The sequence below is a fragment of the Canis lupus genome, chromosome 8, assembly GCF_011100685.1.
Source record: "Canis lupus familiaris isolate Mischka breed German Shepherd chromosome 8, alternate assembly UU_Cfam_GSD_1.0, whole genome shotgun sequence".
NCBI classification, from domain to species: domain Eukaryota; kingdom Metazoa; phylum Chordata; class Mammalia; order Carnivora; family Canidae; genus Canis; species Canis lupus.
This window is the reverse complement of record NC_049229.1, coordinates 21,321,270-21,465,448: the sequence shown is the minus strand read 5'-3', so window position 1 is coordinate 21,465,448 and position 144,179 is coordinate 21,321,270.

Sequence of the window (144,179 nt, the reverse complement as noted above, 5' to 3'; positions counted from 1 at the left end):
CTGGTGAACATTGCTAAATGAAATAATTTACACTTAAAGTGAATATGTGACATGGTCTGCCAAGTTTATTTACATACTAAATGTGTGAAGAAACTAACATTTTCATATATATATGCCATAAATACGTTTATTTATTTTAAAGATTTATTTATTTATTTATTTAATGAGAGACACAGACTGAGAGAGAGAGGGGCAGAGACATAGAGGGAGAAGCAGGCTTCTCACTGGGAGCAGAATGTGGGACTCGATCCCCGCTCCTGGGATCACCACCTGAGCCAAAAGCAGGCGCCCAACCCCTGAGCTACCCAGGTATCCCAATACATGCTTTTTAATGTAAAGAGCAATATAAATCTCTGAGACAAATTGTAAACTAAGTTATCCATAGTTATCTACCTATGTACCTATCTAGTTATATAATCTAGTCAGTTTTAACATTCCCTATGAATAATTGACTTATGTCCTCTCTTCCTTTCTCTTTATGTATCATATATATATAATATATATACATATATATATATATCTCACTATATATAAAGAGAAATATGTGTGTACATGTATGTTCATGTGTATGATGAACAATTAAGGTATTAACACACTATATTTACAAATACAGGGAAAGTAATTCAATTGAACACATAGACACAAACAAGAAATTGAAGGACTTTCTCATGTTCTCTTGCTATTTATAAATACAAAATGATGTTAGTACTTTGTACCATAAACAGGGACAATTATTTAACTACATAAACATTAAGTTGTTTCAAATGTTTAATTATGAATAATGCCCTGATGACATACTTGTATAAACAACTTTGAGCACCTCTCTGCTTATTTCATGGCATATAATTATAAATGCATTTGACATTATATAATGTATTTATGATTTTGTGCCAATTTAGAACCAGAGCACTGTAACAAATAATTGTATTTATTTATTATTTATGAAGTACATAAGTATATTCCATGTATTGTTCTAGAAGCAAGCATATAGCAATGAAAAAGGAAAAGAAAAATAAAAAATCTGCTGTCTTTATGGATCCTATATTCCAGAGAAAGGTAAATAAAAAAATAATAAAAGTGTATAGTATATTAGATGTTTAGATTTCTATGAAGAAAAATAAATCAAGAAAAGAAATGGTGGTGTTGGAGGAGGGCAATTTACCACTAAGAAGTTGAAATTTGAATAATGGCATTAGGAGTACAAGAAAATACATCATACAGTTACCTGGATAAAGCTAGTTTGAGCAGCCGTGAGTAAGAACTGCAAAGGCTCTGAAGCAGTAATGAAACCAGTGTGTGGAGAAGGGGAAGTGATGGGAAAGTCTCAAAAGATAACTTCAGTGAGTTAGCAGGTATTACAGATCATGCAAGGCCTTGTAGCTTTTAAAACTTTATATTTTTACTTTGAGTAATTCTAGAGACCTTGGAGGCTTTTGAGCAGAGTGGTAAGATCTGATTTACTTTTTAACAGGATATTGCTAGCAGCTGAGTTGAAAATCAACAGACAAGAACCAAGAGTTGCATCTGGCTCTAAGGCATTTGTGATTTCCCAGGTGAGAGATGATTGTGATTTGAGGTGGTGGAAGTAGAGGCAATAAGAGGAGATAAGATTCTAGTTCTGTTTTGAACGTTGAGTCAGTAAAATATTGTTGAAGGACTGGAGGTCAGGTGGGGAAGAAGGAAAGGGTTCTAGATGTCTCTAAAATTTGGCTTGAGCAATTAGGAAAATGGAACAATTATGAATTAATATAAAGAACTGTTAGAAGATGCAGACATGGGGTTGGAATTAGAACTAATTTTGAAAATGGTGAATAGAGGATGGATAGGAGATTCAGAAGTTGCTCAAACAGGAGTTTAACATTCTTGGACAACATCATCAGAGGTAGTGTGAATTTTTTATTTACAGCAGATAGATGGATTTTAGTGCTGTGAAGCTGGATGAGTTGATCAAGAGATTAAATGACAGAGACTGAAGAGGTTTAAGATTGGAAACTTGAAGACAGCATCAATAAGTCTGGGGAGAGGAGGAGAAATAAATAAAGGTAACTAAACAAAGAAATTCAGTAAAGGCAGAAGAAAACTTGAGAAACTCATAGTATCCTAAAAGCCTCACAAAGTGTCTGGGGGGGGGGGTGTGGTAAAAATGATCAGAGCCTTCAAATCTTACCCAATGCAAATAATTCAACAATCCTTTGACTAAATTTTCATCAAGCATTCATGAAGATAAGCACTGAGTAATATATATGGAAGCGATGAACTATTAAATTCTACTCCTGAAACTATCATTACACTGTAAATTAACTAACTGGAATTTAAAAAAAAACTTGAAACAAACAAACAAACAAACCAACCAACCAACCAACCAAGAAAACAAATGAAGAATACATTTGCCAGTGTAGCATTATTTTAAAGGTGTAAAATTTATAAATAATATTTTAATGTGCAAAAAAGAAAGAAAATGTGTTATTTTTTAAATCGTAGGTTAAAAAATCAGTATTTTTTCTCTTATCAAATAAAATATTAAAGTAAAACAAACATCTGTATGTAATGTAAGGCTCCACCTGGTTCTGTTGGTAGGTCAGTACACCCATACTCCAGTTATTGTGAGTGTGGTTATTCATAGCTAATGGTTGCCCTTCTACTATGATGGATTGCTCATAGAGGACATGGCTGACTATGGTTGCCTCCTCAGGAAGGTTAAGTCCCCACTCCTCTCCAATGATTGATTGGCATTGAGGTACAAAGAGCAAATCTCTTGTTTCCTTGTTTCAATGAATGACAGCTCCCTTGGAGCTCCAGAGCATGCTCCGTCCACTTCTTCCTTTCCAAACTCAATAATGCGTACATATATGGAATAGTAATGCATAATAGTGAAGAAACAAGGCCAAGACAGTATGCATGTTATGGGATCATTTTTGTAAAGTATAAAAAGAATATAAACATTATCTTTCTGTAAACAAAGAAGATCGCTAAAAGTATACACAGGGAGAAAATGTAACCCATCTTATTTGGGGTGTTGAGGGAAAGAAATGTATGGAAGAAAATTTATTTTCTGTTAAATGCTGTACCATGTGCATGCATTACTTATTCAAAAGCTTTCTTATTGTGTTGATTTTTTTAACAACAGGAAGCTGCTTCCATTGTTAAGAGCCTGAAATGGTGTCACAAAAAATTAAATTGTGCTCTCCATTGCTCTGGGACAAATAAGTTGGGAAGGAACAAGTGCTGCAACAAATGGGTCTGCTGATGAGTTGGAAGGCATTGCAAGTTCAGATTAGAGTTTGCAGAGGTCAGGTGTGGGTCCAGCTGTTCATGGCGTACTAGATACACGAACTCTATCTCTTTTATGAATCTGGGACATGGAAGCCTAACTACTTAAAGTAACAGCTTCATAGCTGTATTTGATTTTCTTCACAGTATTCAGACAGGTAATCAGGGAAGAGCTGTGAGTTTAGCAAATAAATGGCTGATTGATGAATTACATCAATATGAATTACATTACAATATGAATTACATATGAAATACATATTTAATGAATTATAGCATTTTTATTGAATAATTCATACTGTGCTTATATATGGTCAAAAACAACTTCAAATAAGTAAAATATATAGAAAAGTTTTTTTGGGGAAAGGGGAAGAATGATACATCAGATGAACAGGAAAATGAAGGTTTTTCTTAAAACATGTGTTGGAATATAAGCAAAATTAGATTTATTTAAACAAACTATATTGAAAATGAAGATTGTATAAGTGACTTAATCAGTATCTGCTAATATTTCCAAGATATGTGACCCCAAATTTAGCTATTTTGGAAAGCCAATAAGCTTTAATCATGAATATATATTTATTAACATAATATATATACACACACATGCACACACACAAATAGTAATACCGTATATATATGGTTTTTCTTTATCTTTTATTTTAAAAGTACTACCCAGGCCCTGATGTCCACTGTGTCACTGAAAACCAAAAGCTGTGATTAATAGATATGAAAAATGTCACCTGGATAGGGATTTGGAAAATAACTTTTAGACATGTGAGATTAAAGACTATAAAAATATAGTGCTTAACCTTAAATATCCCTGAGAATAATGATTAGGTTTAGACACTCTCTGTAATAAATATCATACTATGTATCTATTCCTAATAATTTTATAGAATAGTGACTGAATATATAAATGCCCCCATCTTTAATATTTGGTTAAAATAGTTTTTAGCTTTTACATTCCTCTACATAGCTTTAATATGCAAGTATAGTTTACATGCCAAGTATGTGTCTCTGACTCTCTGCTAAGGCATACAAATGTGTTAGATGTTTTTTACAAAAGAGCTTCATAATCTAGAAAAGGAATGAGATAGACTAGTACAAAAAAACATTATGAAGTCATTATTCTTGACAAAGCACGCCTCATTTTGCATCATGTTACTTAGAGATGTAAAAGGCATAACAGGGAGCCCTGGTTACTGGTATTTATATAGAATGTTAATATTAACATCATTTCAAAGAAGAGTGTTTTAATAAATGGTTTCTTGCCTGGTTAGCTAAAAAATTCACACAATATAAAATGTAAATGTATTTTGAAACCACTGTTTTTGCATCATGATTTGATAGCATTTTTTGTTACATATCCCATGCTATTATAAACAAAGAGAAATGTTATTTCATATATGAGGAGAATAAAAACTGCAAGCACCATCAACAAAAATGAAGGGAACTAAAAGCCACAAAACGCAAATTAGGTGGCAGAGCTGCCAAAACAGAGGAGATAAAACAAGACAAATGGCTGTGGAAGCAGAGAGGAATTTTGGAGTAGGATCTCTAGAAGGGAGGGGCATACCTATGTTTGCAACAAATGTGGGCACTGACTCTAAAAGAGCTTTTTTTTAAAGATTTTATTTGAGAGAGAGAGAGAGACAGACATGCAGGCAAAAGAGCAGAAGGAGAGGCAGAAGCAGACTCCCTGCCAAGCAGGGAGCTCCATCCTAGGACTCTAGGATCATGACCTAAGCCCGAGGCAGACTTTTAACTGACTGAGCCACCCAGCCACCCCTAAAAGATTTTTTAAATGCTATTTTGGCTAAAGACACAGCAGAAGTGGACCTAAATTAAAATACTATAGGCAGACCATATTTATTTATAGGACAAATTTGTTCCTACAGCTGGAAGGGAAAAGACTGAATTTTGGACAGCTCCACAGCTACATAACTCAGGTAACTGGACAGGGATGGAGGAGTGAGGGCTAAATGTATTCAGGAGGCTTACATAAACAGAACTGGATTTAAGAAAAATACTTGTGTTTAAGGCTTGGAAAATAGTCAACTCTCCTCTTCCCATCACACACACACTCTCTCTCACACACACACACACACACACCCACACCCCTTACAAGTATACTTCTCTCTTACCAGCAGTTACTCCTGAAAAATACTCATCTCTTTCAAAGGAGATAAATAATCTAACAAGGAGTCAAAGTAAATACCTTTATACTAGAAAAAGAAAGGAAGAGGGAGGGAAGAAAAGGAAGGGAGAAAGGAAAGCACAGGGAAGGAGAAAAAGGAAGTATTGGATAGGCAGGCAGAGACAAAAAAAGCAAGACAAAACAAAACAAAACAATAAAAAAAAAAAAAACAAAGAAACAAAAAACACTCTCCAGGTGAGAATACTTGGCAGAGAGCCTGATCTAGACATTACTAAAAATTTTAGAGAGCAATAGCACATTACCCTTCACGGGGCTAAAGTACAAAGTAGAAATATGTGGAAAGGAAGAAATATTGAGGTAATAGAAAAAGGTATATAAGCCGACAAGCAGTGGAAAAAATTTAAACACCATACAAAAATTTGGAAAATGCACAAAGCAGTTACGATGCCTCTGCAATCATTGGAAATGAAGTCTATAGAAATGAAAAACAACAACAACAACAACAACAACAACACATAAAATGACATGGGGAAAAGTAAGCATTAAGATAATTAATGAGATAATTATAGAAACAAGAGAAGAGGGCATCCCTGGGTGGCTCAGCGGTTTAGCGCCTGCCTTTGGCCCAGGGCACGGTCCTGGAGTCCTGGGATCGAGTCCCACGTTGGGCTCCTGGCATGGAGCCTGCTTCTCTCTCTGCCTCTCTCTCTCTCTCTCTCTCTCTGTGTCTATCATGAATAAATAAAATCTTAAAAAGAAAATAAAAGAAACAAGAGAATAAGGTTTATGCATTTTGTAAAACTTTCAGATCTGAGATGGCATGTCTTCATATGGAAAAACTAATAAAGTGCATGTAACATCAAAATATATGTTAATAATTTACAGGACTTCAAAAACTGAAAAAATTCAATTAAAACTTTTAGCCGTATTCTAGGATACAGAACTCCAGAGATCTTTTGGACCATTCACTAGGCACTATTAGAGCCTACACTGGCAGATAATCATTAAGAATTAAGCATGAAAGTATCTTGTTTATCATTTTACTCTAACATCAATAGTTTTTGATTGAGCAATCAATATCATTTTCTGAAGTAATAAATCAATAAATAGTTTGGTTAATTAATTTACTTTACAGTGAATGGAGTTATTTTAGTTCTGCTCTTGTCTGGTAATTGTCAAAGTATACGTACTTCCCTTGATCTTAACACAGAATTCTTGTAATTCAATGAATTGTTGGATAATACTACTTGGAACTCTACTGTCCCATTTAATCAAAGTACTATTTTAAATAAATACTATAGATATTTTACTTAAAATATGCATTAAATACTTTTAAATTTATAACCTTACATTTAATTTTTATTCTGATAAAGTTAATTACCTTATATATGCACAGAGTTTGGCCTCTTGTAGTACTCATGGAAGTTTATTTCGATATTGATGCCATCAAGGCTTTAAAGGTATTCTAAGAAAGAGCCCTACATTTCATACTAAAATCATAATGTTCATTGCTTAGGGAATAACAGAGGAAATTTTCTTAGTTCTCATATTTAAGAGCAAAGATTGTTCTTCACTTTTTTGCATTTATGGATGTAAATGCAAAAGAAATAAAAGTTTTAAAGATATTTAGGTACTGACAGTCTTCAAGAGCAAGGTGAATTTAGACTAAGTTATGAGAAAAAAAAATGCATAAATCAACAAATGCACAACCTAATACAAAGTCTTTTTGTGTTTAACATCTATTAATGAGGAGTAGTTTCATCTTGTCGTATAGTAGGTTGTTTGTCTAATTTGAAATATCTGGACATTAATATCTGTTAGACTGAACTCCCATGCTAGGAAGCCTACAAAAATCCAATTAATCATTCAGTTTGTAACACTTCCAATAAAGCAATCTCTGTTTCTGTTATACCAGTGCTATCCTTGTCCAGCCTTCCACTTTCATTGACATGCACAAGAGACAACCCCCAAAATGTATAAATTTGTGAACTCTATATCTAGTTATGCTGAACACAGGTCATAGACTTAATCTATCTTAACTTTTTTACGTTTTTTTTTTCTGTCTCTCATACTCTGTGTATATGTCTGTCTGTCTCATCTTTCTCTCTCTCTTCCTTTCTCCCTTCCTTCCTCTCCCACTGAAGCTAACATTGTCACAAATGTTATTTATCAATTTTATTTGAGTTCTAGTGATTTGAGAATTAACCAACTTTTTGTAGCTAAATGTCCATTACAATAGTTTAATGTTATGTGATTTTGCAGGATGTTGAGATGGCTGCTGAGTAGATAGACCTCTCACCAGGCAAGCACTACAATGTGCTAAGGCTTGCAAATCTTGTAAAATAATGGAGGTTGTTATGGGATAGTGCTCTAAGGGCTAAGAGGGAAGGACACCAACTCACTGAGAAGGCAGTGATCTATAGGTGTATATTAGAACAATATTGCTTGAGCCTTTATAAGCTTCTTAACTATACAGGTATAGTATATCTAGTCCACATCTTTTTAAGTGCTTGATTACATCATTATCCATTAGCCAATTGAACCTAGAATACTTATGTATTAATCTTCACTTACTTTTTTTAATTAAAAAAAAAATTCCCAGGAAATAATGATAAGACTGTAGAAATGCGGAAACACAAACTGAAAAGGTCTTAACAATGCTGACATTGCCTGCATTTTTAATATTTTACAAATAGAAAATAACAAGTTTGAAGATGTAAACTATTTTAATAACTGAATTATAAACTAATACAAGTAAAATTCCTAAACTTGAGACTCTTTTAATATGTTAGACAAACAAGAGTGACAAATGACTGCATGTCACTCTGTGACCAGTACTATATTAAGGGACATGACTTAAAATGGGAAGCATAGTATGAAAACATCAATACAAACATAAAATAAAATTTTAAAAGGAAAGCAAGAAGAAATGGGATAGAGGAAGAAAGAAATAAAAAGAGGGCACTGAAATTGGGATTTAGACTGCAAATGAAAAGGAAAAAAGATTAACTTTAGGCACAGATGATAATGTAAGCAATGGAGGACTAAAAACTTACAGCTTACAGTGATTTAAGGATTGTAAGTAAAGCATGGTAGTTAAGTATAAAGGTTGCAGAAGTACAAGCTAAAGGCAGCCCCAGTGGCGCAGCAGTTTAGCGCTGCCTGCAGCCGGGGCATGATCCTGGAGACCCAGGATCGAGTCCCACCTGAGGCTCCCTGCATGGAGCCTGCTTCTCCCTCTGCCTGTGTCTGCCTCTCTCTCTCTCTGGGTCTCTATGAATAAATAAAATAAAAAAATCTTAAAAAAAAAAGAAGTACAAGCTAAATTAGAGCAGATTATGAAGACTGCCTCAGCTATGCAAAATAATTTATTTTGTATTTGCTACAGAAAATGAGGTAACATTAAGGGCATTAAATAGGCAAAATACTTTTTAAACTATTTTCAAGACTATCAATAGCGTGCTATTTAGTTAATTGAATATTAATGAAATCTTCTATAAAATATTCCATGTTTTTATGAACATTAAATTTTATCAAATATAGTGCTTTTGCTATCTATCAAAAACCTGTCTTCCTTTCCTTACATACCCATTAGTATCTCTATTCTTTTGTTATCTAAGAAATATCTTAAAATATCTTGTTAAATATCTCACATATTTTGTTGTTGTTGTTGAAGTGTAATTAACATACAATTTTATATCAGTTTCAGGTAAACACCATACTGATTCAACAATTCTATACATTACTCAGTGCTCAACATCAAAAGTGTAGTCACCATTTGTCACCATGCAATGTTATTACAATATTATCTATTTTCCCTATGCTGTTTGTAGCTCTTATTCTCCTTTATTTCACCCATCCCCCCACATCTACCTGCCTGCATTCTTGATCCTTTTAAATTTAACAGAATTCAGTTACAAAAACCTTTCTAAACTTAAATATATGATTCAATCTTTCAAAAATAACTTCAGTAACCTTCCTTTACTCCCACAAAAAGAAATACTACTAGTAAAATGTAGTTTACAAAACTCATTATAATCTTAATAATCAGCTCCATCTGCTACTTCATTCCACAGTGCGACCATCAGGGTCTAAGATCCAACTCTACTCATCATTTCTCAGTATTATTAACTGATTCTTCATTTCCTGATTGTTCTTTTTTCCTCCTGGAAGAGATCACACACTCTTTTGCCATATTCAAACAGCATAAAATATTTTTGACTCCCATTATATAAATGAGGAAACGAAGGAAGACAGAATTTAATGAATTACCAAATCAAAAAAATCAAAAAGCAAGTGAGGATCACGACCTGAGCCTGAGGAATTTTGCTCCAGTGCTCATACTAGGGCTCTGAAAGGAGGTTCCCAGGAAATTTTCAAAAGTGGTCTCCCACCTAAGTAAGTGCATTGGAGAATATACCACCTGCAGTGGAAAATCAGAAATATACACATATAAAATTCAACTCTACCCAATGCACCATTCGTTTGTATTTGCCAATTATATATATATATATATATATATATATATATATTTTTTTTTTTTTGTATGTGTGGGGAACTGATTTCAGTGTTCTCCTCTACTAGTTTTATTTCAACGTGTTCTAAAACCTGTGTTCTTTATATCAAGTGTTTCATTCCTTTCACAAATTGTGTCTTTGGGCTAACAATTTCGACCCATAACTCATAAAAGGCTTTCAACGGATAGTGCTAGACTTGTTGCAAAGAGATAAAGGGTGTCATGCTGTGTATTAAAGTGCAAGGTTTTCAGTGGTTTGGAACACCCTCAAGGAACTGCTCAAAGTAACACAGAATAGTTATCAGCTGGTAATATAGGATTGGTGAATGTTCTTTGCTGCTGTGGAGGGGTCATGTAGAGTCATTGCAGTCTGAAGGGATGATCAAAATTTGCATGAATATTTGCATGGCCAAAGACTTGCTTGATTCCAGGAGATATGAAGAGAAATGAAAAGAGATTTTTTACATAAAATGTAGCATTTTGATACTAGAAAATTAGAAAAAGCACTCTTTGAAAGGCTTAGCCTATTATTTGTTTTCAGAGAAAACCCCTTAATTACTTTATTGTATTTATAACAATCAAAAATGAAGTAGTAGATTCTAGAAGCACCTCAAAAACTGAAAGCTGAGACAACTGGTCCAGTCAGGCATGTAAGAAGCTTGAAAACCATCACTCTGTCCTAGCAAGTAAAAAAAGCTAAAAAACACTAAAGAATCAACTCTTAGATCTGTAAGAGAAGTGAGGTGACAGGGCAAAATGCTGCCTCCAAATTGGAAAGACTGCTGAGAGAATGCAGAAAATCACAGCATACCTGAGCAGAAATCCACAAGCTGAAACTTCATGGGAACCAGTGTCAGAATAAAGAAACCTTGAGCTACAATTGATACATTTCTGGAGTATCAGTGTGGACAACTCTGAGAATTAAAAACTCCAGGGTGGCAAGTTTTGGCAAGGTAGGAAGGCACACGTTTGTGAGTTTTACCTTCTGCAGTTTTACTGGGTTCTTATAGTGAATAGTAGAGGGCAATTCTCTCATGCTTCCTGCAGGAAGATGAGAAAAGGAACCATTTTGAAATTCACTAGAGCACTTTGTTCTTAACAAGGCATGCCAATGAGGAGAAAGTATTTAACTAAAGCCTGACCTGCTGGGCTTATATCAAAGCCTAATTAACCAATGAAAAAGAAATAGCCAATTCAGGTGACTCTAGCCTTCCACAAAAAGGAAAGAAAAACCCAAATCCAGCCCACTCTAGCCATCTTATCCCACCTAACGCAGGAGCAGCATTAAAAAGCACTGGGGTAGTTCACAGTCTAGAAAAACACAGGCTCACTAAAAACAGCTAATAAAACAGCTATAGAATGCTTCCTCAACATCCTGCTACCACCTTGCTAAAGGCTTATTTACAGCAGTTCATTTTACTTAATAAAATTAAAAATCATGTTCTGCTATCAAGAAAAAACTAGAAGACCTACTAAAGACAAAAACACATTTGGACATAGCAAATATGTGTATGTGGTGAGAATACGTAATATTTACTTTTAGCAAATGTCAAGTACAACGTCATATTAACTATAGTCACTATGCTGTACATTAGATTTTCAGACTTTCTTTATCTGAAAATTGAAAACTTAGACCTTTTGATCATTTTCGCCCATTCTCCCAGACCCTAGCCCCTGACAATCACCATTTTCGTCTCTGCCTTTCTAATTTTGATATTTTCTTTCTTCCTTCATTCCTTTTTTTTCTTTTTTCTTTTTTTTTTTTTTTTAAGATTTTACTTACTTATTCATGAGAGACACACAGAGAGAAGTAGAAACACAAGCGTGGAGAGAAGCAGGCTCCTCGCAGGGAGTCTGATGCGGGACTCGATCCCCTGACCCTGGAATCATGCCCTGAGCTGAAGGTAGATGCTCAACCACTGAGCCAGCCAGGCATCCCTCTTTCTTTCTAAGACTCCATATATAAATGATACTATAAGTATTTATCTTGTTCTTTATGGCTTATTTCATTTAGCATAATTATCTTCAGTTTCATCTATGTTTCAACAAATGGCAATATTTCTTTCCCTTTTTAATGCTGAATAACATTCCATTGTACATAACATGCCACGTTATCTTTATCCATTAAATTTACATTTCACTAACAGTGTACAAGGGTTCCCTTTTCTCAACACATTTACCAACATTTATTATCCTGTCTTTTTGATGATCACTATTCTAATAGGTTTTAATTTGCATTTCTCTTATAATTAGTGGTGTTGAGCATCTTTTCATGTACTAACTGCTGTCCATCTGTATGTCTTCTTTGGAAAAATGTCTATTAAGGTCCTTTGCCTATGTTTTAATTGAACTTTTTGTTTTTGTTATTGAGTTCATTATATATTTTAAGTATTAGCCTTTTATCAGATATATGGTTTGCAAATATTGTTTCCTAGTCCATGGATTGTCTTTCACTTCATTGGTTTCTTTGCTGTGCAGCAATATTTTTACTTTAATATAGTTCCACTTGTTTACTTTTATTATTGTAATAATAGTAATAACTATTATTATTATTAGAGAAGGGGGAAGGGGCAGAAGGAGAAAGAGACTCTCAACCAGACTCCCTGCTGCGTACACAGGCAGTGGGGCTAAATCCTGGGACCCTGAGATCATGATCTGAGCTAAAACCAAGAGTTGGATGCTTAACTGATTGGGCTACCCAGGCAGCCCTCCACTTGTTTACTTTTGAAGTTTTCAGCTTTGCTCCTATTCCTGGTTTCTAGTTTCATACTGTTGTGATCAGAAAAAGGTATTTGAGATGATTTTAACCTTCTTAAGTTCATTGAGCTGTTATGTGACCTCATATGAATAATGTTACATATGCATTTGAGAAGAATATATATTATGGTGCTATTGAATGAAATATTCTTTATATGTCTCTTAGGTCCACTTGAGCTATAGTATTATTCAGAAACACTATTTCCTTATTAATTTTCTGTCTGGATGATCTATCCAGTATGAAAGTGGGGTAATGAAGTCCCCTACTATATTATATTGCTATCATTTCTTCTTTCAGGTCTGTTAATATTTTCTTGAAATATTTAGGTACTTTGTGTCTCCTGGATGGCTCAGTGGTTGAGCATCTGCCTTTGGCTCAGGGAGTGATCCTGGAGTTCCGGGTTTGAGTCCCATATCAGGCTTCCTGCATAGAGCCTGCTTCCCGCTCTGCCTGTGGCTCTGCCTCTCTGTGTGTGTGTGTGATAAAAAAGTAAATAAAATCTTAAAAAATATTTAGGTACTTCAATGTCATGCATACATATGTGCAGTTGTTACATCCAGTTGATAAACTGACTCCTTTATCACTCTATAGTGACGTTCTTTGTCTACTGTGACTGATTTTTACTCAAAGTGTGTATTATCTAAGTATAGCTACTTCTACTCTCTTTTAGTTACTATTTGTGTTAAATTTCTTCTTCCATACCTTCACTTTCAACCTTTATGTGCTCTTAAACCTAAAGTGATTCTCTTGTAAACAGCATGTTGTTGGATCTTGATTTGTTATTCAGTCAACCTCTTTGTGTCTTTTAATTGGATAACTGGCCCATTTCCAGCTACATCTCAGAAATAGATAAGGCATCACAAAGACCTTTGAGCCACTCTGTCCAGCCATTTTCACTGATTTACTCCTGACTTTTAGTAGAGCTTTCTAGTATAATTTACTTGCTGATGTCTTATCTCATATGTAACTGATTTTCTTAGGAAAAGAGTAGACCCACTCAAAACTTTTTTTTTTAAATAGACAATACCCTCTGTTACATAACACCCCAAAAATAAAGAATATTCAAAGAAGAGATCATAAGTAATACTTATATAGTGCTTAGTATATACTCAGTTACTAATTGTTCCAATCCTCTCTTGTCAGATACTCTACTAAGTACTCTTTTAATTCTCACAGCAATAAATAAATAGCATTATTATTATTCCTATTTTTCATCTAAGAAGACTGAATTAAAGAGAAGGTAAGTAACTTGATCAAAGTTACATAGAAGAGATAAGTTGGATCCCAGAAAGAATGGCTCCAAAGTCCATATTCTTTTTTTTTTTAAGATTTTATTTATTTATTCATGAGAGACACAGAGGAGAGACATAGGCAGAGGAAGAAGCAGGCTTCCTACTGGAAGCCCGATGCAGGACCCAGTCCCAGGACCCTGGGATCACGACCTGAGCCAAAGGCAGATGCTCTACCACTGAGCCACCCATGTATCCCTAAAGTCTGTATTTTTTATACATTTGCCTCTATTGCCTCTAAAACATCAAAAAAAAAAAAAAAAAAAGATGAATGACGAGCAAAGCTAAGAAAACAATTGAACAATTACAAAAATGAGATACATATTAAAAACAGCAAGGGGATCCCTGGGTGGCGCAGCGGGGATCCCTGGGTGGCGCAGCGGTTTGGCGCCTGCCTTTGGCCCAGGGCGCCATCCTGGAGACCCGGGATCGAATCCCACGTCGGGCTCCCGGTGCATGGAGCCTGCTTCTCCCTCTGCCTGTGTCTCTGCCTCTCTCTCTCTCTCTCTCTCTCTCTGTGACTATCATAAATAAATAAAATTAAAAAAAAAAAAAAAAAGAAAAAAAAAACAGCAAGAATTAAAGAATGTCACTGAACATGTGTCTAATACCACAAAGAACAAGATGGTAAAAGTCACCCAATGGAACAAATGTGCTCTACATATGGAAGAGAAACAAAAAAGTTCCAGAATATGTACAGAGGGTTTTTTTTTGAAAAAAAAAAAAAAAAAAAAGGAGATCTGTTTAAAATATAATAAAAGAAAACTTTACCTAAATAAAGACATGAATCTTATAGTGGTAGTAAAGACCGTGTTCCACATTCCAAGAACAATTCACACACAATGGTATACACTGAGATATATCTTGATTGAGCATATGATAAATTTTTTGTTCTTTTTTTCCCATTTAGTAGTTTTTGCTCAGTGCAAATCAATTCCATAACATTAGAAGCTACTAAAAATCAAAGCATAAATATACAAGTATAATCTGAAACAGATGCACAATGTTCAGATATGAAGCAAAAGGGAACATATACTCACACACAGTAGCTTGATATCTTCTGTATCTGATTGTCTTTGGTGAGGTTTCTAAGGTTGGTAAAAATTTGACTTTGCTTATTGATATTACTATAACCATATTAGATAATAGAAAACCTGAGTATCCGCATATGGCCTATTAACCAGAAAAAATCATGGAATGTCTATTTTTAAAACTTTCTGTGCAATCAAGGAAGTTGTAAAAGATTTGCTCTCCATATCAAGCCCACATTGGCCTTAAGACAAAATTCTAACTAAAAATTTTGATTGATACAGAAATTATTTTAAATGAAACTATTTAATTCATGAATAAACAAAGTAATATAAAATGTTTTGTGTATGTATGAATGTAATGTATTTGAACTTCTTGTCTTCAGTTTTGAATACCTAATTTACATTATTTTTGGCTTCCTAAAATGATTGTCTCTTAATTTCAAAACCTGTCAAATATGACTTCAGAACAGACAATTTTTTAAATTGAAAATTATTGAACAGATGTAAAATTTTTAAAAAAGTATTTTAAGATTTAGTTGAGGTTACTGTGTGATGGGAAATGTCTGCTCTTTGACTTTATTCTTGTGCCCAAGATTGCGAATCCAAGAAACCACCAAGGAGCCAACACCGATGCAAGTACATGAGGTTTTATCTACAAGCTCGAGCTTGGGTCCAAGTATACTCCACACAGCAGAACAGGGGCTTGGACCCCGAGACTAAGAAGCATAGTAGTGTTATAGGGGTCCATGGCCAATGAGATGCACAGTCATGTCGGTCCACACGGAGGTGGCCAATTGAATTACGATTCACCTTATAATGACCATTTGAACTAGCCTATTATTCTGGTTAGAATTGGCGCGCAGGTTTGGTGGGCAAAAGAGGGGTTTTCATTCCTTGGCGGTTAAAGGTCAGAGGTCCCACATTCCTATCTGTGCTAGTCTCTGATAAGGGTGTGCTTAATAGCTAAACTAGGGGAGGGAGTGCCTTAAACAATAGGCAGGTCGTGTTGGGGGTTTTACATGAGATGGCAGGTGTAGCACAAAATGGAGTTAGTCCTGCTCTGCTTGTCCAGGGGTAGAGGATTTTTGTTAGATTTCCTGGGTCCTACATTATAAGTCTGCAAGCAAGATTTACTCATTATACTTCTAGATATGTTACATGCAAGGGAAACAAAAGCAAAATTAAACTATTGGAACTACACCAAAATAAAAAGCTTTTGCCCAGTGAAAGAAGTCATCAAAAAACCAAAAGGCAGCATACCAAACAGGAGAAGATATTTACAGATAATATATCCAATAAAGAGTTAATATCCAAACTGTAAAAAGAATTTACACAACTCAAGAAAATAATCTGATTAAAAATGGACAGAAGACCTAGTAGACATTTTTTTTTCTCAAAGAAGACAAGCAGATGACCAACAGACACATGAAAATATGCTCAACATCAATAATCATGAGGGAAATGCAGATCATACCTTATTTTTAAATGTTTCTGTCTCCACTCCTGTGCATGAAATTTCAGAAGATTAAATATCAGTATGAATTATCTATACAAAGCCTTTGTATGCTCCTAATACTAGCCAAATTTGAGGTTTTCAACATGGTCTGTACTTACAAGAAATGAAATTTGTGGGTTCGATAAAGGATTTTTTTTTTTTTTTTTTTTTACCTGTTGCACTGGACTTCTAACTGCCAACTCTCTTGATAGTCTGTGGCTTAGAGGCTGTTTTGGCAACATTTGTTAGAGCTGATGTGCAGATTACTGGATTCTGTGACCCCTGGGTCGGAGCAGTGCCAGAAAAAAACACCCCAAGCAGAAGGCCACAACAGTAGCCACAGTAGTTCTCTCACTGTTTCTTCTGTTCTTTCCTGACCCAATATTTACCCTAGAGGTCCCTTATGCTGCTACTATTGTAAGGGAGAACCCCTCCCATGGAAAGAACCTCGGGCATCCAGGACTTTGGTACTGGTTAGGGGCAAAAGTAATGAATTTTAAACACGAGGAGAGAATCAACCAAGCTTTGAGGCAGAAAAACTTGTAAGTAAACTAATAAACAGAAAAAAACTTGAGTTTGTCTCAGATATCTCAATAGCATCAGTTAATTCCAATTTACAGTAATGTAATGGTATGAAATCTAAGTGATGCAAAAGGTGAGTCAAAAGTTAAATGCAATCAAACTGTCATTTATGCATTGATGCAGAAGAAAGACCTTGATAAACAACACAGGAGCTCCAGGAACATAGGACCCATAGACTCTGGAAAGGTGTGACTTGGAGATGAAATACTGCCCACAAATAAATGTAGTGAAATAAATAATTCAGAAATATGAGGACCTTGTCAAGAAATAGCTGCTGTTCATCAATGAATCCATTTAAATGTATAAAAGTACTGCAACTGCAAGAATTATGGTACACAAGAGAACAAAAATGTTATAAACCATGACAATACAGGATAATGTTAAGTTGTTATATAATAACAAAAACATTGTGATAAAGTGGGAGAGGGAAGGTAGAAGAAGTAGTGTGCAAAGTAATTAAATGATGATTTATGAAAATAACTCTAAAAATAACTAAAAGACATCTATACACTTTATATAAGGTAAAGCACATCCACAGACATACCCCAAAACAAACAAACAAAAAAAAAAAAAAAAGAAAAGAAAAGAAAACACAGATTATGCAGCCAAACAAAGGAAATATAGAAAGAGTTTATAATGGCATTTCCTCTACAGAAAAAAAATGTAAATATATTTTGAGTATAAACATATAGCATAGGCCATGGTTTAAAAAGTGTATTGGTCTAGGCATGGTATTGTTGGAGAACATACCAACCCTTTGTTGTGCCCAAGATCGGGAATCCGAAAAACCACCAAGGAGCCGACACTGATGCAAACACACGAGGGTTTATTTACAAGCTGGAGCTTGGGTCCAAGTATACCCGACACAGCGGAGCAGGGACTTGGACCTTAGTTTCAGCTTAGTTTTAGGGGCTGCTTTAGGGGACCTCCAGAAGGAGTGGAGGAATTTCTCAAGTTCTGTTTACATTTTGATATGGGGCGTTCAAGGGCATTGAGCTCTGTTCTTATTCTAATAGGGGCTTCCTGCCCTTGGCTTGGGCTCTGTTCTTATTCTAATATGGGGCTTTCTAGGAGGTTAAACTGTAAGCTGTTTTCTTCCTGTAACTGAAGTAATGTAAATGTCAGCTCTTGTTCACAGGGGCCTGGGATGGCTGTACTTGTGCTAACGCTCAACTTGAGGTGGAATGGCCTTGATTTTTCTCAGCCTCCACACCTTCATCTCTCCTTAAACATTTTGTTTCATTTCTTTCTCCTTTTCACCCACATCTTGGCAAGACACCATATCTTTCCAGTCACTTTCAGGCATAATAGTATTTCACACACTCTAAATAAGTCTTTAATCTCATACTCAATTCAGCATTCTTTTACTTTCCCTAGTCAGGGGATAGAATAGCAGAGAGATGGAAGGATTGATTATTTTCACTGTTTTTGTTCTACCTCCCCTTTTCCTTGCTTCTGCAACTCAACCCCCAGAATAAAACTGTGAGAAATAAAATTTCCAGAGGGAAAGAGTTTTTATTTAGTCCGTGTTATTAGTAATTTTATCTCACATTTGAATTCTCTCTTTTATGAGAGGCATTTAAATACAAGTATTTCAATGAGGGTACGTTAATAGGTTCCTATGATGAATCCATCAACACATCAGCTCCAAACGACACCATTTTCCTGACTGTTGACCTCTTTAAAAGTCTCTCCTTCTGTTCACCTTAGTTGCTACCTTCCTGATATCTACTTTCCTAGCCTTTAGCATTTCAAGATGCCATCCACATGAAAGCATGCCTTATACCACTATTGCCCTTTATTTTTTTTTCTTTTGCATTGTTATTAAGATTGCTCTCTCCACCCTCCTGCCTCCAGGTGAGAGTTCAATACCTCATTTATCAAGAAATCTCTTGTCTTCTGTTCCTATAGCAGGATGAATCTGGCCTACAAATTTTGAAATCTGGTAAGAATTCAATCTGAGATTCTGGTGTCTATTCTAAGGGCAAATATAATCTAAAATTAAGTGGTCTTTCAACTTACTGAAAATAAGGGAAAGTAAAGAGTGCATTTCCTTCCCATTTTTTTGAGGATTTACTTAAGAAAAAATAATGTAATAGTTATCTTTGAAATGTATGTTAAACTTTAAAAAATGTAAATTAGCCTCTTGCTAGCTTTATGACCTTGGAATTCTTCCTTAAGGACAGGGTCACCATCTCTTTGAAATGTAAACATCAAGGAAAATAGTGCCCTATCTTACAGTTTCTGTGGGAAGGTAAGGACTAATTTCCTCACAGTGCTTAGCTTTAAGGTGCAAAACTACCTCTTATAAAAGGTTGCCTTTGTAATTTCTGAATAGATTTTCTGTGATGCTCATCACATTCTGATTTAATGAATATTCAACATAGAATTGTTTTCTTTCTCTTCTACCTCTCTGGATAGGTTTGCTGGATTTGAAGGAGAGTTTGTTTTTAATTATATTTCTCCAACATTGTCCTACTGCAAGGACCCATTCTTTTATAGCCCACTCCTTGCTGTAGGATGCAAAAGCATCCTTCTTTTCCCTAACAAGGAGACAACACAGTACTTTCCAGTACTTTCCAGAATCATGAGATTTTTCTAAAGGAATTTCTTCTATAGATTGGTGTTGAGTATGGATATCTGAAGGACTGATTTTAGTCTTCGCCGTTAGTGATGTGAGAAGATCACTAATTCTTTGGAATTAGGCAAACTGTCATTCACTGTTTCTCCACAGGTATGCACACACGCAGTTGCATTTTCAGAAAAAGAGGTCTGGAAAATCATCAAAGAACATACTACCTCAAAGCAATGGTTATCTCAAAACAGTGAAGCTGGGTTGTGTTAGAAACAGAGGTATATATAAATATTATGTTTTTCTTTTTAAAATGTCAATTTTATTTTATTTATTTTCATATATTTTTATTTTTATTTATTTACTTATTTTATAGTAAAATATACATAACATAAAATTTAACATTTAACCATCTTTAAATGTACAGCTCAATGGCATTAAGCACATTTACATTGTTGAGCAATCATCATTACTATCTCCAGAACTTTTTTTTTTATTATCCCAAACTTCATCTCTATACCCAGTAAGTAGTCACTACCCATTGTAATCTCCTCCAATCCCCTTGTATACATTATTCCACTTTATCTATGAATCTGACTTTTCTAAGTCCCTTTATAAGTGAAATCATATATTATTTATCTTTTTGTGATTGAACTATTTTGCTTACGATAATGTTTTAAGATTCACTTATTTTGTAGCATGTCAGAATTTCCTTTATTTTAAGGGCTGAATAATATATTATTGTATGCATATACCACATTTTGTTTATCCATTCATCTGACAATGGACTCTGGGGTTGCTTCCATCTTTTATGTACTCAGAAACAGAATGCTGGATCATATGGTAATTCTATCTGTAACTTTTTAAAAGATTTTATTTATTTATTTGACAGAGAGAGAGAGAGCAGAAGCCGGGGGAGCAGTAAGCATGAGAAGAAGAAGCAGACTCCCTGCTGAGCAAGAAGCCCCATGCAGGCTTGATCCTAGGACCCCAGGATCATGACTTGAGCCAAAGGCAGACACTTAACAGACTGAGCCACCCAGGCACCCCTGTGTAATTTTTTGAGGAACCATACTACTTTCCACAGAGACCACACCATTTCACAATCCCACCAGCAACACACAAGAATTCATATTTCTCCATATCCTTTCCAACTTTTGATATTTTCTTTTTTGTTTTTGTTTTTATAATAGCCATTCTAATGGATACAAAGTAGTATTTTCCTGTGGCATTGACTTGTATTTCCCTAATCATTTGGTGATATTAAGCTTCTGTTTATGTGTTTATTGGCCATCCTTTTTGGGCAATATCTATTTAAGTTCTTTGACAACTTATTGAGTTGTTTGTATTTTTGTTGCTCAATTTTAGGAGCTATTTATATATTAATCCTCTTTCAGATGTAGTATTTGCAAATATTTCTCCCATCTCTAGGTTGCCCTTTCAATCTGTTGTTAGTATGCTTTGATGCACAAAAGTTTTTAATTTTAAGTCAACTATTTTTGTCTTTTGTTGGTGGTGTTTTTTTTTTTTTTTTCATAGTGGTGTTTTTAATGTCACATCTACCAGGTGCTGAACTCAGTATCTTGAAGCTTTCCCCTGTTTTTTCTAAGACTTTTATAGTTTTAGCTTTTATGACTAGGTATTTATCCACTCTAAGTTAATTTTCATAAACATTATTAGGTTAAGTGTCTACCTGTATTCTTTTGCATATGGATATTCCATTTCCACAACACCATATTTTGAAAAGACAGTATTTCCACACTAAATGATCTTGACATTTCTGTCAAAAAGCATTTGATAAAAGAAACAAGCTTTTATTTCTGGCAGCCTTATTGTACTTCGCTGGGCTATATGTCTATGCCAGTACCACACTGTTTTGATGAATATCTCTTTGTAGTAAGTTTTGAAATCAGAAAGTCTGAATCCATCCACTTTATTATTCTCTTTCAAGATTATTTTGGCTACTAGGGTTTCTCTTGGATTCCATATGAATTTTAGAATGAATTTTTATATTTCTTTAAAAACACATCATTGGAGGGACGCCTGGGTAGCTCAGTGGTTGAGCATCAGTCTTTGGCTCAGGGTGTGACTCCAGGATCCAGGATAGAGTCCCACATCGGGCTCCTTGCAGGGAGCCTGCTTCTCCCTCTGCCTGTGTTTCTGCCCCTCTCTCTCTCTCTCTGTCTCTCATGAATAAATAAATAAAATCTTTAAAAAAATCATTGAAATTTCTATAGAGATCAAATTAAATTCGTAAGTCACTCTGAGTAGTGTTGACATTGTAACAATATAAATTTTCCAATGCATGAACATGGAATATCTTAATTTATTTGTTGTTCTTTGATTTCTTTCAGCGACATTTTATCGTTTCCAGTCTACACATATTTCACTGCATTGGTTAAGTTTATTCCTAAATATTTTATTATTCTGGATACAATTGAAATCGAATTTTTCTTAATTTCCTTCTGGGATTGTCAGTATAGAAAAATGCAACTAATTTTTGTGTACTGACTTTGGATCTTGCAAATTTGCTGAGTTTATTAATTCTAATAGTTTTTAAAATTTATTTTCAATAAACACTCATGTGCAAATCAAAGGGTATGAATGTATACAGTGAAAGGACTCATTTTCTTCTTTTTATTTCAGGCATTCACTTTTTTTCCCTAGGTTATCAATTTCTTATGCAGTGTCCCAAAGATATTTCTTAGATATATGAGCAATTAATATATCCTGCTATTATTCATATTGCTGTGTACCTTTTGTCTACTTCCATTATTTTATAGTAGTGTATAAAATGCTTCTTCATTTTATGAAATGCAAAAATCTACATTTCTATTAGTTACATATTTTTGGCAGAGTGTAGAACACTTGTCATATTTTATTTCTTTCTGCTATACATTCATGCATTTCACAAAGACTTTTCTGAATAGTGGTTTAATGTTTCGTTATTTTGTCCTTTACCTTACATAATATATACAAGGCAAGTAACATTTGCAAAATCATTCTCTATTTTACTTTCCCTTTTCTTGCTGACCTTGACCTATACTAGCAATGTAACCTTCTAGATTTTGTCTCAAGGGTGCTGCACAAAATATTCACTAATGGCAATGAGCCTTACTAACTTTCAATTTTTTGAGTTGCAAAATCTCAACCAGCATTGAATCCAGAATGAATGAACAATATATATTTCCTGATTATCTTCTGATGTGCTCCCCATTTCCTCTTTTCCGTTAGAGTATTAATTTTTTTTTTTTAATTTTTATTTATTTATGATAGTCACATAGAGAGAGAGAGAGAGAGAGAGAGAGAGAGAGGCAGAGACATAAGCAGGCTCCATGCACCGGGAGCCTGACGTGGGATTCGATCCCGGGTCTCCAGGATCGTGCCCTGGGCCAAAGGCAGGCGCCAAACCGCTGCGCCACCCAGGGATCCCTCCGTTAGAGTATTAATTTTAAGAATTGCTTTGGCCTTTTCTCTTAGGGAACAGACAATTGCTGTATTCATTTAAAATACCTGTGTGGTCTGGGAACTTCCTGTTCAATTCTTTGAGTTGATTTTTTTTTTAAACTTTGAGTATGTGGGTAAACTCTATGCTCAGAAATCCCTCATGGCTTAAATAGGAATGGGTTTTGGGGACAACAAATCTATAAATGCTTAGCAAGGCATGATATTAACCATTTAAAGCTAGGACCTCTTAAGTATGCTATAGTACATCCAGAACTTAGGTGCCTTAAAGTTTTAAAGGGACAAATATTTTTTAGCCTCCAATATATGAAAAGCTTATATTTGGAAGATGCTATCCCCTATAATTGAAACAGGAAAACCTGTAACTGTATAATTAATTCATGGTCAAACACCAGTGGCCGGCATCCTGGAACTAGTTGAGCCTACTAAATCCCACCCCTTACCTGAGGCCTGCCTAGATGGCATTAACTTGCCAAGCCTCTTATGGTTGGCTTTTGTTGAAGTCACACTTGAACTTCAAATTGGATTGAACCAATCCCTAGCTGCAATGAAACATTGCTACAATGTTTTTGCCTCTGCTGAATCCTATAGGTCTCCTGTGATGGCTGAGGCCCATGACCATTTATTTGTGGTCTGGCACATTCAGCACTCATATTAAGAAATTATTCATGATTCATAAAAATAGCCATTTCTTACCTGGGGACAAAGCATCTATAAGCTTTAGATAAAAACATTAAGATAAAACATTAAGAAGCTTAAGGCTTCATACATCCCACCCAGGCCAACACGCAAAAGACAAATTTTAACAACTATACATTTATACAATTGTGGTAAACAGCCTCATGGCTTGAAATAGGCAACTACAAATGCAAATTCAAAAAGCACTGCCCATATTTTAAAAAGCTACTAAATATATACCCTTATTCCAACAATAATATTTCTATAATGTTAATTTGCTCCTCCATATTCTATTCCCTATATATTTCTCAAACTTCATGTTGGGGTATAACGGACCTGAATTAACAGCACTCTCTTCCTCCATCTATATGCTAAACTAGTTGAAAAATAATGACAAAAAATGTATATTGAAAACAAAGCAGATATTGGTGAATGGTTTTCCTACTACAAAGTACTAGGTTTAGGACTTACATTTATTTAAGGATTAGTCAGATACAAGCATATCCTTTGAAGGGCAGAACCTACACTTGGAGAAGAGCAGAATCATGTACATGTGTAACTCACTAATAAGAGTGATAAGAAAATATCTGACCAACCCATACCCTCCCTTTCTTTCTAAACCCACCAATTACATAATCCACTTCATTTTTTTCAGTCATGCAGTAGGTCAATAAATGCACCTAATTCATTATTGTTACTTTAAGGTATCTTCCTCTACTTAAGAAGAATATTGAGTGTGAAGAAGCATTACTCATATCTCCTTCAATCCCTGCACTTCTCTCCCAGACCTACCAACATATGACTTTCTAAAATATATCAGGCTACAGCTGTTACCTGAGTTTAACATTTTTATCTTGATTTATGTCTCCAAAATTTTGATAGAGGCTCATAATCATTTTGAATAAAATATTATTAAAGAGAGAAAAAAGGATGTGTTTTAACTGAGAAGAAGAGATTTTTGGTCCATTCTATGGCTTCAACCCAAGACTAATAAATTTCCTCTTCTAATAAATGCCATCAATGACAAGGAAGATGTAAATTTGCCTGGTTCATTGTTGTGCCATTCTTCTTCAACAAAATAACTTGTAGAAATGGATGTTATTGTTATTACTATCTTTGTCAAAGAGAAATTTGAAGCATTCTGTAGGCTTTCATTTATTAATGTCAATAGATTGTTTAATTCTTTTGTAACTCAGATTATTAAAGAATGAACAGTAGTGGATATTAACCAGAACAAGAAATCTCCATCCATTTAGATTCTGGTTTGATGGAAAAAAGTTCCATTTGGCCTTGGCGAGGAATGTTAAAACATGTTATAAAATTCTACTTTGTCTGCTGGATGAATCAAATATATATCACATTTCAAGCTTGTTTCAAAGAATAAACTTTTATCTCACTTTTTAAAAATGAATGTCCATTATTGGACCATCACCTACTCCTTCTTAATACCTATCTCCAAACAACTTATATTTTTTATGAACAATACAACTGTAATTTTCCAAAATTTTTGTCTTTTTAACTGTCTTATTTTTAATATTCCATTAAGTATAGCATACTCAATAAAGAAATTTGGATGACTACCTACATTTATGGTTTCATCTAGCATTTAACATAATATTTTAAATCCAACATTAGAATTTCAAATTGCCAGGATGCCTGGGTTGCTCAGCTGGTTGAGTGCCTGCCTTCAGCCCAGGTCATGATCCTGGAGTCCCAGGATTGGGGGCAGGGTTCCTGCTTCTCCTTTTCCTGCTCTTCTTGCTTGTGCTCTCTCTCTCTCTCTCTCTCTCTCTCACTGTCTCTCTGAAATAAATAAAATCTTCAAAAAAATCAAACTACCTATTTTTTGTGTTTTTATTCATACATATGACAGGGAAAAAACAACTTCCTGTCAAAAGGTCATACAGCATCATAGATATAAAATAATATATATTTTATCTATTTTTAAAGATTTTATTTATTTATTTATTTGAGGGAGAGAGGAAGAGAGCACAAGCAGAGAGATGGGGAGAGGGAACAGCAGATCCCTGCTGAGGAGGGAGCCTGATGTGGGGCTCCATTCCAGGACCCTGGAGCATGGCCTGAGCTAAAGGCAGATGCTTAACTGACTGAGCCACCCAGGTGCCACTATTTTATCTATTTTAACTGGCAGAATGAATTACTCTACCTTGAATAACATTCCAATTGATTTTAGTACAAATTTATTGTTAGAAATTAAAGGAGGAATAGAGTGGAGTTTTAAAATGCTTTTACTTCTTACTATAGTTTATTCTGATTCTTTTGAATATTAAGTCTTATATGGTTAATATATTAATAGTTAACAATTATTATTATATTATTTCAATAATTTATAGAAAAACTTGAATACTATTTTTAATGACTTAGGCAGGATGGCCTAATAAATGTCTGTATTTAGGCTAGACTTGATTTTCTCATGATAGCTATAAATCACACAGAGCTACTCTCCTTTCATCCCATGATTCAATCTAGTGTTCCTAGGTAGTACCAAATTCCCGTTTCCTAATTAGAGCTTCCTCTTTTTTCTTGTATATACCTGGAGGTGGAGAAGAACAAAATAAAGTCACATTGAGAGCACATTAATCAAGATTCTCCAGAAAGACAGAAATAATAGGATATAGGCTACATACACATATAACCTGAGAAGTCTCCACAGTCTGCTGCCAGAAAGCTAGAAAAACAGGAAAGTAAGTGATATAATTCGGTCTGAGTCCAAAGGCCTAAGAACCAGGGAAGCCAAAGATGTAAATGCAAGTCTAAAGACCCAAGATTGGGGCACCAATGGTGTAAGTTCTGGTCTGAATGGAAGGCTTGAGAACCAGGGGTACTAATGTCCAAAGGCAGGAGAAGACCTATATCTCAGCTCAAGCAGAGAGAGTGAATTCACTGTCCTCCACCTTTTTGTTTTAACCAGGCCCTCTGTGTATTGAACAGTGCTCACTTATAGGTGAAGTCAATCTTTACTCAGTCTACGGACTTAAATGTTAATCTCTTCCAGAGATACTTCTCACAGACAAACCCAGAAATCATGTTTTACCAGCTATCTCAGCATACCTTAGCCTAGTCAAGTTGACACACAAAATTAACCATCACAGAGGGGTGAGACAGATTGTAAGGACATGATGTCTTTTCTATTTCTTCTCAGATCACGTTTTTTCCATATGTCAATTTTCATTTGTCTCCTTGTCAGATAGTCTATCCTACCCTGCAAATCATGCAATCGCTCTTAGATTTCATGAGCTGGGAAAATAGACAGTAGACTCTTTTTATATTTTTTAAACATTCCAAATGTGTCATTCCTACCATAAATACCTTTTCTTTTTATCTCCAAACTGGTAAAATGACCCCAAAAAAGTGTGAATACCTTTTTAGCTGAGTCTTTCATAAAATTCTTCTAAAAGTTCTGTCTGTCATAAAAATGGGAAAGAGGAATATTTTTATAGAGAGGGACAAAGATGGTGAGTGACATGCAGGATAGTCCCCTGGATTCATGCTGGAGCCCTCCAGAAGGGAATTAAGAAGTACAAGTAGCATAAGAGGTAATTTATAAATATAAATATATATATATATATATATATATTCCTTATATTTATATATATATATAAATATTCCTTGAGAATGTATCAACAAATTTTTCATTCTCTAGTCACCTATTTTTTCTTTCAAATAAGAAGAAATTGCCCCTGTTGGTGTAGAGTAATAACTGTTATGTTGATGCAAGCTTTGATATGAAGAGTGCATAGATTGGTGAACCCGTGGGTCCACTTAGAAAGGCTGCTGAGTTAACAGAGACTGAAAAGTTAGACCTTCTTCCTGTGTAATTGGAATTGGCCTTCAAGGCCCCATATGGACTCATAAATGGTATAGAATGAGTACCTAAACTTAAGCCATTTTTAGTATTCTCGTCAAAGAATAAAGTCTGTGTTCTTATGTGAGAGAGATTAATAATATTAGTTTACCCCAGGAGAGGAAAGCTTCTATTTCATCCTTTCAAAGGAAAACATTGTCTATGGCCTTTATCTATTTTTGAAAAAAAAAAATAGTTCAACTGTATTTTGCTGGAGAGGATCAGCAGAGTGAGACCTCTTGACATTGCGAAGCCTTTTGAAGTCTTAAGGATGTGATTCTATCAGCCACTGAGTTTGATTAAAGGGAAGCACAAAATGGATTTGGATGAGGTAAATGTTAATTTTTTTTCATACAAAAATGAAATGAGGAAAACTTTGTGTAGTGTGTGCATTATAAATATTTCACCATGTATGTGATAGAATTATATCATAGCCTCTTTTTCTCTTTTCAGAGAGAGATTATTTTTTCTTCTTAAGCATCAGTTTATGGGCAAAGGCACTCAGATCTGAACAAATATTTCTCACACTTCTGGCTCAGACCTATGAGATGTGCTATGCTGTATATAAAGGAGCATGTGCCAGGAATCACTGCGTGGAGTCACTCTCCATCTGCTGCCCAGCAGCTCTGCTCCAGGTAGAACTTTATTACCTTTAGCCTTCTGCCAGAATTAGCACCTGGATGCAGTTTAACTTAAGTCACTAGATTGTATTTTAGGCAGAAACCTGACAGGAAGGAAAAACAGATTGTGGGGAAGTGCAGAGTATTTTACTTTTATGCTTAGGAGGCTGGTGACTACAAACTTGCTGAGAATTTGACCTACGATATAAACACAGGATTTCTGTAGTTGTTGTCTATGTAATAGCTACACTCTAGAACAAAACCTCCTCATTATAGTGCACTTATAGGATATTGCTCAGCTCTCTGCAGTTGATAGATGAGCAATAAAATGGTTCCCCAAGGATGGTTTGCAGACTTGACCAGGGTCAGTCACGAGCTGACCCCGGTGCGCTAAGTCAGGCTGAGCACTCTCTTGTGCTCCATTATAAACGGCCTCAGCTTCAGGAGTTCAACTTTCCAATGAGACTCTTTCAGGATACATATGTGCAATGTCACTTATTTGCTCTTAGCAGTTTTTCTTAGAAAGGCATGCACACATAGTTTAAACTTCTGAGTTGATGGTCCTGAGAAGGTGATTCAACATTAAGTGAGGCTTTGCATACGGGTGACTCTTTTTGACAAGAATTTATAAAATCGGTGTGAGTTTGCTCCATAATATTTACACACTTGAAAGAAAAGCCTTTTCCATGCCTTTCCAAGATTCTGGAGACTACAGGCATTCTTTGGCCCATAATCCTTCTCTTCCATGTCCAAAACAAGTGGAAGGTTGAGTTCTTTTTCACATACCTTAATTCTGACTTTCTCTGCCTCCCTCTTTGCCTTTTAAGGAGACTGTGATTTCATTGGCCCCAGCTGGATAGTCCATGATAATCTCCTTATTTTAAATTCAATTGTTTAGAAATCTTTAGTTCTGTCTACAACTTAATTCCCCTATGCCATATAAAGCTAAATATTCAAAGTTACTGGAAATTGGACATGGTGATTTTTGGGGATGAAAGCATGTTTCTGACTACAACAAAGCATGTGGACTCTCAGAATCTTACTCAAGCTAGACAGGTCTAGTATTTAGGCTTATGTGGTTGCTGTTACTACCAATATTGCTTCTGCCATTTGAGAATGTTTTCCATCTGTTGGGCACTATGTTCTCCACTTGCTCCTTCACAGATGCACCCCAGGTCTCTAGGCTCTATGACCTGCTTTCATGTGCATGCACACATCCTTTTCCCATGTGAGGGGCCCCACCTTTGGGACACTTTGTGATAGGGTATCAGTTACCGCCAATAAAGAATCATGAGCCGTTTGCCCCAGTCTTGGAGTTGTCTTGTCTTCTAGTGTCTGGTCTAAGGAATCATCTTCTAGGAGCTGATCATTCCTCTTCTTCTACCCAGGTCACCAACCTCTCCTCTCTGTCCTTATCCTGCCACACAAGCTTAATTCTTTAATAGAGTTCATCTTAAAACTCAAAGGCAGGGCACCTGGGTGGCTCAGTCGGTTAAGTGTCTGCCTTGGGCTCAGGTGGTGATCTCAGGGGTCCTAGGATGGAGCCTTGTGATAGAGCCCCGCATCTGACTCCCAGCTCAGTGACGAATCTCCTTCTCTCTCTCCTTCTGCCCTTCCCCCAACTCATTCTCTCATTTTTTCTCTCTCTCTCAAATGAATAAATAAAATCTTAAAAAAATCTCAAAGGCAAAAGGTGATATTAGGAGATGTCCTCCATGGTCCATTAACCTAGAGTGGTCAGAAGACCTTGACTTTAGAATAATAAGGCTTAGTTATTGTTCTAGGAAGAAAAATATGTGAACAGAAAATTTTCAGCATTTCTTTTTTAAAATTTCCTTTCTTTTCCTCCCCTCTCTTCTTATTCTTTTCAGAGATTTTTGTCCTTGACTGGCTTCTGCTATACATAGAGGAGAGGGAAGCTATCCTGGAGTAGATGATTTATTTTTATTGTATTTATTCTTATATCATATAAATGACATACATACTTCCAAAATTATTTCCATCTGCACGTGTTAGTTCTTTTCTCTGGGAGCTAATATTTTATTTATTGCAAAGAATGATGGAGGCATAAGTATGCTTTGTTTCCTGTGGTAGATGGAGCGAAAAAAGATAAAGTGAAAAATTATTAGATACACACATAGAGAGGGAGTATAGTAATATATCAGTGAACAAAATAAGGGCAAGAAGCCTGTTATGATAAACTTACACCACAAGTGAGGTAGGTATTCAATATAGAGTGATACAAAACAAAAACAGAGTGATATCATTAGTGAGAATGATATTGAAAATATTAATTAAAAGAAAGAAAAGGAAAAGAGAGGGAAAAGAGGTAAGAATTCAAGAGGAAAAAGATAAAAAAGAGAGAAAAGAAAGAACAAAGAAAGGAAAGAAAATTAAAAGAAGAAAAAAAATAAGGTGAAAGGAAAATAGGATGTCTAAAATCAAATGAAAAAAATAAAATCAAATGATAGTTTCATAAAAATATGCTTATTGTTGGGGCACCTGGGTGGTTCAGTTGGTTAAGTGTCTGCCTTCAGCTCAGGTCATGTTCCCAGTCCTGGGAATCAAGCCCCATATGGGACTCCCTGCTCAGTGGGGAATCTGCTTCTCCCTCTCCCTCTCCTTGCCACTCCCCCCTGCTTATGCTCTCTCTCACTGTCAAATAAATAAATAAAATCTTAAAGAAAAAAAGAATATGCTTGTCTTTAAAAGGGACGCTTCTTTAAAAAAATAATGAAATAAACTTATGCCATCAAATATTAATGACATGACCACATTCCAGAATAAGTTTAGAAAAATAATATCAAGAAGGAAACACAAAATGAAGCAAAGTAGTGGCATCCATATGAAATTGATTAGTGCATTATTTAATGCACAGCTTGGGCAATTGCTACACCGCACAGCACAAGGAAATCCATCCTGTAGTCATTGTGCTGCATATAAATTTAAAATTGAGCTGAGATTCTATTTTGAGATACCAAAGATGCTTTTAGTGTGATTTGGTTTGGTATTATTGCCTTAGGATACCATATTTTAAATATAATAATTACTGTGAAAAATTTATAGCTATGACCAAATTATTTTTCTTGTCTTGCCTTTTGCCTTTCTTAGTGATCTGTAATTGTTTGTGCAATGTTTCAACTTGAGACATTATGCTATATAATGAAAAAGGTTTTGATGTTGTCATTGTTTTCCTGGTATCAGTGGAGCATAGTGACCTAGCTTTCTATCTCCTAGGTACCTCCTGAATTACCCCTTTTTGACAATGTCATTTAAAAATCATGACCTGGTTCTCTGAAGACTCTGTTTAAGTATTGTGATACTTGCAAAAAGAAAAACAACTTGTTTTAAAACTCTATTTTTTTTTTGTTATTGCATATAAAGAAAATAAATATTACAAGTCTGTAATTAAAAAATATGAGTGTCTGCTAGATACCTATCATTTTCCTTGCACTACAGAAAAGAAACTTATCTTTTTCACTGCTATATGCCCAAATCTACTAGAAAATTATGTGGCACTTAATATGTTGTCAAGATTATTTTTGAATATGATATATAATATTTTGTAGTGGCTCCACATTAATAAATAAGCATACATTTTCTTTTATCTATGTAAAAATCATGGAGAAAATGGAGAGTTCACAACTCACTATAGGATTAAATTCACTCAGTTTTACTTATTTTTTATTGTAAATAAATTTATTTATAAATCCCAGAAGATTATGGACTAAATATTGTTAAAATATAACAACTGAAGTTATGCAAGGGGAAAGCCTTCCATAGACCACATTTCTGTGTGCTTGTGAACAGAGAGGATTGGTCCGAAGGAATAAACAACTCTCAAAGCCACAGTGAACAAGGTAGATTTGCATTCAGGGATGAGAATTTTGTATCCAGGAACTCTAATGTTTGGCCAGCACTCTCTGCCGTGCACATATACTCCTTTTCTGACATCTGCTGTCTGATTTTCCTATGCACCTTGTCTGCCATACTCTAATTCTCTCTGACACACAATTCCTTGTCACTCACACTCTCATAGACACATTATCTTTTTAAATAACTTTTCTCTTAAAGTTTCTCTCTTCATATTTCTTCACTGTCACTACATATCTATCCTGTCTTATTATCTGCCTCTCGTACATATTTCCAGGCTAATGTCTAAATCAACAAAGCCAAATATGCTTACATTTAAAAAGTCAGCAGTGCCTATGTATCATATTTCAATTGCACAGTTATGCCACCAAGCAGTGACCTAGAAATACACAACTTTCTACAGCATTAAGTACTCAGTGAATCTCAACATTGACCCTATTATTTAAGTACACACATGTACACACACAAACCCACAGCACATACACAGAGATAACCTGTATACACACTCACACTCACATACAGACACCCTCTCCCACGGCCTAGGGTCAGCTTCTTTGAAATGAAAATTAAGTGTTAGCAGTACTGGGAGAATAGAGGACACATGACATGCTCTAAATTGTAGTGCACAGTGCATGGAAGAAAAGGAACATACTGGGGATCCTATAAGTTTGTGAGTCAAATATTCTCAGGGAGAAGATGAGTGAATACGATATCTGTGTGACAGCTGAATCAATAGCTAAGGGGAAGTAGAATGGAAACTGCTTATCCATGTATTTTATATTGCTATTTATTTTAAAAAGTCAAGGTAGTATCATCAAACTTTATCTGGAATTACTGTTATTTAAGAGAGATTACAAGAATTTTTCTGCAGGCAAAAGTTCAAAGTGCAACACATAGTTTACAACAAACTAACACATATTTCCTCAAGATAAATTTTAAAATAACATTGTCATTGATTATTTTTATTGAGAAATATGGTGCTTTTTATCATGTTCCCTTATAAATAAAATGTTTGAGAGGAAACATATATCTCATCACATTCTGCATGAGCCTCAGAATTAACTAAGAGAACGTGATGTACAGGTTCAGAGTTACCCTTTCACCAGACTAGAACAATAAAAGTAAAATTAGATAAGTATGAAAGGGAAAAAAAAGGCTGCCTAATTTCAAATTAACATAAGTCGAAACAAAAATTTATCTTTCTGGTTCATGCTTGAAAGATCTGAGCACAAACTCTTTTAATTTTTTTCCTAATTTTCATAAATTCCAAGTAATATATCATACCAAGATGAATACTATGCATAAGACACAGATTACTGAAAGCATCTGGTATTGTTCAAAAACAGCCTGGAAATATAATTAGGCAGATTTTATATCTTCAAGCCTGAACATTCATTAGCTGTCTTCTTGTATATTTTCTCAGAGTAATTGGAATTCTTTACCTCACCTTGCACTAATACAAGTGATAATGTTGGGGTTTTTCTCTTTGTAGGCTTTTTGTTGGCTCATATGCTGAAGTTATTACATGCATTATTTTTATTTTATTAAAAAGTTATTGTACTGTATGCATCTGAAATTAATAAAGTTTCATTGTTTTAAAATATTTTACATGCAGGCACAGTTATATTTCAATATCCCTGAATTGTAAGATTTTTGTTATTTAAAAGAATATCTTTACTTAAATTATTCTGTGCCTTCTGAGTATTGTATGGTCATTGCTAGATACAAATACATTATTTCCAAACATTTAAAAAAATTTTTTTCAGGCTAATCCACATCATTATCTTTGCTTTTACTTCTTTTAAAAAGACAAGACAGTGACTTCAAACTTTATCTGGAATTATTCAAGAGAGATTACAAGAATTTTCTGCAGGCAAAAAATGTGTTGTAAACTATGTGTTGCACTTAGAACTTTTTCATCCTCTCCAGTGTGAAGATCCAATGGATCTCCCATGCTTGCCATTCTGCCTTTCTCCATAATGTCTTTACATGGGTCCTGATCTCATCTTTGTAGAATGCAGCTTCCATTTTGCTTCCTACACAGTATCATTTGTGAAATCAGGTACATTGTGTGTGTGTGTGTGTGTGTAAATATATCAATCAATATATACATTGAATATATATATATATATATATATATATATATATATATATATATTCCTTTTCTCTTCAAGAGATTTGTTAGATCAATGGTTCATCTTACATTAATTGTGTCTTACAATCAAGGAAATGTGACACATGCTAATTGCAGGTAGTCACTTGACTCATTTGGAAATTACTTCTTTAATTTTCTTCCAATATCTAGGCCTATCTTTAGGGTACCTGGTACAGAAAAGACTGCACTATTTTTTTTCAAGTTTTTATGTCTTTGACCACACTAGGGTCATCCTAAACTTCATCTTTCTCTTCCTGCTCATTCATCTCCTTTTGATGATTCTTTCCATCAGTCCTCTTCATCTACTTTTTGCAGAATCTTTTTAGTGCATATTTTTAAAACTTACATTGCTTTTTAGTCTTATGGGAAAAACGAAAAATATATTCTAGATATATTAAAGCCCTAGGGAGTCTCAGTGAGAAAATATTATGGAAAATGTTTTATAATGTGATGCAATAAATAGGATACTAGAATAAAATATGTGTGGATGCCAAGAAGCACAGAGTTTGTGTTCGGTGTTGCTCAGAGTACTCATGAGTCCAATCTAGGCTTTTTAAAAACCAGACAGTCTGACACTAGATATAGGCATTACATACAAGCATTATGTTAGAGCCTCTGGTCCTTCTTTCCCCTTGTCCATGCACTGCTGATCTCAGGGCCACCCCTTGTCCCTTCAAATACAATTTTGGAACGCTTGAGTATATGTGAAACAGGGAATTTGAACTGAGAACCTTTATAAATCTAGGGCTTTAAGGGAAATTCAAAGTGACCATATAGAGTGGTTCTCTCAGGACAGGCACCAGTTTATACCTATCATAATACTTATCATTAGCATAATTGTCCCTCTTTATAAAGTAAGTTTTGTCTTCTTCATCCACTTAGTAAGAGGATAGAAAAGCTGTACTGTTCCAAGAAAGCAGCAAGTTATCTTGCTTCTTCCTAGAGCTCAGAAAGGGAGACAAGATATACCCAAGGAATTTGCTTCCTAAGTTTGCAAGTCTGAAATGATATATACACTTCTCTGGGAACTTACTAATAGCAAAACCTTACCACCCTCAGAAATACTTCTAGAATAGGAGATGCCAAAGACTTCTATAAATGGAAAACCTTGGGCTTAAGTATGTGTATACAATAAAAATAATTTTCACGTAAGGAAACACATGAGGGAAATTAAACTGATGTAGAAAAAAGGTTGATAAAACCCAAAACCTAGGAACTTGAGATAATTGAACATTCTGCACAGACTATGGCTTTGTCAATCACTTCCCTCCCCATTCTTTCTCCCTGTTTTCTATTGAATCTCTCTCTCTCTCTCTCTCTGTGTGTGTGTGTGTGTGTCTCACACATACACACAATCACACAAAGATGTGTTTACATGTCATATGATTCAGAAATCCAACTTCTAGATATATACACAAAATAATTGAAAGCAAGGACTCAATGATATATTTGTACACATATTTTCATAATATTATTCACAAGAGTCAAACTGTGGAAGTAGCCCAAGTGCCTATTGACTGATAATGAATAAACAAAATGTGGTATATACATACAATAGAGTATGTTTCAGGCTTAATAAGGAAGATAATTCTAACACATGTTACAAGGATGAATCTTGAAGACATTATGCTAAGGGAAATAAGCCAGACACAAAAAGATAAATATTATGTAATTCTACTCATTTAGATGTTTAGGGTAGTCAAATTCATAGAAACAACAAGTAGAATCCTGATTGCCAGGAACTGGGAGTACTGGTGAATGGAAAGTTAAGGTCTAATAGGTAAAGAGTTTCAGTTTGGAAAGATGGAAAAGTTCTGTAGATGGATGATGGTGATAGTTGCATGATAACATGAATGTACTTAATGCCCCAGAACTGGACACTTACAAAGAATTTAAATTGTGAATTTTATGTTATGAACATTTACTCACTATTTAGTTTTTCTGAGTACAGTTGACACACAGCATTACATTTCAGGTGTACAGTGTAGCAGTTCCACTAATTTATGCATTATGCTGTGCTCACCACAAGTATAGCTACCATCTGTTACCACACAATACTATCCCAATATCTTTGGCTATATTCCTTATGCTGTCTGTGCCTTTTATTTCCATGACTTCTTCATTCCATTACTGGAAGCCTATGTCTCTCATTCCCCTTTTCCCATTTTGTGCAATTAAAAAAAAAAAAAAAAGAAAGAAAGAAAAAGAAAAAGAGGGAAGGGGTGTTCAATTGCATCACATGCAGCTCAGACAATGGGTACTGTGAAAACACATAAATTACCATTGAATTTAGCAAAATGAAGGCCTTTGGAATGCTGCCAATACTATGTTTAATATATTTCTATGGCATTGTATATATACATCAAAATTTATATTTAAATTACTCAGTGAAAGAATTTAAATGGTGTAATTCTTAGCTACCCAAAATATTTTCATTGGAGAGATAGAATATCTAATTCTTTGTGTCCCCAGTAATTTCTAGCACAACACAAAGTATAGGTGGATCTCAAAATTTTTTATGGAACTGATAACCACCAACAGAGAAAAATGGGTTTTAAAATTCCCCAAAATATACTATTATAAAAATTCTGAAATGTGAAATGGAACCTCTTTTATTAAATAATCCATATTTTTCCTCACAAATCAAGCTGTCACTTTTCTCATATGATAAATTCCATTGGGGATTATGAGACTTTTCTATTTTCTGAATTTGTTCCATTGAACTATATGACTTTACCACACTTTCATTTCTGCTCCATAGCATAGCTCAGCATGCTTTGTTATCTTGGTTAGTCTTATCACTTTTCTTTTCAGATTTTTATTCTGGCTATGTTTGCTTGTTTATCTTCCTACAGAAATTCATTTAGTGGTAAAAAAAATTCTGGAGTTGATTTTCTTGAGATTATGTTTATTTCCTAGTATTGCTTTGTTGGAAATTAACATGTTTTTAAATGTTTATCCAGAACATGGTACACTTCAACAACTTATTTAATCATGTCATCTTATACACTTAGAACACATAGCTGGGGGCAGCCCGGGGGGCTCAGTGGTTTAGCACAGCTTTCAGTCCAGGCCATGATCCTGGAGACCAGGATTGAGTCCCAGGTCAGGCTCCCTGCATGGAGCCTGCTTCTCCCTCTGCCTGTGTCTCTGCCTCTCTCTCTCTCTCTCTCTGTCTCTCATGAATAAATAAATAAAATCTTTTTTTTTCATAAATTTATTTTTTATTGGTGTTCAATAAGTCAACATATAGAATAACACCCAGTGCTCATCCCATCAAGTGCCCCCCTCAGTGCCCATCACCCAGTCATCCCCACCCGCCACCCACCTCTCCTTCCACCACCCCTAGTTCGTTTCCCAGAGTTAGGAGTCTCTCATGTTCTGTGTCCCTTTCTGATATTTCCCACTCATTTTCTCTCCTTTCCCCTTTATTCCCTTTCACTATTTTTTATATTCCCCAAATGAATGAGACCATATGTTTGTCCTTCTCCGATTGACTTATTTCACTCAGCATAATACCCTCCAGTTCCATCCACACCAAAGCAAATGGTGGATATTTGTCATTTCTAATGGCTGAGTAATATTCCATTGTATACATAAATAAAATCTTAAAAAAAAAAAAGAAAAGAAACACATAGCTGTCTTCATTAAAGAATTCACTTGTTTCTTTTTAATGTTATCTTTGGAGTTCCTGTGGTAATATACAAATACATGTTAGTTTTTAATATGTGAGAAAGTTTAAAGTTAATTTTATTTTAAAGTTATTTTAAAGTTAATTTTATAAGCAACCACATTATGATTTTTCAGATAAGGTAGTTTTATGACAGCTGGGTTGTTTTTTTAAATAATAAATGTATTTGGACTTATAGCTCTCATATTGGGCTACGTACCATATTAAATATTTTTGAATGTGAAAACTAAAATTATAAGAGCATCTAAAAGGTATATGGGAAAATTATTCTTTAATTATTTTAAATATTTATTTAGTATATAAAGTCTTTATATTTTAAATGCAATCCCAGAAACATAAAAATTTGAATCTTAAACTACATGAACACACACATTCTGCAAAGCAGATGAATCATCACGGAGTAAAAGATTTTGCAATTTATATCACAGAAAAAAAATGGACAGTTTCCCCAATCTATGAAACATTTCATCAAATAAAAAAAATCTAACCACCAAATAGAAACATGTTGAAGAATATTAAGAAAGAATCAAGAGGAAAATTTCTAAGTGTATAATAAAAGTATTCAATATTTTAATTTAAGTAATAAGTATATATCAAAATTTTACTGGGATATAATATTCCTCTTTATCAGTTTGTAGAGGAAAAAATTACTCTCAAATATTATTGATGGGAGTATAAGTTAATATAATTTCTTTGTTATGGCATTTTAGAAAATCAACCCAAATTATAATTATACATTTCTTTGACCAGAACTTCCTATTGGAACTTTTATATGTTCTCTACTCATTATAACATTGATATAATACCTAAAATTTGAAAATGACATACATGTATAACATTATTTCCAATATATATCACTATTTTAAAAAATGTTGAACATAGTGTACACTATGCTACAACATGTCCAAAAAGAAAACAATATCTTTGAAATTAGATTTTTGTGTCTGTCATCTTTGCCTCTTTGAAAGCCTATGTATGATTTCCTACTAAAACTGTAAGTTTTTTATTTTGAACAGGGTCATATAACTCAGTGTGACTCCTCTCTCTCACTGTAGCAGTTTATTCTCTTTCCAGTTTAAATCCCTCCAAATAACATGGCAATCATACTATTATCAAGAAAGAGTTGTAGTATTACTACAAACTTGGCCCCTGTTTAAAAGATATTTGTCCTGCTTCGTCTCTAGATATTGTATTTTGAGAAATGTTCAGATTTTGTAATATTTCGATTGACCACATGATGTCTGCATCCTTTACCCCTGTCAAACTTCAGACAAAACCTCCAAATCTTATCACTCTTAAATATCAACTGTAAAAAGCATAAATAGAATTCATATGACGTAAAATCGTGAAGATCTGCACTCCACGGTGGGTGTACAACATTATTTAATTGGGTAAATAATGAGAAGACCACTAACCAGAGCAGATTTGCCTCTAGAGACCTGCTGCGTAAGACAGAATACAGAATATTCCCACTTTTGCTAAATATAACCCTAACATATTTTCCCTTATGAGGTTTCATGATATTTGATACAAACAAACAAGCAAAAAGTTTAGCTTTTCTGCTTTTCCTCCTCCCTTGCTTGCAATGATAATGATGATGGTAGGTCCATCTCTTTCATTATGAATGGCTAAGTATTTCCCTTCCCAAAGGAGGAAGATGATCATCTTTGCTTGGAATTTGCTGAGCAGTTAAGGATAGATGGACACAATAATTCCAGAATGTAAAAATAGAGCAGATGTGGCAAAACTGACAGAGGGAAGGGGAGGCAACCTCTGCCTTTATTGTTTAAGCTGAAAATGATGAGGTTTCTTCTGTTGCAATAGGTTCAAAGAGTAGTTGAGTTTAGTTGTCTTTCTTCGATAGCCAGAGCTGAACATAGTGTATCATATAAACAAATGACCCAACATAGCAAGAAGACATGGTATAAGCCTCACTGTTGGGACACCTAGGTGGCTCAGCAGTAGAGTGTCTGCCTTCTGCTCAGGGCATGATCCCAGGGTCCAGAGATTGAGTCCCACATCAGGCTCCCTGCATGGAGCTGCTTCTCCCTCTGCTTGTGTGTCTGCCTCTCTGTGTCTCACATAAATAAATAAATAACATATTTTTTTAAGAACATTCATTTTTGGAGTAAGGACTATGAAAAGGACATATCTTGCCAACATGATTTAATCAAAGAAAGTCTGGAAACATATCGCTGGTGACCCCAAGTCACACAATGTGCTGCAAGAAAGTACAAAATCAAACGACATCTAAATTATAAAGAGTGGTCATGGGCCAAACCTGAACTCTCTGCTTCATACACAATTGTATGCATTCTGAGAAGCTCTCAAGCTGCCTTCAATTGGATGTAGAATTCCTGATATTGCGATTATAGACTAGATGGTTAGCAATTTTTAATGTAAGTGCTGGTCTATAAAAATCTTTGAATAAGAAAGACTAGCTCTAAATTAAGATTTTTTTTTTCTTGCATTTAGGCAGGCTAGTGGGATTTAGGGCCAAGAAGAAAGAATTCATGCAGTTTTGAAACTCTGTGGTAACTAGTGCAATTGATATAGTTATATTACCTAAAATTACATATTTGTTATTTTTGTTGGGTTTTGTATTAAGAATTTCTATGGTTATAGGAAGTAATTACTTAGTAACTTTGGCAGGCTACCTGTTTTTAAGTTAAATGGTGGTGCTGCTCTGAAAGAGAATGTTTTGAGCTACAGTCACAATTTTCCTGGGTAGTGCTGTCCTAGAATAATTCTCTGGACAAGATATTGATCTGACCAATAATAACTCTCTATGGACATTTTTTTGGAATGGTTGAGAATTCTCCTTTTATCTAAAAGCCTTCACCAAAATTAATTTTATGTGACCATTAAACAGCAATCTGTTTATAAATAGTAAATTTTTAAAATTATTTACATCAATAACTGATCGAACACTGTGGAAGTGGCAGAAAAGTGAGAGGGGAGAACTTTTTTGGGAAAAGATCTGTAAGTACATGTTTACTGGAATTGAAATCATTACAATTTGCCTTTATATGCCATTAAAAAAAATCAAGAATAAAGGATACCAGAAAGGATAAAAGATTATTAAAAGAGATAGAAGTTATATTGAATTACAATCACCCAAATGATAATTAATGTTTTCTACATTTATAGAGGCATGATCCATTACCAAGGTTTAATTATCATTTTCAGAAGTCTAATCATGCAATCAAGTACATTCTGATCTTATTTAAATTGATAAAATGAACAGTAATAACTGGAGTGCCAGGTAGCAACAAACAAATTTCAAAATAAGAAAATCCATTTAACCTGCACTAATTAGAAGATAGAGGGAACATGATTTCACTAGAGCATCAACCTCTGAACTAGCAAAGTATAATGTCTTGGTTTCTGAATACACCCACCAGTGACTGTTCTTCAGTGGACATTTCAATATAGCCACTTGTAGTCATATTATCATGTGCTAGCTAAGAAGATAAAACATAAGAAGTCAAGTCCAGAGGCAAAGGAAAAGTTTAGTTACCTTGAAGTTATCAAAGTTTGTCAAAATAAAGCCAATTAAGACTGAACAAGTTAAAAGGCATCAATGGTTCACTGATTTATTTATTCTTTCCTCAGTTTGAAATGATTCAATGACTGGCAAATTTATTTGTAAAGGTGATGGGAGGAAATGCCAGAAAACATAGAGCTATTTTTACTAGTTTAACAATTCCTTGCCAATAATTTTCAGTGGAACCATAAGAACAACCATTACACAAAATAATCTTCAAGCAATTCTCATGTTAATCCTGAAGTGTTAAATTATAATAACCATATTTATTCTTAAACACAGAAACTGGGGAAGAAAGAATTTAGTGACTCAGACCTAATTATGAATTATCAGCTTGGATAATGCTAATTTTTTAACACTATTTGAACTATGTGGAGATTTCTCATGATTAGAGCAACACAATGGCAAAGATACACTTGCTCGTCTTTATTGAAATATTGGAAATGATTCTATAGTCTGTTCTCTCATTTAAAATGCTGCATTATTTTAATTCTTAACCTTTCTTTGAAAGTCTATTACCATGCATAAGTCATACCCATCAGTTTTAATTATGATAGTAGTAAATTCTCTGAAAAGAGGCCTCTAAGAATGTAACTAATTCTGTTCACAGTGTCCATAATCTCATAGTTTCACATCACATTAAGATAAGAAAAATACTGAAACTATGAAATAGAAATTAAATATATAAATCAGCCCAAAGTTCTTTTTAAAGCTGTTTTTAAAAGAAAACAAATTAAAGACAGTAATTGTAGTTATTTAAAAGCTTCAGTTTCTTTTTTTCTTTTCTTTTCTTTTTTTTTGGTCTAGTTATAGTGGAAGATTCTCTATTGCCAAAATTATAAAGGAAAAAAATAACATCAATGTTATAAATGGAATGAAAAGTGATTTCATACTGGGTAGGATGGCCTTATATAACTCAACATTGTTTTTAATATCTTCTTTGGTATTTTTTCCTATAGTTAAAAATAGTTATCTATATATGTTTCTGTTATTTGAAAATTACATGGGTTTCTTTATTTTCCTCAGCAAATAACATTATCATATCTTAGCAATTGTTGTAAAAATATTCATTGCTTCTGAAAATCCATTTTGTGACCTATTTTACAGGGTTTTTCAACATTTAATGATCCCTGGAGACTCCATTTTGTCAATGTCACTATCAATGTTAATAATTTATATTTCCCTAAGTGAGAAGCGCAGTGGAGAAAATAGAAGTGATAAATAAGGCAAAATAAGAACAAAGGTGCTGTAAATTTGAAGAAAGTTCAGAAATTTAAGAAAGCATTGTTTGTGTGTGTCTGTGTATGTATGTGTGTGATAAAAATTAAAAGAAACAAAAGCAAAAGGGAAGGGATGATTATAGTTTTGAGATTCTAATATTAAGAAGCATAACAATTATTTATGGAATACAAACATTTTTAAAGTAACATTTTCTATGACTGTATTACTTTCTGCATTTTTTCCTTCATTCTGCAAATATCGGTTAAGTATTTTTACTGCATTGAGGGAGGAGTGTCCTGTGATAGCTGTCAGAGGGATCACCATCTTCAAAGATCTTAAGGTTTAGTAAAAATAGCTGACTAAATTAATTAAAAAGCAGAAAAATACTCTTTTATAGGTATTGTGTGGATAGCTATATGGGTTCTCCAGAAAGAAGAACAGAGAAGTGTCCCATGATATCTAGAGTTAAACTATGATGAACTTCATTAAAGAGGAGGTGGAGACTTAGACTAGGATCATTAGAAAACAAAGACAGAAAGACAGAAGCTTATTATAAAACCTTTTTATTATAAAACTTTATTAGGGAGTACAATGCCTGGGAAAGCATGAAGGAGATAGACTTGAATAAGAACAAATAAAAGCTGGCCATAACTTCCTGACAAGCTCTTTCTTTCCCTATTTCCCCAGAAATCTTCACAAAGGCCTATGGATGGCTTATGAAGCAGAGGAAGGAGAAAAATAGCCATACTTTTCTGAATACCTGTTGAATTTTGCTAGTTTTCATGCTGGAGGAGTAATAAGGATTCCTCAGATTTGGAGACAAGAGGTGGCAGGAACATTTGTGTGAGGTGTGACTTTGTAGGGTATGAATGGAAGCAAGGAGAGGGATCAAGAGTAGTGGCTTCAGAGCCCCCTCAGCTGGTAGCAATAGTTGTGGCAGTATCCACAGCAGCAACTCCTCTTACTGTATTACACAAGCCTCTGCTAGGAAAGATCTAACCAGGCCAGAGTTCAAGTGTATAGATCTGGACTGATCCATAAACTGAATCTTGGACATGTTGCTTGACATTAGTCTTGAAAAATAACTAGATGTTCACCAAACTGACAAAGGAAAATGTAGGTCCCACTAGAGGAAACATCATGAGAAAGTGCATGATGATATATGACTATGACTATATTACTCCTGAATCCATCCAGATTTCTCTTTGAAACAGCCACAATCCTTCTCCAGATGTTTAAATTAGTAGCCTATTAATTTGTAGCCTTTTAAAAATCACTGTTTAATTGTTCTGTCCATATATATCTCTTCCCTTTCATAGATCCATTGTTCATCCTCCAATGCAAATCTGGTTGTGGCATTTCAAATCTTAAGATATTTCAATGCATTTCCATTCATTTAGGATAAAAATTCCAATCCTCAACCTACCAAGATTTTCTAGCACCAGCCTATGTTTTCTCTTAGCCTTAACCTTGATGGCTTACTGTTTCTCTCAGGTGCCAAGATGTTTTTCATTCCTGTATGCTTGGTGCCTAGCAGAGTGCCTGACACATATCTATACAAATAGTCATGAAGTAAATGACTACAATATTGCTATTCAGAAGCTCCATTGAACAGGTGAAGCAGATTTATGGATATGTCAAAGATTGGTATATAATCTACATAATACCATGTGGAACTTTGTGTGGTGTTGTGTTGTTTTTGAAGAGGAGAAGGGCATTAGGAAACCTTTAGAGCATTAACCCTTAAAGGTAAAAGTTGAGTGAACATTTAGTTATTGATTGTAGTGCATTCTAGTAAAAGTAAAAGAATACAATAGCAGTTTCTGAAATTGTGAAACCCTACACCCTGATCAGAGTATGGGGAGTAATTCTGTTTTTAAAGGTACATGGATTGTCTGGGGAGATACTCTAGACAGAAGACTGGAAGGGGAGACTTCACTTTATTTAGTGTATTTAACTTTCTTCAGTCCCAGATTTATGCTTTCTCATAAAAATATATACCTTCATAACAAGTTACTCTTATCAAGGCCATTTTTTTGTTATAATGTATGCATTTACTATGGAATATTTCAATTATAAATCTTATCCTGTCATATTTAGTATTATTTAAGATTATATTTACATCCTTATGTTAAAATGTTCAGTCCCTTTGGATTCTATTCAAATCCAATTTTGACCTACGGCTCCATGAGATCAAAACTACTGCTTTTCACTTCCCTGTGATTTGTCTTCATTTTGTTTAAAGTAATCCACTCACTGTTACTCTTTCTATGTCAAAGCAGCTGTTCTATAAATATTTTCTTTCACAGTTTTATTAGCTCTTGTGAATCAGTCATTGAGTCTCTTTCCAAACATGTGGCACACATTTCTCTAGAGATACGTTTTTTATTTCTTTCTTAATAGCTATTTTTTCTGTGATCATAAGCAATGACCTGGAAGAAGAGAACTCGTTCCTTGACAGTTTCTATAAATACAAGTTCTTCCCTGATTTGGTATCCTTTTTATCCAAAAACAGAATTAAAAAAAGAGATATACTGATGATCTTTTTAAAAGAAATATAAGGCCTCATATATGTATTCTCTACTACTCAATATAAAATACAGTTCTATTATACCCATACATTGATATAATACCCCAGGACCAAAGTAACTAGAAATAACTAGGTAATAACTGTTCAATATGAGCCAAAAATGAAAAAAGTAATAATAATTATAGTAATAATAATAACAATGAACTTTTTCAAACAGTGTTCTAAGTACTTCAGGCAGATCAAATCTTCAAAACCCCCTATGATGTTGGTAAAAATAAAACATCTTCTGTTCAAATTAGTTGTCACTAAAATAGATCTTTAGGAAAAAAGACAAGTACATTTTTATTACCCAATTATGTAACTTGAGTCTTCAGGTAGTGATAATGTTATATGACCTCATATGGCAGAGTTTACATCCTAGTTAAGCCCTACCTATAAATACAATCTCAATACTTATTCCCATCACCAATTTGTCCTAGTTGATCATGGCATCCAAAAACATTTTGAAAGATCTATTTGGGAGAAGAGTACTCGGAGTACAGTTGTGGTGAATGGTAGTAGTGGGGTGGACATTAGCTTTATGTATATCTCAAATAGTTATCTTTATTGTGTGAGTGGATGTAAAAATGATAAAAAGAAACAATTATATATGAGTATTCATAGTTTTTCAAATGTATAGCTCCAGATGCAACCTGTCTATGGCTTTTAGTTCTTTGCATTTGTTCTTTTCACTGTTGAGGATTGAGAAAGTCAATGGAAAGCTATTGGCATAATAATATTTTTTTGCATAAAATATAATAAAATTATTTCTGGACAATTAAACTTCATGTTTAACTTCTTAGAAAGCATTCCTTAAAATTAAAAATATAGAATTTAATTTTTAAAAGTCATAAAGACAATAAAATTTTAAAGTGCACACTCAGAATATTCAAGTCACAATTCAAAAGCAGTAATGTGTTATTTATAAAGCATTTTGCATTGACAAAATTTTGTTAATAATTAGTTTTGTTATATTCCCTGAGAACAAATTAACTAAAAATAAAAATATTATTTTTCACCCTGAAGTAAAAAATAAATAAGCAAATAAGTAAAAATAGATAAGTACTCTACCATTTTACTTAAGAATAAATAAATAAGTGGTCTGCCATGCATTACCCTATAATATAATAGCACTTCCAGGAGTAAAAGTTGGCTCACTTATCTTCCAATTGTATGCTCTGTCCAGTAGTCTGATATCCTTCAGCTGGATTATTTCATAGATGCCAGTTGGAATATTTGCACAAAATAGACTTCAATAGCTATTTTTTTTCCCAGGAAAGTGTTATATCTCACCATAGCTTTTTATATTATTACCAAATTTGTATATTCTATTTTTTCGATAGTGTTTGGTGAAGATTAAAATTCCCAATTCAATCTTTCAGCTTATTAGCAACAGTGAAAATTATCAGTTAATAATTGATACCCTTGGAAATGTACATCAATGACACAATACAATACTTCAAAAGTGAATGTAACTATCAAAATGAAATTTAAAGATGAAAAGGGATGGGACACGTGGGTGGCTCCATTGGTAAACCTATGGAATCTTGACTTTAGTTCAGGCCATGATCTCAGGGTCGTGAGATTGAGCTCTGTGCCAGGCTCCAATCTCAGGGGAGAATTCTCAAGATTCTCTCTCTCCGTCTCTCTTCACCACCTCCCATCCATGCATTCTCTCTCTGTCTGAAAGAAAGAAATAGAAAAAGAAAGAAAGAAAGAAAGAAAGAAAGAAAGAAAGAAAGAAAGATTCTCTCTCAAGATTCTCTCTCTCCGTCTCTCTTCACCACCCCCCATCCATGCATTCTCTCTCTGTCTGAAAGAAAGAAAAAGAAAGAAAGAAAGAAAGAAAGAAAGAAAGAAAGAAAGAAGAAAGAGAAAGATGAAGAGGGCATTTCGCATACCATTGGAAATGAATAAATGCTATTTAATTAAGTTTGATCCATTATCCAAAATTAAAATGTAAAGATTTAGAGGAAAATGTAACTAAACTATTAACCAACTCAGTTTTGTTGTGGTTGGTAAAGGAGTAAAAATTCAATACATTTGCCATGCCTGTTTTACTCACTATAAATTTCCTAGACTTCTCTTAATGTACAACCCATAACAGATATAATTGTCCAATAAATGAACAAATACACAAATGAGGGTATGACACTAATCTTATTTTAATTTTAATATTTTCTTCACATGTTTTATTTTGATATAAACTCATAGCTCTGAAATGGAGCACTTTTTTTTTTTTTCATCTAATCTCAAATGCCTTTGTAACTAGTCAGTTCAGGACTACATACCATATAATATATGAAGAAATATAGTAGTTTGTTTAATAGTCTTAGCACTGTATTTGCCACCTTATTTACTTAATTACCAAATTGATTAATTCAATTGTTTCCCTTTGATATGACACTGGTGGAGTTTGAAGCCATTATTAGTGCTTAGGTTTTTGTTTTGTTGTTGTTTTGTTTTAATTCAAGTTAGTCAACATACAGTGCAGCACTGGTTTTAGGAGCAGAACCCCAAATACAAAATACCCAGTGCTCATCCCAACAAGTGCCCTCCTTAATACCATCACCCATTTAGCTCATCCCTGACCCAACTTCCCTCCAGTAACCCTCAATTTGTTCTCTATAGTTAAGAGCCTCTTATGATTTGTCTCCCTCTTTGTTTTCCTTATTTTTCCTTCCCTTTGCTTATGTCCCCTTATTTTGTTTCTCAAACTCTGCATGAGTGAAATCATATGATATTTGTCTTTCTCTGATTGATTTTGCTTAGCATAATACACTCATACTTTAGTTCCATCTATGTTGTTGCAAATGGCAAGGTTTCATTCTTTCTGATGGCTGAGTAATATTCCATTTTGTATATATGAATATATATATATATATATATATATATATATATATATATACCTGTTGATGGACATCTGGGCTTTTTCCATAATTTGGCTATTGTTGATAGTGTTGCTATAAACATCCAGATGCATGTGCCCCTTCAGATGCCCCTTTTTTGTATCTTTTGGATAAACACCTAGTAGTGCAATTGGAGGGATATAGGGTAGTTTTATTTTTAACTTTTTGAGGAACCTCCATACTGTTTTCCAGAGTGGCTGCACCGGGTTGTATTCCCACCAACAGTGCAAGAGTGTTCTCCTTTCTCTGATTTTAAAGCAACAACTGTTGTCTCCTGTGTTAATTTTAGCCATTCTGACCAGTGTAAAGTGGTATCACATTGTGATTTTCATTTGTATTTCCCTGATGCAGAGTGATGTTGAGTATCTTTTCATGAGTCTGTTAGCCATCTGGATGTCTTCTTTGGAAAAATGTCTGTTGTATGTCTTCTGCCCAATTCTTAACTGGATAACTTATTTTTTGGTTGTTGAGTTTGAGAAGTTTTTTTTTTTTTTTTAAGATTTTATTTATTTAGTCATGAGAGACACAGAGAGAGGAGAGGCAAAGACACAGGCAGAGGGAGAAGCAGGTTCTCACAGGGAGCCTAATGTGGGATTCAATCCCAGGGCTTCCAGGATCACACCCTGAGCCAAAGTAAGACGCTCAGCCGCTAAGCCACCCAGGCATCCCAAGAAGTTCTTTATAGACTGAGTACTAGCACTTTATCAGATATGCCATTTGCAAATATCTTCTCCCATCCTGGCAGTTGTCTTTTAGTTTTGTTGATTGTTTCTTTCACTGTGCAGAAGCTTTATATCTTGATGAAGTCCCAATAGTTCATTTTTGCTTCTGTTTCCCTTGCCTTCTTTCCTGTATCTAGTAAAAAGTTGCCGTGTCTGAGGTCCAAGAGCTTGCTGCCTGTTTTCTCCTCTAGGATTTTGATAGTTACTTGTCTTACATTTAGGTTTTTCATTCATTTTGGATTTATTTTTGTATATGGTGCAAAAAAGAGGTTCAATATCAGTCTTCTGGATGTCACTGTCCAGTTTCCAAGACCATTTGTTGAAGAGACTTTTTTTTTCCAGTGCTTAGTTTCTTAATAAATGATTTCTTAAAGAAAAAGATTAAATTCTGAAAACTAGAATAAGGTTAAAGCCATGATTAGTTCCATTGAATTTCATTCATCTAAATATATTCACTGCAGATATAGAAATTTTCTTATGACATATACTACTATTATACATTAATTTTGGATTTAAATGTTATTTCTGGCTTGTTAATCACTGCTCTAAATTTTATTAATTACATATTTTGTTATCCATTTTATATGTATTTATATATTTTCCAGTACTAATATGATGTTTCTTTTCTTGATGTATATACAACCTCACTTTTGGGAAAAAATATATATTTTAGGTCAATTGATAGTCTCCACTTAAACATTTATTGACAATTTTTAAGTTTTATTGAAATTCAAGGAAACTTGAATGATCTTAAAAATATCTCCCTAGATTTATGAAGTCAAATTTGTATATATAATTTGATTCCTTAATAATCATTGCTTAATTTATAATACGTGTAGTTTGTAGGGAACAATGAAAAAATATCCAAATAATCTTGGGACTCAGTGTAAAACTACATTTACTAACCTTTATAATGTTCCAGACAGTTTGACTCTTTTTACCTATATTTACTCTCTTGAATCCTCCCCCCAAATTTGTGAGATTATAGTAAATACTGAATAAATGTTGTCAATTATTATATGCCAATCTCTATTATTCTAATTGCTTTTGAATATATAATCTCATTTAATTCACCACAATACACCTACTATGAGGTCAGTACTACTGTTGTTTCCGTTTTTTCAGATGAGGAAAATGTGAAAAAAAAGGGTAAATTACTTTCTCAGGGTCAATTATTTCACTCCCAAACCAGATTGCTTAAACAAAGAGTTATGACTGCCTTCAGCAGGTGTACAGACAGATAAAATTTCTGTCTTAATGTCACCAGAGCAACATAGAAGAGGAAAAACGGCATGATTTTGTAGCAGACAAACATGAGTTTGAGGCTTAATCCTAAGTAATGTAATTAACCTATCAGAGCCTCAGTTTCTTCATCTGTAAATTACAACATTATGCTGAGAACCTGAGAAACTACCTATGTGTAAAGGGTGTTTTTTGTAAATACTACTTCTTATATCATTAATTTTGAAAATATTATTATAATAAATTACTGATTTGGAATATTAACATAAAGAATAAATCATTTCAATGAAAATAGAGATTGAATGTGGGTTAAGAAAATATCACTTTCATAGCAGAAGAAAATCCACTTAATTTGTAATTCATGTAAAAATCTAAGATTTCCTAAGAGAGTATTTGAATACAGCCAAGTAATAACTGCCTGAATTACCTAGATCATCTTTGCCAAAGCCCATAGATAAATCCCTGAAAATTGAAGAAAAGTTTTGTTACAATGCCAAATACACTATTTGACTTTCTTTAGCCTCCATGGAATAACCTGTTTGACTATTTGTATTGATTGTGTCTGCATCATTCAAACATAGTCATCTCTACCATTCAATCATGAAATTTTCCTGACATACTAAGAAAGGCTTTTCATTGCCCTAAGGGACAAAATAAAAATCCTTAGTAAATAGGAATAATCATGCTGGCATAGCTTGATTGAGATACAGGATACTTTCCTCTTTGATACTAACACATTAAAGGTTCTAAATTGGCCCCATCTAGATTTTGACTCTATCTATCATCTATCTATCTATCATCTATCATCTATTATCTATCTAAAGAGAGGTAAATTACAAATCTCTAACCTGTAAAAAAATCATTTAAAAAAGACACCAAATAAAGAAAAAAGAAAACTACAAAACAATATCCCTAATGAATATAGATGCAAATATCCTCAATGAAATATTAGCAAATAACATTATACAACACATTAAAAGGATCACTCACCATGATCAAGTGGAATTTATTTTGGGGATGCAAAGATGTTTCAATATTCACAAATCAATCAGTGTGGTACATCACATCAACAAAATGAAGGATAGAAATCACATGATCATCTCAGTAGATTCAGAAAAAGCACTTGACAAAATTCAACATCCATTCATGATCAAAACCCACTACAAAGTTAGTTTAGAGGGAATATACATCAACATAATAAAAGCCATATATGAAACATCCATCACTAACATCATTTTTGGTTAAAAACTGATAGCTTTTCCCCTAAGACCAAGAATAAGGCAAGAATATCCACTCTCACCACTTTTATTTAACATAGTACTGGAAGTCCTAGCCACAGTAATAATACAAGAAAAAGGAATAAGAGGCATCTATACTGATAAAGAAGAAGTAAAAGTATTGCTATTTGCAAATGACATTATGCCATATATAAAAACCCTAAAGACTTCGCACACACACACACAAAACTATTAAAATAAATTAGTTCAGTGAAGTTGCAAGATACAAAATTAATATACATAAATTGGTCACATTTCTGTATACTAATAAAAAAGTAGCAGAAAGAGAAATTAAGAAAATAATTACATTTACAATCACATCAAAAAGAATAAATACCTAGGAATAAATTTAACTAAAGATATATATATATATATAGTAAGAAATTGAAGATGAAAGAGATTTTATGCTCATGGATTGGTAGAATTAATATTGTTAAAATTCCCATACTACCCAAAGCCATCTACAGATTCAATGCAACCTCTATCAAAATTCCAATAGCATCTTTCACAGACCTGGAACAAATAATACTAAAATTTGTATGGAACCACAAAAGACCCTGAATAACCAGAAGAATGATGAGAAAAAAGAACAAAGGTAGAAGTATCACAACTCCAGGTTTCAATACACACTGCAAAGCTCTTGTACTTAAAGCAGTATGGTACTGACATAAAAATAGACACATAAATCAAAAGAACAGACTAGAGGGAGACCAGAAATAAACCCCTGCTTATACAGTCAATTAATCTATGACAAATAAGGGTTCCTGGGTGGCTCAGTAAGTTAAGCGTGTGCCTTGGGCTCAGTCATGATCCAGGGCCCCAGGATTGAGCCCCACATCAGGCTTCTGTCTCAGTGGGAGTCTGCTTCCCTCTCTTCCCCTGCCCCACCCCCAACTTGTACTCTCTCTTTCACACTCTCTCTTTGTCTCAAATAAATAAATAAAATCTTTTCAAAAACCTATGGCAAAGAAGGCAAGAATATACAATGGGGAAAAGATGGTCTCTGCAATATAAATAAAAGATGTTAGGAAAATTGGATATCTACATGTACAAAATTGAAATGTAACTTTCTCATACTACTCACAAAAATAAAATCCAAATGAGTAAATATCTAAAATGGATTAAAGACCAAAATGTGATTAAAGACATACAAATCCTAAGAGAACACACTAATTTATCTGACATTTGCTGTGGTAACATTTTTCTAGATCAGTTTTCTAAGGCAAGGGAAAAAAAAATACTTGAAACTACATCAAAATAAAAGGAGTTGTACAGCTAACAAAAACATCAACAAAACAGAAAAGCAACCTATTCAATGGGAGAAGATATTTGCAAATGATATATTTCATAAGGGATTAATATCTAAACTATATAAAGAATTGTACAATTCAACACACACAAAAAAAATATTTCAGTTTAAAAACAGGCAGAGGGGACATCCGGGTGGCTTAGTGGTTGAGCATCTGCCTTTGGCTCAGGGCATGATCCCGGGATCCTAGGATAGAGTCCCACATCAGGCTTCCCGCAAGGAGCCTCCTTCTTCCTCTGCCTATGTCTCTGCTTCTCTCTCCATGTCTCTCATGAATAAATAAAAATCTTTAAGGAAAAAAAAAATCAGGTGGAAGACTTGAATAGACACTTTTCTACTGAAGACATATATATGGCCAACAGACACATGAGAAGATGCCCAATATCACTAATCATCAAAGAAATGCAAGTCAAAACCACAATAGGATATGACCTCTCACCTGTCAGATGACTAAAATAAAAAAAAAATAAGGAATAATTACTAGCAAGGATGTATAGAAAAAGGAACCTTCATGCACTTTTGGTGAAAATATAAGTTGGTGCAGCCATTGTGGAAAAGAGTATGGAAGTTCTTTTAAAAAATCAAAATAGGGACACCTGGGTAGCTCAGCAGTTAAGTATCTGCCTTTGGCTCAGGGCCTGATCCTGGAGTTCTGGGATGGAGTACTGCATCAGGCTCCCTGCATGGAGCCTGCTTCTCCCTCTGCCTATGTCCCTGCCTCTCTCTCTCTCTCTCTCTCTCTCTCTCTGTCTCTCTCTGTCTCTCTTGAATAGATACATAAAATCTTTTGAAATAATCAAAATACTCTAGATCCAGTAATTCCACTATTGTTATTTACCCAAAGAGAATAAAAACACTAATTTGAAAAGATATATGCATCCTTATGTTTATTACAGGATCACTTATAATAGCCAAGATATGGAAACAACCAAAGTCTATCCATTGATGAATGAATAAGGAAGATGTAATATGTGTATGTATGTATTACCCTCATATATAATAGAATACTACTAAACCACCAAAACGGATTGGATCTTGACATTGCAACAATATGGATGAACAGAAGGCATTGTGCTAAGTGAAATAAGTCAGGCTGAGGAAAATAAATACCATATGATTTCACTCACGTATGGAATCTAAAAAATAAATGAATAAGCAAAAGGCAGAATGAGATCAATAAATACAGAGAGGAAACTGGTGTTGCCTGGGTGGGGTAGGGGAGGGGAATGGGCAAAAAGGGTGAAAAGGAAAGTGAGATTCAAGATTCCAGTATGGAATGAATGTCACAGGATTAAAAGGCATAGAATAGGGAATATAGGCAATTATAACAGCGTTGTATGGTGACAGATGGTAGCTATGCTTGTAGTGACATAACACAATGTATAAAGAAGTTGAATCACAATGTTGTGCACCTGAAACTAATGTAACATTGTGTGTCAACTATACTTAAGAAATAATTCTAAAATGATTATATAACCTGTTGTCAAATTATCATCTTTTATTTAAAAGAAGATTTCATGGGAACTCTCCTTGCAAATAATTGAAAAGTGGTTGAATTTAACAAAATTTTACAAGAATACCAGTAAAGTATACTGATATACCAATAGTTTTGAAATATTGTTAAGCATCAGAATAATTTGAGGACTCGGTTAAAAAAAAATCTAAGGTCTCTAACACCTGTTAAATAAATACCTCCAAACAAAAGTCCAGTACATCAATATTTTATGTAATACAAATTCCATGTGATTCTAATACCCAGTATAATTTGGAAATTACTACTATAGAAAATATATTTATCCTGCATGGATTTAGGACTATACTGAAGCTTGCCAATTGTATTATTCAAATAGCTAAACTGCATGCAAGTTATCTTTTTTTTCATGATAGCTCAGCCTTAAGTTTCATACTTTCTCTCTTTAAACTGAGCTTCTTCAGAAAATGCAGTTAGATAGGACATTTGGGTGGCTCAGTAGTTGAGCGTCTGCCTTTGGCTCAGGGCATGATATCAGGGTCTGGGATCAAGTCCCACATCAGGCTCCTTGCAGGAGAGCCTGCTACTCCCTCTGCCTATGTCTCTGCATTTCTCTCTCTCTCTCTCTCTCTCTCTGTGTCTCATGAAAAAATAATTGAAATATTTTTAAAAAATGCAGTTAGGTAGAAATGATGTATACCACTTTTTCCTACATTGGAATAATAGGTTTTATTTTTTTAATTTTTATTTATTTATGATAGTCACAGAGAGAGAAAGAGAGAGAGGCAGAGACATAGACAGAGGGAGAAGCAGGCTCCACGCACCGGGAGCCCGATGTGGGACTCGATCCGGGGTCTCCAGGATCGTGCCCTGGGCCAAAGGCAGGCGCCAAACCGCTGCACCACCCAGGGATCCCTGGAATAATATTGGAAGTGTTATCATCCCCATTTTTTCCCCTCTCCCTAAATCTATAGTATTTGCCATGTGACTTTTGTGGTTCCTTTCACTGGGGGTAGTGTACGTGTCTCGGCTTTACTAATTTGGGACTTGGTCATGTGATTTACTTGAGCAGATAGAATGTGGTCAGAAGCGATGGCAGGCCAATTCCCAGCCTGGGTCTTTTTAGAGACATTGTGTGTTCCACCTGTTATAGGTGCACTTCTGTCTCTTCCATGAGAAGATGTTAATCCTAGCAGATTCTGCTTCTTCAGTCTAGGCCCTAGAATGACATGTAAAGCAGAGCCACTCTAGTCAACACACAGTGCCATGAAGGTGCACAGAAGTACTGTTGTACACAACTGAGATTTTGTATGGTTCATTATGCAGCATGATAATGGCCAGAAATAATCAATGTATGTGTCTGGAATAGCATATTTAGGGGCTAATATTCACTATTTTATTCAAGAGCTGAATGATCCCACCAAGACAACTTAATTGACATTATTTACACTTTTCTAAGTGTATTAATATTGGCAAATATGTTAAATATAAACAGGGTTAGAGATCTTTATAATTTAAAATAAGTCATCTTTACCATTTCTTATTTATCCTTAATCTCTGACAACTAGCATAGGATTGGAACAAGGTTAGCAGTTAAATATGTGTAGAATTATTGTATGAAATAGACATAAATTTACATACAGTAAATATTGCATGAAATACAGACATAAGTTAATGAATTCGCCTTATATTTTATTACTGAATAATACTAAATGTATCTATGTTTTTAAATAAAAGTTTATACTACTTATGATAATTCTTTTTTCATTCTCAGAAGTAAATATATAACAAGGTTACTTAAGATTCTACTATAACCTACTACTTTCAGAATTAAATAAGTACATGCCATTTTTAATTAAGCCTTTTTTTCTAGCATACTAAGTATTGTATTAGGATTCATAATTAATAATCACAGTAATATTTTATTTTTGTCATTTTGACAGTGAACCACAAGTTCCAGTTGAATGGCATTTGAAGTTTATGTAACAGTATACTGAATGTGATTACTTCTGTTAATGACTCACATGGACTTGAATGTAAATACCTCATAAAAACAAGATTTAGGTCTTTGTGATTCCAGGCAGGTTTTATCCACAAACCTCAATAACAATCATGTATTACTTTTTGCAGATCCTTGAATTTATTTGAGTGTGTTTGAATTTTTACTATGCCAGTGGCAAGGTTCAAATAATTGCTAGACATTATAAAATCATGATAGAATACTATGTCTTTATTAACTTTGAATGAAAAAAATAAATACATGTGTTGCATAGAAAATTGCTAAATTTTAATGGCTCTTTGTTTTGAGGTACAAAATCAAAGTCTAAATATAAAGTGTATTAAAACATGATCCTCTTATATTTAAGTTTTGGAATCATTCTCTTATAATATCTTTATCATGAACAAACTCCCTCATCACTTTGACTTTTCTATTCATATACAATTGCTCATTAATTGAATATTTTTGGTAGTTGTATTATACGTTTTGAGATGTTCTCCAAAGTAAGCCACATTTTCTTCTAATATCTTTTTAATACTTAATGGCTTTGGCAAAGGAACTGAATATGCTTTGGTTCTCTCTTCCATCAAATTCCTCTATCTTCCAATAATCCTTTTCCATGCCATTTGGGTCCTGATAACACTTTTACCATCTTTCTCACAGGGGCTGTCTACTAAACTCCAAGACACTCATCCACTTCCTTCAATGATTCGTGCTCATGGATCACAATCTTCTTATTTGAACTCATCCTTTATCATCATTTTGAAATCTTAAAAATGCAAAGATTCTTCTCATATTTTGGTTTCACCATTTTTGAAAAATTTTTGTTACAATAATCTTCACTGTATTTTAGACAACCAACAAACAACATTAAAATGTGTATTTATCAGAAATGCCCTATTTATTCTATTTTCAATTCTGAAATAATTTTCCTCACTACTTACACATCTTTCTATCCCTCTCTTTCCAATTAATTTTACTCATAGTGTCTCCTGCTTAACTTATCTGTCACAGACGTGTTAGTAATCCTCAGCTTTGTTGTAGCTTCATTCATACTTTATCCAACCTAATCATAGTCTTTCACAGTAAGGTACACATAACTGTAGATATTTTTCTTTTCTTTTTCTTGTACTTCCTACTTTTCAATTACTGGACTTCAGTGAGTCCATTATCTATTATCTGCACTATCTGTTTCATCCTTTGAATCATATTATCTGAAATCAGAGCTATGTGATACAATGTGATCTAATCTCTCACCATGATTTAGCAAGTTTTAGTTATCATCTAATGTTAAGTACCATTTACTGACTAGTCATCCTCAATAAAGCAAGAATAGTTTCCTCACTCGTGTTTTGTTACATCATCGAACATACACGTAGTTTTCTAGGTCAACCAAGCAGCATCTCACTTATCTGAAAAAGAGCCCTGACAGGATATCAGATCTGTGTGACTCTCACCCTGCACTTTGACCCTCACTCTTATTTTTCTCCAAATTCTGACTGTCCCAAACCAATAAGGCAAATCTAGATAGAGACATGATGAGGATGCATTTATTTCCAACACATTTAATACAGGATGAAGGTACCAGGATAGTGCTCTCCTCTGAAGGAGAAGCCCTATAGTCTGTAAGACAAGCTCAGGTGATTTTTTAAAAATCGTCAGTATGAATAGACACTGACAAATCAGAAAAAACAATTTACCATCTCTGGAGATAGCTGTGTCATTGGAACACATTTTATAAAATGTTCATTTATGAAATATTTTATAAAGTCCTCAATTTTGTTACCTCACTCTACATCTGAAATAGAGACAATATGTGTCATGTGCATTGCTTCTTCACTCGCACCTTCTTTTCTTCTTTCTTTTTCTGTTATTTTTATTTTCTTTATAATAATTATTGACTCTAAATATATTGAATTTTATTTATTTTGTCAGAGTTATACATGTATACAATTTAAGCATCAGCTGGCTTTACAAAGTATGATCTGGGATAGGCAAATGCCCTGAGAACAGCTTTAACTTTAGCTATACTCTCTGTGACTTCACATGTTGGCCCCTGAGATCATCTTTATTTTGTAGGGAACTTACTCATGCAATAAAAGGATATATATTTTTTATCATCAGTGTTTCTAGGTATTTGGTAACAAAAGAGTTTTCATTTGTTGTACAGTGTCATATTGCTAATGTTTGAATTAAATAGTCTTGCTAGAAATTCCAGGTTTAATGTGAATTCAATTTATTTGAAGTTTTTAATCTGAAAGTTGGACAGATATAAAAGTCAATTATGTTGACCAGAAATATTAATACTCATTTATTTATTTAAATACTTATGTATAATTTGGTATGTACCATGTATTCAGCCTGATTGTAATTGTGGGATGTGCAGTAATGTATAAAATAGATGAACAACAAAGACAAAGTTATCCTATTTAACTGCCATGCTAGTGATACTATGTGTATATCTGACTACATGCTGTTTGGAATCTTATATTTTCAATGCAGAATAGAACATTTTGAGACTTAATTTAAAAACATGCAGAAAAAAAACTTTATCATTATTTCAGCTAAAACACTAAAATCATTCACATTTATTCATGATTTTATTTCCGGTTGGTGATAATTTATTGGTATATGATTTATTTAAAATATTCCTATATATATTTTTATAGTATGAAAATCAATACTGAATAGATTTTCTTTCAAAAATTAATTTTAAATAATAAAACAGAAATAATGAGTGTAGATACCACTCTATTTTTAACAATAAAAACATTCAATTGTCAATATTGACATAATCATTTGGCTTTATGTTGACGTTATCTCAGTGTCATTTAGCCTGGGATATTTACTTCTTTGAATTTTGAAGTAGATGGGATGCTGGGAAGCTCAGCAGTTAAGCCTCTGCCTTCTGCTCAGGGAGTGATCCTGGAGTCCTGAGATCGAGTCCCACATTGGGCTCCATGCATGGAGCCTGCTTCTCCCTTTGCCTATGTCTCTGCCTCTCTCTCTCTCTCTCTCTCTCTGTCTCTCATGAATAAACAAATAAAATCTTGAAAAAAAGAATCTTGAAATAGACCTGCCTAATTCTTAAGAAAGAAAGACATTGTTTTAAAAATAATTTAATTAAGGACACCTGGGTGGCTCAGTGGTTGAGCATCTGCCTTCAGCTCAGGTCATGATCCTGGGGTCTTGGGATGGAGTTCCGCATTAGGGTCCCCGAAGGGAGCCTTCTTCTTCCACAGCCTGTGTCTCTGCCTCTCTGTCTCTCTCATGATTTAATAAATAAAACCTTAAAAATAAATCAAATTGAAATTTTTGATATTTGATTTTACTAACTGGATCTAATAATTATAACATATAATTTCATATTTAAATAAGAACTAATGAAGAATATAGTGTTTCTTTGCTTCACAGCTAACATATTGAGAAATTTAAGAATGAATGCAGTCATAGGAGAAATATATATTAATTAATCCAATATATTTCTTATATCTGAATGCTTTATTTAGACATAAAATGTTAGCTGAAAAATTTTATATTGGTACTTATGTGCTGAGACTCAAAAGTTCCTTGTTTTAATAAATAAATATTTAAATATTCTAATAAATATTTAAAATTTGACTTAAATGAGTTTTGTCAATCATTTTTTTTCCTTTTCTTAAAACTTTTTAAGACTTCATTTTTTAGAGCACCTTTAGGTTTATAGCAAAATTGAGGAGCAAGTGTCATATTCCCCCGGTCTTGTACTTGCACAACCTCTCCACTATTAACATCTGCACCAGAGTAGTACACTTGTAACATATACTGACACATCATTATCACTCAAAGTCCATTCTTTACATTAGGATTCACTGTTGGTGTTGTACAACCTATGGATTTGGACAAATGTATAATGACATATATCCACCATTACAGTATGACACAGAATAGTTTCACCATCCTATAAATCCTTTGTGCTTTGTTTATTCTTCCTTCCCTCTCTCTCCGCCCTTGCCACCCCCCCTTTTTTTTTTACTGTGTCCATAGTTTTGCCTTTTCCAGAATATCAAACAATTGGAATCATACAGTATGTAGACCTCTCACGTTAGCTTCTTCACGTAATAATATGCATTTAAAGTCCCTTCGTGTCTTTTCATGACTTGATAGCTCATTTCTGTTTAGTGCTGAATAATATTTCACTGTCTGGGTGTACCACATTTTATGTATACATTCACCTACTCAAGGGTATCCTGGTTACCTCTAAGTTTTGGCAATTATGAATGAAGTTGCCATAAACATGCATGTGCAAGTTATTGTATAAATGTTTTCAACCCATTAACTAAACAAATACCAAGTTATTGCTGCTGGATCATAGGAAAAGAGAATGTTTAATTTTGAAACTGCTAGATTGTCTTCCAGAGTAGTTGTACAACTTTGCATTCCCACCAGCATTGAATTCATGAGAGAGAATTCATGTTGCTTCATAGCCTCTCCAGTATTTGGTGTTGTCAGTGTTTTCAATTCTAATAGGTGTATAGTGATCACTCATTTTTGTTTTAATTTACATTTTCCTAATGAGCATCTTTTTATATGCTTATTCTCCATCTATATATTTCTTTGATGAGGTATTTTTTCACATCCTTTACCCCCCCATTTTATTTATTTATTTATTTATTTATTTATTTATTTATTTATTTATTTATTCCTTTGCCCTTTTTAACTGGACCTTAATTTGGTTGTCCATTTTCTTATTTTTGAATTTTAAGATAATTATTTTTTGCATGTTTTGGATAACAGTCCTTTATTGGATATGTCTTTTGAAAATATTTTCTCCTGGTCTGTAGCTTATCTTACTCTCTTGACAGTATCTTTCACAAACAGAAGTTTTTAATTTTAATGAAGTCCAGCTTATCAATTATTTCTTTCATGGGTTGAGTTTTTGTTATTTTATCTAAGGAATCGTTGCCATACCCAAGGTCATCTAGATATTTTTTTTTCTATGTTATCCTCTAAGAATTTTACAGTGTTGTGTTTTACATTTACATATGATTCATTTCAAGTTAATATTTGTAAAGGATATAAAGACTATACATAGATTCATTATTTTGCATGAATGTCCCGTTGTTTCAGCATTATTTGTTGAAAAGACTATCTTTTCCTGATTGCAAATTCCTTTGCTACTTTGTCAAAGATCAATTGGCAATATTTATGTGAAACTATATAAATCATTCTTAACTCTGGTATTTAATACTTCCAATATTGTTTTGTAAACATTATTGGTATTCACTCCTATTACATTGTCTGAAAAAAATACATTTTTCTTTTTCATATTACCATTCCTATTTCAAATGACATTCACATTTTTAAACTAATATTCTTAGGTGAGTTATTAGAATTATTGGTTCAGGCAAGCAGTTTATATATCTTCATAGTATTAATTAACACCTTGTGACAGCTTAGGTATTTTTCAGAAAATGCAGAATACTTATAGATCACTACTAGTGATCTATTCATTTATTCCATTTTGTGAATGATTCTGATTTTAGCAAACATGATAAGGCTTTACCAAGCTTCAAAGACAAGCACGTTATTAAGTGTAGGTAAATTTTAGTTTGTGATGGTTAAAGCAAAAAGTTAATATTTTCTTTTTGAATAATGATTCATTAGATATCAGTTATTGTTTATTAGGGATATTTGGTTAGGAATACATTAATAGCAATTTTGGAAGGAGTTTCATATGGGAATCATTTATTTTCACAAAACAGACTCCAATAATACTACCATTTATATTTTCTTTTCTAGTAAAAGCGCTTATTTTATTTAATAATTTTCAAATGTCCTGTAAAAAATCATGAATAGAAATTAAGAAATGGTGTGCATATTCCATAAATATTAGAACTTCCGTTTTTAAGATTCAAAAACGTTTTTTTAATTTATGATAAAATATAATAGTCCAAAGCTTGAAGAGAAATAATATGTTTGGTTATGGTTAGAGAATTCAAAACTGCACAGGAACTACCCAGGATTAAATGATTTACTAATGGCTGCTTTTTAGCATGCAATGTAGCATATGTATTTAAAATTTTTTAAAATTTCAATATTTTTCTTCCAGGAACATGAAATAAGAAACGAAAGTATACATTTTTCACCGATAGTATGTTGAGCTTAGAGTTTTGGCATTCTGAAATTTTGTAAGTGAAGAAACTTATTTCTCAAGATGTTATATTAAATGTACTGGGAATGGGAGAGGTCCACTGTGCTGCCATGAACAATTCTGTAATTCCACCTCCTTCCACAGTCCTGGTAGGACTTTCATTGACTACCAGTTGGATGAGACAGGGCTACTATGATTCCCCTCCCTGAGAAAAGGAATAAGAACTGAAGAGAGAACATTCTTTCACCATATAAATGGACATATTACATACAAACTTGAGAGCTGTTAATCATCATATTTTCCAAAATGTGGATGGGAGAAACAGAATTCTCAAATCTAGAGTGGCAAGAAAGTAAATAAACCAAAAACAAAGGGCAAACAATGAAGTCCTGGGTTTCACCTGGTTGATCTGAAAAGTAAACATGCTTTTAAGACAAAATTATGCAACAATCTCAACATTTCTTATTCTTGATAACCAAAGATTGATTTGGGTATGTATATTGCATTTATAGTTACTAATTTTCTAACACATCTTTTTCTTTTTTCTTCTAAGATTGGAAGGGAAACTTTCTACATACTTTTTCATACTCTTCACTTATTTTAGTACATAGCAATTTTCATTGCAAAAAAATGAGTATCTGCTGAAACTAGCTTAAGAAAAAAAGGTATTAATTCTAATAAATATGCAATTTACATCAAAAACAAAACAAAAGCAAACAGTGGAATTTCAAAAGCTTTTTCTCCCTCTGGCCTTTTTCTGCTTTATTCTTTGCATTATTTCAACTGTGTTAACCATTTCTATGCCTTCTTTGGAAAAGTGCCTGTTCATGTCTTCTGCCTATTTCTCAACTGGATTTTTTGATTTTTGAGTGTTGCGTTTGAGAACTCCTTTATAGATATTGGATACTAGCCCTTTATCTGATTTGGCATTTGTGAATATTTTCTCCCATTCTAGGTTGCCTTTTAGTTTTATTGATTGTTTCCTTTACTGTGCAAAAGCTTTTTATCCTGCTAAAGTCCCAATAGTCCATTTTTGCTTTTGTTTCCCTTGCCTCTGGAGACATGTCTAGCAAGAAGTTGCTACAGCTAAGGTCAAAGAAGTTGCTGCCTGTGTTCTCTTCTAGGATTCTGATGGATTCTTGTCTCATATGTAGGTCTTTCTGGTGTAAAAAAGAGGTCCAGTTTCATTCTTCTGCATGTGTCTGTCCAATTTTCCCAACACTATTTGTTGAAGAAACTGATTTTCATGCTCAGTGAAGTTTTCTAATGTCAATTGTATATAAAATATTTTACTTAAAATAACTAAAAAAACTTCAAAACAATGTATCATAATTTTGTAACACATAATATAGATTTAAGTAATACAATAATATTTTGTTTTATTTAATTTATCATCACAAAAAATAGTATTTGGGGAGTATGCTTTCTTTTTCTTCTAAAATCAATGAAATTATGTTATTATTTTAAAATATATGTCATTTGTATTTTAATTTTAAAGAATAACTTAGTGGTCACTATTCCTTGTTTATATTCTGGGTCACACTACTTCCTGAAATTGGACCAAATACATTATCCTACTGTTTATATATACTGAGCTTTGGAAAGAGAAAAGTAGAGAGGGCACTTGGGGGTACTTTCTCATCTTCCCTACCTTGACTTTATTTCCTGCTCAGTCTTCCTCTATCCCTTTCCTTCCTGTCCATCTTTCCTTCCTCCCTTCCTTTCTTTCTAACTTCCTCCCCACCTCCCCCTTTTCTTTCTTCTTTTTTTCTCTCTTTCTCATTCTCCTCCTTGCTTTTGTTCTTTCATTTGTTCCTTTGTTTGTCTTTCTTTCTGCCTCTATTCTACTTATAATTATTATGCTTGGCCCATTGAAAAATAACCTCTCCTGTAATCATTACCTCTTGCAGTCATCTTTTCTGGTCACAGAGTGCTCAGAGAGGGGCAAGGAAATCAAGAATTGGGCTACTGTAGTTCTGGTGGAAGAGAGCAAGAGAATTTTTTTTGTATCATAATTTCTACATATGCAAAGTACATTTTCACTATAAAAATGAGTCTAATGGTGACAATACATTAATTATGGAACATAACATATTTGATAGAGAAGTAGTAATTATTATTTGCTATGATAGTGATTTTGAAATAGCAAAACAGAGAAAAAATAAAAATTGTACTTGCAAGTTAGTGTGTTATTTTGAATAGTCATGAACTCTGTAAATCACGATAGTACAGAAGATAAAAAGATTCTTCAAGAAATGCTGGATAATTATGAGATTAAAAATAAGAAATCTCTTTATCTCATCCCAAATTGCAAGTAAACATAACCTGAGTTTGTATATTAGAGCTTAGATATTGCAGTTAAGAGTTTTTAGCAAAAAAATTATCATTTTAATATACCTTCAGGAAAATAATTTTATTACTATCAGACTAAATATTTCTAGACACCAAGGTATTTTGCCTATTGTAACAAGAATTGTTTTGATAATGTAATGTTTTTTAGGAATATATGTGAAAACTAAAAGGTATTGCTAATTTATGCTATGTCAAATTTAACGTTTATGTAATTTTGTTTCTCATATTGAAAGCAAAACTGTTATAATATATTTTGAGTATTTTTCTTTTATTTCCTTTATTAATCTATTTTATGTTTCCCATGCTGTGTTTTCATTGTATGAGGCTTATGCTTCTCAATTCCAGAGCTCTCTCCACATTGGAAAATAAAGTTGTATTGCATCCGGTTTTCTTTTACTCATATTTCTGCATTAGCAGGTTTCTAAAAATTAACCTTGCTCAGTCTATGGATTTCTGCTGACACATAATGGCACTGCTGCAGAAACAAAGCTAAACTAAAAAGAAATCTGCTTGTCTGTGCACTAATAGCATTTCCTACAGGGTTTTTCATAAAGACATTTCCAGAAGAAAGCTAAAAGTGAGAATATTGTTATGATAAAATAATGACAAAGGTTTCTTTGTTTCTTTTTTTTTTTTCTTTTTAGGTTGTAAGCACTCCCTAAGGTCAGAGTTGGCCTTAGCAAATTTTGAAAGAAAATAAAAAAGACCAGATTTTTTTTGGATCTTCTCAGCCTTAATATCCTTTTTTTTTCTTTCTACCTGAACTTCTTTTACCAGTTGCATTTCATTTCTCTCCCTGTACTTCCTTTAACCTAGTTGTCCAGTTCTTTCCTACAAAGAGAAAAACAACTAGTAAATCCTGACACCCTCCTTCTTTGAATCTAGAAAGCTCCAGTCCTTTCACTGAGAAATGTGTTCTCAGTGCAATTTCTGAGGTTCCACAATACCTAATGTGTTAGCAGAAATCACAGTGGACATATTGGAGATCTTCCTTATAAGACAAGGTTTGCAAAACCAGGGTGGAAGTGAAACTATAACAGATATTAGAAGGTTTCTGGTGGTCAATAAAATAATACAAATGTCACACCAAATTTAATGAAAATATACTTTAGACAAAAATAATAACACCTCTCTATATAATTTCTGGGTACCCTGCCTTAATCTATAGAAAATTGTCAGCATATACTTCTACTACATTTTTGTAAGACATACGATGATAAATTTTGTTTTGTTATAGGAACTGATTTTTGTGTTTGTACCTGGTGTTCCATACAAATAAAATTTAATATTAGGAATCAAAGTTTTGACTCACATATCTTGTCTTTTTAACTTTGCAAAGTCCCCATAGTTGCAGGTTAGCATGAATGTTTGAAACTAAACAAATAAGTGAAAATTTGAAAGAGATTAAAGCTTTGGTTGCCACTTCACCAGGACCCAGGTTTTTATGGGATTATTTCTGTCTAATAAAGCCTCATGTCAAAGCACATGTCCTAAGATACTATCACATTCTGTGTCATCTGGTTTCCTTCTTTCAAATGCCACCTGAACACAATCTTTAAATCTGTGTTCACTTTTCCTATTTTTCACATTTTCCATCCATGCTTATTTGAAGGGGGGAAAAAAGCTCTAATTTATGTTACATTAGGGAATGAAACAAAGCTTAAGCTTCTAGGAGTATGATCAGATTTTGAAGGAGCGATGTTCATAATTTCATAATATTGCTCCTTAAGTCACTTAAGTGAATTTTGAACATAGACAAAAAATCCCTCCTCTCATCTCAAAACTCATAGTCATGCTTGGTTACTTGATGTACTTATTATCTTACTTAGGCAAAGAAAGGGCAAAAACTATAAAAGTTTGGTAAAAAGCACATAATGAATACTGACAATAATACTCCTTCCTTTCATTTACTCCTCAATATTAAGTCTTTATGCACAGATTTGGCTGTGCCTAGAAGTTGTAGTATAGAAAGAATGCCACTAAAACATTTTTTTTATAGGAGATAGCATTTGTATGAGTTAAATTCCAATTAAAATTGTACCCACGCCATGGGACCCCTGGGTGGCTCAGTGGTTGAGCGTCTGCCTTTGGCTCAGGGCGTGATGCTGGTTCTGGGATCAACTTCCACATCCCGCTCCCTGCGAGTAGCCTGCTTCTGACTATGGCTCTGCCTCTCTCTGTGTTTCTCATGAATGAATAAATAAATAAAATCCTTAGAAAAACAATTGTACCCATGTCATCTTGATTTTATCAAATTCGGCTTAAAAATATTATTCCATCCAAACAATATTTTTATGATTTACATCAAAGAACCCTATTCAGTAGGTGAAAATATGTCGGTGTTTTTTAAAGTTTTATATAGCTTCCAGCAACACTGAAGCTAGATTCTGCTAAAGAATTGTAAATCCATATAAACACCATGGAAATTGTTCAAAAAATTCTCTCTGCCTTTCATTAAAAACTCAGTGTTGATACAGAATTACGTATGGAAAGCAGGCCAGATTAAAGAAGGCAGGAAGAGTCTGGAGGACATTAATGAGAGAATTCAGAGAATGAGACTATTTTGCATGTGTTTGTGACACAATTAAGTTTCACACATGCTACCACATCAGCTGATGTGCATCCCAATGAGAATTTGGAAAGTTCTAAGCATCTGGCATTTTAGATGATTCATTTATTGTGGTTTTTCCTGCTTTGAGAATATCTAGGGACGTTACCATGTCCTTTGAACATGTCTGTTGGCTTCTTTCTGTGAACATGGTTTTTTGATTTTGATACCAACTCATTGGCTCATCTTTAATACATTTCTAACATTGCTGATATCCATTTCTAGGTAGTCTGCAGAGATTTGATTCTCCACCAGGGAGAGAGAGCTGCAGTATGACATATGCTATGTCCACCCTCCATAATACCACCACAAGGCCAACATGCCCTCCAGTCAGTGGGAAAAAAGACCCCTCACACAAATGAGCAAGGACTGTGAATTACATGATAGCAAATTGATCTGAATAAAAAGTCTATTTCAAATATTTATTTTGGTTCCATGCCAACACTTCCAGACTACTCTCTGCACTAAGGCTAGGTGAAAAAAAATAAAGATTTTTAGTAAGATAAAGGACTAAAAAATAAAAGACAAGGAGAAAAAAATTACTTAAAGTCAAAATAAACTTAGAAATCAATGTGGCTGACATGAGGGAGTTAGCAAAAAGACGTGAATGTATTTACTATGCCAGAAGAGTGGGAATTTTTTTAATTGAGGCCTCTGAGAGAGATTTTGGCTTATATTTCAGATGAAAATATTAGAACACTAGAGACTAATGCTCATTAAAATATACTACTTGAATATATCATTATAAGACAATGGTGTTTTCAACAATGTATTAATTACATAGAAATACATTTAAATACCCTAAACAGTTAAGCTGAATATCTTTCTGTAAAAATAACTTTGTGAAACACATAAAAATACACTGTGAGGAACTGCTTTATATCTTTAGGACAGAAGTATTTTTAATTCTTGGTGCAGTTAATTCCTAGAAATCAATAAACTGGTTCAGAGTGAAATCTTTGTTTACTACTTCTGCTGGGGATACATAGGAATTTGCCCATTTGAATTATTTTGTTCAGTTGCATTTCACCAAGCTAGTTTTAAAATTCTGCATGTACTAAAGGTAAAAAAGCTTTCTAATGGCGATTCCGGTGTATGAAATCAATTAAAGGTAACAGATGCTTTACTGTGGTCAAGACAAGATGTAAAGTTACTGGAAAAACATAAGTGTCTTGGCCATCGAAAGCTTGCGTGTTTGTTAAACTTCTCTATAATTTAATTTTACACGACAGATTTGAAAAAGAAAACCATAAATAAGTAGATAATGCTTCAGGCTGGGAAGTGGAATGAGCTTCACTTGCTATATAATTTAACTTAATTATACATTTTAATAAAACTTATTTTAACTAAATTGCCTCATAGTCTAACCTAATTATTATATTTGAGGGATGCTTTAGAAGACAGGGTGAACTAAAAAGTCTGAAATGATCTTTTTTTAATAGAAAAAATGTATTTCATTATGTACTGCAGCAAATTATCAAGGGCATAATATCTCAACTAAGAAATATATACATTATTTTTCAAAAACTTATAATTTGTTAATAATCTTTCTAAAAATTTTACTGAGTGAAATTTCCAAATCAAGAATTATTGTTCTGTTCAAAAGATTACTCAAAATTTTGCCTCATGTACTGCATGCTGTATGCATGCTTAAAAGAAAATGTTAAAGATTTAACTATTGTTAGCATACCTTAGTTATTCTGTATTTTTTGAATAAATCTGGACTATTTAAATTCTATTCATGTCATTCTTTTTATTTAAAGTTTACTTGAGGGGCAGCCCAGGTGGCGCAGCGGTTTGGCGCCACCTGCAGCCCAGGGCGTGATCCTGGAGACCCAGGATGGAGTCCCATGTTAGGCTCCTCTGCATGGAGCCTGCTTCTCCCTCTGCCTGTGTCTCTGCTTCTCTCTCTCTCTCTCAGTCTCTGTGTGTCTCTATGAATAAATAAAAAAAATCTTAAAAAAATATAAAAATAAAGTTTACTTGAAAAGATTAGCGGTTGCAAAACATGTACATTTATTTTTTTAATTTAATATCTACATGACATACTGATCAGTCACAAAGGGCTGACTTTTGTAAATATGTGATTTTAAATATGAATTACTTTCTTTAACTCTAATAATTTAAGAGTCTGATTTTTGAGAATGGTGACATTGCTGATAGATTAAAAGACTGCAAACTTTCCAGACATATATGCTTGAGTATTATTTTTTAGCTATGAAAATGTATCTTTATAACCATAACATTACTTGAAATTATGGACACAAGTACTATTTCAACTCCTCAATTTGAAAGAAAAAATATATATACTATCAAGCATGTTCAGATGACTTAGAAATCTAGAATCTGTAATCATTTTACTTTGAGTGGGTTTGGCAGGCTATAAATTCAAGTCATTTAGACTCTGAAGCTTAACAGCATCTTCTGGGCCAGTTGCATTTCTAACTATCTCAGAGGGAGGAGATAAATCACCACCTAGACCTACAGGACTTCCTCTAATCGTGTAGCTTTTGTTTTGCCTAATTAATATATTTAAGATATAAAATTATCTGTGGATTTTAAATTATTCTCATATAATTAAAATTTCCCATTTCCTTTAATTTAAGAACTTAAAAGCTTTTCCTGTCAGTCCCTCTTACTTAAAACGTACAAGCAAAGCTCAGAGAACTGGAGACATATATATTTCAAGATATTTTCTTACAAAGCCTTAACATACTTTGCTACATTTGAGAATGTTGACCTCTGCCACTTCATTGAGACTCCCATTAAACTCACACAATGTAATCACACACACACAATAGGTAAGAGGTTAAGGCAAAGTACTGGTTGAGATTTTAAGAATGGAGAATGCACAGTATTAAGAATAATATCATTAACACTTCACATGTTAAATTCAAAGAAGGCCTGGTTATTTTTATGCCCTCTCCCACAAATCCAGGTAATTAAAGATTCCAAACTGGTTTGGAAACATTATAGAAGAGAGATTTGTGGGAATGGGAGGTGTGGGTAGGAGGAGGAAGGCAAACATGAATAGAATAGGTTTTTCTCTTGGTAGTAGCATTCACTATTTGCCATAACATACTATTTTTTCCTTATTTCCTTGTCTGCGATGAGATATGGGTGCATTAGTCAACTTGTTTTTCTTCCTGAAGCCAAAGAAGGAAAGACAAAAATTTTGGTGTGGGATCTGCAAGAAGAAGAGAAAACTATTATTCTGTGCTTTAGATTACTGACAGCTTAGCCATCAGACTTGCTATCCAACTGGTGTAGAAAATGTTCCACAGAGAACTGATAAACGGATATTGGGCAGATAATTCTTACTTGCTCATAGTCTTGTTTCTAGAGAAATATGTGAGATGAAGGTATGAGATATATCACTGCTGATGGGACTCAACTGTACAAGAAATTCTGTGGTATGGACTTGGATGGGACAAAAGTAAGGCGTATGAGGAGAAGGAAACAAACAAATTCGCTGAAGATGATAGTGAGGTCAGTTTATAACTTGAGGATATGTGTAAAATGAAGTTCATATCAGCCATGCATTCTGTTGTTGCTGGCCAATAGGATAAAGACAGAAATCTTGCCACTACTTACTAGGAGCTCTTCATATTCGAACTGGTATTTAAAAGGCTAGCACTGCCAACTCACATGGAGCACATGTAAGCTACATTACCTCTTTACTATTCTCTTTTCCATTCTTTAATGCCAGATAACATAAGACACTAAGGAAAGACAGGGGGAGTGTGGGAAAGCATATTACAGAATTTCACCTCTCTAAAGGAATGGACCAATGCCATTTCTTAGTAAGTGAGGGTAGCAATTTAAATCAAATAAAGTTGAAATGTTAAGATGTATAGGTTCCTTAATAATAAATATTGACTGAAATAAAAATTTGCTATTTAGGGAACTCAACTTAGAAAGTTGTTTTAACAGCGTGCATCTGTTAGATTTACTAGGAAAGCAAAATAATTTCATTTGTCAAAGTTAGATTTTCAAAAGTTAAAAACATGTTTTTTTATAAACTATACACTAGAACAGTAGTCAAAGTTTTATATAACTCATTAAAGAAAGAATTTGAAAGATGTGAAGCTTTTAAAATATCATTTAAGAACATTTTCATAGTCATCTAAGGAATACTTGCTAAGTCAGAAAACAAATTGGTTATTGTCCTCTGGGGCAGTAAAACCACAATCTTTGGGGATGCCTTCACTATTTCAGTAGAAATCATTCACATCTCTCCTGACAAAAATTGACATCCTAACCTATAACTTGAAGAGATTACCCTGTAATCAATAGTCAATAGTAAATCAAACAAAGGCACATCCCACAGAAAATTAAATAATACTTAAAGAGGCTTTTTAAATTAGGGGTCATCATTTGTGTGTGAGAATGTGTGCATCTCCATGTGCATGTGTCTGTGTGTGTGTGTGTGAAAGGGTAAATAAATATATTTAGAATTTTTGGTCCGTACAGTCTCTAATGTAGGTAGCTATTTAAGTCCATAATTGTAGTGCAAAAGTAGAAACATACAATACAGAAAAAAGGAGCATACTATATTTAATACAATTTTGTTGATGGATGCTGCAACTGAATTTCATGTATTTTTTGTGTATCACAATTTTTTATTTTTTCAATTATTTAAAAAATGTAAAAAACAATCTTAGCCTGCTTGTCTTAAAGAAAACTGATGGTAGGCCAAATTTGGACTGCAGGCTACACTTTGCTGACTCCTTGTGCTACATAGTCTATGACTTTCAAAGAACAGCAGTCTTACTTTATTTTCAAGTTTTCTTAATACGTGTTTATACATCATTGAGATGAATCTTTTCACATCTGTTTTACTACAACTGGATGTTCTCAGTTTAAAATAATTTAAGGTTGGGACACATGGGTGGCTCAGTGGGTTAGCGCCTGACTTTGGCCAGAACATGGGGCCAAAGGATGGAGTCCCAGGATGGAGTCCCACATAGGGTTCCCTGCATGGAGCCTGCTTCTCCCTCTGCCAATGTCTCTGCCTCTCTCCCTCTCTCTCTCTTATGAATAAATAAATAAATAAATAAATAATAAATAAATAAATAAAATCTTTTAAAAAATAAAATAAAATAAAATAAAATAAATAAAATGAAATAATTAAAGGATATTGGACCTTAACCAGAAACACAATGGATCATAATGCACATTGAAAAATAGTTTTTCTAGTTTAAAGCTTATATAATCTTAGACAGATATGTGACTTAGATTCTTTGGGCCTGTCATAGCCCAGATATACATGGGCTAAATTATTTCTAAGATTATTCTTAAGTATAAGACCATAGGTACAGGTAAACCTAAAACAGATGAAAATTATTTGAAACATTTTCTCTACATATTTTTCACACTTAGAAATTTATGTCAAGTGAGACTTGTATTCTCAACTTCAAACAAATGTCAACATTATCCACATTTTATAGAGTTTAGTGTGTAAAGGGATTTGCATTTAGAGTGACATATGTTTCTCTTCATGTGGATTCAGACCAACAGGAATATGAGCCCTAGAAGCATTTTGAAAAATAAGAAGTATTGGGAGAAAAGTACAATCAAAACGAAGTTGTGTGAAATATTGGCAATTACCATTTTATTACAGAATTCTGGATGTTGAATCCCTAGTAAGAAGGAAAAAGGCTTTCAAGTCTAAATGAGCTATTCAAAATAAATCCTAGTTCTATAAAAATTTCATAATCAAGATTATTTCAAAGAGGAGAAGCTAGATCAATTAGAGTTTAATATAAAAATTATAAACAAACAAATCCTTCAAACACATTTGAGGCGTTAAAAATGGCACTTATCGCCAATTCTGCCATCTGAAACTCTTTAGAATTATACATATTCCAAAGAAGAAATGGATTTTGAGGTTATGGATAAGTTTGTTTCTTAAATGTAGAAATGATCTCTATTAAAAAGAAAGAGGAAATATTCAATTTCATTACTCTTAACCAGTTTGGTGACACTATCCTAGAAGATTCTGTACTGTGATAGTTGACAAGGTATTTCTATCTCTTTTTATCACATTGCTTCATAGAAGGAGATAACTAGCCTGAAAGTTACCTTTGTGTTTTTGTTTTTAAGATTTTATTTATTTATTCATGAGAGACACAGAGAGAGAGAGGCAGAGACACAGGCAGAGGGAGAAGCAGGCTCCATGTAGGGAGCCTGATATGGGACTAGATCCGCGGACCCCAGGATCATGCCCCCAGCCCAAGGAAGACACTCAACCACTGAGCCACCCAGTCGTCCCTGAAAGTTACCTTTTGAATGGCTTGTAAGAGTTCCGTTGCTAAGTGTTTAGGGACAGAAAGGAATGACTTAAATAATCTAAATATTTATTCAAAGTAAAAGTTTGCATCAGAAGTTTGTTATTCACAAAAAAAAAAGTTTGTTATTCAAAGGCATTTTTTCTCCAAATTACCTTTCTCTTCTCTCTTATCTATTTAACTAAACCAATGCTCAGTTAAATAAAAGTGGCCTACTCTGCATAAAAGTTTAATGGCCTTACTCTTTGTGGAAATATAAAATGAATGCAAAACCTTTCTTTTTCTTTTACTTTTTAAATGATTGTATGTCACATATAGCAGAGAAAGGTAAACTTAATAAAAATGATAAGTAGAGTAGGAAAATGTTTAACACATATTACTATAAAGCAGTTAGTGTAAAAATAACAGAACCTTCCCTGATTACGGCAGCTCCTGTTAATTGCATCTTCACCTGGTTTAAGTCCCTTTAAGACTCATCTTCATTACGTACCTACCATGTTTCAAAAACTGTACTATATAAAAACTTCTTGTTTGTTCATTTTTTATAACAAAAGAAGAGAGACAGATGGGGAGACTATTTTTGAATGGAGAGATTATAGTCAAATGTTCAACAATTAATGTTATAGGACAGGTCAAGAGATAAAAGGAAGATGGAATCATAGAAAATGTTTTTTATTATAATACAAAGTAAGAATTTTCTTGTGCTTATTATATTGGAAATAATTTATATTAAAATCTTTGGAGTATTGGTAAGGCATGTCATATAAGTAAACCTACATTTTAATAAAAAAACATGCTAAAGTAGAACAATAGAGTACAAATAATATTAAAACTAATAATTCTAATTTTTTGTTTTAAATATTTATAAATGCCAGGATTAAAGAAATATATGACTTAAAATTCATAGGGCTGAGAATCATTAAATTTTAGATTAAAAAATATAATTTTATTTTAAATGGTACAATAAAATAATGGTAATATATTGGATTATTATGGATTATACAGATAATATTTAGTATATATTTTTAAGGGTTTTTCCTTTATATATATTTTTAAAGATTTTATTTATTTATTCATGAGAGACACAGAGAGAGAGAGAGGCAGAGACACAGGCTGAGGGAGAAGCAGGCTCCTTGCAGGGAGCCCGATGTGGGACTTGCTCTCAAACCCCAGGATCACGCCCTAAGCCCAAGGCAGATGCTCAACCACTGAGCCACCCAGGAGTCCCATATATTTTTATATAAATTCCTTTCATGTTAATTCATCTTTCTTTATAAGTTTTATGTATTATAAAGTCCATGTACCTTATAGGTGTATCAATAGAAATTGCTTTTGATCATAGGTGAGTGTGTTCTGCTTATGGGTATATCTACCAATGAATACTTTTCCAAATCAGCTATGTAATTTGAATACAAACATATCTTAGTTTTCACAAATTGTTTATAAAGATTGACATATAGTGACAGTGAACAATTGAATATATATGAATTTTAATAACTTTAATAACTTTAATAACCTATTACTACTGATGCATCCATGACATTAGCAAAGAATTTATAAGAAACTTTGAAAGGTAATGCATATGTTTTTTAAAGGTACTTATAAAAATCAACCTACATAAGTTCATTGCACACCACATGTATTCCCATGGTCTCTGGTAATTTCAATGTGAAATTTTATTGGGATTATTTTGTAAAGAACATCCCAATTTGGAGAATTATAGAAATACATTTTTATATACACATATTTATTAATAGATATATTTTATATACAAATGTATATATATTTACTAATATCCATGCACATATTTACTAATATATACAAAATACAAATTGTAAAAAGTGAACATCTTCAAAGAATATTCTAAAAATAAATATACAAAGAAGTCTACATCCTTTGGAATACTTTGCCTCCTCTCATAACTCTTGAGGCTAGTACTGTAGCTCAATAATTCACAGTTTAAGGATGGGGGGAAATGGATTTTCTTCTATACAGGTAATATATACCAGGATTTTGGGATTGGTGGTAGGATATATGTTTTTAAAAAAGGTCAAAAACCACTAGTCTGGAAGAATAAACTGACAAAATCTGAATCCTACAGATTTTTTTCTCTATCGTGTATCTAAGAATGGTTTCCTACTAATCTTTTTTCAAGAAATGAAAAGAAGCGAAGGGAATTGGAGAAGATTCAAATCTGAATCCAATGACAAAGATAGTCTAGTAATTAGGTATTCAGAGCAAAGTGCAATCCCTAAAGCAACTAAAGCCCACATTCACATTTGTAATTTGTCAATAATAAAATTTAAAACAATAATTATTATTTTGCTCATTAATTCATCTGTTAGCTAACATTCATAGGAATGGTGTGGGTTCTTCTCAAACTATACAATAATTTACAAGAAGCAGAAGCCAAGAGTAATGGAAATGTATTGTTGTAAATAACCACGGAAGAAATGCATTTAACTGGCACTACTATTATCATGCTATTACAATATCAAATTCAACTTTCAGATATCAATTGTACTATTCAAATGTTCATAATTATTTCAAATTATTCATCAAATTGAATTGGTTTTATTTTCTAAATATACGTGTTCTGGGCATTTCAATACATAAAATGTAAATCAATGAGCCTGATATAAATGATCAGATTGATTAAAACTCTAATCCTTCATCATCTTAATACATAGCTAATGACTTTCATTTCTGCCTTAGATTATTGGCTAAATAAGGTAAAGGTGAAAAGGCTATGTGTATAAGAAAACTGAGCAATTTGACTTTCCATTAAAGTCAAGGATTGTCTCTTTATAGGGTATCTGTCCACATGGCAGAGAACAAATTCCCTTAGGTAAAGTTGTATTTATCAAGACTATATTCACTATCATAAGAAAAAAATCTTTTTTAAAAGATTTTATTTATTTATTCATGAGAGAAACAAGAGAGAGTCAGAGACATAGGTAGAGGGAGAAGCAGGCTCCCAACGGAGAGCCCAAGGTGGGACTCCATCCCTGAACACTGAGATCTTGCCCTGAGTTGAATGCAGATGCTCAACCACTGAGCCACCCAGGCACCCCAAGAAAAAAAAGTCTTAAGAAAAAATTCACTATCTTAAGTGACTACAGTGACACACTTACTTATTTATTTTAATTCAGGCTAAGAGGCTAAATGTTATAATTAACATAATGGTCTTCTTACCTCCTATTTATATATAACACACCCACCAGGGTCTGAAAAGTGGGTTGCAGTAACTAACTCTTTCTTGACTGGGATGAATCGCTCATTAATTTTCTAAGCAGTAGAGCTCAAAGCATACTTTCTTTTTTCAAGTTTTAGAAAGTAGGTTTGCAAGTCCTATGGGGTTTTCTTTACTATTCTAGGTCAAGCATCAGATTCTTTATAGAGAATGAATGTCACTTTTGAAAACTGCTTGTGAGAAAAGACTTCATGTCTTTTAGAAATGTTGGGCTTCTGTTTACTAGATTATCTCCAATCCTACCCTCCTCTTTGTCCAATAATATGTATATCCTAACAACAAAACTATGAAGTAGCCACAAAGAATTGAAAGATATTTCTTCTCTAGTAGTAAAAGAGTCCCTGTGCAATATGGAATAAAGTTGGAATACTTTCGTTGAAGCATAGTTTACCTGAGTTCCTCCTTAGTTCACTCACAATCTATTATTTAAGCAGACAGAAGGCTGAAGAGAAAAATGAATAAATAAATACATACATAGTGTTGAACAAGTCTTTAACTTCATAGTGTTATAAAAATAGTACAGTGACATAAGGGATCAGCAATAATAAGCTGTTCCAAGCTGGCCACTGAATCATTTACTTTATAAATATATCCCTTATGTAAATTTGAAGGAAGATTAAATTAAAAGGATCAAAGATGATAAATTGCATTTATGTTTTTTTTTAATTTAAAACAATTTTGAGAGAGGAAATATAACATGCACTTTATAAATCTGATATATATAATGGAGACTACTTGAATATACCCCTAATGGCTTTTATGACCTCCAATAATGCATGAGACCTAGAAATGGTTTCAATTTCCCAATTTTGTGAACTGACATACTCCAAAGCGCTCCGAGTTTTCTATGAATTTGTAAAGGCTTCCTTGATAGTAGCAACCAATACCACTTTTAACACTAGTTTTTTTTGGGGGGGAAGCAAAACAAAACAAAACTCTAATTCATCTCATGATTAGTTTTGTAGCCAATGTCTGTGCTTGTCACAAATATTATTTTTCCTTTCTGGAAAAGGGCTTTTCTATTTGCAGTTTGCACTAGATTTAGTGCAACTTTAGCCCAGAATCAATAGAGTTATTTTTCCCTCCCTGACTCCTTCAGTATAAAAAAATCCTACTTCCCTTAAACTTGGTGTCTCTGCTACCCTATACTGCATTACTGCTCATCCTTTCTAAGATACGCTAAATTCTTTAATTCAGATACTGACAAGGCACCTCACCATTTTTCTCATTCTTCATTTATAACAAAGGCTGATAACCAGACACTCTTTGAACTGTGATCCAACAATCTTCTTCTCCCCTTTTTCCAATAGCAGATGAATAAGATAAGTGGATGGTATCCTTTCTGCACTTGAACCAGTCCACACCCTGACTGTGGCACTGACCTGAAAATACAAGCCTTGTCCCATACTCAAAAGCACTATCATGGAAATGCTTTCTATCTTATTCTATGAAAATTTGCCTTTAGAAAATATTCAGTTTTATAACTGCAGATAATTACATAGCCCAAGGTGAGACTTAGAAAAGGTGTTATTATATAAATGGATGTGACATAAATAAACTTTAAAAAAACCACTTACTTAAAAAAAATATTTCTTTATTTGAGAGAGGAGAGAGAGAGAGAGAGTAAAATTGGGTAGAGAAACAGGGGAGAATGGGAGAAGCAGACTCCGGACTGAGCAGGGAGCTTGAGGCAGGGCCCAGTTCCAGGACCCCAAGATCACGACCTGAGTCTAAGAAGGATGCTTAACTGACTGAGCCACACAAGCACTCCAAAACTTATTTTTTGACTCAATTAAGTTGTAAGAACAAAAGACGTGATAAAGGAGGCAGATGTAAACAGTGAAGGGATAAAAGATTGTTGGTTCTATTAAGCTTAAACGTTCATGCAGTAGTGCGTTGTGTTTTTTTTTTTTTAAGATTTTATTTAATTATTTGAGAGAAAGAGAGCATGAGCGGGGGGTGGGGGGGCAACAGGAGTGGAAGAAGAAGATTCCCCACTGAGCATGGAGCCCTGTGCAGGGCTAAATCTCAGGGCTCTGAGATCCTTACTGGAGCCAAAGGCACACGCTTAACTGATGGAGCCACTCAGATGCTCCCACACAATAGTGTTTTTAGTAAATTCTCTAATTGGCAAATGGTAAAATGGTTGCTATGAATATCTGGTGTTCTGCTTTTAAAATTCTAGTTGGTTGTTCACACACTTATTCAACATGTTGGCACTCTTTAGCCTTAAGATTGGTCAAAAGCATTTGCCGCCAAACAGTCCTGAATTTTATGACTTTTGTTTAGAAATTATACTGAATTGTTGTTCAAAGCTAAAAAGAACCCTGGGAAGCATTGAGTTTAGTGATAATTTTTATTTTTCAAATAGAAAGGTACATATTTCAGAATAAAATGTAAGTAATATAAATATTTTCTAAATAGTTTTATTTTCAACAATAATAATGAGTTTGGAAATTTTTCATGATATAATGTGATGACCAAAACTTCAGGGTTGAAATGAATGTGCCATGGCTATGGATTTTTACATGAGAAAATTTACAATATGGGAATTTATTTGAATTAGGCAAAATGTGTGATGAGAATTAAAATACACATTCTAATCTGCCTAATTAAAGTAGGGCAGGATTATTCTTCTATAATTATGAAATTAAAGAATATATTGAGGAAAGATTACTTGAGTTTTACTTTTAATTTTTATTACTGGCCATATGACTTTAAGCTTATTACTTTATATTTCTATGTTTTGGCTTCCTCCAGGTTTGAGCTTGAGATGAAAATTGTTTTTGTTTGCCTCCTGGGTTGATGTAAGGATATTATATATATATAATATATTAATTCTAATACTCTTTATATAAATAAGATATCTCTATATAAGATAAGAGTTAGGGAGAGTTAGGGATGCCTGGGTGGCTCAGTGTTTGAGCATCTGCCTTTAGCCCAGGGCATGATCCCGGGGTCCTGGAATTGAGTCCCACATCAGGTTCCCTGTAGGAACCCTGCTTCTCCCTCTGCCTGTGTCTCTGCTTCTCTCTTTGTCTCTCATGAATAAATAAATCAAATCTTAAAAAAAAAGATAAGAGTTAGTGAAGTGACCCAATGAGATGGATGGAAAAGGACAAACTCATTCTTGGTAGAGCATAATTAGACAAGAAATAATATACAAAACAACCATCTGTAAATGTCCGTGCCACATGGCCCATGTCACAGATATGCCAATTGAGTTGATAAAAGTTTCAACTTAGCCACTCCCAAATGGACTGTATCTAAATTCTCTAAGAAGCATTTTTTCCTGTCTGTCCAATTACCTTCTACCTCCTGAATTGTTGGTGTACTTTTTATAATCTTATAAAAAACACTTCACTTGTCAATTCATAGTCCTATTGATCTCTCTCTGTCTCTTTCTCTCATTCCTTGTCTGTTTCTTTTGTTTCTTTGGGATTATATTATGTTAAAGACTTTGAAATATCATCATATTAGTGAGAAATATCAATGGGCACCTTTGACATAATATTCTGCTCTGAATCATAAAAACTATGATTTAATAGTAAGCCACCTTATTCCCCCCAAATTTTGATCTAGAGTAGAAACTAAAAACAGTATGAAACAATGCTAAAAGAAAAACTCAAAATAATTATCTACTTATTTTTATTTTTATGGTAAGATACAGCACATGTGCTGCTTTTGGATTTCATCAAGGGCATGAATCTTACAGAAGTGTAAAACAATCCCAGTTATAACAAGTCTGTAAAACATTCTCAGATTGCAAAATAATTAAAAGAGAGTGAGAATTTGCTTGTAATGATTCAAGTTCCTTTAAACATATTGTAGTATAGTCTATTCCAGATACAGATACTTCCATTATTTTCAAATGCTGAGAAAATTGAACAAAACTTATTATATAAGTTTATAATATAGTTTGTAATTATAGTTTGTAATTAATAATAAAGGTAATATTTTAACTTACTTAAGTTTTCTGTTTTAGTCTAATAGAAGAATTCTCATAAATCTTGTAGATGTTTCAGTTAAAATGTACATTAAAATATTATACCATGGGGATCCCTGTGTAGCTCAGCGTTTAGCGCCTGCCTTCGGCCCAGGGCGCAATCCTGGAGTCCTGAATCGAGTCCCGCATTGGGCTCCCTACAGGGGGCCTGCTTCTCCTTCTGCCTGTGTCTCTGCCCCTCTCTCTCTATGTCTATCATGAATAAATAAATAAAATCTTTTAAAAAAATTATAGTGTATAATACTTAACTTTGTTTTTCAATTTAATGAAAACCTTAAGATCAATATTATACCTATGGAATAGCTAGTAAAATGGAAAAAAGGGGAAATCAAGCAATAAAACAATGAATGCACTTTATCTGAGTTGTTTTTAAGATTTATTACTATTGATTTAAGATCTATTCAATTAATGATAAACATTATCCAAAGCTGTATTGAAACTTTTTTATTTTATCCATAGCCAAATAAGTTATTGTTAATAGTCACAAAAGGAGAAAATAGCAACAGCAATTAATTGAGGATTAAAATGTGTTCGTTGGGGCACCTGTGTGGCTCAGCGGTTGAGCATCTGCCTTTGGCTCAGGGCATGATCCCAGGTTCTGGGGATTGAGTCCTGCATCGCGCTCCCTACAAGGAGCCTGCTTCTCCCTCTGCCTATTCTCTCTCTCTCTCTCTCTCTCTCTGTGTCTCTCATAAATAAATAAATAAATAAATAAATAAATAAATAAATAAATAAAATCTTTTTTTAAAAAATAAAATAAAATGTTTGTTACACTTTATAGGTATCACCAGTAAAACATCTCATTTAAAACTAGTTTACACATTAAAAACTGAGATAGCCAAGAAGTTATGAAATGTTCCAAGACCTGAGCATCATAGTAATGGAAGGATATACAAATGATATAGATGTTTAAGAAACATAAGTTAAAATTAAAAATATTGGGGTTTTCTTAGTAGAAAAATGTGTGTGAAAAACATTAAAAACAATCCAAGGATTTCAGGGTTGATAATAATTATGCTAACGACCAGAATAATTAAAATTTATGCAATATTTTATAATTAATAAAGATCCTTTATAGATGGTGGAGCATAGTGAGAGCCCGACAATATCATAATTAAGACTACATGCTCTTAAATCCAACTTTATGGGTTTAAATCATGACCTTTTTTTCTATAAAATGTCAATTAAAATACCGTTTATGTCATAGTTTGCTTGAGAACTAAGTAAATAAATAACATAATATTTACAATAGTAGTTAGCTCATGCTTATCCATAATTAAGTAAATGTCAACTAGTAGAATTATAATTACATAAATTATCATATTTTCAATACCTTGGGTAACATAGATATATTAGGCACAAACCTTGTGCACTTATTTATATTCCCTTGATCATTTCCTTCTTTTCACTGGCACTGTCCACCTTTTGGCCAGTGTGACCGTAGCTTTGCTAGTGTACTTGCCAACCTCCTCATACACCCTGGAGTTAGAGTTGAAGTTTTAGCTGTTCAGGGCTGCCACATTACCCTTGCCAGCATTCCAGTTCACTTTTCCACTTCCATATTGGGATGAAATATCATACTTCTGGATATAGAATATGATTTCCTAAGCCAACACAGTAGAGCCAAGTGACAGAACCTTGAACCTTCCATGTAGTAACCTTAAACTATGGTTAGGGTTGCCTGAGTTTGCTTAGGGCCATCTTGTTTTGCACCCTTGTCGTATGTAATTATTAATAGTAAACCACTGTACTCCAAAACTCTGACAATAAACCACATGGCTATCCTAATCATGAGAAACCAGAAAGAGCTGGTTTGGTATTGAAAGCACGATCTGTTAGAAAAATAAACTTTATCAAAATTTAAAATTGTTCTCCAAAAGACACAAAGATACTGTTAAGAGAATATTTGGCAGGCTATGGCCTGGGAGAAATTATTTACAAATCATATATCTGATAAATGATTTGAGTCTAGAAGATAAAAAGAAATCATAAGCTTATAAGAAAATACTCTACATAAAAAGAAAGCAAAAGGTCTGACCACACCATGAAAGAACAGAGGGCCACTTAGTTCATGAAGGTGTCTCAACATGAATATCTATTAAGGGAATAAAATTTAAAACAAAATAAGATACAATACACCAATGCTATTGTGTCAAAATTGCCAAGTGCAGTGAGGATATGGAGCTACTTGAAATCTCAAACATTACTAATCAGTAGCCACTTGGGAAAATGGCACGGCACTTTCTTATAAAGTTAAACATATACTTACCACATGACTCAGCAGTTACCCTCCTAAGTATTTACTCAAAGGAAATAAAAACATGTTCATATAAAAACTTATATAAATACAGAGAATAGGGGGCATCTGGATGACTCAGTTGCTTGAGCATCTGCCTTAGGCTCAGGTCATGGTCCCAGGGTCCTGTATCCAGCCCCATGTCAGGCTCCCTGCTCAGTGGAGAGTCTGCTTATCCCTCTGCCTCTCCTTCCTCCACAGTGCTCTCTCTCTCTGTCTCAAATAAATAAATAAAATCTTTAAAAAAAATACAGAGAACAATCAGATGGTTACAGAGGGAAGGAGGTTGGGGAATGGGCAACTTGGGTGAAAAAGAGTAGGAGATACAGGCTTGCAGTTACAGAATGAATAAATTGTGGGAATAAAATGCACAACATAGGGAATAGTGTCAATGATATTGTAATAATATTGTATAGTGACAGATGGTAGCTACCCTTGTGGCAAGCATAGCATAAGGTATAGAGAAGTTGAATCATAATGTATACCTGAAACTAATGTAAATTTCCATGTCAACTGTACTCAAATTTAAAAAAATTAAAAATAAAATAAAATCCTATATACAAATATTTATTTATAAATAAATAAATTTATTTTGTGTGATTATAATCACAAAAGCTTTTTTTTCAACTTGGAGATATCTATATAATGGAATAATACTCAGCAATAAAAAGGAACAAACTATGCATCAAGATTTTGGAGTCTCAAGTGCTAAATGAAAGATGACAGACTCAAAAATCTACAAAGTGAATTATTCCATTTATTTGACATTTCAATCAAGCAAAACTATTGTGACAAAAAAAAAAAAAAAAAAAGATCAATAGTTACCAGAGTCTAGGGAGAAGAGGCTACCAAGATACCAAAAGGAATTTTTAGTGATAATAGAACTGAGTTTTGTTTTGATTACAAGGTTACAAGGCTAGGTGAATTTTATCAAAACTCATAAAACCACATAAATAATGGGTTTTACTTTGTGAAATTTATACTTTAAAAAAAAGTTAGAAAAAACAAAATAGTAGGATGAACATTCAAAGGATTTCTTACTAAGAAAAGAGAATTAAAGACAGAAATTTGTGAGGCACCTGAGTGGCTAAGTCAGTTAAGCATTTGACTCTGGAATTTGGCTCAGGTCATGATCTCAGAGTCATGAGACTGAGTCCTGCATTGGCTCCAGACTGGACATGGAGCCTGCCTAAGATTCTCTCTCTCTCCCTGTCTCTCCACCTACCCACTTCACAAAAAATACAAATAATTGAAGCGCAGTTATTGTTGAGAGGAAAATATCTGTGAATACTTCAAATAGCACGAAGTTTTCCATTCAATTATTTTCATGTAATAAATCTAGTAATTAAAAAACATAAAATATATGTAGATAAGAAACACAATTCAGAAAGCCATATCAATAAAATATCATATTCCATTCCTTTTGATAAGCTGTAAAAATAATTTTAGGGTGAATTGATACCATAAATTATATTTTTTAAGGCTAATTTGAGGCCTGGGAGTTGATGATAAACAGAAGACAAAACAACGTAACAGGTTTCAGAGAGTAAAAATGTCTTTTTGTTTAATATTTCCTAATAATTTGTTTCATTCAAGACCAAAAGAGAATTTAACTTTCTAATTATATATTCTTCTATGTTTAGATATGAAGATTGAATGAAAATTCATACTTGTAATTTTAACTTTATAATTTTTCATAGAGATGTAATATGCAGACTGTATTTGATGCCAAAAAATGAGTGAGAATTATAGGAAGTACTAGATTTGCTTCAGGATTTAGTAGTTTGCAATATGAATAATCAAGTCAACTGAATTAGGTATGGATTATAATGGTTTATATTTTAATAAATAAATCTTAACAAAATATTTAACTATATACTATAGTAGAAGAGATAATAAACATATAGTATGAGTGGTCCATATTTATTCCAGGTTTTGATGCCATATAGCTGCACCAAACTGAGTAAGTGGACCAAACAAGTTGGCCTTGTTTCCTTGTTTCTTAAAATGAGATAGTTTATTTAGTTCATTTCTAGTGCCAATTGCAGCATTAAAACTCACACTAATAACACTTTCCTTTATCTTCAAGTATATTGAATAACTATGTTTTATGTTATTATTTAAGAATATCACAGCTTATGATCATGTTTGCCTGTGTTCAGTAGGGTGACATACTTATGGAGAAAACAAAAATTGTCAGTTCCAGTTACTATCATATGGACAAGTATCAAATGTGCAAAATGTTTTTCTTTTTTTTTTTACCAATGGATAAGTGAATGAAAAGGAAATAACATAAATTACTTATATATATATATATATATTATTTATGATAGTCACAGAGAGAGAGAGAGAGAGAGAGAGAGAGGCAGAGCCACAGACAGAGGGAGAAGCAGGCTCCATGCACTGGGAGCCCGATGTGGGACTCCATCCTGGGTCTCCAGGATCGCGCCCTGGATCAAAGGCAGGCACCAAACCGCTGCGCCACCCAGGGATCCCACATAAATTACTTTTAATTATACATTAGGGTAGTGTAGCCTTGAATTAAAACTCTAGCCCAGAAAATACATTGGATCATGTGGTCTATTTTAAGGGTAATAAAAAGGATAACAAAATAAATGTTAAAACGTGAATATGTGATTTCTATAAAAAGCAAACACGCAAAACAACCCACAGTTGATCTTCTTACATTTATGTGATTACAAATTCTTAAATAAAATGTGATTTGTGTCCCACTGGTATAATATTTTAAATATAATTAATGTTTTATAAATGTGGAGATATATTCTCATATTTAGTCTTCCCTAACAAAATTTTAAAGCAAGATATTTTGAAATATCCAAAATGTCATTCTTTTACTTAAAAATTTCTCTCTTTTTTTTTTTTTTTTTTTTTTTTTTTTAAGATTTTATTCATTCATGAGAGACACAGAGAGAAAGGCAGAGACATAGGCAGAGGGAGATGCAGAACTCTATCTTAGGACCCCGGGATCATGACCTGAGCCAAAGGTGAGCTTAACCACTGAGCCACCCAGGTGCCCATATTTTCAAATTTCTAAGTCTTTTTTTTTTTTTTTGAGACAGAGAGTGAGAAAGCACTGGAGAGGAGCATAACTGCATTTTTTAAAAGATTTTATTTGTTGGAGAGAGAGAGCAGGTTGGGGGGTGGCAGAGGGAAAATTAGATCTCCTGATGAGGAGGGAGCCTGACTTGGGGTTCCATTCAAGGATCCCCTCCTTTTCCCCCCACCCTCTCACAAGATCATTATCTGAGCCAAAGGCAGCCCCTTAACAACTGAGCCACCCAGGTGCCCTTGTATTTTTTTTTTCTATGTTGATTTTATTATATTCTCTCCCTGTGCCTGTCTTTTTCTTTCTCTTAGTGAAAAGGTTTCATAACTTTTCTCCCATATAATCTTAACTTCTTTTTCTTGATTACTCTGCACATTTAAGATTAATCTGAATTTTAATATTATAGTGAATTTTATATATTTTCTCCTTCCTCATCCAGTTTCTGCTTAATTTTCTCTGTCTCAGCCAGATTTTTGGAAATTATAATTTCTTGTCATGTAATCTCACTTTTCATGGTTTATTAGTTTACATATTTTTTATTTTATTGAGAGGCAAAAATGATCTTCTTCTTCATTTTATTCTGTTTCCTAGAGTAAATTGTTTTCAAAGAAATACTTTCTCTTTCTGAATATAGCAAACGGCTTTAGAAGACCAATCTAGTGTCTTCCTCTGAAACAAAGGGCAGGAATGCTTTGTTCCCATTTTAAAATATCAGGTTTCCTAAGCTCACACTTACTCTCTTCAAACACAAGACTGTGTGTGCAAGTGTTACCTGGCCCTCTTTTTGTAAGTTTATGGGAAGTAAGACTTGGGGAACCAGCACAAGAAAATGCTGAATTTCTGGCTATTGCTATAGCTGTCAGTAATAAATTCTTTGGCCTGTGACCCAAGGTTCTTGCTCTACCAGCATTCCTGGAGGCTTTCTGGAAAAAGGAAGAGAAAAGATGTTATTCCAGCCAATTAACAGGATTTTGTGAACTGACTAAATTGCTTAGTCCACTGGGCAATGAATGATTGTACACGTTATTGTTAATATGGATGAGTAGGGGAAAGGGTTGCTTGCTGAGTATTAAGAAGTATGTTCAGAAAGTATCCTATTTTTTGCTCTCTCTCCCCTCTGCATAGGGAAAACTTCATTGTTAATCTGGTGATCAGCTTCTGGTACACTTTATTGTAACACCTAGTAATAAGATTTACCCTGGATGGGCAGAAGATCCTGGCCCACAAGCCAGCAAGTCTTGATTGTAGAAAATAAATGGCATGTGTGACAGATATGGCAGTTTGATCCCAATGGTATCTTGACTATACATGAGAAAGTAAGTAAAGTGACAACTATCCTTTGACATATCTTTATCCCCCACTTTGACATCTGGAGCAAAGTCAGTTGCTCATTGAGATCTTCCAGTCACAGATATTCCCATAAGTGCTTAACCTTGGTCTAGTGATGGTTCAGCTAAACTGAAAACAGATGCTATCTATTGTACTGGTATGACAGTTCAAATGCAATGTCAGCCTTGCAGAACTGAAAAATGGATGTAAATGCTCTGCTTATTGAGCAAAACTCAAGGGATCATTGCTCTGGCCAATGTTCCTTGATAAACCTTGTTTAATTTTACTAATTCTTGAGTTATTACCCATGGCTTAGTGTGCCACTTGGAAAACTGCAGATTAGCATATTAAAGATACTCTTGTTTGGGGCCACACACTGGGGAAGCAAGTCACAGCTGTTGATCTAATCATTTGGGTCACTCATGTAGAGATCTGGTTCAGGCCCACTCTCTGATGAGGCCATCTGGATTCTATCTGCTGATTGAGTCTGTACGTGGCAGATTGCAAGAATTTCTGCCTGAATCCATCATCACCCAAATTTGGCAATGCATCCACTGTCATAAATGACATAAAATAAAGGACTCAGTTTCTGATTCAGAGGCTTCAACTGTATGAAAGTCTTATGACCAATGTCAAATGTCACTTTTTTTCCCCTGGTGGTGAAGAAGCATGATACCTTACTGGCAGACTACATTGAAACCTTAAACCAGTCTTGGGGTTATCAAAGAGGCATACTGTTCTTAATACTTGTTCAAGTTATTGTGTGGCTATTATCATCCAGTTAGTTGATTCTAGCCACATACTGTTGGTTCTTGAAATTATCCTATATATGTTTCCAGCTTTCCAGACAATCTTGACTTTGTTCATAGTGTGACTTTTATAACAAATACCACTCATTACTAGGCTGAAAGTCAAGGTATTTGGTAGACTTTCCTACCATCTATAGCCTTCTGCTATTGTCGAGTGTTAGAACGACCTCCTAAATATTTGACACAATAAATTTTGTCAACATAGCTTCCTCACCTCCTCCGTTTGGAGGAGTCACCCGTTTGGTCACCAGATGCAGCTGTCCTAAAAAAGAGATCATTTCTTCTTGACCAATTCCTGGATAAAGATTGAGATGGAAGGAGTGTGAAATGACATAGACCTATTTTGAAAATTTGAGATTGCACTCAAATTGGCATAATTCTGATTTTATTCTGTTTGCAACTCAATTCTACCTGAATTATATAATATTCTGAGTGACAGGTCAAAAAGGATCTTAGATTCAAACCTAATTCTGGTTTGCAGTCACCTTGGTCCCCTTGTTGGAATGACATAGCCCTATATAGAAAAGACAATGATGTAGAGTACACTGGTGAGCCACCTCACAGTGGCTCATTGGCTCGCGTAGACCAAGTAGAGAGCACATTATTTCTCTGTAAATTTTCTAAAACTTTTCTTCTCCCTCAAATAGATAATGCTTATGGAAAAAAATATTCAAGTAGAGTATGATTGGAAAAGTAGTGAATTTTTAGCTATCAGAATGGAAACTCTATAGTGCGGAAGAAAGAGCAATAATCCAAACACCTAGGAGAGCCAGGGGCAGAGGGGATATTAATGTTGTCTGTATTTTTCAGATATATGGAATACATTGGTGTACATAGACTGATGTAAGTCCTACATGGGAGGCCCCAACATTTATAAGCAACACTTTCTTCATGACACAACACTTGTACCCCAAACTGTACTTACTGAGTAGAAGCTAGGCATGAACTTGACTCCCTCTCAAATATAATACTTGCACTTTAGGGGTGATTGTAAGAGAGCTCCAAGTGTTTAAGAATATACCACCAGCAGATCACACACCCTTCCAAAGCCTGGTGATGCCTTCAAATTGAGTCTACCCTTGCTTACTTACAGAAACTCCTTAGAAGAATATGTAAGTTTTTTTTTATACACAAGCAGTGGCCAATTATCCTAATAAAGGGAGTCACCCAGTTAGAAACTGTAATTTGAAATTTGTTCTTGACTTTAGCAAAAGTGATCAGTGAAGTGACATCAACTCTGCCCTGAAAGACACTCAGGTAAGCTTCAAACTCATAGGCCAATATTATAATGGATGACAGAACTCTCCTTGTGGACAAAGCAGAGTCTGTACAATCACTAGGAAATCCAGCTTTACCTGAATTAATGCCTTGGACTCAGAGGAAGAGTCAAATATGAGAAAGTGTCAGAGCATTATATGATAACTCTCTGATGACTTATGAAAAAATTTTCAGCTAACAGGTCCTGTTCTCTTGGAAGCATTATTGATGTCAATACTGCAATGTTCACTCAGCCAGAATGAAGGGACTTCCTCCCAGCCTTTATTGATCAGAGTGCTGGTGAAATGGCAGGCTCATAGGAAACTATACCAGAAACCAAGATTCTGTAAGACTGAGGAGTATGTATTGTTAGGAAATGAGTCTTGATGGATATCTTCTTGCATTTCTGCACATCTGGCAAGCAAAGACACTGTCTTTGTTCTGAATATTTTTTTAGGAATGTTTGCTTAGCAAACATTGTTGGAGAAGGAGATTGTGTATAGGTGGGGGAAGGCCAGAAATAATTACAGACTTGAAAGAGAGGCGGTATCTCCCTTTGAAGCAAAGAACAGGAATACATAATATCCATTGTAAAAATTTTTTTGGAGTTTTCTGAGCTGAAAGTTCCTGTCCTATAATGAAACCCGCTGCATTTTCAGGTGTCGCATGAATGTCTTTCCATTGCCTGTGGGAATAGCATCTGATAGAACCAAAATTATGATACTCTGGCCAGTGATATTACTATGCTAATAAACTGTGGTCCTCTGACCCAAGAGTCTAATGTCTTCTATCAGCATCCATGGAGCTATGGCAAACTACAATATTAGGAATCTCAGCAAATTGTTAGGAAGTCTCAGATCTTTCACTGTTCTTGACTGTTTATACAATAACTGTAATAGATATTCTTATACTTAAAACTGCATCATTACAGGCCACTTGGTTGAGTACTTCATTTCTTTTTTTTTTTTTTTTCTTTTTTGGCTTTTATTTCATTCTAATTGTATAGTGTACCTAATCTCAAAACACTCAAGCCTGCTTCTTGGATTTAGTAAGTGTTTAAATTAAAAAAAAAAAAAAAAAAAAGGAAATGTTCACAGAGATAAATATAAAAAGATAAATCTTTTTTTTGCCTTTATCATATTTCTTAATATTTCCAAAAAGTGTATTTTATTTCTCCTTTTCCAAATAGGAAAAAGTGATGACATTATGACAGAATGAGAAATAAGAAAGAAAGAAAAAAACAGAATGAGAATCTGTTTATGACTTTTGGCCTGAGTGTCATGGGTATGGGATGGTGTGGTAATACAGCAGGAGGTTTAGAATTGGCCTTATGAAGTTAAATTAGATTATTTTATGTGTGGAGGTAGAAATCCTTAAGAGGTAAATCTTGCGTGCATTGAAAGTAGAATATGTGACTTGTAAGAGGGATCAAAGAGATTTTAATTATCTGAGAGATATATTTCACTGTTTGCTTGCTATTTATTATTTATTAGGGTCCAGTTTTTATAAAATTACATGTGATGTTGCAGTTTTCATTTAGGAGAAAAGATAACTCTAATGATTATGTTTTATTATGATTTGCTCCATAATATTTGAACAGAACCTTTCCCCCATTCTTTGACTTGCTTTATCTAATGCCTTTCATCAGCAGATCAGTGAATTAAGAATGGTAAATCTTGTTCTGTCCTGGCATGAATGGAGAAGCATTGCTACTTACCTATAACTGAGACATTTGTAGATCCTCTTTACCTCAAGCTCCATGTACTTGTCTCCTCCATATTAACACCACCACAGCAAGCTCTGTCATTTGGAGCACAGCCTGTAGCTATCCAGCTCTGCTGTTATCACTGAGTGAGTTTAAATATTTTGGGGCAAGAATGAGATAGGAACAGGAATTATTATTGGCATTGGCTAATATAACTAGTTTGCTTTATATTCTTATGTCTTCTCAATTGGTTTAGAATCTAGAGCGGAGAAAGATTACAAAAAAATTATCAAATACTTAGACATACGGAAAAAAGGACGATTGTCTTTTGAATATCATACTGTAGCATTTTCTAATAAGCATACCCAAAGAGATTTTAATCCTTTAGGAGATACATCACTGTTTTACTTGATATTTATATTTATTAAGGCCTAGTCTCCATGAGGTTAGATGTTAACATAGATTTTCATCCAGTAGAAAAGATAATCACAATGCTTATTATTTAATTTATATGAGCTTGTCTTTTTTAAAGATTTTATTTATTTATTCATGAGAGACATAGAGAGAGAGGCAGAGACATAGGCAGAGGGAGAAGCAAGTTCCCCACAGGGAACCCAATGCAGGACTCAATCCCAGGACCCTGGGATCATGCCTGGAGTGGAAGGCAGACACTCAACCACTGAGCCACCCAGGTGTCCATATATGAGCTTGTCTTATAACTAAACTCATTCCAACATTCTTTGTCAGCATCAATAAATATGGTTTCTCAAATACTTACTGAACCAGTTTTACCACTTCAATAGTTTTCACATTCATGAGATAAAAAAATCTTTGATACCTTTCCATTATCTATTTGTTTTATCATTATCTTCACTGGAAATTATACTTTGAAAGAAATGTAATTAATTTGTACCCTAAACTAATAAAATACTAAGCTCAACAGAACAAAGCTAAACTGAAACACAGTAGCTGGTACTACACTGAGTGAGATACAGGACCAATGCCTAATGGGAAAACACCAACAAAAAAGAACAGGGAAAATTGACAATCATTCAAAGACAGGCCAAAATGGTTTGCAAGTGGGAAAATAAAATGTTTTAGTGGCGCACGGGCTGGCTTAGTCGGTTCAGCATTTGACTTTTGGTTTAGGCTCAGGTCAAGATCTCAGGGTCATGAGATTGAGCCCTGCATCCAGGTCTGCTCTCAACACAGAGTCTGCTTCAAATTCTCTCTCCTTCTCCCTCCTGCCTACTCTCTCCCTCTCTCTCTCTTTCTGTCTCTCAAATGAATAAATAAATAAAATCTTAAAAAATATTTTAGTAATAGATAGCTGAACAAGTAGTTGGATGTGGAATAAATTCAAAAGAAATGCCTCTAAAATTCACAGATACCCAACCTGAAATAAGTCTAAGACAATGCCTTAGCTATTCTTTATTTTTGAGTAGAAATTTGTTACTATCTCTCTTGATAACATTGAACAAGTTCTGAATGGATTGACTTTTAATTGCAGGTTAGAAAAATTTGAAAACAGAATTATATAAAATCTGATTGAACCCAGGCTACTTAATGGTAAACAAAATAAAACACACACACACACACACACAATCAAGTGTGTAATTTGTTACTTAAACTTTACACTCAGTTTAGCTATTATATATAAATCACAAAGAACAAAGAAACTTCTAATTTTTTTGTTTGTTTCAGAATAGTTTATAACATGCCTTTGAGGCTGAAGTAATAAATTTTAATATCAAGTTCTGAAATCATATTACAGAAGCTGGTTAAAAAATGCTCAAATAGAAAACATATTCTATAGGGAAGAAACAGAAAAATGTTGATAAGTATTCTTTTAACTAAAAGAAAAGAAAGTGATCTCAAGTGGGAAACAATAAACCAAAAGTAACTCAAAAAGAAACAAAAGCAGAATGTATTTTATAGACCTACAGAAATAAACAAGAACACGGAAAAATAAATCATTGGAAAAATGGAAATATAAAGGAATAAAGTAAAAAATAAAACTATAGAAATAAAAATACAATGAAATTAAAAGTTAAGGTCCAAGAGATGGTGACAGTGATAATGACACCAACAAAGACGAATAGTTATATTTAAACTTTTAAGTACTTTTGTACTAATGAGGCAAATTGAAGTTGAAAATGATCTCCTATTAAAATCACTAGATTGCTTGAAAGAGGCTGCCAGGACTATTACTTACATTTAAACATGTTTTAGGGTTTTGTTTTTTACTTTTTTCTCAATGTTTATTTTGTGAAAAAACTTTCAGTGTACTCTAAAATGTTAGAGCAAAAAAAAGTCACATGAGTGACAAAATGTTCATGACCATAATCGGAGAAAATTTTTCCAATATCCTTCTAAGTGATCAAGTAATCAATTAAAACCAAAACCAGGGCAGCCGGGTGGCTGAGTGGTTTAGTGTCGCCTTCAGCCCAGGGCCTGATACCGGAGACCAGGGATCCAGTCCCACATTGGGTTCCCTGCATGGAGCCTGCTTCTCCTTCTGCCTGTGTCTCTGCCTCTCTCTCTCTCTCTCTCATAAATAAATAAAATCTTAAAAACAAACAAACAAACAAACAAACAAACAAACAAACAAAACATTCTTTTAAAATCACACATATGTCCTAAAACATCCTACTGACAGAGAGGACATAGCAAAGAAAATATTGAGATATAAAAGAGTCTGGGCTACTCTCATAGTCTCATAGTTAAGATAAAGGTAAGGGGACCCCTGGGTGGCTCAGCAGTTTAGCGCCTGCTTTCAGCCCAGGGCATGATCCTGGAGTCCCCAGATCGAGTCCCACGTCAAGCTCCCTGCATGAAGCCTGCTTCTCCCTCTGCCTGTGTCTCTACCTCTCTCTCTCTCTCTCTGTCTCTCATGAATAAATAAATAAAATCTTTAAAAAATATATAAAGGTAAGAACAGAAAGGGGAAAGGCCTTTCCTTTGTGTGGTTCAGCATATGCTATAATATTCAGATGATGCAAAATCTGATGATTGTAGTCTTTAAAGTTCTACAAAATCTGAATTATCTGTCCCCTTTTGTAGAAATTAGCAGGAGTCCTAGATGGATATATCTTGCTTTTGGCTTATTGTTTTTTGTTTTTGTTTTTTTTTTACTCTTCTCAGATCAAATGTACTTTGTTAATACTCATTTAGATGATTGCCGTGATTGTATGCAACCATAAGCATGCATTCTTCTTAAATGATCTACAGATGTATATATAAGTATTTTATTTTATTTTTTTAAGATTTTATTTATTATTCATGAGAGACACAGAGAGAGAGAGAGAGAGGCAGAGACACAGGCAGAGGGAGAAGCAGGCTCCCTGTAGGGAGCCCGACGTGGGACCTGATCCCGGGTCTCCAGGATTACACCCTCGGCCGAAGGCGGCGCTAAACCGCTGAGCCACCAGGGCTGCCCAGAGTCAAAGTATTGTGAAGTAATGCGGTATTCCCTTTATTTCTCCTTTCTCCCTGGATGGGTCTTAGAATACTTCAGTTTGGAAAGTGATAATGGTTTAAGTTCAAATTCTCTTAGGGAACATTTTATATTTTATAGAGTGCCTTCAGGAGAAATAACAGTCATGGTAAGAATTCCAACCCTTGCAATGAAAGAAATATGGTGAAGACACTTGTGATGTTAACATTTGAAGACCTTTGGATGAGAATTGATTACCCTAAATAACCTTGCTTAGGATATGTCCTACATTCACAAAGCAAAATGTAGAATTTCCACGTAGCTTATGAATTTACCCTGGTGAGTCAGTGATTGAGGCCCTGCCTTATATAGTTCATTTGGGGGCAGAGCAAATAGACTAGGAATTAGAACATCTTAGTGCAAAATAAAAATGGTTCCAAGTAGTTTTTCCTTTGTTTAGAAGACCATCTTAATGGTGTTTATTTACAATGTTTGGATGACCCAGGAAAGAGTTTGGGGCTTAGGGAAGAAACTGAAACTCTTTTATACATAAAATGTCTGGCTCAGCTGGTGGCTTGTCCTTGGTCATCAAGCATGTCAATTATCTGGTATTGAGATGCTGCACGATGTGCACAACTTGAAATGAGTGTGAGCCATACCAATAATTTATATTGAAAATCTTAAATTTGGGTGGTCATAAATCCTTTTGAAAATCTTATGGGTGCCACTGATACCTTTCAAAGTAAAGAGAACGCATACAGAGACATATAACATTTTTCTTTGAATTTTATGGCATTCACGATCTCTCTAGGGGATTTATGATACAAAGTTAAGAATTCTTGCTATAGAATTTCATTTTCAAAAAGCAAAAATAAATATAGCTAAACAGAAAAAAAAAATGTGTGAGAGTTGAAGCCTTGATGAATGAGAGAGGAAACAAAGGATCTTGTGAGGTATTTGGGCCAGGGAGTGGAACAGAGCTGAGGTGATAAAGAGAGTCTGTAAGAGACAAAGAGAAAGTGACAGACTGATGCAGAAGTTAGACATACACAGCCAGTTGAAAGGTCTTCATGGTGAGAACTTGTAAGACATAGATATGTAATATTCAGTTTCAAGTTGGAACCTGTATTATAAAATGTTTCGATTCTCTGGAGTTTCTCAAAACATGAACAACAAACATAAATTAAATTTATTGATTAAATAAAGCAGAAGGAGACAAGAGGTAAAACTGGGAAAATGATGCATTTATAAGAAGCGAGACTAAAATGGAGATGTAGAATTCTGTGGAAACAGGGCATGGGGTGTAATAGGTCTGTGGGAAACAAATTTTCTTAGGATCTGTGTATATAAGATGCAGAATGGTTCTCTCTCACTAATAGGATGTTCTAAAAGGGCTGAAGATATTGTCCTTCAGTATTAATGAAATGATGACTATAGTATTTTGAAAGACTCAGGTAATATGGGCTCTAGTGAAAGTCAAGATTTAAACAAGGTGAATATAAATTTGAAAATTCCCTTTTTAATACTCTTTATTTTTTGTGGCTATTTATATTTAGCTGCTTTGTGTTGCTTGACATATGGTCTGTTTTGTAGTATTATTTAATTTTCAATCATGTTCTCTATGACCTCAACAAAACTCCTAGACACAAAGTAAATATTTGTGGTGGGATAGAAGTAACAATCCAGGGATCCCTGGGTGGCGCAGCGGTTTGGCGCCTGCCTTTGGCCCAGGGCACGATCCTGGAGACCCGGGATCGAATCCCATGTCAGGCTCCCGGTGCATGGAGCCTGCTTCTCCCTCTGCCTGTGTCTCTGCCTCTCTCTCTCTCTCTGTGACTATCATAAAATAAATTAAAAAAAAAATTAAAAAAAAAAAAAGAAGTAACAATCCAATAATCCAACATTTTTAGAAATAAATACTCGCTACTTTAAAAAAAAATCCAGGTTTATCACACATATCTAGAGAGGCTCAGGTATAGCATAGGTGCATAAAAATATAATTAATAACTTTTATTTTAGGATAATCATTTGTTATTTCTCCAGACACTACTGTTTATTTCAATTCTCTAGAAAAGCTTACTGATTTCACATGTGATGGGGCTATTGTATAATTTATTAAAATTGAGAGACTGGTTAAAAAATAATCTTTCTTAAAAGTTCAATTCTTCCATTTTTTCAATTAGTAATCCTTGTTGTCTGATTTGAATAATGAGACAAGTCCAAAGCTTGGCAATACTTAGTGCAAAATGCTTTCACCTTATGTTGCAAGAGTAATGAAATATAGGAAAAAAATCATTTAGCTTTTGTGAAATATCCTTGCATGACTTTTACTACTGCAAAATTTCATTCTATTTTTAACCACATCCCTCCCCACACTACACTATGGAAAAATGACAGGACATAGGAAAACAAATTATGGAGCAAATTGGAGTAAAAATTTAAACTTCCTTTTAATTTTGGAGAACAAAGACAGATGGGATCTAGGTATCTAGCAACTCTTAGGATTTGGGTTTATAATTTCTCATTGACCATTTGCTGAAATCCATGCTCTTACCTTAGATGCTTAGGAGAATAATGGCTTCCTCATTTCAAAATCTTTTGTGAATACCTCTCATTGATTAGGAAGAACTAGAATCCTACTAGAAACCAAATCTGTGTGATAAACATCAAAAATTTATTTTCCTGTAATAGATATTATCACATATCAAAAAGTAATATCTGGCTAATTGAGCAAAAAGATGCTTTGATAAATTTGTGGTACATTTTGAAGATCAGGAAATAATTATAAAAGTTACAATAAATACTCTTGTGAAATTGAGTCTGAGGCAGTAGTATTTAAAAGATAGTTTGCAAAAAGGCAACATTAGTAACATCTGGGAAGTTCTTGGAAATGAAAGTGACTAATCTTCACCCCAGAATTACGGAATCCAAATTTCTAGAGGTGGGATTTAGGATCTGTATTTGACGAGCTCTATGAGTGATATTTATGCACCGTGGCCAAAGAAAACATATTCATACATAATAGGCAAATCTTATTCTTTAAGGATGGTACCAATTTACAATTTTTCAGTAATATATTCCCCACATAATTCAAGGTGTTATCAAACTTTGGGATTTTTACCAAGTTGATAAGTGGAAGATAGTGTCATAGTATCATTTTAACTTTTATTTGTACTATATTGAGGGTGGGCATCTTTTCATATCTTTAAAAGACACTTATTTTTCTTTCTGTATTCTAAGAGCATAGATTCATTTGCTTGTTTGTTTGCTTTATTTATTTGTTTCAAGTTTTTATTTAAATTCCAGTATGGTTAACATACAGTGTTATATTAGTTGAATCACACATATATGTGTATAATATACACATAAGTGTATAGTATTATGATTCAACACTTCCATACATATCCTGTGCTCATCACAAGTGCATTCCTTAATCCTCATCATCTGTTTCACCTATCCCCCCCACCCCCGCCACATCTCCCCTTTGGTAAATCATCAGTTTGTTCTCTATAATTAAGAATTTGTTTCTTGATTTTCCTCTCTTTTTTTTCCTCTATATTCATTTGTTTTGTTTCTTAATGAACATGTTAGGTGCAATCATATGGTATTTTGTCTTTCTCTTGCTAACTTATTTCACAATGATTTCTAGTTCTATCCATGTTTTTGCAAATGGCAAGATTTCATTCTTTTTTATGACTGAATAATATTCCATTGTATATACATACCACATCTTTATCCATTCATGAGTCCATTGACACAGGCTCTTTCCATTATTTGGCTATTTTTGATTATGCTGCTATGAACATCGGCTGCATGTACCCCTTCAAACCTGTATTTTTGCATCTTTGGGGTAAATATCTACTAGTGCAATTGCTGGATTCTAGAATAATTCTATTTTTAACTTTTTGAGGAACTTCCATACTGTGTTCCATGGTGGCTTCACCAATTTGCACTCCCACCAACAGTGCAAAAGTGTTCCTTTTTTTCTGCATCCTCACCAACACCTATAGTTCCTGTGTTGTTAATTTTAGGACTTCTGACTGGTGTGAGGTGATATCTCATTGTAGTTTTGATTTGTATTCCCTTGGCGATCAGTGATAAGCATCTTTTCACAAGTCTGTTGTCGATCTGTATGTCTTCTTTGGAAAAATACTATTCATGTCTCCTGTTCATTTTTAACTGGATTGTTTTCTGGGTGTTGAGGTTTATAAGTTCTCTACAGATGTTGGATACTAACTCTTTATCAGACACAACATTTGCAAATATATTTTCCCATTCTGTAGGTTGCCTTTTAGTTTTGTTGATTGATTGTTTCCTTCACTGTGCAGAAGCTTTTTATTTTGATGAAGTCCCAATAGTTATTTTTGCTTTTGTTTCCTTTGCCTCAGGAGACATATCTAAAAAGAAGTTGCTATGGCAGATGTCAAAGAAATTACTGCCTGTGTTCTCCTCTGGGATTTTAATAGTTTCCTGTCTCATATTTAGTTCTTTAATCCATTTTGAATTTATTTTTGTTTATGATGTAGAAAGTGGTCCAGTTTCATTCTTCTGTATGCTGCTGTTCAGTTTTCCCAGCACCATTTGTTGAGGAGACTGTCTTTTTCTTTTCATTGTATATTCTTTCCTGTTTTGTCAAAGATTATTTGACCATATATTTGTCAGTAATGGCATAGATTTATTTGTGCTTAATATAAATGGAATTATACCTTATGCACACATTTATGTCTGACTTATTTTGTTCAACATAATATTTGTGAGAATCATCCATATTGTGTGTATGGCTGTAGATCATTGAATCTCATTTATCTAAACAACATGAATGTTCCAGTTATTTATTTAACCATTCAAATGCTGAATGTTTTAAAGGTACCTGGAAGTTTGGTGTTATTTTAAGTAGTGTAGCTAGGCACATTTTATTATCTGTCTTCTGGTAAATATATGATAACGGTCTCTTGGTAAATATATGATGACAGTTCTATTGGGTATATATCTTAGATTGGAACTGTGGAGTTATTCAGTATATGTGCATTTACCCAACATTAGTAGATATTGTCAGATAATATTTCAAAGTAGTTCTACAAATTTACTCTCACATCTACAGTGTATGATTTTTCAATTACTCTACATAAGTAAAAACACTTAGTCTGTCAGCATTTTAAATTTTAGGCAGTCTTATGTGTACTGGTATACAGGTATCTCATTGTAAGTTTAATTGCACTTACCCTATGACTAATAAAGTTGAGCACCTATTCATGTTTAATATTCTTTTAGTGACATATCCCTTCTAAAGGGAAATCCTATATCCAATGACTGGCTAATATGTAACTTCACTATCTCAAATCAGAGACAACTCTGAGAGGACATTACAGTTCCAGAACGCTCCATAAGATTGAAAAAGGCCTATGTTGCAGTTGCTTCCTGGTTTAATTTATATCTCTGACTAATCTCCTTTTTCTCAATCTCTTGTAGTTGTCTTTAAGAGTATTTCTCAATTATACTGTCTACATGAAAGTTTTATCTGAGACCCTCTTTTACAAGATCCCCAATCTATTACTAGTTGGTGCCATGAATGACCCTTGGAAGCAGACTTAAATTTTATTTTAGATTTTAGAACAGGTCACCTATTGGTTAGCTATCAATAAGGACCACATAACTGGTGTTGGTGGAATACTAATAGTAGCAATAAAGCTGTAGTGGGGCAATTGTTAAAGCTTTCACTGGAGTTCAACAATGAGATACCAATGGGAAAAATGCACTGGTAGAACTGTATCTCAACATTTTTGAGGTGCTTTGGAAGTAAATATGAATACTTTTGAGTTATATGGTGTACTTTGTAACAATGTACTAAAGAAATCCAATGGCCAATGGCAGGCAAAGGCTGAGGGTGATAACCCACCAATATAACAAGAATGAAAGTTAAAGGCTCTCCTTAGAAGCCTATTAAAAAAAAATATCTTCTCTGCTTTAGTTAGAGGAGAGAGAAAACTAAGGACATGGTCCAAGATTTAAGCATTAGCGTATCAGAGAACCATATAAGTTTATATTCTAAATCTGGGAAATTTCCTGGAGCTAGGTCTAGCCTAGATTGGAAGGAATTAGATCCTAAGACATGGGATACAGAAATATGGATCAATGCATTTAATATCTTTGAAACTCCAGATATTTCTGTATTCTCTGAGCCTACACAAGTTTCTCTCCCCTTCTTTTACATGCTAGCCCTCCATGCTTGAAGATGATATAGAAACTTCATCTTTGTAAGCCCAAGTATCTTCCTCCAAGAATCTAGTCTACATTCTCACCTCCCAGCTCTGAAACCCTTATTTAAGCCAGGTCATGACATAACACAACTATGGAAGATCTCTGCTTACTAAGGGAAAAAAAGAAGCTATAAGTCTTGAAGTATCCTTTTTTTAAATTTTAATTCAATTTGCCAACATATAGTATAATATCCAGTGCTTATCACATCACATGCCCTTCTTAATGGATACCTGTCATCCAGTTACCCCATCCCCCAACTCCCCTTCAGTAACCCTCAGTTTGTTTCCAAGAGTTAAGAGTCTTTCATGGTTGGTCTTCCTTTCTGATTTTTCCCATTTAATTTTCCATCCTTTGCTTATAGTCCTTTGCACTTTTTCTTATATTCCACATATGGATAAAACTATATGATAATTGTCTTTCTCTGGTTGATTTATTTCACTGAGCATATACCCTCCAGTTCCATCCACATCAATGTAAATATGTAAATGGCAGGTATTCATCTTTTCTGATGACTGAGTAATATTCATATATATATATATATATATATATACATATATATATATATATATATATTCTTTATCCATTAATCTGTATAGGACTAGCCAAAAAGGTCTACCAGGAGCTAAGAGAGTATGCATGGGTTTAAGGTGCTAAGTCAGAGGGGTAAAATATAAAGTTGAATCAAGGAACATTTATCAGAATGGAAATACTCTCTTGTTTTAATATCTTAGCAATATCTTTAGAAAAGAGTGTTGTGATGGTTAATTTTATGTATCAGTTTCATTGAGCTACAAGGTGCCCAGATGTTAAACATTATTCTGGGTTTCTGTGAGGGTATTTCTGGATGAGATTAACATTCAAGTTAGTAGACGGAGTAAAGGTCGCACTACCCCTGCCCACTATCAGGACCTCCTTCAATCTATTAAAGGCCAGTATAAAATAAAAAACACTAAGGAAGAAAGAATTCATTGTCTTTCACCACCAGACTCTCTTTGAATTGGGACATCAATCTTCTGCTTTTGGATTCAGACTAGAACTTATACTATTGGCTCTCCTGCTTCTGAGGCCTTCAGACTTGGGACTAGAGAAAACTATAACATCAACTCTCTTGAGTCTCCAGCCTATAGATTACAGAAATGAGACTTTTCAACCTCCATAATAGTGTGAGACAATTCCTTGAAATAAACAAACATGCATACATACATAAAATCTTCTACTGGGTCTTTTTCTCTGGATAACCTTGTAATGGTCCACACTAAATGAATAAAAGGAAGAAGGAGGTGGGGAAGAAAGAAATGGAGCAAAAAAAAAAAAAAAAAAAAAAAAAAAAAGAAAGAAATGGAGCAAGAAAGGTAGCTCATTAAAAGATATAGAAATACCATAACTGCAATAGCAGAGAATTAGAGGAAGAGATAAAAAAAAAAAGACTTAGGTAATCAAGCCTATCAGTATGACTACATTACTTAGAACTGGAAACCACCACTAGAAAATGTCTTTGGAAGGGCACAGAGGACTCACTATTTATCAAAGATAAGGAATATGCAAATGAGGGGGCTCCAGGACCGGTAAGAATCTCAGTAGTAACTGTGCTGTGTAGGCCAAGGAAGATGATCAGGGGTGATGCTATTATACAACTAGGCTCCCTTTTAGTAATGGGGATAATGAGATCCCGAAGTAATAGAGGTCAAAACATGGTGCTCAATCATCAGAAGGTATGAAGGAGTAATTATAATGGGTTTCAAGTTCAAAGTGGCTGTCAAAGGAGGCTGAGCTCAGAGAATTATGAAGATGGTTAATATACATGATAAATTTTGGAAAAGAATAGATTGGCATCCAACAGGGCTATTATTTAATTTACAAAATTAAAAATTAAAAAAATGGATGATTAGCCAACTTAGGACAGTCATACCATTAAAGTTATCATCCTATACTTTGTTTCTGTGGTTTAACCAGTTTATGGACCTGCAAATCTTTGACTGAAGAGGAAGTCTTATTTATATTATAAAAGCCTTTGTATATGATTATGGTATCTCTAATTATTTAAAGCCATTTATTTGGGAGAGAATACTCCCAAAAGAATACTCTGAAATTCTGAGAATTACCAGAGATAGGTTTTTAGTTGACACTAATACCCATGAATCTAAAGTACCATAACATCCTTCCCTCCATAACAATGAGGATATATGATATGGATATCAAAAGATAGTTGGAGCCTTGGCACAGTTCATAGACTCACACATTGGTAATTTCTTTGGTTTGAAAATTTAATATTAGAATGTACATATTTATTAGTTGGTAAAAACTTCATATTTGTTCTTGGCATCTGGAATTAAAACTAGTATAGTGGAGAAAGTCAAATAGAAGCTTCTGATTTTGATCTTCATTCTGACCAAGATAGTAAATCCATAAAAGTCACATCCCAGGTTATGGCAGAGAACGTTGCCACCATTAAGGGATGCAAGCATGGTAGTTCCATTATAACCTCATTTAATTCCATAATGTACTAGAGCCAAATGATTAGAAAAGTTTAATATTAAGTATTATATTAGCTCTGATTGCTTCTATAACATATTATCACAAATTTTGTGTCTTAAACAACAGAAAAATGCTCTTTTTAAGTTCTGGAAGTTCTAGAATTCAATTTCACTAGGCTAAAGTCAAGGCATTGACAAGGCTAGTTCCTTCTGGATGATCCAGAGGAGAGCCCATTCCTGGCCTCTCTTAGTTTCTGGAGGCTATCAGCATTACTTGATTTGTGATTGCATTATTCCAATCTCTGTCTCCCTAATCTCATTCCCTGGTCTTATCCTGTTCTGTAATCAAATAGTAATCAAATATCCCTTGCCTACCTCTTATAAGGATGCTCGTGATTACATTTAGGACCCACTAGAATAATCCAGGATAATCCCTCTCTCAAGGTTCTTAACTTAATGACATCTGCTGAGTCCCTTTTGATGTCTGAGATAATACACTCACAGGTTGCAGGGATTAGAATGCAACTATCTTTGGGGTCTTTTATTCAATTTACCACAACTATTATCTGGAAGTTATTGACTCATAAGAGAAAAAGAAAAGCCTAAAGAATACAAGTGTAGTAGATATAGGCAGCTGCCACCACTCTAGGACTGAGAAAGAGTACACATACACACACAAAAGACCCCAGGGTTGAAATAAAGACCTAATTGGAAAAGGCACATCCATAGCTCAATGTATAGCAAAGATATTTCCTGAGGTTCTACCTTGGTAGAAGTCATTGGAAATTTTCTTACTGGATTGTTCAGAGTAGCTATCACAGTCATGTGTTCTTGTGGTAGCACTTTGCTACAAAATTGCCTAAGAAGTTTCCTGGAGAAGCCTGTCACAGGGAAGTTCCTCACCAGTGATACTGCTACAAAGTCACCTAGGTAGGCCATACTGAGAGATATCAGTCATAAAGAACTGTTCTATCACACTCTACTACAATGCTGTCTTAGTGGGTGTTGAAAGAGACCACATTTTTCTTAAAGTGACAAATTCTCTCAGCTGCAGGTTTCTGAAGAAAACAAACAAAACCACTACCTGATAGGAGGAGCCCATCATAACAAGGGAGAGGAATCATCTTGTTTCCTATAGTCGTCCTTCAGTGTCCTCTGTTGATAAAATTTTAACATCTTGCCAACTAGCCAAGTAGAAATATTTATAGCTCCATTCATCTTTTTTTTTTTTTCAGATTGAGCAATGTAAGAAGAATTTGAATTTGAAGATCAATAAGTTGATAAATGACTCTGTCCACCTATTTGGATATTCAGCTTCTGCCATGTACTTCTCTACATACTTTTGAGCTTCTGTACATTAATATGATATCTTTATATTTACACAACAATCTTTATATTTCATCCTTCTAATGAGTTCTCAATATCTGTCCCAATGAGGAGATTCACAATTCCAACAGCCATTGTAGCCATTGCTGTTTATACTAATCCTGCATTCATTATAATCCCAAATATTGTGTTACCTAAAGACTAAACTTCCAACAACTTATATATTTATAAAGGGGGAAAAAGAATAGAAAAGAATAAAGTGTCACAGGGTGTAATTGATGTATATAGCTTCCTTCTACTAGTTATTTGATATTTTTCTACTCTCAGCCAACACCTCCAATGGTCAATTCTTTTACTTGTTAGAGTGACCCAAAGCCATTGATTCCTCAATTCTTCTTCTTCTTTTTTTCTTTTTTTTTTAAGATTTAGTTTCCCATTGGCTCTTGGCTATGAAAGTACTAAAGGTTGCCTCATAGAATTCACTGAGATTCAGAAATAGTCCTGCATGCTCACACTTTGTAAGAGTAACCTAATTTCCTTTGATAGCTGAGATCAGTCAAACCTATAGAATAACCCCTGTTACTGCCTATTGGTTTAGTGGCACAAAAAGCATAAATGGCCAGGTGGGGGTAGTCTCATCTTCTGATTCAATGGAACTGATGCTCTGCTCACTTGTTAAAACATTACCACCTCGGAGATTAAGAACTCCAAACCATCAGAGTTCAATTTTGGTAGAATGAGGAACAAAATTTCTGTGAGTAATTGATTTTAATAGGAGAGGAGCTGCTTCTACTTTCATTCCTTAATTCCTGGACCCATATGTTATGGTTATTAGGGAGATACTATTATGTAATAGTCACTGATTCAAAGCATATACTCTATCTTATAAAATATATCTCTTTCTTTTAAGGATGTTTTCTCTGCCAACATACCAGAATCTTCAGTAAGCCATATTTTAATTAGATCAGGGGCTAACTGCTTCAATAACTTTGCTGTGAAATGAGCTCCTTCTCAGACGGTATTGGTATGGCAGTTACCATGATGATAGATTAACAGGAGCAATAAAGGCAGGGAAGACAAATCCATATACATAATATGTGCCAATCCACATGAAGAAGAATTTATTCTCCTCTGTGATGAAATAGGCCTGATGAAGGCCCCAGGGAGGTGCTAGTCTCCCAAGTGAATGGTTCCATATTAGAGCTCAGTGCTGATCTCTGCTTTTGATAGCATAGCCACTTAACAGTATAAGATTAGCAAGGTCAGCATTCGTAAAAGGACGTTCATTTTGTTGAGATGTATATAACCTTTATCCCCATCACTATGGTACAATTAAGCAATATGAATTGTTGGCTCAGAACCACTAGTGCTCCTTGGGACACTTCCCTCAGGCCATGCATATAGTTGCAAAGGTGGTGCTTTATGACAAATTGATGACAGAAGAAAAAGGCTAAGTTCAATGTGTAGGTAAATCAACTAATTTTCTTACAAATATATAATATGTATATACATAATAAATATACAATATATAGCACATATATATTATATATATAATTGCATCTAGCAACAGAATTTAGATTCTTTTCAAATGCATGTAGAACAGTCACTGAAATACTTATAGGGTAGTCTGTAAGAGGAGATTTCTATAAATTTAATAACTTTGAAATTATCCAGAGAATGTTCTCTGACCATAATTAAATGAACCTTGAAACACATTTTAAAAATAAAAAGGAAATCTCTAACTGTATAGAAACAAATCAGTTCTAAAAAATCCACATTTCAAGGAGGATATTCTTGCATAAATTTAAAAATGTCATTAAGTAACTATAGAAATTACATGTCAGAATCTTTGGGAAGATGCTAAAATAATATCTAGATAGAAATGTTTAAACATAAATCCTATGTTAGAAGAGTAGAAAATCTGAAAGCTAAAATCAGTGATTTAATTTTCCTTCTAATAATATTAGTAAAAGAACAGAATGTGGGACCCAAAGAATTTAACAAAAACCCCCTGCCCCTGGACAAGCAGAGCAGGACTAACTCCATTCTGTGCTATTCCTGCCACCTCATGTATAACCCCCACATGACCTGCTTATTGCTTAAGGCCCTCCCCCACCCTAGTCAAGCTGCTGAGCAGACCCTTACCAGAAACCAGACCATATAGGAATGTGGAACCCCTAACCACCAAAGAATGTAAATCCTGCCTTTTGCCCGCCAAACCCGTGCGCCAATTCTGACCAGAGTGATAGGCTAGTTCAAATGGTCACTATAGGGTAAATTATAATTCAATTGGCCACCTGCGTGTGGACCCACATGACTATGCAACTTTCTGCGTGTGTCACAATCTCATTGGCCACTGGCCCCTATAAAACTGCTATGCCTCTTAACCTTGGGGTCCAAGTCCCTGCTCCGCTGTGGGATATACTTGGACCCAAGCTGGAGCTTGCAAATAAACCCTGTGCGCTTGCATCGATGTGCAATCTTGGGCACAACAAGAAAAGCTTAAAGAAAGTAAAACAAACAAACAAACAAAACAAAACGGCAGGGGCACCTACGTGGCTCAGTTGCTTAAGAATTCACCTCTTGATTTGGGCTCACATCATGATCTCAGGGTTGTGAGGTGGAACCCCACATTGAGCCCTGCATTGGGCTCTGTGCTGGGCATGGGGTCTGTTAAAGATTCTCTTCTTCTCCCTCATCCCCTTCCAGTACTGTCTCTCAAAAAAGAAAAAAAAAAAAGCAGAAAAATGTAAAATAGAAAAATCAAGACACCTAGTTAAAATCTACAAAGACAAAAATTAATGAAATTGTAAGCATGTAATAATAATCAGAAAAATACACATTAATTGCCAGTATTTAAAATTTTAAAAGGATATATTACTACAAGTACTATAGATGTCAAAGAGGAGATAATGATATTCTTAAAACCTTTTCACCAATAAGTTAAATACTTTTGTATAAAATTTAAAAAATACTTAAGTATACAAGTGAAGAGTTAGAAAAGGACAAAAAAACTGATAACCTGGATACTTGGATAGCTATTTTATTTTTTTCTTTAAGATTTTATTTTTAAGTAATCCTTATATGCAACGTGGGGCTCTAAGTCACAACCCAAGATCAAGAGTCATAGGCTCTACTGACTGACCTAGCCAGGCATCCCTGGGTACCTATTTTAGAGAAAATCTAGGTGCACATGGCCTCACCAATGAACTCTCCAAATTATTTTAGACAGAAATAATTCAGTTCAGGAATATATAAAGAAGGTTCCATGTTACATGGATTTTTGTCTCTACTTCTCTATTACCTATTGAGAGAAATTTATTAAAAATTACCATCTCTGTTGCAGGATTTTCCATTTTTACTCTTCCTTTTGCAACTTGCTCTGTATCTATTGAAACTTCTACTTTCCTGGGCATAACAATAGGTTTTTTTAAGCATGAGTTTTGTTTTGTTTTTCTAATTCAGTTTATTAATCTTATCATTTTACATGTATATTTGTTATATTTGCCCTTAGAGTAATAGTTGACAGAGTTTATTTTGTGTCCACTTTTTCAGGTTTCCTATTTGGACCAACTAACTTGTACTCCTTTAAGAAAGAAAAAGAATCAATTCCTTTGGACTGATAAAGATATTTCACTTATTTATCCATTTATTAATTTCCATATATTCCATAAATATTCCATCCCATTCCTTTCTGGTCGGAGTCATTTCTTTGGTGAGGTACCTTTCAGTTTTATTGTTGTTCCTTTGAAGATAATGTGTCTTTATTCTCTGCATGACTTGGCATTTTTTACTTTAGGTTTCCTACTATGATACTTAGAGGTGAGGCTTTCTTTCTGTTTATCTTTCTCGATGTTTATGGTAATACTTGCATCTGCATCTTGAAGTCTGGTTTCAGTGTTTCAAAATCCTTGGTCATTATCTCTTCAAGAATTGCTTTTTTTCCTATTCTCTTTCACCTATCCTGAGGCTTCCCTAGTTTATGAAAAATTTTAAATTTTGCCCTATATGACTCGTTTTCTCTGTCCTGTATTTTTATCCATTTTTCCCTTCCTGCTTCAATCTGGCAGTGGCTATATTTCAGTTTATGAATTCTTTCTCTGAGCCAAAGTTGTTTATTATTCTAATTTCTTAAATTCTTATTGAGATACATTTTCTTAGTTCTATAATTTCCATTTGATATGTTAAATTCTAGTTATCAGATGAAATGGAAAAACTTGCTATCTATTCTATTATTTTAAAGTCCATGTTAAAAATCTTATCTATATCACCTTTAATTCCATTTCTATTTATGTCTCTTATACTTGCCTCCATATATGCTTTACAATTTCTTATTGAATGCTAGACACTGTATTAAAATTTGTAAAAGCTCTGCTTGATGTTATCTTCCCACACTGTGTGTTGTTCTTCTACCTTAGGCATTCAGAGTAAGGGAAGATAAAATAAATTTAGCATGAGATTTGAGATGCTTTAAAACTAAACCTTTTTCTATTTTATTTATTTATTTATTTATTTATTTATTTATTTATTTATTGAACTAAACTTCTTTATAAAAGTTATTTTAGTACCAATTAGCCATTACTCCTGTAGTACGGTATTTGAGGAATCCCAACTGAAAGCCTGAGTTCTATGAGAGTCATTGACACTCTCTTTTGAATACCTTAAAATCCAAGTTCTGCCACTCCACTATTAGATCATCAAAAGCTCTGGTTGGCTTCACAATATTTAACCAGTTGCTTACAAGTAATCAGATGTCTCAGGGGAAACACATACACTGACTGTTGAGATCGCTTCTTTTTGCTTCTTCTCCTCCCTCAGTATTGGCCTTGCATGGCTTGAGATTTACCAGTTTTGATTTCTGTGTCTCTACCTCCAATAGGTGACCAAAATCACCATAGCTTCCAGACCTTTAGCCAGGTTTTTGCTTAGCTTCTCAACTTCTAGGCAGCTGTCTTTGAATCAGAAAATATAGGGGAAAAAAGACTTAGACCTTGTAGGACCCAATAAACACTGTGTGCTTTCTTTTTCTTCAGTTCCTTTGGTCAATTAAGTCCTACCTTCTTGGTAATTCTCAAATGGCTTCAGAGAGATGCTTTTTTCTGTGTTTACTCCAGTCTTTTTTCTTTGTGGATAGTATATCTGATAAAGGTTTGTAACTAATAGCCAGAGCTTTGCCTTATCGCTGGTGTATATATATGATTCTGCTATTGTTGAACTATTCATCCATGAGCTTTCTCATTGGGTGTATTCTCTCCACTTCTTCCTATCATCACTGCTTTAATTTGAGCTGCACTTGATAGCTTTAGATATATTTTGGCATCCTAGGATCATATTTTTCTCTTAGAGGTCCTGAAAATGGAATGTATTTTTTTCCCCTGCTTTTGTTAACTTCCAGGTAGTAATAAATGCAATTAAGCAGCTATCATTCTAGAAGTCCAAGCTGTAGTTTCTATAGTGGTTTGTATATGCCTTTAGAGGTGGTAATTTTAACTGATGTATTTTATGAGAAAAAGAGATAGCATGCTAATACATAAATACTTAATATATTTTTGCTTAGATTGAAAAAAAGTCATAAAAATGTGCCACAAATATCTTATCTGTTATGTATATGCTATTTTCCAGAATCTGAAAACAAATATGAGTGAACACTGCCTTAAAGGGGCACAATGTGAGAAATACATAAATGTAAACATATTTACATTAAGTGTGTGCGGTGGGATATGTGCTGATTGGCAACAAAACCAATATGGTTTGTGGTTTCTAGCATAGAGATTTTACTTCAGAAATATCTGATTTCGGCACTAATGATGTCACATGCTAGTCTTGTAAGTTTGATCTCTATATTTTCCAGAAACCAGAATTCTATCATCTGAAAAATGGAATTTTTATGATTATTTATTCAAATAATGTATATAACATTTTTACCACAGTAAATTCACAGTTTTAGAGCCAAGTAATGTATTTTATCAGCACTGTCATTATAAAATGTTCCTGCGACAGAAGGTATTCTAAATAATTCTTATCATGATTTGGAGAAGATGCATAGAAAGGATGGGGGGATTGAGCTGAAATCTGAACAATGCACAAATATTCTCCACCTATAAAAACAAGTATTGGGAGAATAATATAAATAGAAGGGACAGAATATACCAATCTTACATGTGCTGAGCTAATCAAGCATTCAGAGCCCTCTTCAATATGACTAGCATGGAAGCTTTATTATGAAAATGACAGGAGTAGAAATGGGCATGAGATAGGATCAGACCATGAAAAGCTTCATGTATCATTTTAATGTATTTGCATTTTATGTGTTTGTTGATAGGGACATATTAAAATGTTTTAGATTGAGCAGTTAATCAGATTTTTGTTTAAGAAAAAAATATCTTGCTGGGACTCCTGGTGGCTCAGTGGTTGAGCATCTTCCTTCGGCTCAGGACGTGATCCTGGAGTTCCGGGATCGGGTCCATGTCAGGATTCTGCATGGAGCTTCTCTCTCTGCCTATGTCTCTGCCTCTCTCTGTGTCTTTCATGAATAAATAGTCTTTAAAAAAAAAAAGAAAAAAAGATCTTGTTGAAATTTAAATGATGAAGTTTGTGGATATCAGTACTGTTTGAGCAAAATTCTAAATATTATTGCTTGGAAGTACATAATAGGCTGAATTTTAGCCAAATTCTTTTACTAATCATATTAGGTTTAGCATAATTATAACACTATTAGAACTAATAATTGCGCAGCCCGGGTGGCTCAGCGGTTTAGCGCCGCCTTCAGCCCAGGACGTGATCCTGGAGACCTGGGATCGAGTCCCACGTCGGGCTCCCTGCATGAAGCCTGCTTCTCCCTCTGCCTGTTTCTCTGCCTCTGGCTCTCTGTATCTCATGAATAAATAAAGTCTTAAAAAAAGAAAGAACTAATAATCACTTTTCAGAATTATGCTAAAATGCCAAAGCGAATGTTTATTACTTTACTCAATAAATAGGCACTACATTTTTTGAGACTTTCATAGAAATATTCAATAATCTAGCCAAATCTTTGATACATATGATTTTTTCCAAAGTTTGTATAAACCATTCTCACATTCACTAGTTGCTTTATCATTGCTACCACAGCCAGCCTTTGCTGTGTGACCCTGAAGTCCTTTGATTACATTGCAAATGTTAAACAATCATTTGATTAAGTGATTTCAATTTGTAGTGATTCATATTTACATTACTGATATAGTGACCTAGAAATAATACATAGTCAAGTATATTTTAGCTAATACATAGAGATTGTAATATTTTAGTAATGAAAACTAGATATTTTAATGTATCTAGTAATTGTCCACTTACGAATAGATTGGAACAATTAATTAGCTAGAGACAAAGTCATGAGTTTTAAAAGCAATTAAGTATACCCGAAAAAGTAAAGGATAGAATGATTCCTATTGAATACCCCATACTACTTAAATATGAAATTCATCATTAATGCTGGAACTTCTAAAAGACTACCACTTGTTTACAATAGTGATATATTAACCACTTGAATGAAATACTGAAGTATCATGCCACACCATATTATCCTATGAAAGACAGTTTATATATTCATAGTAAAAACTCCAGGACCCACAATTATTTTTTCCTCTTACCTTTTGGCTGGATTTTATATTTAAGACTAAAGGATACACCTTTTCTTCATTAATTCACAGTCTGAATATCATGAAATCATCTCATTCTCTAAAAGAAGCAAATTTATCTCAGATTAAAAATAGGTTTAAGCAAAATTTCAGAATTATGTTCTTATTTTGCATAAGTCAAGAAACCATTGAAGCTATCTAATTTTATAAAATATATAAGCATATATATATTTAACTAAAGAACTACAATTGATTGTAGTAAGTAGAGGAACTACTTTAAAGTAATAGAAGCTCATATTAATAATTTATAAACTTAATCTCTGTATAATGATTTATTATTCTGGAGATTCTTAGGGTTTAACTTCTAGTTTCAAATAGTATTTAAGCTGCACAAAAGTATAATACCATTTGATTACAAGACATTTGCTTTACTTTACACATCTTATAAAAATGCAATTTGAAATAATGAAAACTCCATATAAAAACTGAAACAGTTTAGTATTCTTGAAACTACCTCAAAACAATTCTACAGCTGTACAGAGTGATAAAAGTAGTCAACCATGTAAGGAAGACATTCTGGATTAAATGTCTATGTTATACAAAATAATTTTATGTTTTAAGCCCTTGAGCTCAGGTGGATGATCAAATTAAAACAGAACAAAATTACTGAGCAATTATGATAATGTGAAATTAGCTCAATGATCTGCTTTTATTTTCATCAAATATTATCCAATGTGAATATTTTATGACTAAATAGACTTTGAAATCTTCAAGATGGTTACTAACTCATTTAAGCCCTTACGTGGTGTGTGTGAATAAATATGACAACTTAGGGCTTGAGTTCAGGTGTTATGGAGTGAAGCCAAGAGGGTATGCACAGAAAGAGGTAAGCGGAGGAAGAACAAACAAAGTAAACACAGAAGTTGTGGTTTGAGGTAAGCTTATATAAATATTTCCAAACTGAGAAGTCCCAGCTGAACTCTCAGTATTCTTTCAACTCCATAGCTCTTCATCATGCTATATATGTTTTTTTTTGTGTGTGTATGTGTGTGTATTTGTTGTCGTAATAACAAAATCTCCCAGAAAATGTTGTTGCAGAGGTGAGGATGTATACTCGTGATACTCCTGTTACCGCTAGCACCTACGCACATTCTTCTGCAAACTCATAAAGTTGTTAAGTGTGCATGATAGAGTATCATTCTAACCATTTAGAAATGATCACATATGGAATACCTGGGTGGCTCAGAGGTTGAGCATCTGCCTTTGACTCAGGGCGTTATCCTGAGGTCCAGGATTGGGTCCCACATTGGAATCCTGCAAAGAGCCTGCTTTTCCCTCTGCCTGTGTCTCTGCCTCTCTCTCTCTCCCTGTCTCTCATGAATAAATAAAATCTTTAAAAATTAATAAAGAAGAAATGATCACATATTATGAATAGTTATGTTTTAAAAACTTTTTTTTTGAATCTCTGCAATAGCAGCTACCTCTGATTGAAGTAATTGTAGTTACATCATTTACCAGGAAAATATAAGTTTTGATTGACATAAGACTTAGTCATATTATAAATGCAGGTTAAAAATTCTCCAAGATAACCATGAAAATGTTAAAAGAAATGCAGTAAAAGGGATGAGTCCAAAGAGTAAAGAAAAGGATGAAGAAACAACAAAATAAACTTGAAAAAATTCAATATAGGATCCTATTCACAATTTTTATCAGTGAATACGGTCTCATTTTGGATAAAACATGTAGTAATTAAGTATAAAATCCAGCTGCCGGGGATCCCTGGGTGGCTCAGCAGTTGAGCGCCTGCTTTTGGCTCAGGGCGTGATTCTGAAGTCCCGGGATCAAGTCCCACATCAGGCTCCCTGCATGGAGCCTGCTTCTCCCTCTTCCTCTCTATGTCTCTCATGAATAAATAAATAAAATCTTAAAAGAAGAATCCAGTTGCTGCGTGCTCTTTGTAAGAATAACATAGGCAAGCTCCTACACCAAATTATACAACTTTGGATAAGGTAATACATTATTGAAAATTGAGTTTGGTGTAATTTTTATTTTTGATAAATGAATATAAAAGGCAGATAGTTAGCAAAATATTGAGGAATTGAACCATATTATCGAAAAGTCACATATATAGAAACCTGAACCTATATTCATATTTTATAAAACACACGTGAAATATTCATTATTGATTATATACTAGGCAGGAAAACTCAAAGAGTCTGAATCTTTGAATAGCTGAACCAAAGCGAGGAAGTGATCCTTTTAATCTTCTTGTCTTATAAAGAAAATGAACAATATTGATCTATAAGCCATTGTTAATTGGATTTTCTGATATTTTCAGCCAAACTATTCCTAAAATAAATGTACCAAATTCAGGATAAGACATATTCTTTTGTGGGATGCCTGGGTAGCTCAGCAGTTGAGTGTCTGCTTTAGACTCAGGGTGTGATCCTAGAGTTCTGGGATTGAGTCCCACATCAGGCTCCTTGCATGGAGCCTGCTTCTCCCTCTGCCTGTGTCTCTACCTCTCTCTGTGTGTCTCTCATAAATAAATAAATAAAATTTTAAGAAAAATTTTAAAAAGACATATTCTTTTGCTACAGCACATGCTTCTCTAAGTTTTATAGCAATATCTATAGGTATTTAATATGTCTTTCTAAATATGTTAATATTATAGTAAGCTTATTATTTTTTGCCTTTGGTTATAAATGTTTTGAGTGATTTTAAGTACACATTTGTCATTAGTTTATTTAGTGGCTGTTATAAAACAAATACGCCTGTGTGCATGTGCATGTATATGTGTGTGGTGTTATAGTAGGGACATATATGTAATATGAGAAGGAAAGAAACTGAAAAGGATCAAAGAGAGTTTCAACCTTCTAGGTAACAGTTTTAAGTGACCGGTTATTATTATTTTTTAAGATTTTATTTATTTATTCATGAGAGACACATAGAGAGAGGCAGAGACACAGTCAGAGAGAGAAGCAGGATCCCTGTGGGGAGCCTGATTTGGACTTGATCCCAGAACTCTGGGATCACTCCCTGAGCGAAGGCAGAGACTCAACCACTGAGCCACCCAGGTGTCCCACAGCCTTTTTTTTTTTTTTTTTTAAGGATATAATGAAAACTGTCGTAGTACATAACTGTAGTGTTATGTAAAGCCATGACTATAGTTATGTTATTCTCCAAATGTTTTCTTTTTAAAAATTGAAGAATTTTATTAAAATTCAAAAAGTTTTGTTATGACTTCTGACATTATAATTAGAAAACATGAGAATTCCAACCATTCCGCCAAACCTATAGACTCTTGATATTTAAACTATTTCTAATTTGTGGAATGACAGATTCTCTAACCACGGAAGATTGTAACTATCCGAATTGGAATAATGGTGTAAGGATGAATTTCATCTCTTTCATTCTTCATTCTTTGAAGTTTCTACCTCAGACAGAGGAAATGCTTCCTTTTACTTGCCTTATTTTCTTGGAAATCAAATACTGCATTTGTAAGCATTCATGAAGAAGGAGAAGTGGTAGTTTTGGGTGAGAAAGGAGTATTGTATAAAAGTAGCAAACATGGCTATAAAATAACAATGTTCATCTAATAAAACAGTGTGCTGCTTTTGCTTGCAATGCATACTTGTAATTTTCTGCTTAATTGTTAATTACCAGACAGAGAGAATAACCGAACATGCTTGGCTACAAGGTGAGTGCATGATGAATCTTCTAAAGAATAATGAAATGACTATGACATTGACAAGTGACACATCATGTCATTTGATGATGTGAAGTTTTGACAGTTTGAAACTTTTTAAATGTTTTTAAATTTTATTTATTTACTTGAGAGAGAGAGAAAGAGAGAGAGAGAGAATGAGTGGGGGAAAGCAGCACAGGCAGAGGAAGATGCAGACTCCCCACTGAACAGGGAACCAACACCCCAGGATTATGACCTGAGCTGAGGAAGGCAGACTCTTAGCTGACTGAGCCACCCAAGCACCCCTTGACTGCTTAAGTTATAGCAGCTATATCTATGCATTGTTTTTTGAGACTCCAGGTAATTATTTACCATCTGTGTTCATATATAAACAGATTTAATTTTATGCTGGGGGTACAGAAAACATAATTCTTTTATTATCACATAAAATAATTCTATTTCCCTCAGGTGAGTGGCTTTATTTTTTATAGAATGGCATGTATTCATTTACCATATATAATAATTGTGTGTAATGTTTTGTTATTTGTGTATCCTTTTTAAAATATATGGTAGATCACGTATATTTTCACTTTTATTTCTTTAAAGTTTTGAAACATTGAGAAAAATGAATAGGCTAATAAGACACATGTAATTTGAATGGAACGTTTTTGTTTGGCACTGGTTGGTGGTTTTCTTTATTCTCTTTTAAATCTGAGCACAGTGCCACTATATTTTTTAATACTTCAGGACATGAATAAATAAATACATACATACATACATACATAAATACTTCAGGACATGGAGTAGCAGGATAATTGTGTTACAGAACTACTCACATTATTTCCTATGTATTATTTCTAAATTTAACTTGTCAGATACTTTTTTTTTTCATTTTATTTAGACATTTTTTTAACATGAAGGAGAGTCATTGATACAGTTCCCAGATATGAGGATCTGCTCAGACTTTTAATTTTTTCACTTTCAAATACTGACTTATTAAGATATAATTCACAAAAAGTATGATTCATCCATTTTTATTATACAATTACAGTGGATTTTAGTGTATTCACAGGGTTATGCAATCACTACTATCTAATTTCTGATATTTTTTTCTCCTCAAAAAGAAGCACCAGGCTCATTAGTAGTCCCTCAAATTCTGCTGGCAACTGCCAATGTATTCTCTTTTTCTATGAATTTTCCTATTCTGGATATTTCATATTAATGGGATCATACAATATGTGGACTTTGTGACTGGCTTTCAATTAGCATAATGTTTTCAAGATTCATCCTTGATGTGTCATGTATCAGTACTTAATTCCTTTTTATTACCAAATAGTATTCCCATGCATGGATATGCCACATTTTTTTAAACTGTTTTTTGTTTGTTTGTTTGTTTGTTTGTTTGCTATTTTTTAACTGTTTTTAATTTAAGGACAATTGGTTTGCATTTTTTGACTACTATGAATAATAACTGTATGGGCATTTATATACACCTTTTTGTGTGAATATGCTTTTAATTATCCTGAATATATACATACCTAGGAGTATAATTCCTGGATCATATGGCTATTGCGTATTTAACATTTTGAGGTACTGCCAAATTGTTTTCCAAAGTGACTGTTATTTTGAAACTTCAAAGCCAATATATGAGAGTTCTAATTTCTCTACATCCTTGCCAACACTTATTATTTACCTTTTAGAGATTAGCTACTCTGGTGAGTATGAAGTAATACGTCATTGTGGTTTTGATTTTTATTGTTCTAGTGACTAATAATGGTAAGTATCTTTCCATGGGCTTTTTTTTTGCCATTTACATATCTTCTTTGAATATTTAAATTATTTCCCATTTTTGTTTACCTATATTTTTGCCTTCCTATTGTTGAGTTGTAAGAGTTCTTTATATATTTTGGAACTATATCCTAATCAGATTTGCAAAAATTTTCTTTCATTTTTGAGTTATTTTTTTTCCTCTTTTTCGATAATGTTTTAGAGTTTTAGATCCTACTTAATTATGTTTTAGATCCTACTTAATTATGATTAATTACAATTTATATGTGTTTTCTTTTGTTGCTTTTACTTTTGTTGTCATATCTAATAAAATACTGTCAAATCCGAGGTCTTGAAAAATTTACTCCTAAGTTTTCTTTTAAGATTAGCTCTTACATTTAGAAATTTGATCCACTTGGCATAATTCTTGCATAAGGTCTAATGTAGAAGTCTAATTTATTTTATCTGGATATCTTCTTTGTAAAACTCTTAAATTTTCTTTGTGAAACCTATTTCTAATTATTTTACTCTTTTTAATGTTACTGGACAGAGTTGCTTTTATAAATTTATTTTCAGATTGCTCATTGCCAGTGTATAGAAATATAACTGATTTGTCCACTGATTGTATAAAATTTTACATCACATTTATACTCTAATTAAAAATAGTTTATATCATCCCCAAATTTTAACATCAAGTTCTCATGTGTACAAAGTAAAGTCTTGTGATAAATAATTTATTTTACACTTTTGATGTCTGAATTTTTCACTGCATATTTCCAGGTTTCTTTCTGTTAACTTTTGAACCACTAAGGAAATTTCAACAAGCTGTGAGTGACTCAGCCCCTCTCCTCCCAACAAGGTGGCTCAGGTAAAATAATCATGTACATCTGACCTTTAAAATGTAATACTCCAGTGATTGCCAAAAGGCCAGTTCGGTGTTTTACTGCGCTGCTGCACTTTCACAAGTAATACTCATGAGTTGACATTTATAAAAATGCTGGTGCACTCTGGAAACATCCTGATAGCTAAGTTGTTATATGAGTCTATCTTTATCATGATAATGGATATGTAAGTGTGTTAGAGAATAACACTTTTGAAATCTTTGGAAAGAAAAGAGACATTTTATCATTTACTTGATTGGATAACTTAAGAATAAATACAATTTCATAAAGTTGTTATTTGCTATAAATATACAAATTTATATTCATTTTACTCAAGGTAATTAAGTAAATCAATAACAATATTATACAAAAATATCAAAGGCAAATGTCAAATACCTTTTTAATAATCCACCTCTGTTACTGTTTTTTTTTTTCACTTTTCCTATATAATATAACTTATATAATGCTTATTTGGCAATAATTTTTCTCAAAGAAGGCAACTGGGAGATATTCCATGTGCAGCTAAAGCAACCAAACAAAAACCTTCCCAAATGATTGTGGGCTTCATTGAGAAAAATTATTTCTAACATGTTCTTATATATTAATAAAGTCAAGTGAGAAAAAAGTGATTATTATATAAAATATAATGAATACTTTTTGCTAGAATATCCAGCATAGGACATTTCAGTCATCAAATACACATGCAAAGGGTTCAACCATCCTTGTGAATTTATTCAAAATTACAATTAAACAGAATTTTATCTATTTTATCTATATATCTAAAATATGCATTTTATCTATTATTTATATCATATTTAATGTGTTCTTTAAAAATTATAATACCTGTATCCAATTATTTACATTATTAGTTCCACTGTAGTTCTCATTTTTAAATTTTGATGCACTTATAACTAATATAAATCATATTTTCAATCAGAAGATTGTAAAAATATACAATTAATAGAAATTATATTTTCATTTATGAGTCTTCAACTCAGTATCCATATAATATTTATAATTCCTTTTATTGTTTTAATTAATATACATTCAGAAAATATGCAAGATTACATTATATTGAATTTAAAAATTGGTAAAACTTGTTGGTACTGCCATAGAATATATGAAAAATTTGGCTTTCCTTACTCTTTCTACAACAAATTAACCAATGATATATTTTGAATAGACACCCACAGAGGCACACTTACAGATAAATACAATTAAAAATGAACTCAGGAGGCATCTGGGTGTCTCAGTCAGTTAAGCATCTGCCTTCAACTCAGGTGATGATCCCAGGGTCTTGGGATTAAGTCCTGCATCGGGCTCCCTGCTTAGAGGGGAGTCTGCTTCTCCCACTCCTTCTGTCCTTCATCCTTGTTCATACTCTCTCTCTCTGGTCTCTCTTTCAAATAAATAAATAGGGGATCCCTGGGTGGCGCAGCAGTTTGGCGCCTGCCTTTGGCCCAGGGCGCGATCCTGGAGACCCAGGATCGAGTCCTGCATCGGGCTCCCGGTGCATGGGGCCTGCTTCTCCCTCTTCCTGTGTCTCTGCCTCTCTCTCTCTCTGTGACTATCATAAATAAATAAATTAAAAAAAAAAGAATTGCTAAATAAATAAATAAAATATTTTTTAGAAATCTAGAAAATGAATACAAATTGTATTTTAGACCTAAAAGTAAGAGCTAAAACTGCAAAAACTTCTAGAGGATGATATGAAAAAAATTTGCATGTTGTTAGTTTATTTATAGCATAAGTCATAAAATATAAAATTGATAAATTAGCCTTTATTGACATTAAAAATGTAAGAAAATGCAAGTGCAAGCACAGACTAGAAGGAAATATATCTAAATGAACTACCTTATAAGTAACTTATGTACAGAATATATAAAGAACACTCAAAACTCAGGATTAAATAGAAAACTAGTCCAATTAAAAATTGATCAGATACTTTACTAGAGAAGAAATATATATGGCAAATAATCATATTAAAAGATGTTCAACATCATTATGCATTAATGAAATTCAAACTAAACACACTTATTAAAATGACTAAAAATACAGGCAATACTAAGTACTGGTAAAGGATTTGGGGGCAATTAGAGCTCTCATATTGTTGAGGAAATGCAAAATTGTACATCCCTTTTGTAATAGTTCTGCAGTTGCTGATAAAGGGAAACATACACTCATCTTATGATCCGGTAATCACACTTACAGAAATGTGACCAAGTAGTATAAAAACCTGTGTTCACACAGACCTGTACATGAATGTGTATAGAGGCTTTATTAATAATTACTAAAAAATTTGGGATCAAACTACATGTCCCTCAATTACAATACATCCAAATCCCAATAATGGAATACTAGTCTTCCAAAATAAGGAATGGACTATAGACTATGGGCTATGGATATGTGACAATAGGATGAATCTCAACTATATTTTGCTAAACAAAAGAATCCAGATTCAAAAAGCTACATATTGTATAATTTCATTTATATAACATTCTTTCAAAGACAGACTTTACTTTAAAAAAATATTTATTTATTTATTTATTTACTTATTTACTTATTTATTTGAGAGCCCAAGTTGGTGGAGGAGTAGAAGGAGAAGCAAACTCCCCACTGAGCAGGGAGCTAGATGTGGGGCTTAATCCTGGGGACCATGTCCTGAGCTGAAGGCAGACACTTCATCCACTGAGCCACCCAGGAGCCCCTCAAAGACAAGCTTTAGAAACAGGTAACAGATCAATGTTTGCCAGAATCTGGAAGAAAGTGGAAGGATTGACTATAAGGAGATATGAGAAATATTTTAAAGTGATGTACCTCTTTAATTCTGATTATATTGCTTAGCTATAAGACTGGTAAGGATTGACACAACTGAACACTTAATAAGGTGAATTGTACTCTTATGTAGATTATGGCTTAAATTTTACAATTAAAAAATCTATATTCAGCACTTCATACAAAGCCCAGTATGTGGTAAGTGCTCAATCGATATGACCTAATAATATAATCATTATTGATTGTGCAAAAATATATAAAAATAAATAAAGATGTAAAGATTACAAAATAGTGAAGTATTATCAAACAATTCCAATAAAAGTTACTTTGCTGTCCTTCACTCTTTCCTCACAAACTTTCTTTCTGAAAGCAATCTCTAAAATTGAAAAAGGATGTTTCTCTGATGTGCATTTTAATTCACCATTTGAATAAAACAAAATTATACCTCGCCCCAGGCATGTAATCTGTCATCACATAAAACTGATTTAAAATATATCTAAATAGAATGTGAATATACAGCTTTTGCAGTTACCTTTATTCACAGGTTTTCTTTTGCCTTCTTAATATTCTTGTAATATCATCTTCATTGTTAAATCAAAATACCATTAGAAGAATTAACTTGTGAGTTAAATCTAAAAATAATTGAATGTTCTTTAAAATCTCTTCTTAAGAAACATTTTGTATCTTTTAGGCTTTAAATGAAAGCTGAAGCTATTATTAAGGTACATGATTTTTTAAAGTATGGTACAAATGCTAAAAGTGATATTGGATGTTTTTACTCAAAGTTTCCAAATTTTTTAATTAAAATGTACAAAACCTCAAGACAGATGTTCTATAGCAGTAGAAGTTTACTATGTAGTAATTTTAATTTTTCTGACTGTGTAATCTATAGAGATAATAGAGAAATTGTAGCATCAAACCTTAAATATTAAAGGCATTTTGAACTGGAAGATTCTTTAGTTTTTTAAAATAGTATTATTATGACATATTTTCTCTTTTTTAGTTTTGACTCATCTATGCCATATATAAAATGAATTTCTTCCAAATTTAACAATACATTAAAAAAATCACCAAAAATAAATAAATAAATAAATAAATAAATAAATAAATAAATAAACAATCACTCACCACAATCAAGTGGGATTTATTCCTAGGCTACAAAAGTGGTTCAATATTAGCAAATCAATAAATCTAATGTATTACATTAATAAAAGAAAGAAGAACCACATACATGGTCATTTCAATAGATGCAGAAAAAGCACTTGACAAAGAACAACATCCGTTCATGATAAAAATCTTCAACAAAGTAGGTTTAGAAAGAACATGCCTCAACATGATAAAGGCCATATATGAAAAACCCACAGTGAATATCGTGCTAAATAGAAACAAAAACAAAACCTGAGAGCTTTATCTCTATGGCCAAGAACAAGACAGCGATGACCATTCTGACCATTTTTATTTAATAGAGTAGTGAAAGCCTTAGTCACAGGAATCAGACAACACTAAGACATATAAGGCATCCAAATCAGTAAAGAAGACAAACTTTTACTATTTGCAGATGTTATGATACTATATATAAAAAAACCTGAAAGACTTCTCCAAAAAACTGCTACAACTGATAAACGAGTTCAGTAAACTCACAAGATATAAAATCAAAGTATGGAGATCTGTTGTATTTCTATACACCAATAATGAGGCAGCAGAAAGAGAATTAAAGAATCAAACTGGGGGAGTTAACCAGAAGATAGCGGACCCCAAGTCACCTGTCCCCACCAACTTACCTAGATCACTTTCAAATCATCCTGAAAACCTACGAAATCGACCTGAGACTTAAAGAGAGAACAGCTGGAATGCTACAGAGAGAAGAGTTTGTACTTCTAACAAGGTAGGAAAATGTAAAATAAATAAATAAAAAAGAATCCAGTGGGAGAGGGGACCCCACGAAGAGCCAGGTTAAGCCTGGGCATCGAGAGCCTCCAGGACAGGCAAGCCCAGCCCCAGGGAAGCAGGAACTTTACCAATCTTCCCAGAAAGAAAGGTGCTCTCAAGGAACTTGGGTAGGATCCTAGGAAGGGCAGTGGAGCCCCCAGGTTCCCGGGGTCAGTAACAGAGGAGGTGCGCCCGGGGGAGAGCTCGCCCCCTACTGCAGGCCGAGCACGGTAAAGGGCAGGAGCGCGCCCGGCGGGGCCTCAGGGAGAAGCCGGTGGGTCAGGCGGGGGCTCCGCGCGGAGGGGGCTGCGCGGCCGGGGGCACGATTCCAGCGGCGCAGGCCCCGGAGCCCAGGGCGCCAGGGGACACAGCTCAGGATCCTGTGCTCCCCTTGGGACAGGCGGAGGCGGGGAGGGCACAGGACAGCGAGGATGCTCCTGCCGCTGGGCAACCCCGAGCTGTGCAGGTCAGCGCCCCTTGCCGTCCCGGGAGCATCCAGGCCAGCGCGGACAGGGAGCTGCGGTAGTTACTGTGGGAGCTGACTCCAGGGCTGGAGAGCTACCCACTGACAGTGGTGGTGTTCCTCCTGGTGTCACCCTGTGTCTGGGAGGGGCGGGGACCCAGGGAACAGAGGCCTCACAGGTAACAGCTCCCACTGAGCCTGGCACCTGGCCAGGGGCGGGGCAGCTTCCCCAGCAAGACCCATCTATTTGCTGTCAACAAGAGACTCATTTTAGACCTAAGTACACCTACAGCCTCGAAATAAAAGGTCGGAGAACCATTTACCATTCAAATGGTCCTCAAAAGAAAGCAGGGGTAGCAATCCTCATATCAAATATATTAAAGTTTATCCCAAAGACTGTAGTAAGAGATGAAGAGGGACACTATATCATACTTAAAGGGTCTATCCAACAAGAGGACCTAACAATCATGAATATTTATGCCCCTAATGTGGGAGCTGCCAAGTATATCAATCAATTAATAACCAAAGTTAGGACACACTTAGATAATAATACACTTATACTGGGAGACTTCAACACGGCACTTTCTGTAAATGACAGATCTTCTAAGCACAACATCTCCAAAGAAACAAGAGCTTTAAATGATACACTGGACCAGATGGATTTCACAGATATTTATAGAACTTTACATCCAAACACAACTGAATACACATTCTTCTCAAGTACACAAGGAACTTTCTCCAGAATAGACCACATAATGGGTCACAAATCATGTCTTAACTGATGCCAAAGATTGGGATTGTCCCCTGAATATTTTCAGACCACAATGCTTTGAAACTTGAACTCAATCACAAGAAGAAATCTGGAAGAAATTCAGACACGTGGAGGTTAAAGAGCATCCTGCTAAAAGATGAAAGAATCAACCAGGAAATTAGAGAAGAATTCAAAAGATTCATGGAAACTAATGAGAATGAAGATACAATGGTTCAAAATCTTTGGGATACAGCAAAAGCATCCTGAGAGGGAAATACATTGCAATACAAGCATCCATCAAAAAACTGGAAAGGACTCAAATACAAAAGCCAACCTTGCAGCTGAAGGAACTGGAGAAAGAAGAGCAAATAAAATCTACACCCAGCAGAAGAAGAGAGTTAATAAAGATTTGAGCAGAACTCAATGAAATAGAGACCAGAAGAACTGTGGAACAGATCAACAAAACCAGGAGTTGGTTCTTTGAAAGAATTAATAAGATAAACCATTAGCCAGTCTTATTAAAAACAAAAGAGAAAAGATTCAAATTAATAAAATAATGAATGAAAAAGGAGAGATCACCACCAACACCAAGGAAATACAAACGATTTTAAGAACTTAATATGAGCAGCTATATGCCAATAAATTAGACAATCTAGAAGAAATGGACACATTTCTGGAAAACCAGAAACTACCAAAACTAGAACAGGAAGAAACAGAAAACCTGAACAGGCCGATAACCAGGGAGGAAATTGAAGCAGTCATCAGAAACCTCCCAAGACACAAAAGTCCAGGGCCAGATGGCTTCCCAGGGGAATTCTATCAAACCTTTAAAGAAGAAACAGTACCTATTTTACTAAAGCTGTTCGGAAAGATAGAAAGAAATGGAATACTTCCAAACTTGTTCTATGAGGCCAGCATCACCTTAATTCCAAAACCAGACAAAGACCCCACCAAAAAGGAGAATAATAGACCAATATCCCTGATGAACATGGATGCAAAAATTCTCAACAAGATACTAGCCAATAGGATCCAACAATACATTAAGAAGATTATTCACCATGACCAAGTGGGATTTATCCCGTGAATGCAAAGCTGGTTCAACACTTGTAAAGCAATCAACGTGATAGATCATATCAACAAGAGGAATAAAAAGAACCATATGATCCTCTCATTATATGCAAAGAAAGCATTTGACAAAATATAGCATCCATTCCTGATCAAAACTCTTCAGAGTGTAGGGATATAGGGGACATTCCTCAACACCTTAAAAGCCATCTATGAAAAGCCCACAGCAAATATCATTCTCAATGGGGAAGCACTGGGAGCCTTTCCCCTAAGATCAGGAACAAGACAGGGATGTCCACTCTCACCACTGCTATTCAACATAGTACTAGAAGTCCTAGCCTCAGCAATCAGGCAACAAAAAGAAATAAACAGCATTCAAATTGGCAAAGAAGAGGTCAAACTCTCCCTCTTTGTAGATGACATGATACTGTACACAGAAAACCCAAAAGACTCCACCCCAAGATTGCTAGAACTCATACAGCTATTCGTCAGTGTGGCAGGATACAAAATCAATGCCCAGAAATCAGTGGCATTTCTATACACTAACAATGAGACTGAAGACAGAGAAATTAAGGGGTCAATCCCATTTACAATTGCACCCAAGAGCATAAGATACCTAGGAATAAACCTAAACAAAGAGGTAAAGTATCTATACCCTAAAAACTACAGAACACTTCTGAAAGAAATTAAGGAAGACACAAAGAGATGGAAAAATATTCCATGCTCATGGATTGGAAGAATCAACATTGTGAAAATGTCAATGCTACCAGGGGCAATTTACACTTTCAATGAAATTCCTATCAAAATACCACGGACTTTCTTCAGAAAGTTGGAACAAATCATCTTAAGATTTGTGTGAGTAATCAGAAAAGACCCAGAATAGCCAGGGGAATATCGAAAAGGAAAACCAGACCTGGGGGATCACAACACCGATTTCAAGTTGTACTACAAAGCTGTGATCATCAAGACAGTGTGGTATTGGCACAAAAACAGACACATAGATCAAGGAAGAGAATAGAAGACCCAGAAATGGCCCCTCAAATCTATGGTCAACTAATATTCGATAAACCACGAAGGACTTTCTACTGGAAAAAAGACAGTCTCTTCAATAAATGGTGCCGGAAAATTGGACATCCACATGAAGAAGAATGAAACTAGACCACTCTCTTTCACCATACACAAAGATAAACTCAAAATGGATGAAATATCTAAATGGGAGACAAGAATCCATCAAAATCCTAGAGGAGAACACAGGCAACACCCTTTTTGAACTTGGCCACAGCAACTTCTTGCAGGATACATCCATGAAGGCAAGAGAAACAAAAGCAAAAATGAACTATTGGGACTTCATCAATATAAGAAGCTTCTGCACAGCAAAAGAAATAGTCAACAGAACTAAAAGACAACCTACAGAATGGGAGAAGATATTTGCAAATGACCTATCAGATAAAGGGCTAGTATCCAAGATCTATAAATAACTTATTAAACTCAACAGCAAAGAAACAAATAATCCAATCATGAAATGGGCAAAAGACATGAAAAACTTCAGAGGAAGACATAGACATGGCCAACAAGCACATGAGAAAATGCTCTGCCTCACTTGCCATCAGGGAAATATAAATCAAAACTGCTATGAGATACCACCTCACACCAGTGAGAATGGTGAAAATGAACAAGACAGGAAACAGCAAATGTTGAAGAGGATGTGGAGAAAGGGGTACCCTCTTGCACTCTTGGTGGGAATATGAACTGGTGCAGCCACTCTGGAAAACTGTGTGGAGGTTCCTCAAAGAGTTAAAAATAGATCTGCCCTACCACCCACCAATTGCACTGCTGGGGATTTACCCCAAAGATACAGATGCAATGAAACGTCGGGACACCTGCACCCCGATGTTTATAGCAGCAATGTCCACAATAGCCAAACTGTGGAAGGAGCCTCGGTGTCCATTGAAAGTTGAATGGATAAAGAAGATGTGGCCTATGTATACAAAGGCATATTACTTGGCCATTAGAAACGACAAATACCCACCATTAGCTTCAACGTGGATGGAACTAGAGGGTATTATGCTAAGTGCAGTAAGTCAATCAGAGAAGGACAATCATCTTATGGTTTCACTCATACAGGGAATATAAAAAATAGTGAAAGGACTTTTAGGGGAAAGGAGAGAAGATGAGTGGGAGAAATCAGATGGTGACAAAACATGAGAGACTCCTAACTATGGGAAATGAACAAGGGGTTAGTGGAAGGGGAGGTGGGTGGGGGGATGGAGTGACTGGGTGACGGGCACTGAGGAGGGCACTTGACAGGATGAGCACTCGGCATTATACTATATGTTGGCAAATCGAACTCCGATAAAAAAATATACGAAAGAAAAGAAGTCTCTTCTAAAAACATTCCATACACCATCTTCATGTATACCATGAAAGTAAAACACCAATATTGAAATGAAAGGTAAGGGATTTTGTGTCTGAAATGAAACTAACATGTATCCACTCTCTCCAATATTAACAAAATAATTTTGTTAATAGTTATCTAATTGCTACCAATACCATTATTTTATACATAAAACAAAGAAAACTTAGGAGTTTTTGTTTCAGCTCTTATGCGATGTGGATTTTGAATGGTCAGTATGCAGTGGAATAATAAATATGCTTTAGACAAACTGAAGTTGCGAAGGCAATGAGATGGATGCAAATTTGAGAAAAGATTTAGAGTTGATTTATTTTTATAAGTTAGGCATTGCTGAATAATCAAGGTTACTGAAGATAATTCATCAGTTAGAATCCTTCAAGAATGAGAAATGGACAGTTAAATTCACAAGAGTCTGCATAGGAAAGAATAAATTACTATTTCACATGCCAAAAGAATGGCATCCTGGAAAATACTTTCTAGGCAGTGGGTTTTTTTTTTTTTTCTGATTCTTCCACGAATCAAACTAATTGCTGATTCACATACTGTTTAACAATGAATTAGATTTTTATTGAAAAATAACTCAGTTATTCCATTATTTGTCACTTCTTACAGTTTCATAGAACATTTTCTTTCAATTAAATATCATTCCTGAACAAATTTTGGCATCAATTTTTTATAGTCATATCAGCTCAAAAGTTTGATGTCATTTTTTCTTTTTCAAATCACGAGCAACTTTGATGGATTTTATCACAGGTAGGATGAACAGTTATGTCCTAAACCAATTACTCAGAGGAAAAATGTATTACAATTGTGTAAATAACGATTTGTGTTTGTCAAAAAACATAAGTCAGTTGATGTTCTAGGAAGAAAATAGTCATCCTTAATAAAAAGAAGCTATTTTTTGAGGACAAAATGCAAATACTGGATTTTGAATGTGATCAAATCTCTAATAGGACATGCATGAGAAAAATTTCAGGACATCAGGAGATATTCAAATAGGCTTAACTTTTATAAAATCAAACAGAATCATGTAGTTGAATCTCTTCACATTGAATAAATTCAATGTCTCAATGCAGCTTTACTTTTCATATAAGTTCATCTTATGTTACTATTATCTATGTTAGATATTAGTAGCTTTCACAATGTTTTTCAAGGTTTAAAAAAAAATCCTGGTTTGTGTTTTATCTTGTAAATTAATTGAACTACCTAATTGTTTGGCCCTTAGTTACCAAGTTTCACTTTGAGTGAAAGTGGACCTCTTCCAGCAAAAGTACACACAGTGTGCATGAATCTTAATTTATTTTAGTTTTGCTTTCATGTTCTTCCAATTTAAATCATTTCAACATGAGATTTTGTGTGTAATAAATCACCTGTTGGAATTGAAGCAGGGAATAAATGAAAAAATAGAATAAAAAATACTAGATTGATATGGCTGGCAGTTTACATAACTGTGAAGAAAAATTATAGGAATTGCTTAACCATTTTTCATTGCAGACTCGAGGTTTATGTTGATTTTTTTTAAAATGTCAGTTATTTTTACCTTGAGACATCTTGTATGGAAAGTAGCTTGGATCTTGCTGCTACTTTTCCACCAGGGCAATGTATTTTACTTTTAAGTAGTTATGTATTCCTTCTATTAAGTTCAGAAGTTCTCCTTTTACTACTCTACCATTGGCTTTCAACACAATTGCGTATCCAATGTTTTAATAATCGTTTTTTGACAACACCATCAGCTTCATGATGACCATGAGTATGATCTTCATCATCTGAAACATCACCCTTAGAGCAATTAATTAAAAAAAAAAGTTACTATGTGCCAGTGGATGAATTAAGAATATAAACTGTTAACCTATGAAAGACAAAATTGCAAGCTGCAAAATAAAATCTGTATGTTCATTTGGAGTCTTAGGAATTATACTCTGGGAGACACAGATTCGACAGAAATTGAAAACATGCTGGAAAGAAAAAGGATATCAGTGTTTTTAAAGGGTAAAGAGGGGATTTACATAAGCTGTTTTGGAGAAAAGATGATTGGTGTTAGTATAGCTACAGTTACACTAATGTATGCGTGATTAGTTGCTAGGGCTAGTGTTAGGCAGAAAGTCCATTTATGTCCATCTTAACATACACCAGATGCCTGGGCTTTTAGCTGAGTTCGGCAAAATTTCTGAGAATTTGAGACAGAAAATGTGCATTAACCTGACCTGCTCAATATTTTCCTGGCTCCATTTTAAATAACTTTCTTAGCGATGTTTATTCCATTTTATTGTCTTTATTTTCAAAATACATTCTTTTTGTATCATTTATCACAACTCTAGGTATTATATTCTAGGTATTATATTCTATGAAGAAAATGTGGCTGAGCAGTTATGCAAAGAATATAAGTAGCATCTGATTCTAGAATATTTGATTCTATACAGATCTCGGTTGGGGAGATGATAGAAACCAATTTTATGGCAGTGTGTCTCCTTTTCCACATTGGATGTACAGATATACTCTTAAAAGAAGATTCAATGTTCCATGGTAGTCATCTTTTGTTTTACCATCTATACTATTTTCATCTACTCACATTTCTACTTCATCTGATATGTTCTCGTTTAGCCAAATCGTCTGAATACTTATTTGGTTTTAGAAATAAAATCCTCAAAAATAAAGTAGTTATGAATGGATTTGAAGTAAACTAGAAGTAGAAGGAAACATTCTCATCCTATAAATACCATTTATGTAAATTCTATAGTTAACAACAGTTTATGATCTTGTTGGTGAAAACATGAATGCTTTTCCCACAAGATTGAGAATAATGTGAGCACGTTTACTTTTATCCTTTTTTATTCAACATTATGTTTGAGATCCTCGCAAGTTCAGTAATAGAGAAAATGAAATAAAATGTGTATAGTTCAGACAGGAAGAAATAAAGGAGTTTTATTCAAAATAAATATAATATTCTACTTGTGAAAACCTAGGAATATGTGGAAATACTAATGGAATTAATTTGGTAAGTTCACTTATTACAATATCACTATCTAAAATGCAATTGTATTTCCCTATACTATCAATCAACAATTATAAAATAAAACTAAGATGAAAATATCATTTAAGAAAGCACTAAAGAATATGAAACATCTCTGGATGTATTAACAAAATAAGTGTAGGACCTTTATAGTAATACCCATAACACTTTAAAAATAGAAGTCAGGGCAGCCTGGGTGGCTGAGCGCTTTAGCACCTCCTTCAGCCCAGGGCATGATCCTGGAGACCCTACGATTGAGTCCCACGTCAGGCTCCCTGCATGGAGCCTGCTTCTCTCTCTGCCTGTGTCTCTGACTCTCTCTCTCTCTCTCTCCTCTCTGTGTATTCTAATGAATAAATAAATAAAATACTTAAAAAATAAATAAAGATAGAAGTCAAAGAAGATGTAAATTGAGATTTACACACTGTTTATGGTTTCAAAGTCTTAATGTTGTTATAATATTATTATCCCAGAAATTATTATTATAAATAATACAAATCTTAACAAGTTTCTAGAAGAATTGTTTTTGGAAGTTGACAAAATGATTTTTTTTTCAATTTAAATTCTAGCTAGTTAACATAGAGTATAATATTGCTTTCAGAAGTAGAACTTAATGATTCATCACTTACATATAATGCTCAGGGCTCAACACAAATGATTCTTAAAATTCATGTAGAAATTTAGAGGATCAAAAATAGTTCAAGTAATTTTGAAGAACTATTTTATTTTTAAAATTTTTTGAAGAAATATTTTAAACATTTTGAGAAATCACACCAATTTATTTCATAATCAAGACATATTATGGTATTGATATAATTACAGATTAGTAGGTCAGTTGAACCAAATAAAGTGTCCAGAAATATACATATATTTATATGGCCAAAGGATTTTTTTTTAAATGCACCAAATCCATTTAATCCATTTAAAGGAGAAAGTGTTTTCAACAAATTGTTGTACAACAAGTTATTCATATGTAAAGTAAACAAACCACTCTTTAACCCCAAACACTGTTTGAGATTAATCAGTGTCATTAATCTCAAAGCTAAAACTACACATCTTCTATAAAACCACATAGTACAATAAAACTGGGCATAGTCAAGATTTCCTAGAGAGAAATTAAGAAGTATTAATAACAAAGATCATTATTAAAAAAAAAAGTTTGGGTCACCTTGGTGACTCAGGAGGTTGAGTGGCCTACTCTTGATTTGGACTCTGTGATCTCAGGGTTGTCAGACAGAGCTCTGGGCATGGAGCCTACTTAGGATTCTCTTCCTCCCTCTGCCCCCCCCCAAAAAAAAATTAATCAAAAAACACAGGTATGAAAATGAATAGGAAAGCCACAGAGGTGGAAGAAAATATTATAAATATGTTTGGCAAAAGGTTTGTTTCCAAAATATTTGAAGACTTCCTACAAATCAACAATGGATAAATGAGAAAATCAGCAAATTATTTTAATACAGACTGCAGAAAGGAAGTTATACATTTTAACAATAAGTATATAAAGAAGCATTTAGCATTATTAGTTGTTAGAGAAATGCAGATTCAATACAGTGCTAGTGATGAGGAGTTCAACTCTGGCCAAAAACTTTAGTGTGATTTTTCAGGCTAAATCATAGACAATTAGAAAGGTTTACCTGGCAAACCTCTAGTGAGAAAGCTGCACTCCCCACAGCAGAATCGGTATATGTAGTTGACACACTGCTACTATAGGGAACTATAGTCAAGTACTCAGCCCCTCTCTTGCTGGCCATGTTCTTATGTATATCTGCATTTGTAATCCGGGCACCTATATTCCAAAGATTATATAAATGGATAGGATCGTTAAAAGGATTGTGCCTTCTTTTAGATAATGTATTTTGTTTAATTCAGCTAAAGAAAATTGATTTTACTTCTCTTTTCAGTATTACATTCATTTATTCAACACATAATTATTAGATATATCCTCGTGTTTTGCACTATATAATTCTGGGTCATAGGGATGAACAGGATCTGTTCTCATGGAGTTTCTGGTCTCCTGAAGAAGACAGTCTTTAAAATTATTTGTCAAATGTGTTAAGTTTTATGACAAAAAGAGCGAATAAATTTATTGCAAGATATTTTTAAGAAAAATATAAATATGTCCTGAATGATTATTTTTGAGTGAATAATTGAAAGTTCACAGAATAATTTTTTTAAAAAAGTCATGCTTTTTAGTGTTATGTCACATAATGTCTGTATCCTATTTTTAAAATAGATCCTAAATACAATATTATTATTATTATTATTATTATTATTATTACTTTAGAAATTACAGAAAACTGTTTTTAAGTGGGGGAGAGGCAGATGGAGATGAGGAGAGAGAGTTTTAAACATGCTCCACACCCAGCAGGGAGCCCGGCTTAGGCTCAATCTCACAACCCTGATACCATGACCTGAGCTGAAATCAAGAGTTGGATACCTAATTGACAGCCACCCAGGCACATCAATAATTATAGAAAACTTAAAGGCCACTTTATTATATAGCTTACCTTTTTAAGCATTTTATATGGATGAACTCTATTCTTTCTCAAAAATCATTCTGAGATGGGTGCTAATACTGTCCCTACTGTAGGAATTATAGTTTCTATCTATAAGATAAGCTACTGGAATTTTCAAGCTTGAAAAATAAGTGTTGGCCATTAATAATATCATTATTAAAGGCGTATATTTTTAATAAATTAATGATTCTAGACAGACATGAAGAAATTCTGAGAAATGATTTGATCAATTTTTAAAAGAATTTCAGTAATGTTACATGTAATTAGATTGCAAAATAACAGAAATTTCACTATGGTGAATGTTATGATTCTTTATTGTAATATTTATTTTGTTAAAGAGAAAAACATGACTAAGGAATGAAATTTTTAGAAGAGTTGCTCTTTTTCTCTTTTTTTGGTTATCAAAAAGAGGTTTTTTTTACCCCCAAGACAATTATGACACCTTAATTTTTTCATTCATTCCATGGTAGAATGACATACCTAGTTGTTAAATCTAGAAAAAAAAAATCACTAGACTTAGTCTACAGAGCTGCTTCTTTTTCTTTGCAATTTCTTGTCCAGTATTGGCAGGGGGGGGAGGGGTGTCTGCCCTAATCATTGCCCCAGGTAACTGGGTCGGTGATTCTGGAGCTTGATATTAAAACTACTACATCTTCTGACCTAAGATTTAGTATAAATAATGTTGAATTTGTTGATCTCTTTTTACCATTCCTTTGCATCGTTTTGAATTTTTTCAGATCCTGTGTAAGAGATCTTGTTGAAGAACATAATATACATGTTATTTTTATACAATTATCTCCTTTGGAAACTCATTACTAAGAGAATTAAATTATTTTTAATATTGTATTTGTGGCACAATTTAAACTAAAAAAATTATGAAGATTACCTTAGTACAGAGCCATGTGCATGTCTTCCATGCTACTTTACATAAAGAATGATGATGTCATTTGATTTTATAACATGAGAAAATGAAGGGTAAATTAAATACAAAATTAAAAAATTCAAATGAGGACTTTATGTTTGAATGGATGATAAATTAACAGTCAAATTTTCATATATAAATACTTGAATTCAGGCCTGAACATTAAAAAAAGGTGGATAAATCTCAATACCTTATAAATTATAACAATTTGAAGTTTCCATGAGTATGCTAGAAAAATAAATTATTCACTGACTGACTTCCTCAGGAAACCCTTATAAATTAAATCCTGATTTAAGTCTTTTTTCCCTCCTAAAATGGATTAAAAGACAGCTTTTAGAAAAAAATTTAATTAGCACTTTTACTTTATGATGCTAGTACATTTGCTATTTATGAAATCTTCCTTGGTACTATCCTCATCTTAAGGTAGATCAAATTCTGTCTTAATAAGAAGATCTCAATTAAGATTTCTTAGACATTTCTTGTGATGAGGCAAATTAAGGATTTGTTGATATAAGCAAATGATTTATATATTGATTTACTTTGCGTGGCACATTGTTGCTTTAGCAGTAGGGGATGGTTATTTAAGGAGCTAAATTGCTCTGCAGGGTGTAGATGGAGCCAGGCAATGAATGGCTCCAATCAAGCCACCCACATTCTGGCAGGATATCTGTGACTATGGCATTATGGATGCCATTACCCAAAATGTACTGCTAATTGTAATCTTTGTTCTGAATCCAGGAGAATTTAAATGACTTTTGACTGGTAAAGACTTATAGCAGTGTTGAATCTCCATAATTTAACCACATCAGAGCATCTCTTTATTTTCATTAAAAGACTATCACAAGACAGCAGACTATACTATATACATATGCACACACAAAAGCACAGACATATCAAACACTGGGATTAAGACATATTTCTTGCTGTATCAGGGAGACTTAAGGCTATGAGACCTTTTATATGAAGACAGGATTTACATCATTCTGAGAGAAGTATCCAGGCATAATAGGCTTAACCCAATGTGAACCCTTAATCATATTACAAGTAATAATTTGTCATAGAGTGTTTTGTTGTCACATTAGTTGTTTCCAGAGTCAGGACCTTTGGGGTATGCATGTGTGTCCTAGGACAAGAGAGTCCTACAAAAGTAATTCACAAGGAACTGGGACACATGTTACCCTACTTTGAGAATCCATAGAGGATAAAACCCAAGCCAAAGGTAAGAAGGCATTCATCTTATTCCCTCACCCTGGTCTTTAATGGAATGTCAGCAGCAGCTCCAAGTGAACCTTTCCACACAGTAGAGCAAGAGAGTGATCAAGCAGAGCTTTGAAAACAGTGGAGACAAAGCAGCCTTGTCAAGCCTAGCAGAGTCTGGCAGCAATGAGGTACCCAGTGAAGAAGTGACACTGGCTTAGTTTGTTTACTACAAGGCTGCAACCACACTCAGTAGGAAAAGTTATAATAATAGCAATTCTCAAGGTCCATTCATATGAGGCATAAACACATCCTCCAAGAAGTCCCAGACATGCTTTTAGTAGACTTTTTGTGGAACGAAGATCCTGCCCTTTATAGGTTGGGGCTCAAGTAGGTGAAAATTTCCCATCATTTCTATCCAGTGAGGTAAGGTCAAAGGAACTTTGAGAAATGTACTGTAAAGTACATCCACTGTCCTGTCATCTGGAGCTGACTTACACAGAAATTCTATTGCAAAATACACTTGGGCTTCCTTTGGATAGAACAACGCAGCTTGGTCTTGGTTTAGGTTGCTATTTCAAACTTGACTACTGGACTATGATAACCTGACTTTGTTTCTGGGAAGGGTGAGATGGGGTGATGTGCATATAAGCTACACTGTTGACTACCTCATGCCTTGGTTTTGGTTCTTGTGTTATTTTTAATTTTTTAGAACTACAATGACTATACTCTATTAACAATTAATAGAAATGCAAAAAAATCCCAGAAAATATGCAAATTTTATTTTTATTTCTCATAACTACTACGTCTACATATGACTTTATATATATAAATTACTTTTGAGGAATCAATAAAATCACATTCCTGTTTAACCCTCATTTACCTTTCTTATACCTCCCTTTTCAGATATGTCCTCCTTTCCAGTTACATGAGGCTACTTGCAGTGATATTAACACATATACAGCATAACATACAATGCCTTGAATGCTTTGCATACAAGCTTTGAAACGAGACAAATCTCTACCTAAATTCAAATTTCAATAATTTGAACTATTATATTATCACCATATATAATCCTTCCTGGCCAGCTCACATCCAATAATTGATTTCTAAGAGTATGATAATTATCTCCAGTCATCACCATTCAATATTTCAATGACTTAATTATTCTCTTTACATTTTTAAAAATAATTTATATATTTGTGAGAGAAATGAAATAATATACATAGTGATTTTAACAATGGCGAGGCTATATCAAGTACTTGATGGATGTTAGGTCTTAGCGCTTATGTTCCTGAGACTTTTCTGCAAACTACTTTTCTGGCTTTTTGCATTAGAGTCAACCAAAATCCACATATATATTTCAAATCTATTGTACGTTCTGGAACTCATCTTGGTGGTTAGAGGTTTAATATAAAGAACTTTAGATTAAAAGTTCAATAGCTCAGCATTGAACTTTCCCTTATTCAACTCCCAATTTTGTCTTCCATCTTATTGTCAGTAAGTAAGCATTCATTTCTTTCAATTTCTGTGCCTCATCCTACAATCGAGGTTTGGAGTTTCTGCTTTCCTCCATGTTTTTAATCATTGTGATGATAATATCAATGACCTATTCATTATAAGTGCCTACATATAAACTTCACAAATTCCTTTAGCAATCCAAGTAAATTTAATAATATGTTTTCAACTCTAAGCACAGAAGAGAAAATTGATACACAGAAAGGCTAAGTAAGTTGTTTGAACTTACCAGACTGTACATGACAATATGGGATTGTCAATGTTGGCTTTCTGGCTTCAGTGCCCTTACTCTTAAGCACTATGTTATACTGCTATTTATAAAATACTGACCAGAGTCCAAGTACTTACGTGCTAAATGAGTGTAATTACCCTTTTCCCCATATCTATTAAGTTTCTTGGACACTAGCTGTGGTCTTTCTAGGGTTGCTAATCTACATTTAACCTTCCTGTTGCTTGATTACCTGACTTGACTTCTACTCTGCATTTCATATCAGACCCTTCACCGCTGTTTTGTATTTTGGATTATCATTTCTTCCCAAATTAATATTTCCTAATTATCTGTCTAGCTCTTGGAGATTTGCTTCCAGTTCAGGATATATATACCAAGAGTTAGTTAAATCTTCCCATGTCATCCATAAGACTAGCTTTTCTGTTAGTGGTAAAGTTTTCTCTTGACGTATCCAAAGCTGTTATTTCACCTGTTCTTAGGATCACAATTATTCTTGTTTTCATAGGACTCAAGGGACTGTTAATGGCAGATAGCCTTCAACTGCTACTACTGCTAGTAGTTCAGTTCTAGACAACCACCTTGCCTAAAAACATAGCCACTTACAGACACAGCTCACATCTAATAACTGATCTGCACAGGAGTATGTTGCTCTGGCCATTTTGGCATAATTTGGAATCATTGTGAAAAGCCGGTATAGATACCAGCTTCTTATGGAGTTGTTCTAGGCTGTTGTTGGGTCTGTATCATAGTTGATGCCTCCTGTCCAATCCATCTTCTTTCCACTGGTGTCTATCTCCTGGGTTCCACTCAATAAATAGCCTTCATGCTAAGTTTTATCTTAGAGGCTGTTTAATGGGGAAACTTATCCTACACAATTAGTTCATTATCTTAGGTCTTTTCTGGACTTTGAAGTCTTCTTTTTTATAGTTTTCTTTTATTACTATTTATATTCAAGTAAATTCTATATTCCAATGATAACAATGATAAAAATTTCTCTCAGGGACAGCCTGGGTGGCTCAGCGGTTTAGCGCTGACTTCAGCCCAGGGGGTGATCCTGGAGACCCAGGATCAAGTCCCACGTCAGGCTCATTGCATGGAGCCTTCTTCTCCTTCTGCCTGTGTCTCTGCCTCTCTCTCTCTCTCTCTCTCTCTCTCTGTGTCTCTCATGAATAAATAAATAAAATCTTAAAAAATATATATATATATCTCAGTATCAAGCCATAATAATCTCTTAATTTTGGCCAGATACAGTGAAATGTTTGAGTGGTTGTCCACATTATCTACCTTCATTATTTATTTTATTCTCTCGGCCTCCTTAATGCCCTGCCATATGTTTGCAAATATGTCATTCCACTAAAACTGCTCTTGTTAAGATTCACAATATAGTCTTACTTCTAAATCCTATACACACTTTTCCATTCATACTATATTTGAATAAGTCTTTTAAGTGACAATTTTCTCCCTAAAAAACACTCTTACTTTTTAGCTTCAGGAATACTGCACATTTTGATTTCCGTTTCAATTCTCGAGCTACTACTTTTCTTTTTATAGGTTTCCCTTTATTGATTTTGATCACCAACTACATTGAGTGATAGGGGGCTTCTTCATCCTACCAATCAACTCTTTGGCCAGCTGAGTGTTCTAGACTTCAACTCAATCCTGCACTATGGAGGAGATGGAGGAATCCTGGAGATGGCATCAGATTACAGACTTTAAAGGCTTGGTCCTACAAGACTGCTAGCCCCGCTGCCACCACCACCACCACCACCACTTCAGATGCCAATTCTAAATCCAAGCTGTCACTGTCACCTGTGCTTCTCACAGACCAGCTATAGAACTGAGATTCCTGTAACCTCTTCCTGGGTTCCATTAATTTATTAGAGCAGTTCATATAACTCAGAGAAACATTTTACATGATAGATCACTAGTTTATTATAAGGATATAACTCAAGGACACCTCAGTAGTTAAGCTGATTAAATCATTGGCCATTAGTGATTGCACTTGATCTCCAGGAAGTCTGGGGTGGGACTAAATTTTCTAACCCTCTATACTGGTAAACAGCTCCCATTCTTAGATTACCCAGAGATCTTCCCAAATGTCATCTCATTAACATAACAAAAGATATATTTAGTGCTGTCACCATTTAGGAAATTCCAAGGGTTTTAGGAACTCTGTGTCAGAAAAAAGGATGAAGTTCCAAATATACATTTCTTATTATAATTCACAATATTACGCCCTTTCCCTTCTCAATATTAAATGTTGTCATTCCTTTCCCCATTCTGTGCTTGGCTTAATTCTCATTCTTTTTTTTTCTTGTTTTTATTTAGGTAGTTGACACATAGTGTTACATTAGTTTCAGGTATACAGCATAGTGATTCAACATCTCTATATGTTATGCTACGCTTACCACAAGTGTAGCTACCATCTGTCACCATACAATGCTCTTATAAGATCACTGACTATACTCTCATTCTTCATATCATTTGCATCATCTATTTATCTAACTTCCAAACCTTACAATGTGATGCTATATTTCATGGGAAACAATAGATGTTAAAGTAAAAGCATAATAAACTGGCTTAAATCTTACAGGGAATTAAATAACTGAGATATTTAGGGGAATTATTTTTCAAAATACAATGGTATAAAAATTTCTAGAAATGTCAAAAAATAATAGTCTTTAGATATAATAATTACATATAAACATTTTGAAAATTATAAATTATAAAATGAGAAACCAAATCTTAAAGTCTTAAACTGTACAAAAAAGAAATTACAAATTGCCTATAAAAATAAGATTTTCATTCACACTGTTTCATATCAGTTACACACATGCAATAAATCAGTGTTAAAACATATTCAAACTGCCAAGGGGGTGCAGGGCAAACAACTGTCAACCTTAACTATGCTTGAAGAATGAGGGATAAATAAGGGTATTAGAAAAGTATTAACTAAAGGACAGTATTAGAATTTAACCATACCAGGCCACTGCTGAGAGATTTTTGGAAGAATCGTCTCTAACAAATTAGACCTAGAATCAGGAAAAGTAATATAAAGAACAATAATATTGAATAATACATTAAAGATATGGTAACCATCAAAATCTGTTTGCTAGCAATAGAAGCACTTTAATTTTGAAAGATTTGTTTTAAGAACCCTAAAAACGTGGATTTATATTTTCATTATTAATATACCTAGTAAATAAAAATACATTTGTTAAAATATTTATGGAGAAAATATATTTGTTCACTTAAAAATTGTAGAGTATGCTTCTCTACCTAAAATTCTATGATTATCTACATATAAAATTTAGTGAATTAATTCAGATCATTAACTTACTTGAGCCCTTATTATAGTTCTCCTGAATTCCACCTGTATAAAAGAACTGCTCAGATTTTCTCAACATTAGGAACCTGTTTAAAACATGCTTTCCTTTATGTTTTTAACATTTTACAAAATAAAATTAAAATGACTTTAAATTTAAAGTCATTTTATGGGGGATCCCTGGGTGGCTCAGCGATTTAGCGCCTGTCTTTAGCCCAGGGCATGATCCTGGATCTAGGAATCAAGGGCCACGTCAGGCTCCCTTGCATGGAGCCTTCTTCTCCCTCTGCCTGTGTCTCTGCCTCTCTCTCTCTCTCTCTCTGTCATGAATAAATAAATAAAATAATAAATAAATAAATAAATAAATACATAAATAAATAAAGTCATTTTACTTTTAAAGTCCAACTCATATCCTCAATCTATCAAAAAATAAAAGAAAAATTTATAAATATATATTTGAATAAATTTCAATATTGTCAAACTTGGACTAGAAACTAGGACTATTTTCATTCTTTTTTCTTTTTTTCTGCTAACAACATTATGCAACAATCTTATAAATTTCATCATGGTGAGAAGTGTTTTCCCAGCATTACTAATTAGTCTGAGGACATTGGGTAAATATAGGGCAGGAGAAAATTGACTTGGAATATAGACGGGAGGGAGACTAAGAGGAGTACATAAATATTAATTAACTGGAAATTTTGTTAGCTTGCATATGCTTTCACCAGTCCGTATATATGATTAAATTAATGCAAAATATTTCAGCTAAATACTGTTTTTAAAGACCCTAAACAAACAAACAAACAAAACAAATCCTAAAACAGTGACACAGAAACAGAAAAAGGATGAAAAAGGGGATGGGAAAAGAGTACCAGACAGATACCAGGTTACATTAGGCTGATGTAGCAATATAAAGAGGACTGTTATTTAGATAGAAGAAAGAACTCACCACGAAAAGAGGTTTGTTGCCTTCTAACCATAAAAGTTGAGGAATTTATGATGAGATTTTAATATGTTCCAATTCTGAAAGATGTGGCTCTTCTTTTTTTTTTTTCCTTTAAATGTCTAATATAGGGGCACCTGGGTGGCTCAGTTAAGTATCTGTCTTTGGCTCGGGTCATGCTCCTGGGGTCCTGGGATCGAGGCCCATGGAAGGCTCTCTACTCAGCTGGGAGCCTACTTCTCCTTCTCCCTCTGCCTCTTCCCTGGCTTGTTCACACTCTCGCTCTCTCACTCACTCTCTCTCTCAAATAAATAAATAAAATCTTAAACAATTATAAATGTCTAATATATTTTCCCTCAATTTTTCTCTTTCTTGTTTCTCTACCTCTCCATCCCATTTTTATTACTAGTCAGTATATATCATATTCACATTCAGTTCTGAAATGATATGGAAATCTGCAATTTGATGATTGGTTCTAGAAATTTATGTCTTTAGTAGCTGTCTTTACTGGTTATATTTATAAAAGTAGTATTACCAATGGAATCATGTATGTAATGGCACCAATAGGAAAATAAATGTATTCTTTTCATCAATTCATGTCCTATGAGGGACAACATTCAAAGAAGAAACCAGAGTGCATATTAGCTAATGTTTCTTTTGTCTGCTGTTTTCTTTTTCATGGCCTTACTTTGTGGAGTATCTCCTCAAATAATATATATTTCTCTTAAGATAATCTTTATAAATAATAAACTTTGTATGTTCTTTTACATCCCAAAATAACATTTATTCACACAAAGGTTTATTTGGATAAGATAAAAATATATTATTTTTCATTAATACTTTTAGTTAACTGCTTGTTGTAACAAACTACTCTATTATTAAACCTATTTCATTTTGTTATTTGATCATGTTTATTTAATGTTGAAGAAATCTTTTTTTTTTTTTTTTTAAATTCTCTGGTTTCTCTTTTTACCTTCAAATCAACTCAGATGATTAGCATTTCACCCTGATCCTTCTAATACCATAACATACTCAAAATTAATGTGATGTTTGGTTGTTTGGTTTTATTTATGTATAAGAAATTTAATGTATTAGTATCAGTAGCTAAACTAGTGTTGGTTTTTTGGTTATTTTGTAATTGTCATATTCTGACATCAATGAAAATATTATTGCAATTCTTCATTTCTTTTATAGATCCATATTTCCATTTGGCAATATTTTCCTTGTGCAAAAGAATGTCTTAACACTCCTTATAGTGTGAGTCTACTAATCTATTAATTATTTTAGCTTTTGTATAGGTGGAACAATATTTCTTTTTTGGTTTTAAAAATTGTTTTTTCGTTTATTATATATAGGTTGACAATATATCTATTGTTTTAAAGATGTCGTTCCACTGTTTTCTCACATTATTTCCAATGAGAAACCTGTTGTCACACTTATTTAAATTTTGTGTGTACATGGCTGCCCCCACCCTCTGTTGCTTTTTAAGACTTTATCATTGACTTTGTTCAATTTTATTATAATTTGTCTTATTTCTTGTGCTTGAAATATTTTAGTCTTTTAGATTCTAGCTCTGTGTGAGTGCCAGATACTATTCCTTTTAATTCTTCCTAATAATTCTTTCTCAAACATTAAGTAGTTTTTTTAAGCCCATGTACTGATCAATATCCTATTGAATACTTGAAGAGAATCCTTTGCAGATCTCTAGAGCTCTTTCTGTGAAGACCTCTATTCTCTAATACATATCCCACAAATTCTAGACAACTTCATCTCCTAGAATCTCAACTCCACTTTCTTAAATGAAAAAGTGCCCTTGCTCTGACTAGATTTATCTCCTAATCCCCACTGCGATCTGGAAAGTCAAGACAGTAAGCTTAGGTAATTATAAAGCTCACCTTGTTTGTGTCCTGTCTCTTAGGAATCACTATTTTTCATTGTTTGCTATTCAATGTCTTGGAAATCATTGTTTCAGATATTTTGTCTGAATATTCAGTTATTTCAGGCAAAAGATGAATCTGTCTTATGTTTCTTATATGGGCTGACAATATAAAATAATGGAATGTCAATGATAACATATAAGAGTGATCTTTGGGACACCTGGGTGGCTCAGTCAGTTAAGCATCTGACTTTGGTCAGATCATGATCTCAGGATCCTAGAATTCAAGCCAAGCCCCATGTGGGGTTCCACCCTCAGCCAGGAGTCTGCTTGTCTCTCTCTCTCTTCCTTTCTACCCATTCGTGCTCTTTCGCGTTCACTCTCTCTCAAATAAATAAAATCTTTTTTTTTTAGA